This window comes from Juglans microcarpa x Juglans regia, chromosome 1D (genome assembly GCF_004785595.1).
Source record: "Juglans microcarpa x Juglans regia isolate MS1-56 chromosome 1D, Jm3101_v1.0, whole genome shotgun sequence".
Classification (NCBI taxonomy): Eukaryota; Viridiplantae; Streptophyta; class Magnoliopsida; order Fagales; family Juglandaceae; genus Juglans; species Juglans microcarpa x Juglans regia.
In genome coordinates this window covers 16,361,824-16,506,002 of record NC_054594.1, presented here as the reverse complement: position 1 = coordinate 16,506,002, position 144,179 = coordinate 16,361,824, and the positions used below count along the sequence as shown (strand labels likewise).

General features: G+C 36.5%; 4 protein-coding genes, 1 long non-coding RNA gene, 1 other non-coding gene and 1 pseudogene across 7 annotated transcripts; 2 read left to right on the top strand and 5 right to left on the bottom strand.

Annotated features, from left to right (window-relative positions):
- The first annotated feature begins 3,557 nt into the window (after positions 1 to 3,557).
- Positions 3,558 to 6,311, top strand: LOC121239537 (protein SULFUR DEFICIENCY-INDUCED 1-like). 2 transcript variants are annotated; one of them, XM_041136801.1, is made up of 4 exons: positions 3,558 to 3,836; positions 4,262 to 4,474; positions 5,155 to 5,313; positions 5,690 to 6,311. In XM_041136801.1, the coding sequence occupies exons 1-4, from the start codon at positions 3,732 to 3,734 to the stop codon at positions 6,098 to 6,100; spliced, it is 888 nt and encodes a 295-aa protein (XP_040992735.1). In that variant the 5' UTR covers positions 3,558 to 3,731; the 3' UTR covers positions 6,101 to 6,311. The 2 variants fall into 2 exon arrangements, with proteins under 2 accessions (XP_040992735.1, XP_040992743.1); XM_041136809.1 differs by having other exon boundaries at positions 3,570 to 3,836; positions 5,158 to 5,313.
- Positions 6,312 to 20,528: 14,217 nt separating this feature from the next.
- Positions 20,529 to 23,710, bottom strand: LOC121252533 (annotated as a pseudogene).
- Positions 23,711 to 32,837: 9,127 nt separating this feature from the next.
- On the bottom strand, positions 32,838 to 53,088 carry LOC121252543. The gene is made up of 3 exons (XR_005938236.1): positions 53,078 to 53,088; positions 38,815 to 38,825; positions 32,838 to 32,960 (listed from the first exon to the last, which is right to left on the bottom strand). It is a non-coding gene; the product is annotated as an uncharacterized LOC121252543 (long non-coding RNA).
- LOC121252524 (chromosome transmission fidelity protein 18 homolog) lies at positions 50,527 to 95,340 on the top strand. Its single transcript, XM_041152224.1, is given in 24 exon segments — positions 50,527 to 51,169; positions 58,714 to 58,775; positions 59,972 to 60,109; positions 60,234 to 60,509; positions 61,848 to 61,863; positions 61,866 to 61,933; positions 63,053 to 63,154; positions 63,240 to 63,305; positions 64,138 to 64,248; positions 64,323 to 64,384; positions 87,291 to 87,335; positions 88,084 to 88,157; positions 88,353 to 88,420; positions 89,091 to 89,159; positions 89,254 to 89,354; positions 89,441 to 89,522; positions 89,635 to 89,713; positions 89,802 to 89,889; positions 89,960 to 90,113; positions 90,940 to 91,131; positions 91,248 to 91,307; positions 92,574 to 92,890; positions 93,678 to 93,783; positions 95,149 to 95,340. Coding segments are annotated over 24 exon segments (2,916 nt in total). The 5' UTR covers positions 50,527 to 50,643; the 3' UTR covers positions 95,203 to 95,340.
- A 1,704-nt stretch (positions 95,341 to 97,044) lies between these two features.
- On the bottom strand, positions 97,045 to 102,203 carry LOC121268413 (cellulose synthase-like protein D1). Its single transcript, XM_041172679.1, has 6 exons — positions 101,523 to 102,203; positions 100,409 to 100,838; positions 99,745 to 100,125; positions 99,023 to 99,398; positions 98,510 to 98,924; positions 97,045 to 98,094 (listed from the first exon to the last, which is right to left on the bottom strand). Exons 1-6 carry the CDS (start codon positions 102,101 to 102,103, stop codon positions 97,137 to 97,139), a joined length of 3,141 nt encoding a protein of 1,046 aa, XP_041028613.1. The 5' UTR covers positions 102,104 to 102,203; the 3' UTR covers positions 97,045 to 97,136.
- Positions 102,204 to 106,622: 4,419 nt separating this feature from the next.
- Positions 106,623 to 106,761, bottom strand: LOC121243475. Its single transcript, XR_005936149.1, has one exon. It is a non-coding gene; the product is annotated as a small nucleolar RNA Z247 (small nucleolar RNA).
- Positions 106,762 to 123,280: 16,519 nt separating this feature from the next.
- Positions 123,281 to 127,496, bottom strand: LOC121235505 (F-box protein PP2-B11-like). The gene is made up of 3 exons (XM_041131852.1): positions 127,108 to 127,496; positions 123,965 to 124,104; positions 123,281 to 123,876 (listed from the first exon to the last, which is right to left on the bottom strand). The coding sequence occupies exons 1-3, from the start codon at positions 127,396 to 127,398 to the stop codon at positions 123,450 to 123,452; spliced, it is 858 nt and encodes a 285-aa protein (XP_040987786.1). The 5' UTR covers positions 127,399 to 127,496; the 3' UTR covers positions 123,281 to 123,449.
- Positions 127,497 to 144,179: the final 16,683 nt, after the last annotated feature.

The window sequence follows — 144,179 nt, the reverse complement described above, 5'->3', positions numbered from 1 at the left end:
GTTCAAGAGATTTTTCTTTGTGTCAAAATGTGGTTGGGAATTTCCTGTTGGTGAGGCCAACCGCCAAGAATTCCATGTTCGAATTGTGTGGGAAGTTGTTCCAGATGACGAGGAGTTTTCCAAAATGTGTCCAGCTAGAAAAAAGCTCGTTTGAGTCTATTCTTAGGTTGAATACCACTAAGAGAAGGTTTGGACCGGTGCTCTGCTGACTGGAGCCAACATTGACCGATTTTCGATTATGTCGGATCGGTCGTACTTCTATAGCCACCACTTCTTGAGGGAGTCCCTCGCCCCTTGGGGCCAAAAGAGTCATTCTAGTCCATAGTCGAAAGGGAAGGGGAAAAAATTAGATGTTGAAGGAGAGACGGCCACTGAGTCGTCGGGAACTAGCAGCAGCACTGAGTCTGAGCAGGAGTCTCCCCTTTCATTTGGAGGCCCCTGGCAAGTCTTCACAGGCTTTGCCCGCTACCCTACCAAGTGAGCAGGTTTCGATCGAGAATCTTAGCCGAGATGAGGAAGAGCTTGAGATGGCCTTATTCTCAGCTTTCTTCGAGCCTACTTCGAGGGGATCTCGTGAACCTAATGTGTCATTTAAAGACACCACCGGGATGTTTGCCCCTCCCAAACTACGAGGTCGTGGCACATACCACTGTCGACTCGGTCGTCAACGCACCTCCCGGAGGCTAGAGCCCAGCCCCGCCTATCGCCATGAGGATCATAAGCAGGAACACCCTTGGGCTTGGGAACCCATGGGCTGTTCTATCCCTTCAAACTCTAGTTTGGAGAGAAGATCCTAACATCCTCTTCCTCCAGGAAATAAAATTAGGTAAGGGTAAATTGGAATTTCTCAAATTTATGTTGCATTTCTCTGGTTTTATTGCTGTTGATTGTGATGGTCGGAGTGAAGGTTTGGATATTTTTTGAAAATCTGATGTAATTTTAGAGCTTTGTAGTTATTCAAAAAATCACATTGATGCATGGATTGATGATTCATTATCTCAAGTAAAATGGCAACTCACCAGTGTATATGGTCATCCTGAGATATCTAGAAGGACTCAGGTATGGAATTTGGTGAAATCTTTGCGATGTACTGATTGTGTAGCTTGGCTATGTTTTGGTGACTTTAATTAAATTCTTGTACAAGATGAGAAACTAGGAGGGTTTGTTAGGCCTCATAATTATGGGTGTAAATTCAAACCGGAAAATTGAAAAACCGGTCCGGTCTGTTTTGAACCTGTCCGGTTCGGTTTGAAACCTGTTCTTAGAATGTGAAAACCAGCCGGTTCTGGTCCGGTTTCGGTTTTAGGATTTTTCAGACCGGACTGGACCGGTTGATAAAAAATATATATATAAAATAATATTTGTATTATTGTATATACAAGTTTTCAACTAGATGATCAAAGGGGACTGGGGAACAAGGGGGACATGACAGGCAGGTGGCGGAGGGGCTTCAGAGCATCAACATGAGTAGCGCAAGTGGGAAGAGAAGACATCCTGATACATGCAATGACGGGCACACGCAACAAATAGATGTATAAAAAGCCTTCAACTAGATGATCAAAGGGGACTCGGGACTTCGACTCCTTCTTCTTCTTCTTCAACCTCGGAAAGAAGTGCACCAGTGAGATTTTCTCTATCAACAAGTAGATCTCCAGCTTCCTTTGTATAGGAGATGTGAGGGATCAAGAGAGATTGTAAACAAATACATTATAATGGACTTCTCCTCCCCAACTGCCCGTGAACGTAGACATTATGTCGAACCACATAAACTCATGTGTTCATCTCTTTTATTTCTCTGCACTTATGTTTTCCATTTACCGCCATAGATGTATGCATCTCCATCATACAGCTACACCAGAACACTGCCGGAGGCTCCAAATAATACCGAACGAGGCCCAAATTGCCTCAGTGGGCTATGAATGACTCTTTCTCACTTTTCGGCCTGTTGTGCGATTTTTACAGTATCAACATGGTGCATGGAGTGTGTTCTGTTGAAACAATTGAAGCTCTAGCTATATTGAGATGTCTGTAATTTATATCTCATATGGGTTTTCCTTGATTGATAGTTAGACTGATTTACAAACCCTAGTTAATATGTTGAATGCTAACATGGAGGATTTGTCAAAACAAAGGACTATTCTTGCATATGTAATAGTTTGTCTAATGGTTTTCAATCTGTTGAGTTTTGCACCCCTCGTGATGCAGATTCTGTGGCACACACCATGCTAGAAGTTGCAAACATGTGGAGGAAATTGTGGTGGTATTCTATCCCTGAGATTGTTGAGTATCACTCTTGAGATATCTATGTAAATCTAGTTGAATCTTGTTATGTTGGATAATAAATGAAGTTTCAGTTATTAAAAAAAAAAAATTGCAAATTCTATAAGTTGAGCTGAGGAAATAAGAATCTACGGTCCATTTAACAAAGAGTTGTATATGACCATGTCAAAACAGGAACGACTCCTCTTAAGAAATCCTGATTTCATCTTAACTTTTCAACTTTTAATTTTTAAAATAACTAATTTTATTTTAAAATATCCATTTTATTCTTTTATAATTGAGAAGTGGGTGACAAAGAAATTATATAAAAAATAAACTCACAAACTGACATGACTTGATATGATATGTTAGATTATATAGTAGATATAACGTATTATATAAAATCGTGTTAGTTTGTGAATTTGATTTTGTTGGATTTTTTGTGGTTAAAACTTTTATCTTTATAATTATGCATGCCAAATGATTATAATTATGTATTTTAAAATTTGAATATTACAAATTAAATCATGTCATATGAATGGTGTGTGATGTAAAGACTTTCAAAAAAAATTATTCTTATTACTATAAATTTTTTTAATTTTAAGAACAATATCCATGGAGCAAATATTTTAACAAATAACTTCAAAGGAAATGATTGGGGGCAAAATGGTAAGTATAAATCCGAAAAGAAAATGTAAAAATTTTCAAAAATGCTCGTCCCTTAAGAGTATTGGCATTGGCTTCATCAAAAGCCTAACCAAATGTAAAATTTGATGAATTTCATCAAAATAGGGCTGCATTGGATTAGTCAAATAGATAAATGTGAAACTTTGAGCTATAGTAAATCTATAGGTTTCTTTAAATTTGAAGGTTTACTATTCATTCATCAAATTTATTTTTTATTCACTTTTAATCTCCAAATGTCTTTTTTATTCACATTTAATCTCCAACCGTCTTGTAATAATAATGTAAGAATTAAATTAAATTATTAATCAACATATGATTAGTATAATTATAAAATATGAAAAAAATAAAAATATTTTTATTAAAAAAATAATATTATATTATTATTTTGATAAATTTAATAGCTAATTTAATGTGGAGTTATGATTAGAAAAGTTTTAGATTTATAAAAATTATATACTTTTTATTAAATTTTAGAGATAACTTTGATGAAGTTAATGTCAAGAGAAAGTAAAAAAAGAACAAAGACCAGAGGGAGGGCACAGATGATTAGATGCTTAACAGCCAGATCCCACGTGGCAAGTAACCATGTCCTACCCTGCGGAGCAAAATCTAGAAGCCAACGAACTCGGACGCGAAATCGCCCACATTCATTCTTCTCCAAACCTACACAGCTCCCCCATTGCATCTCTCTCTCTCTGTTTATAGCCTTAATTGATGTCGTTCTTCCATTTCTTTCATCAACACCTGCTCTGGTTTGATCGTGTGTGTGTAGATATTTGAAGACGATGAGCACGAGAAAAGGTGAGAAGGAAGACAGTCTTCCTTCATACCATGTTATTCACAAGCTCCCTCCCGGTGATAGCCCTTACGTTCGTGCCAAGCACGTCCAGGTACTGTTTCACCTTTTATTTTCCATTTATTATTTCCCCTTCTGTTTTCTTTCTTCTTCTTCTTCTTCTCTTTTGCTGCTGATTTGCGATGTGCGGCTTTCCGTAATGATCGGACATCTATATGAAGTTTCACGAGGGAATTCATCGGGGTTCTGTTATATAAAATTGCTTAACCCTTCAATATGTGGTCTGAAAATTGCGAATATAATTTTCTTTTTTACGTTTGATTTATAACTAGGAATTCATTTACTATGTCATTTTGGATTAAAATGGCCAAAATTTTCCAACATGAACGTATATGTGTTTCTTGTCATTTTTTGTTTGGCATTAGGAGCCTGAGTTCCGTTATTTTTTTTGGACTTGAGCTAAGGTGCAATTGGCAATCGATCTAACTGAGTTACTCAAACTGTGCTGGGTTTGTGCAGTTGGTTCAGAAGGATCCAGAATCGGCTATAGTTTTATTTTGGAAGGCGATAAATGCGGGTGACAGAGTAGATAGCGCCCTCAAAGACATGGCAGTGGTTATGAAACAGCAAGATAGAGCAGAAGAAGCCATTGAAGCAATCGGATCTTTCAGGGATCGTTGCTCCAAGCAAGCTCAGGAATCCTTGGACAACGTCCTCATCGACTTATACAAGGTACTCACGTTACAGTAGCATCATGAATTTACATGCTTTTTTTTTTTTTTCAAATTATTTTGTAAATAGAATAATAATCAGAAGATTAAATTCACCATTTTATTATCTCCGAAGCATATGGTATCAGACTGTTTTATCCAAGATAGTTCTTAATATTGCTCCCATATCATGATGTGGTCCAACCCAATTCGAGGGGGTCCAAGTGTCTGTAACCAAATCTGCGTTTTTAATTGAATATGTTTTTTTCTTCTTTGTATTTAGTAGAGACATAGTGAAGTTAGAACTGAGAATTTTGTTCAAAATTGTTACTGGATATTTTAAGGATGGGGTGAAAAAAAAAACTATCATAAAAAAAAAAAAAAAAGGATAGGGTAAGAAGAAGGGGATTTACTGGCCCAAGAAAGGAAAAGAAGGGAACTCCAATCTTACAAGATTCCAAATTTTCTTTTTCCTTGTCCTCTGCTTCAGATCCAAACAGCACATGAAATCCTTGGACCTCTTACGCTTTGCACGAAAAAGAAATTCAAATTTCTTTTTTTTTTTTTGAATAGAAATTTCTATTCAAAAGAAAAAAAAGTAAAAGAAAAGAAAAAGAAATTTAAGAGATGGAATTCTCTGACAGCTTACTTCTCCTTTCTTGCACTGAAGGTACTTATAACTACTAACCATAAGCATTTTAGCAGAAATGTGGGAGAATCGAGGAGCAGATTGAGTTACTAAAGCAGAAGCTTCGGATGATTCACAAAGGAGAGGCCTTTAACGGCAAGGCTACCAAAACAGGTCGCTCTCGTGGAAAGAAGTTCCAAGTCACCATCAAGCAAGAGACGTCCAGGATACTGGTACTAGATTACTTCAATTACCTATTTGCTGTCTCGTTACTCTTTCTGGTTTTTTAGCACTCGAGTATGTGCTAGACTTTGATTTTACTGGCGGTTTAAGAATAGCAAAAATATAGTCTTAAAGTCTATCTCATTCTTATCTCTTATTCTGTTTTCCATTTCAATTTCAATTTTCTATCTGTAAGAGTTTGTCAGCATGCTGAAATTTTCGATTTTTTGTTACAAAACAGAACTGAATTTAGCTTTGTATTATCCAAATACAAACTCTTTGAGGGAGAATTATATCAAGTATGAACCCACCTCGCATTTCCCATCCCCAATTTCATGATTTAGTTGTCAGAACAAACATTTGACACTGGAAGCCTGTGTGACACAGGGAAACTTGGGTTGGGCGTACATGAAACAAGGAAACCATATGGCTGCAGAAGTGGTTTATCAGAAAGCTCAGTTAATGGACCCGGATGCGAACAAGGCCTGCAACCTGTGCCTCTGTCTGATCAAGCAAACTCGATACACCGATGCAAGAAGGGTTCTTGAAGATGTACTGCAGGGTAAACTCTCAGGGTCCTCGGATTCGAAGTCAAGAACACGTGCAGAGGAGCTACTGCAGGAGCTAGAGCAATACCAATCTCATCTATCTTCTTCGAGCCTGTCATCAATATTTAGTATAGAAGATGATTTCAAGGAGGAGGTTGAACAGTTGATGAACCAACGGGCACCAATCAGATCAAGGAGACTGCCCATCTTTGAAGAGATCTCTCCATTTAGGAATCAGTTAGCTTGTTGATTCTTTTTTTCTTTTTAGTTTTTCACCTCTACGTTTATTTTGTGTGCGAGCGTCAGGATAGTGGATAGATTCACTTGGATCAGGAGACGTGAGCCTTTGAAAGTAGCTGTATATTTTTCTTCACCTATCAAGAAATAAAAATAAACTGTATGTTTTTCTACTAGACCTTCTTTGTGAAGAGACACCATGCTGTCAAGTGGACCTCACTTCAGTGGCTTGTGTCAAATAGCAGTTAACGATTAGCAGGCCTCCTTTGACAGTGACATGAGACGACAAGATGATTTTTAAACAGTAATGAAATGGGTTTGAATTAAAATATTTTATAAAATTTTAAAAAATAATGGAAAAAAATTTAAATAAAAATATTATAAAATTAAATTATTATTAGAATATAAATTTTTAATATTATTTTTAATTTAGAATTTAAAAAATTTGAATTATGTATTTTATGTTTTGTTTAGAAGTTTAGAAAAATTATAATAATTAGATAATGATTAGATGAAAAAATTAAAAATTTGAAATTAAAAAATATTTGTGGTGTTTAGATGTTGTGATGAGATGAAAACATCTTGCAATCCAAATGGAGCCTTAGATTTTCGTCATTGGATCACTGAAGTTCAGTGATTTGTGAATCTAAGAGCATTCAGAATGACTTCTTTATCTTATTTTTTAAAATACATTACTAAAATTTATTTTTTTTATTTTACATACTGACTTTTATAATATATTATACATCAATTTATTTTTTTTTATATCATTTAAATATTATACTTTTAATATATTTTTTTCATTTCAAATATTTTCTCTAACTATCAATAATATTCTCACATCTTTTAATATTGGTAATATCTCTCCATATACAATATCTTATAATTATGTCTTATTTCATATTCATGCAAATTTATAAGTTAAAATAAAATATAAATTGATTTTAAAAAAAAAAGATATTATATTATGTGGGAATATTCTCAAGATGGTCAAATATTCTTTGTTGGAGTTATTGCAAACAAGGTGAGATGGAAATGAAAATATGGAAGTATCACGGGGAAAAGTACGAGAGAAATTAATTAAAAAAATTTTTAAGTTGTGAACATTTCACTCCACATTTAACAGAAATATTGTAGCAAATTGAAAAATTAAGTTCATATACAATATCTATTAGATATCACTTTTAATCAAAATTCATTGTGAATGCTCTTAGAAAAATAAAATTTTTATCGTTAAATTCTTGTTAAACACTTAAAGCATAACTTCAAAGAGAGATCAGACTTTATGTTTTCCTTACGGTCAAGTTTCGATGAAAATCACCCTCAAATAGATATTAATCTATTTATGAGAAATGATTTTTACAGTCTTGAAATATGAAAATCTCGCATAATTTTTTTAATAAAAATAATAAAATATAGAAAAATTTGTAACCCATATGAAAAAATTATTTTTTAATAATAAACTTTATTTTTTTCAAACAAATGGCAAAAAGTTTGCAGACTCTAAGATTAAATCTAGCATTATTTATACAAAAAGATTTTCTCTCTGGGCTTCTCCCGAGTAGAGGTCCAAAATCCTGTCGTTGTACAGGTCATTTTACATATAGTTCATCTCTAGAGTTACGTAGAAGATTAACGAAAGTGCAGTATGGAGGAAAAGCTAGAGGAGTTATACAAGAGGCTCTCTCTCACGAAACAAGAGAGCAAGGAAATTCATGTGAAGACCAATAAATTGGAAGATGCAGCAATTTGTGGAGGCAAGTGATTGATTGTGAAAGTGCTAACAGAACGACATTATAATATGGATGCATTCAAAGTGACTATGAAAAGGTTTGGAGGCCGGCCAGAAACATCCAATTCAGAGAACTGAATTCTTTCCTAACACTCATAGAGTTTGAAGATCTTTGAGATAAGGATCGTGTTATTCGTGAAGGGCCTTGGTCATATGACAAACACTTGGTGCTGGTACAGGAGGTTGACGGGAATCAACAAGTTCACCAAATTCGGCCTACGGAAGCTCTATTCTGCATTTGTCTACATGACTTACCACTCATAGCCAGGAAAGAGTACATAGGCAACCTGATTGGAAGCAAAATTGGAAGGGTAGAGGAAGTAGATCTTGAGAAGGGAGAAATGGCTTGGGTGAGTTCATGAGAGTTCGGGTCAATATTTATATTACAAAGCCTCTATTATGAGGTAAGAAGATAAATATATGTTCAGTAGACCCAATCTGAGTTCGAATCTCATATGAACGCCTCCCAAACTTTTGCTATTGTTGTGGAAGATTGGGGCATAGTCATAAAGAGTGTGGATTATGGCAGAAAGCGCAAAACGACCATGAAAAAGAAGGTTTTCCTTATGGGCAATGGATGTGAGCTAGTGGTCAAGGAGGTAGGGGTTGGGAACGACGAGATCAAAAAAGAGAGATCGGATGCTCTGCTCCGGTAGATGCTTCCGTGAACGAAGGAAGGAAAAAGCAACAATTTTGGTGGATAACAGAGGAAATCCAGGTACCCAATTTCAAACAACAAATTTTTCGGATGATATAGTGAAGGAAACTTCCAAGAATGAAGGAATTAGTCCTAATTATGAGGCAGAAACATTAGAGACTATTATGCAGTTAAAGGAAAAGGAGCCATATATTCAGGAGGTGGGAAGATGATTTTCAAAAGGGGTGGGCAGCTGATTTTATGCAGGAAATGGAAGAAGAATATGAGATTGGAGAGCCTATTATTGAGGGGAAACAGGTGGGCTTGCCAGAAAGACAATGGGCTATGGGCTCGAGATGTGGAATGAAAAGGGCCAACTTCATAGACAGATGAGTTCATAGCGGAGAGCCCATGTGAATCTGGCCTTCATAAACCTGACGTCTTAGTAAGCCAAAAATGGAAACGCATTATCCCACATAGGCAAAACAACACCAACACAGTTACTGAACTCCCAACAAAAAAATCTTACTAGCAAAATGTAAAGATCAACAGGAGGTGGATGAAGGTTATGGAAGATCAACAAAGAGGAGGTATTGCGAAAGGAGGTCTGATGAGGAAAAGGTGGAGACATAATAGATTATATAGGCGATGGCTGGTGCCCAGTCCCGCCGGAAGCCATGAAAACCCTCAGCTGGAGTGCACTTGGGCTTGGGAACCCGCGAGACTTAGTCAAGAAGGAAGTGTCTGACATCTTATTCTTACAAGAAACCAGATTGAAAGCTTGAGCATTCAAAACTTGTAAGTACAAAAATTGGTTTTAATAATTGTTTAGTAGTGGATTGTGATGGTAGAGGTGGGGGGATGGCTCTATTTTGGGGGAAGGATACTCTACTTATCATATTGATGCTTGTATTAAGGAAGATGGTTTTAGCAAGGGAGAGTGGTACCTTACGAGTGTTTATGGACATCTTGATACAAATCATAGATTTAGAACATGGGAGTTAATTAGATCTTTAGGTAGAAGGGGGGAGATGCATGGCTGGTATTTGGTGATTTTAATGAAATACTTCATCAAGATGAAAAATGGGGGGAAGGGCACGTCTAGAGAGACAAATGGTTGATTTTAGGGAAGTGGTTAATGACTGTGCTTTGAGGGATTTAGGTTACAAAGGGCCAACATTCACATAGTGTAATAGAAGAGAGGGAAGATACGACATTAGTGAAAGACTTGACACATTTATGGCCAATTCACAATGGTGGAGTAGGTCTCCACAAGCTAGTGTTACTCATGGAATGGCGGCTTATTCAAATCATCTACCTATCTGGCTGGACTCATATGAGGGTTATACAGTGAGACAAGGGAATAAGCTTTTTAGATTTGAAGCTCTATGGATAGGAGAAAAATGGTGTGATGATATTATTGAAGCGACATGGAGCAATGGAATTGGTAGAAATAATATGGAAGAAGTGATGACCTTGATTTCAGAGTGTGGTCAGAAGTTGGATATTTGGAATTTTGCAAGCTTTGGCAATGTACAACTCCAACTACACAAAGCCAAGTAAAAACTCAAACTAGTACAAGACAGAGATCCGATTTGTGTTAGAAGAGAAGAGCATTATTATGCAGAGGAATGAGGTTCAAAAATGGCTAGAGAGAGATGAGATTATATGGAGGCAGAGATCAAAGGTGTTGTGGTTGAAGGAAGGGGACCAAAATTTAAAATTCTTTCACATGAAAGCCTCACATAAAAGGAGGAAGAATAAAATTGTGAAAATTCAAGATGACTCTAGAGAATGGCAAGAAGGGGAGCTGAGAGATAAGTTGATTCCAGATTATTTCCAAAATCTGTTTTCAACTTCTAAGCAAAGTGGTCCTACAGATTTATTGGAAAATCTAGCAAGGAAAGTGACTCATTCAATGAATGCAGTTTTAGCTAAGGAATATACAAAGTCAGAAGTGCTTGTAGCTTTGAAGCAAATGAACCCATCAAAGGCTCTTGGACCTGATGGTATGGCCCCAGTGCTTTTCCAAAGGTTCTAACATATTGTTGGCAAACTAGTTTTAGCAGCAGTGTTGAGGGCTTTCAAGACAAGTGAGTTTCCAACCTCCTTGAATCATACTTTTATTACACTGATTTCTAAGAAAAAATTTCACGTTAAAGTAGCAGATTATCAACCAATAAGTTTGTGCAATATGGTTTATAAGCTGATTTCAAAAGTCATTGCTAATAGATTAAAGAATGTTTTACCTTCTATTATTTCAGACTCCCAAAGTGCATTTGTCCATGGACGTCTTATAACTGACAATGTACTAGTAGCCTATGAACTTGTCCATTATTTGAAACAGAAGAAGATTGGGAAAAAAGGATATATGTCCTTAAAACTGGACATGAGCAAAGGATATCATCGTGTGGACTGGGGTTTTGTACAAACAGTGATGGGGACCATGGGGTTTGAACAGAAACTGATTGATATGATCATGTTTTGTGTTAGGTCTGTTTCTTTTTCGATCTTGGTTAATGGAGAACCAAAGGGACCTATTACACCTAGTAGAGGTTTGAGACAAGTGGACCCTCTGTTCCTTTACTTGTTTATGCTATGCACTGAAGTATTAATTTCTCTTCTGAAATCAGCCGGGATGAATCAAGATGTCTCAAGCATCAAAATATGTAGAGGGGCCCCTCACATAAATCACTTGCTCTTTGTAGATGACAGTGTAATATTTTGTAAAGCTGATGGAAAATAGAAGGGTTCAATAATTGTTGGAGAAATATGAGAATGCTTCAAGGCAGAAAATTAACAAGAATAAAACCTCTATGATTTTTAGTAGTAATGTGAAGTCTAAGATGCAAAATTAAATAATGCAATTGTGGGAAGTTAGTAGTGCACAACAGTATGAGAAATATTTAGATTTACCTCCTGTTATAGGTAGATCTAAATCCAAGGCTTTTTCAGAAATAAAGCTCAAACTTTGGCAAAAGTTGCAGTGTTGGAAAGAACAAATGCTCTCTCAAGGTGGGAAGAAAGTTATGATAAAGGCAGTAGCTCTCTCAATTCCAACATGCTCTATGAGTTGCTTCTTAGAGCATTGGCAATGGCCTAGCCGAATGTCAATGCAAGTCTAAATTTTAGCATCATGTGAGAAAAAACCTCCACATTGGACTAGCTAAAAGTCCAAAGCTCAACACTTGAGCTACAGTAAATCTGGGCTCCTCTCCAAACCTGGTGAGCTATTGTTCACCCTTAAAATGTATATTTTATTATTTCATCTACCTTCCCCCTCTCTTTCCCTCGTTCTTTTCTCTTTCTTCATTCCATTTTTCTCGTTTTTCCTTTCTTCATCCCAAAACGTACGAAACACAAGATACATGCGTCTTCTTCAACCGCAAGCACCCTTCTCTCCATCGATCGTCTACGTTGTTGTCATCTTCTAGCCCAACTGGTAATCTCTCTTCCTCGCTCCTCTCTCCTTCTTCTCTATGTAGGCTTTCCTTTCCCTCTTCCTCTTCTCTTTCTATTTTCTCCCATTTCCTCTTCATCAAGTGATTTCATCACCATGTGTTAGGCTTTGTAAGGACTAGCCTACCACAAGGTTGCCTTGCTGGTGAATCGTCGTCCAGAAGGTTGTGCATTTCCTCCACAAATCTATCACAAGGAAATCGCTATTTAGGTATTTTTGATAAAGTGATTTCCGATTTCGGTATTTTGGTTTATGATTTGGGTATTTCTCTATGGTCATGCATAGTGTGTTATCAGGAAGCATTCCCATTTTTTCTCCGTGATTTACTTAGATTTTTTTAGTTTTTTGGGTTTAGATTTTCTTAATTTTTTGCGTTTAGATTTCTTAGTTTCTTGACAAACTGATTTGCGATTTGGGTATTTTGTTTTGCTACATATCATGTCTTTACATTATTCAATTCTCCCCTTGACAATAGTATGTTACATACTTTTTTCGACGCAATGCATGTACTCTGATTTATTAGGAGAAACTGGGCAAAAAATATAATATTTTCTTTCGATTACACACATTGGACACTGGGCTAATGTAGTCATCTTCTACCTTATTTTAAGCCCTATGGTACTTTAGGATCTGGAAGTTAAAAGGGAACTATGTGAGGCTATATCCCATTTGAAAATCTAAATGAAACTTCAAGCCTCCTCTCTAGTGCATGAGGTATAGTGATTTTTTTTTTTTGCCTTGTTCTTTGTATTGCAAAGTCCACACCAGAGGCTGTTCCATGCCTAAGCTTCTACTTGCAATGGGATGTTCAATAGTGGAATTTTGATTTTTTAAAGAGAATTTGACAAAGCTGACATAAAATAAGCTTCATAACCTACAAGTTACAACAATGGTCGAGTACTTATAAAAAAAATAACTTACAAGTTACAACAATGGTCGAGTACTTCTATGCAAGTTTGTTGGCATATTTCCTTTTTTCTTGGTTTAATGATATTAGTAAAGTGTAAGATTTTGAAATAACTTGAATTTATAATATGAAGGTCAATGTGTAAACCATTGTGAATCATGACATAGACACTTCTTTGAATTTTTAGTTTTTAATTATTTCTTTCTTCATTCATATTCTTATTTGCCAATACTCGCCTTCTTTGTTGGCATATATAAATGCTCGTTAATGTGAAATTTGAGAATTACAGCAAAAAGACCACCAAAAACACAACTTACAGTTCCAATTCACTAACATAGAGCCTGTAATGATACGTTTGGGAGGATGGTTAGATTGATCTTACAGGCTCTGCGTTAGTTACATTGCCCTCCCTAAAATGAGAGGTTTGGGAGGCAACATATATCTAATTTCAAAGCAAGATCAACATAACCATCCTTGATATACACCATCAAAACATCACTAGCATTCACAGATTTTCGACCCTGTACAAAACAAATAAATAGAGAAACCATTTATATCTACATTCTTGGCTTCTTGCTTCCTTTGGCAGTCAAATTAGATTTCTTGAGTTGAATACTTGATTGAGATTTTAAGAAATAATACTACATGTTAATATGATGCTTGTCTTTTTTTTTTCTCTCTTTTCTTTTTTTTTTCTTTTTACAAGTAATATGTTTACTACATGTATGGTAGTTGCTATTTGGTATATTATGGCATGGTTCAGTGGGATCTGCTATTATGTTTCACTGTTTTGGCAATGTTTTGGTTTGCAAGGCAACTGGTATGCATTTGTATTTGCTTTGCATTTGTCCTCTCACTTTACTTTTAAAAACAAATTACTTTTAAAAACCAAGGCAACTGAAGCTAGAATCTTGTGAATGTGCTGGAATCTTGTGAATTTGGACTTGAATATTGGGTAATTTTTTTGACTTCTTGAAAATTTAATTTTTTTCAAGGATGGACACACATTTTGATGATGACCATTTCTTTACCACTCTCTTACAAAGTGGAGGAGGAGGTTGTAATAGCACCCCAACGCAACATTCTAATGTTGTGGTCTAAGCAACCTCCAATGACCGTGAAAAGATGTATCCTTAAAAAAAAGTTCAAAGGTGTGCATCTTTCACTGTAGAGGAAGATAACCTCCTCGTCTCAGCTTGGCTCAACATTAGTTTCAATGCAATAAGGGGTACTGATCAAAAGTCCACTCAAATGTGGGAAAGAATTACTACATTCTATTATGAATATAAAAAACCGAATATTGCCAACCGTTTTAAAGGCTCTTTTATGAATCGGTGGTCCACGATTCAAAAATGGACAAATAAGTTTGGTACATATATAACACAAGTAGAGTCATTGCACCCGAGATGCAACGGAGCAAGACAAGATATGTACCATTTTCCTTTAATCATACAATTATGTTGGACTTATTTATGAACTAACAAATATTCATTCACCTCTGTAGATTAAAAAAACAAAGATGTTATACAAAGAGATAGTATGGTCTAATTTCACAATGGAGCACTAACACCAACTAAAATGACAACAACACATGCACATTTGGTAAGAAGAGAAAACTACAAGAAAAAGTGTTTGGTGAAGTTGCTGTTGATATAGCCGAGGAGGATCTGGAGGTTCTTGCTAAGAAAGAGAGAGAGAGGAAGCGGAAGTCAATGGAAGGCAAATAGGTAAAGATCAAGATTGCGTTAACTAAAATGACCAAGGATAGAGCGATGACCATGGAAGAGCGAAGAAATGTTGTGTTGAAGGCAGACCAAAAAAGCAGATTAGTATTAAAACTAAAGAAGAAGAAGTTCGAGGCAAAGATGATGATGTTAGATCTACGTGGCATGAATGCCATATAGCAAGAATATTTTCGTAATATTCAACTAGCAATTTTTGAGGAATCGAAGTCTCATTTTGGTACATCTATATCTCCTTCGACACCTTATGAAAGTGTCTAACTTCTAATGTTGGTAGTACTAATTTTTTTAGAATTTAGTGGCTGCCCAGCCACATCTGGGCTGGATAAATTTGTGGCTGAGTAACAACTAAATGTGTGGACTGTGGATATTATCTTTGCACTAGAAACTGAACTGTGTTGGTAATTTGTGGACTGTTTTGGTCATTTGTGAATTGGATATTAACTTTTGTACTAGAAACTATGTTGGAAATTCTCTTTTGGTATTTATATGGACTCTTTTGGACTATTTTGGTAATTTGTAGATTGTTTTGGTAACTTTTCTAAATCTTTTGGTATATAAAGAGGTATTTATATGGACTGTTGGTGTCGTGTATTATTGGACTTGAATTTAGAATCTTGAATTTGGAGGTGCTACCGTGTCTTGTGAATTTGGACATAAATGTGCTGAAATCTTGTGAATTCCTTTATATGAACTCAATTCTTGAACATTAAACATGAAGTGAATTTGGAGTGAAGGAGATGCAGTTTTTTTTTTTTTTTAAATAAAAATAAACATGAAGTGCTCTTTTTGCATAGGTTCTTGAACATTGAATATATAAGTTGATGCTAATTTTTTGGTTAATAGCATTAAACATGGAGTGAAGTAGATGTAGTGAAAAATGTGAGTAAACAACATATATTATGTTTATGACAATGTACTGAAGGGTTATTGGCATCAGAGAAGGAAAAACGTAAAATTTGTGCCAATGTAGCATCGTAGCCTGAGTAAAGTTGATGTGCTACTTAAGCGACTTGTCGTGTCTTTCTAATTAAGTGACTTTAATTTCATACAATAATAGAAGTACTACACTTTACCACATTTAAATAATAGAAGTACTACAAATTACCACAATAAATTAAATCATAGAAATACTACATAGTCGGAACAACTCTTTCCACATGCTCACTATGAAATTATGTGCGGCCATGAGTACTCCATAAATGCTCGATAAAGTCAGCCTGGAGTTGGCTATGAGTTGTGCAATGAACTCCACGAATTCAGGTATATTATCGCGTGAAATTGGCTCATTTAGAGTATCTTCCGTTTGTTCGTAAATGAACTGCTCAGCCCCAAGATATAGATGCCACTCATCTTCAACGATCATATTATGTAGAATAATGCATGCGTACATAATATCTTTTAGAATTTCAGGTTCAAAATACCTAACAAGTCTGCACACAATTGCAAATCTACCTTGGAGTACTTCAAATGCACGCTCCACATCTTTTCTTGTAGACTCCTGGTAAGCAGTAAAGTGTTTTTTTTTATTTCCTTGTGGAGTAGGAATTGTTTTTACTAATATTGCCCACGAAGGATATATATCATCTGCAAGATAATATCCTATTGTATATTCGTGATCATTGGCCAACACGACAAAAACAGAAGATCGATCAAGTATGTTGATGTCATTATGCAACCCAGGCAAACCAAAAATAATATGTCATATCCAAGGATCGTAAGATGCAACAGCCTCCAAAATAATAGTTGGTTGATTTACATGACCAGAGTACATACATTTCCATGCACTAGGACAATTCTTTCATTTTCAGTGCATACAATCAATGCTATCCAACATTCTTGAGAATCCACATCTCATCTAGTATTCTCATTATATCACTGTTGTTTGGAGATCTCAAGTACTGACCCCCAAAAATTGAGACAATTGCCTTAACAAATTTCTTCATGCTTTGTCGTGGGGTACTTTCTCCGATTCTGATGTACTCGTCCATCAGATCTGCAGTGACCCCATATGCTAGCATCCTAATCACTGTAGTCATTTTCTGAAGGGAATACAATCCAAGCCTTCCACTCACATCTCTCTTTTGGACAAAATCATTACCGTGGAAGACTACATTAGAATATATACATAAAAAAAGATCACAACTCATTCGAAACATTCTCCTAAAAAGATTGGGCAGATTATTGGTGATTCAGCAAAGTAATCATTCTAAAGGCGTTGATGACTTTCAAATGAATCACGTATGATGAATTTACGACATTTAGGATTACGACGAGGTGAAGAATATGCTCCCTCGGATATTATTGCAATTGCTTGCATCATATCCAACTCATGATCAGAATAATCATCATATTCAATATTTGAAGAGGGATCCATAACAAATTGAGGGAAGAAAAATAGAAAAATTGGAAGAAGAAATGTTGGTTTTTGATAAATGTAGTTAGAGGATATGTCTATTTATAGGGTTTGATCCTAAACTATTACTTACAACTAAAAAAGTTGGCAAAAGAAAAAAGATTGGCAAAAATTAGTTTGTTGGTTTCAAGAATTGTAGATGGTGATTGGTTGGTACAAGAAGTTGCCATCATATGTTTGTTGTTGGCTTCACAAGATTCTAATTTAATCCTTAACTATTTGCAATAACTAAAAAAGTTGGCAAAAGAATAAGGGTTGTCAAAAATTACTTTGTTGGTTTTAAGAATTGTTGCATAAATTTTTTTTTATCAAATATTATTAAAATATATGAAGTGTATTTGAAAAAATATATATATAAAAAGAAAATTGTCAAATATTATTAAAATATATAATATTATATTATTATTTGACTTTAAAAGGCTAGTCCAATGTGGACTCACCTAATCAAAAGTTGATGTTATATATAGCCAAAAGTTAAGATTCTAACCAAACTTTGGACTTGGTATTGCCAATGCTCTTACTACCTTGTGCCTTGTGTTTAAAACTGGAATCAATAATTGTAAAATTTTGGTAGGGTCAAAAAAAGAATGAAAGAAGATTCACTGGATCAGTTGGTAGAAAATGTGTGAACCAAAGTTTAAAGGTGGATTAGGCTTTAAAGATTTGAGAGTTTTCAACTTAGCCTTATTAGCCAAGCAAGATAGAGGATTTTGCAAGAGGAGGGTTCCATGTTGCCCAGAATTTTTAAGGCTGGATACTTTCCTAATAGTCAGTTTTTGGAAGCTAAATTGGGTAATAATCCTTCATATGCCTAGAGAGGTATTTGGGAAGCAAAAAAGTAGCTAAGTCATGGTTGTAGATGGTGGATTGGTGATGGAAAGGCTGCCAAACTTTGGAGGGATCATTGGATCCCGGGCCATCAATCTTTACAAATGGAAGGCATTGACATAAGGATTGAAAACAAAAAAAGACACAGTGGCTAGCATTATTGATAGAAACATAAGTTGGTGGCATGTGAAGAAGATAAGAACTCTCTTGAATCCAGGTGTAGCAGCAAATATTCTAAAAATCATGATATGCCCTGGAAAGCATACTGATAAATGGGTATGGACACAGGAGAAGAATGAGAAATTCAATGTTAAAAGCTCTTACAGATTCATTAAAGAGGAGTTCAACAGTGACTCAGGTGAATGCTCAAATTCTAGTAGACAACATGCTCTTTGGAAGTCTATGTTGAAGATGAAAGTTCCTAATAAAGTAAATGTATTTGCATGGAGAGCTTGCAAAGAAGGGCTTCCTACTCAACAGAATCTGCAGAAGATGAATGTGACTATTGAAGGGATGTGTTGTTTCTGCAATCAAAGGTTAGAATATCTTTCACATGCACTATTCACACTACAAGAAAAAAGATTTTTTCCAGCACTATTAAAAGTTTTTTGCAGCGAGTCTTTTGCCGCAATAGGAGTAAAAATCGCTGCAATAAGACATTTAGAAAAGTTGATGTTAGAACTATATGGCGACTCACAATTCACTGCAATTAAAGACCTATTGCAGCGATTTTATTTCCAACAGCCAGAAAATCGCCGTAATAGATCTTTTTTCTTGTAGTGCCAACTACCTTAAAATCAGATATTATTGGGATAGATATGTGCCTATTATGGAAAAGATAGACAGGGATATGAAAGTAATAGATGTAGTAATGAAAGTGAAAGAATAATGCAGCTCTAGTGACTTGTCTAACTCTTCTCAATTGTGTGGGGTTTTTTGTATGGAATGAACAAGATGGTGCATGACAAGGATTGCATTGAGCCTAGACAAGTGATTGAACATGCGATGTCGATGCAAAGGATGTTTACAGATCTAAAAGCTTTGCCTAAAACCAAGACAATTGATTTCTACTATTGGAAACCTCCACCTCGAGGTTCCTTAAATCTAAATGTAGATGGGGCCATGTTTTGTGATCTTCATAGAGTTAGAGTTGGTACAATTCTCAAAGATGATCAGGGAGACATTGTTATGGCTTCTAGTAAAGTGGAAGATGAAGCTGCTGATCCAAAAGCTATGGAATTATTAGCTATTTTCATAGGCTCACTATTTTCATAGGCTCACGGCTTTGTGCTAATATGGGTATCTAGAAGCTAATAGTCGAAAGTGATTGTTTGTTGATTGTGAAGGCACTTCAAGAGCAGCAGGTTCTGATGCTATGTTGGGTATTCTGATGAGTGAAATAAAAGAAATCCAACTTTTGTTTGGAGAGTGTCAAGTTCAACATGCTTGAAGAAAATGTGGCAGTACACAGACTTGCTCGAAATGCATGGAACGTTGAAAGCATAGATATGGGGTGGGATTGTTTTTTAGACTTTATTTTTCAAACTATTTGACTTGATAAATGTCTGTAATATCTTTTATCAATGATAATTTGTTTTCCTATAAAAAAAATCTAGCATTGCTTATACTATTTCAATTGCCCCGATGAAAAATAGTATTACTAGTTTATTAAAAAAAAAAAAAAAAAAACTATTATTACTTGAAGTGGAGATTAACTGGCTACCGATCTCTGCCTCCACAACAGTGTGTTTATCTGCATCAGCTGTAAATTATATCCTTTCCATTTTCGTTATTTAACTTTTGGTTGCCTTGTATTGTACTGTATATGGTCTGGTCTTAAATTAAAGACGCCTTGAAAGTCTACAAAGAAATAGATTAACCCATAAAAAGAGTATTATGGTATTTATTCTTCATTTATTGTTATCCAAAATATTTATACTAATAATAATAAATGATATAAAATTCACTTCATATATTTATCTCTCTTATTTAAGATTTCCTTCCTGTTCTTGTATATCTTAATTAATACTCACTAAACTATTTGCCTCAAAGGAAAAAAGAAAAGGCTTCATGATTCTTAAAAATTAATTAGTCAACTTTAATTTATATTCACAAATAAATTAGTTCTAGGTTTCATATTTAAACAACACCTTGTTAATGAAACGCTAAAATTGGGAATAGATAAAGAACATCATCAATCAACTCGAGATCTAAGAAAAGAAAAGGGATGGTATTCATTGTTTTTTAACCATTTTGTCAATTTTTTATTTTATTTTTATATTTTCAGCTTTTGTTTAGTTTTTTTTTTTGTTTTCTTTTTATTCTATTTGAGGACAATGTTGCAGGTGATGAGCTGATCTGGCATAGTTGAGAACACGTGCCACAATTCTATTGGCACGGCATTAAGGTTGTCAACAGCATACAGATAGGACTGTCTTGAATCAAAATGGAAAAACCGCAACACCTGAAAGCAATCTAGAACCAATGGAAATTTTTTAAAAAGGACCAAAAATGCACTTAAACCCTTATATAAAATAATGCATGAATCTTTAATCGAACCAACCTGAACTCGCTACACCCAGTTTACATACATTCATACATATATATAAACTTAAAAGGACCTCAAGCAAGAAAGGAAAAGAAATTGTACGAAGAAAAATGGTGGGAAATATTCATAGCATTTCAAAAAGACATACTAACATGCAGGTAAGTATTTCTCCATTACATCTTGAGACTTCAATAAACCAAAAACTCATAACATCCAACATACAGAAAATTTATCTACTTGCAGTTGCAGAAGTAGAAGAATATCACTATACAGCCAATCCAAAAGACAAATGCTCCTCAATCCTAAGAGGCTAGCAGAAGGGGATAGGTATAACCTAATACATCAAAAACCCAAGAGCAAGGATCTGCAAGGTGGAAAGGAATCTACCAAGACAATCGGAATTGGTATGCTGGTGAGGAAGAGTCCAGGAAGTTCCAAGACAATTTAACAATTGAAGCCACGGCAAACAGACAAGACAATGATTAGAATCAAGGCAATGATAATGCCCAACACAATCAATTTTATCTTCATATTCTGGAGCCACATCTTCCTTCTCATCTGAGTTCCCTGTTGCCTAAAATCTTGGGCCTGGAATGCAGAATCCATATCAATTCATCAAACTATCTACTCAACTGTATTAATCTTAACTGCTTAGGAAGAAACAAAGAATAATCCCAATTGTTAGGATCCAGTCATGCAACATAGAGAAGAAAATATGCAACACTGGAAATAAACAAAGAATGATAACTAAAGTGAATACAGATCCAACAAGAGCCTATCTGACCTAGGACAACAAGAGCCTAAAGTGAATACTCGCCTACGAGTATGTAGCTTGTAATAACATTACTAAAATATTGCATGGATCAATCTGTTGATTTCAGAGGACAAAGAGTTGCACCCAAACCCAAGATTTGAAGTGTTTTCTGCAGTCAATTCATCTTTCAAAAAGATTTCCTAGGATTTACCTGCGAGCGAAGGTTCTCAGTTTTATCCACCAGCAGCTCGATCTTCTCACCGCGGTCAAGAACCTGCACAACAGATAAATCTTCTTAGTCAGCACACGTAGTTTTTTTTTTAATAGAAACTTAAAATGGAAAAGAAAATAAACACCCTACCAATTCTTAACATCGGTGCCTGATATTCTACACAAATAAGCAATAACATTCTTTAACAAAAAACTTGCAATTCAGTCAACTTTAACTTCCAATTAGATCATAAAATTCCAAGAGCAACCATACCTTCTCAATATTTTCCATCATAACACCCTTGACTTCAGAAACCTGAGCCTTCACTTTCGCAAGCTTGCTTATCTCTTCGGGTGATCAGCACAGTACTGCATGTGCTCCTTCAGTTTGGGCCTACAATATTGTACAAAGTGTCAACATACTTTTGGAACAAACAAACCTAGATCTTTAAGACATGAAAGAAAGTATAATAGATACCCAAACTCTTTATTCAGGCTGTTGGCAACAGCAGTCGCAGCTTTCCCTCCACCATATCTCTTGTTGAAATCTTCCTTAACTCGCTCCAATAAAGCAATGGGGATCTGTCTGCCAGCAGATTCAACAGCAACTATACAATAGGCTGCAACATCCAAAATAAAGTGACAGGGTAAGAAACCAAATTTTCATACATGATGTCTGGGGATTACCATAGCAAACCGATAGAGCAGTTAAAGAATTCAAACACAGCTGGGAGTCGAACAATCTAACCTCCATCCCAAAATGGGGATTAACTAAAATACACTTCAGAATGTCATCAATGCATCATGTCATACATGTAACATGAATGCCTGCATTTGAAAAATACGTTTGAGGTATACAGACAGGATAATTGACCTCTTTCAGGTTACAGAAGGGATAGTTGATTTGATATGGTCAGTGAAATGTGATCATATTCAAATTCTAATTGTCATGATGGCAAAAGACGTTACACTTTCATCCCATATATATATATATATATATATATATATATCTGGAAACCAGAGCAGCTACCCATGTTTCTTCCTTTTCTTAATGAGTTTAAGAAGCAAGATAAAAGAGGTAAGAAATTAATACATTGCTAGAGATCAAGTTTTGAGGGAATGAAGAACCAGGGTTTAAGAGATTCAAACTAAACACATTCTTATGGTGTGCCGACATTCAATCGTGCAATCTATTTAAACCTGACAATATCAACTGCATTCCATATCAATCGGCTAGCAGAATTCATATTTAACAATGTATACTGCAGCAACCTAAAGTCCATGTCACATTTCCGTAGATAATACAAATTATCAGAGAAACATTCACACTGAAGGTACATTTTAGTTGTTGAGAAATGCAGGAAAGTAAAACAAAATTGCTTTCTTTTAACTCAACCCCCCGGGCTCAAATTGCAATCATCTTACCCTCCCTTTGGAATCCTAACCAGCAGAACGAGAAAATAATACAAATCTGAAATTTCACTTTTCCTCCACTTTCTCAAAGGCCAAGTAACGAATAACTTTATACCTAGGCGCGATTGTTTCTCTACATCCAAAGCATCCATCCAAAGATCCAAACAAACACGTCTCCGAATCATACTTCATTCAAAACAACATCGATATATAACAAATCGAGAATAATTCCGCCTAATCTACACCCTCATAATAAGAATACGTACATATAAACACACTCACACACATGTACGTATACACATGCATCTGCATAAATACATACACAAGTAATTGAAGTAAACATGTCTATATATTTCCGATTCCGGAAAAATCGAAAGGTCAAATACACAGATCCTGAGGGAATAAGTCGGAAAAATCAACGAATCTAAGAAACGAAGATCTAGAACAGAATTGAGTGCCGATGGGAAAAATGACGAGATAAAGAGATTAAACATATATGTGACATACTAAAGCCGTTGTCGACGAGGTAATTGAAGGTGTGGCCGTCGCAATTGTAGGTGAACTTGTTGTTGGAAGCAGGGAGCTTCTGGAGGCATTGGGAGGCGATGCTGGTGAAATTTCCGGTAAACTCGGTGTACTCGGCAAGGATCACCGTGCCCCGAGCCACGAAGCTGTAGATCAGAGATTGCTGCCCCATCTGACAGAACCAAAAACCCTATATCAACCCTAGACGACCCACCAACCACCAAATCGCCACAAGGATTCACGCACGAGAGAGAGAGAGAGAGAGGCGATCAGATCGACGCTGGACTTTGCACTGTAAGAAATGTAACTACGTATATATTCAGGTGGGAGAGGTAAACTTGTCACCTTTTGAAATAGTGAAATGGGATAGGAGGAAATGCTGTTGGAAAAATCTAATGGACGAGGACAGTTAATATAAATATATATATATATATATATATATATATATATATATATATATATATCCAAAACAACATAAAGAAGAAAAAATTAAAGCTGATTGAAGAAAAAGAGAATGAAAGGAATAAAAGAATCAGAATAAGTTGTACAATAATTAAATTATACAAATACAAAATAAATAGGCGGTTAAACTAACTATATGCATGTTTGAGTATGCAAAATTAGTTGTAATAAATATATAAGCTTTATTAAAATTAACAATCTTAAAGTAATTACAGGTGCAAAGTAGTGCAGATTTGCACTTACAGAAATCAGGATATATAAGGAAACTCAAGATTAGGGAGAGAGGATCAGAAGTGTTTCTCTCGAATGTGAGTTCTGCCTTAGCTCAAGGGTAAGGTTCTCCTTTTATAATATAAGGAGTTCCTGTTTACAATTATTAAAGTAAAACAGTAAATCAATCCGTGAGTGAACAGTAGGAACTGTTTAAGCAAGGGGCACATATGGTATCATCATTATGTCTTCCAGCTGTCTTTGGGGCGGTTGCTTTAGGCATAAGATGACAAAATAGCATTCAGTCGTCTCTGTGTCTTCCAGCTGTCTTCTGAGGGCGGTTGCTTTAGGCACAAAGTGACAAATATCTTAAAGAGGGCTCTAGTTAGTCTTCTTTAAACTCAAGTAGTAGTCAATCATCTTCCAACTTTGAAATGTCTTCAGAGTCATGACCAAATAGATTACTGTACAAAGCTTCTGAGGATGCTTCTGAATTCTCGTCTTCAGAATTATTACTCGCGAACTTGGACAATTGTTGCTCAAGCAATTTTATTAAATCTTTTTTATCAAGTCTGTTGAGGATATTATCTTTAGCAGACTTAGAAGATTTCTTTGAGGATAAGCTGGTGGCTTTTCCTCTTGCTAAAGCAGTTGGTGAATTAGGGGCCTAAATCATTAATGGATATTCAGGAACAGGTGAACCAGATTTAATTGCAGGAAATTCCTTTTTGCCTTATAAATCAGGGGCGACTTGAGGAAAATCTTTAATCATCTGGTTGATCACTTTATCAGTATATCCGAACCTATCCCACCATTTTGTAAAGTAAGCTCGGTCAATTATATTAGCATTTTTCTCATAGGTCCATTTGAAAATCCACGGTAGTTTGTAGTTCTTGCAAAAATGGAGCTCATAAGGAAACATTTGTGAATGCCAGTTCAGTTTTGTACCAACAACTTGTTGATAGAATGTAAAAGCTCTGGCGAACTGCTCAGGAAGATTGTCTAGAATTAAACCAAATTGGTCCCACCATTGGATAAACCAATAAGGGAAAGTTCATTTGAATCTTGTATCAAAATTGATGAACCATGAATGGCTAATATCAGGTACTTGAAAAAACATGAAGCGTTTCTAGGCAGTTATATAAACAAAGTAATTATAATTCAGTGCAGAATCTGAGAGTCTTTTGGGAGTCCATGGGTTTATTCCTCATTCGGTTTCTGTAATTACTCGGAGGATTTAAGTATTGTAATAGATTAGTTTAGTGGAATTATTCTTATCATAAATGAGTTTTATGACAAGAGAGTTTGTGAGAATCAAAATACTGGAATAATACTGGAGATTTTTGGAGGAATCTTCAGGTATCCAGTGGAAATTGGGGGAAAAATAAGAAGAGGCTATTTTGAACGGATCTGTTATATTAGAACGGTTAAGTTCTATATAAAACAGATGGGTAATAAATGGCTTATTAATATATTCAGATTTTCCTTTTGGGAGGAAAAATTGAGGAGTAATTAAAGCAGGTATTTTTGATGCCACTGCTTTTGCATATGGATCAAAAGATGTAGAAACCGTAGACGCAAAAGTCGCCGGTTGCACAATTTTACCAAGAGGTGTGAACCTATTGGCAATATCCAGTGCTGTTGATGAGGCACTGGGCACAATGGTGGATCTAGACTCATTCTTGATGAGTTTTATACTGGGTATTAGAGGTGGGAGTTCGCTCTCTGTTTTTCTTTTCCTTTCTTCTTGCTCACGCTCATGGTTGGATGTCTGCAAGAACTCTCTGGTAAGAAAATCAGGGATAGAATTATTAGTGTCTTTGATATATTCAATATCAAAATCAAAAACACTTAAAATACCTTGCCATTGTGTAAAAATATGTTTTGATGCAATATTTTCAACATCTTGTTCTAAAACAAATTTAGCACTCATGCAATCAATTCGAAGTAAAAACTTTTTGTTTAACAAATCATATTGAAATTTAAAAATACATAATACTATAGATAAAATCTATTTTTTAATAGTACTATATTTTTCTTGTGCAGGATTCCAGGTTCCAGAATAGAAACGAATAATTTGTTCAGGAGAACCTGGTGAAACAGATTGTTTCAGAATGCCACCATAACTGATGTTTGAGGCATCTGTTTCAACAATTTTGAATGAATCAGTAGTAGGGATACCAAGGCACAGAAGAGTTTTGACATGTGCTTTGATTTTCCTTACCAGATTAGTATGGATTTTTGTCCAAGGAAGAGGATTGGAAATGAGTCGTTTGAACAAAGGACGACAATGTTTTCTCATATCCTTGTAAAAATCAGCAACGTAATTGAGAGATCCTAAGAATCTCTGCAATTGTTTTTTATTAGTGATGACATCAGGAAATTTATCAGTGAAATCAATAGCTCTTTGGATGGGCCTGATTTTACCTTTAGAGATGTCATAATCAAGGAATCTGATATTGGTTTGAAACAATTTGATCTTTTTCGTAGAGGCGACAAGATCATTGATTCTAATGATGTCTAGAAACGAATTTAAATGTTTCCAGTGTTCATCAATAGATCTAGAAAAAATAAGGACATCATCAATATAGACTATAGTAAAAGCAGTGAACGAGTTGAAAACATCATTCATGATATTTTGGAACTCACTAAGGGCATTTTTGAGACCGAATGGCATCATATTCCATTCAAAATGACCAAAGAGGGTAACAACGGCTGTCTTATACCGGTCTGACTCAACTATTTGGATTTGTCAAAACCCAGATTTAAGGTCAAATTTGGAGAAGACCACAACATCACTCAACCTATGAATTAAGTCATTTTTGTTGGGAATAAGGTACCTAATCCACTGCAAGACTTTGTTCAAGGGTTTGTAATTAATGACTAGACGAGGGGTACCTCTTTCTAGTTCAGCATTTTTCCGGACATAAAATGCTGGACAAGACCAAAGAGACTTGCTATCTCTAATTATGCCCTTATCTTTAAGGTCTGCAATTTCCTTTTTGCAAGCAATTTCCTTTTTGCAAAATTCTAAAGTCTGACTATTCATCTGAATGGGTCTGACTTTAGTGGAAATAATGCTTTCATCAAAATTTTTTATATATGGAAGAGAAATGATGTGTTTCTTCCTATGCCAAAAAGTATTTGGTAAATCAGAACAAACATCAAATACAAGACGCTTGTTAAAATCATTAATTTTTGAAATTAAAATTGGCGAAGATAATTGTTCAGAAATCTTTTTGTATCTGATTTCTTGTTAAAGGAAATTCATATGTTTTTCTTTTGCAAAGAGCAAAGATTTCAAACCTTTATTTTGATCAATCTCTTGACGAGATGCAAATTTGAATTTGACCTTTTGACCAAAAGGGTCGGTAGTAATACCATCTTTTTCAATCAAAAAATGATATAAAGCAGAAATAAATGGTATGCCTAAAATCACTTTGTTAGACATGTTTCTGACCAAAACAGAAGGGATTTTAAAGCAAACATTGTTTTGACAAACATGAGCGTTGTTAAGCTCATATGTGATTTTCATCTGAAATCCATTTGCATAAAATAATTTCTCAGAGGATTTTTCAAAATATTTGCTAGGAATGAGTCATTCCTGAATACAATTCAGGTCTGATCTGGAAGCAATCATAGCAACAACAGAAAATTGAAAATCAGGGGCGACCACAATGGTAACACTAGAAAACCATTTTGGAGGAATGGTATGATGGATCAAAGAAATCTGATTATTAGCAGCTAACTCATGTTGGCTTGAACCAGAATCGTTTGTTTGCTCATTGTCAGAAGGAATATCCTGATCAAGTTGTTTATCAATTTTAAACATTAAAAATTCTTATTTTGAAATTTCATTTTCAGACTTAAAGTTGTTAACCTCAGATCTGAGTTCAACGATTTCTTTTTTAACAAGATTTATTTCGTGTTGTAAATCATTTGTAGAAATTTCCTTGGGTTTTTTCTTTTGAAATCTCTCCAAGGTTTCTTGAAAACTAATCCTTTGTTTAGGAGACTCTGGTTCTTGGCGAGCCATAGTCTTTCTTAACTTAAGAAGATATTCTTCCTTAAACTCAGGATTTGTTATTTGAGAAATCAAGGTTAGCAATAGGTTTTCTTGTTCTTCAGACTTAGACAAGACATGAATTGTCTTACCCTTTGTCTGGCAACAAGTATCATTACAATTACAACCTAACTTAGGACCAGTAGAATCTGGAGATTCAGTTTCTGAGTGATATTCTGAATCACTAGAACTGAATTCAAGGATATCAGATGATGAAGACGAAGCTATTTCTAGGAGCTGAAATAGTTCTTCTTTATCATTGTTATCAATATTCAACTCATTAAGCTTCTTTTTTAGTTTTTTATCTTTTTTGGCTTTCTGGGGGTATTTATCAGCAAAATGTCCTAAATTGCCACATATAAAACATTTTCCTTGAGAAAAATCTTTAGATTTCTTTTTCTTAGAAAATGACTTAGAAAATGGTTTTTTATAAGTTTTCTTATAAAATTCATCATGGGGTTTTGTCCTGATACCACCATGAGGTTTAGAAAATTTGTGCTTCCTTTTAGAGTGAGCTGTAGCAGAAAGTCCAAATTATTCACAAAATATTCTCATTTCGTATTTGGCTTTCTTACTATTTATCATCTGCTCGCGAAGCATTTTTTGATCATTACACATACTAATACCAAGTTTCTTGATTACTGCACAAATATCACCATAGGTGTATGCATCGTAATTAGGAGACCCAGCAATAGTAAGCTCATCCTTCACCTTATAAGCGAACAAGCGAGGTAATCCATCAATAAATTTTTCCTTCTAGTAAGGCTTCTGGCTATCATCCCGAAGCATTACTTTGGAAATAAAAACATCTTGGTACCATCTATAATCAGACATCTGATGACATCTAAGATTATTTAACTTGTCGCTGATGCGGCTAGTTATATCATATGGTGTGCCAATAAAATGCTTTAAAATTTTATACATCAAAGTATTAACTCCATCAGACTGGGCAGTCCCAATGGATTCATCAAAAATAGGTAACCCTTCATCATTACACTTGACAGGGTTCTGAATGGTTTCCTTGGCATCTCTGGTTAGGTGTTTATCCCATCAGTTTCTTAAAACACCGAAAAATCATTGTGTTAAAATCTTAACAATATCATATTGCCTAATATTGTTATTTACATAAGCATTTGTGACAAGAGACATTTTACTCATGGTATTCATGATTTCTTGTTCAGAGAAACCATCAATATTCCACTCGTAGACCTTGTCAGCAGAGTAAGAAGATTGGCTTTGAAAAACTTTTTCTTCAAACTATAAATCAGGAGGAGTAGGCCTGGAATACAAATTCTTCGTCAGACTCATTGGTCTTGGTCCTTTTGAAGAAAATCTTGCTATTTCAAGTTTTAAAACAATATCTTGAAAATTCTATTCAAGTAAATTAAGATCATTTTCTTCAGATCATTAAGCATTTGATCAATCTTATCAAGAGTCTTTGCCTATGGATTTTTAAAATAAATTTTGGCACGACTTTCTGGTAAAATAATCAAAGGTTTTTCAACTGTTTTCTTTGGTTGATTTGTAGTTAAAACCAAAGGAATTGGATCAGGTTTTTCAACCTTTTCTTCAATCCAATCTAACTGTTGTCCGATCGTATGAAGAGCAAGATTTACAAAGTTATTTTGAGAAATAACATTTTTTGTTTCTTTGAGAATCTTATCCTTCTCAAGATCTCTAGAAACAGTTTCTGAGATTTTGAAAGGTGAAACAGATATCTCAACCCCTTTATGGGTGATGAGAACAGTCTCCAAAGGTGAATGGCTAGATTGAACTACCATTTTACCTTTTTCCTTGACAAAATCAGTTTTAACAACATTTAAAATATTGTTAGAAATATAAATATTTTCAACAAAATCTAAGAAAAGAATATGTCTTTGCTGCTTATTCATTTCTTCTTTCCATTTCTGTTTAACACGTTGTTTTTCTTTTTCAGAATACTTTGTGTGATAAGCTTTTCGCCTAGCACTGTTTTTGGAAAGTTTGTATTCTTCAAAAAGATAAATAAGATCAAACGCAAATGGTTTGTTCAGTACAGTTAAACTATGATGAATTTGTGGTGCAACAGGAGCTACCATATTTGAAGCTGTAGGTGATAAAGATGAGTTATTTTCTTCTTTATCAGCTTCAATATGAATAAGCTGATCTTTAGAGGATCCAGCATCCTGTGTAGAATAAAAAGCAGAAGTAACCTGAGAGGACGTAGAAAGTATTTTCAATTTTAAAACAGAATTAACAGGTTGGGCTGTTTTAACAGAATCTTCCAGAAATTGTTTGAGATTTTGTTCTCTTCTTACTGGAATTTCTGACCCTGCAAAAGAAGAACTAGATCCAGCAAAAGAATTTCTTCTTGGACCTGGAGATCTAGTCTGATCAAAACTAATTTTAATACTTTCATCTAGATACTGTTGAATGTTACTTGGATAACTTTCAACAGGATTTCGAGAGATGGAAGAAATTTCTTCTTCCAAAATCCATTCTTTGGGAAGAATTATATCTTTTCAAAAAATCATTTTTGGAGTTGAACTCTGGATCAGAAGAGTTTTTTCCTGGATAGGTTTTGAAATAGCTTTTAGATTTAAATTCATTTTTAAAAGACGATAATAAATCCTGTAAATCAAAGTAAGGGATTTGCTACCCTTAAGCATACCATATCCAGAAGTTAAAATGTTTAAAGTCAAACATTTTAAGATATGTTTATCATCAAGAGATAGTGTTAAATCAGGATAACAATTAAAATGGATTGGTCCATCCGTTAGAGAAGATTGGATCATTTCGAGAATACTTGTTTCAAAATTATTGAATCTGGCATCCCTTAAACAAAATAACACGGATGTATTGATACCTCTCCTTGTTAAAGGATTGGCAGCAATTTGGACAGATCCAATATGAATATATTTAAATCCTTGCTCCAACAATTTGGTTATCTATTTTTTTTTTTTTGAAAAAGATAACATTTTTCTTGAATTTTGGAAATAGCATAAGTTTGTTCAACAGTACGCACGCAAAATTGTGTGTGCATAGATCTCTCAAACAAATTGGTTCGATAGATCGTGCTTACATCAAGTTTTGGAATCTTCCATGATCCCAGCACAGACGACTCTGCTGCTTCAAAAGTACAGTCTTCCTCATTAACTATGTTAGGCGGCATAACCGACCTGGAACTAATTGTTGAATTTGATCTATTTATCCAACTCATTTTGTCCTACGATAACATTGACCATCGCATCTCAGGGGTCTGCGAACTTACCACTCTCGGCCCTCGGGTTTGAACCTATAGCTACCTTAAACTCGCCTCCCTGGCTTCAAAACGGGACTTATACCTCCGAGTTCCTGACCTACTTGTCGAAAGATGATCTTGAACCAACCAAAGTAGAAACTCCAGGTGAGGTTTGTCAGAAAACAAAATAAGTAAGTCTAGGTGCAACGCACATGTGTCAAAATTTCAAGAAAAGTGGCTCACGGCTAAGCTGCCTATATCTTGACACTGGCGCATGATATGCTCAGAATAGCCCCACAGGCATGTCATAGCCCCTGTCATCAATGCCATGGCATGCTGATGGAAGCCTTACTCTCACTTTAGTGTTTGTGGCATGTTGGGTGATTGAATCTAGGGTTATCTCAAGGCAACATCAAGATTCGATTGGTATGATAGTGAAAATTAAGATTAATTCGAGCTAGCACTCAATTTTTGAAAATTTGGATGACAAAGCATAAGCTTCATTTTTATTGAAAATAGCATAATGCCTCAATTACAACGCAAACTCGAAATAAGTAGTAATAGGGTTGGGCTTGTCTTCCCCCACTTATTCCCTCTAACAACTTCTTTTAAAATTTGAAATCACAATCTCAAAACAAGTCAAACTTCTAAAATTAAAGAAACAATCCTAACAACTCATAAAATAAAGGAAACAAACTCAAACAAATTAACAAATAGATAATCTCCCTAATTTGAAGGAGATATTCTGTCAATCATCTAGCAACTGCCCAATCTCCTAAAATCAAGGGATTTGTCTCGTCCCCTAAATTCAAGGGATTTGCCAATGAACCCCTAAAATCAAAGAATTTGGCTAACAACTTGTTCTTCCTCTAGTTGACCTTGTTTTGGGCGCCCAATGACCCATCACCCGAGCCATGCATGCACCCCAATGCCACCCTTCTAGCCTCGGCACGCCTAGCCATCCTAGTGGCATTACGAATGACCCTTCTTGTCCATCAATCCTCCCCTCTTCAAGATCGACCTTGTCCTCAAAGTCCAAATCTAAGAATTGATTCTTAAGAACCCGAACACTCTCTCATGTAGCATTTTCGGTTGGGAGCCCCCTCCATTGAACTAAGGCTTTGGTTGCCACTTGGCCACCCTTCCTTACATATTCCCTCAAGTCATTAGAGGAATTGGGAATCTCGAACATCCCAAACCATAGCTATCATTTTCTAAATTTCGTTTCCTTTATCTCATATCTTGTAATCTTCACTATCTATCCGTGTTCTTTATCTACTTCTCAAGTGGATTCATAACAATTGGTATCTAGAACCACCTATTCTTCATGGGTGTGGTACAATTAAATAAACAAAAATTGTTGTTGTTGGAAAAGATTTTGGAGAAATTAGACCATATGAGTGAAATACTTGATGGCATGCAAAAATATTCCAAAATGTAAGAATCTTTGGTGCAATGGCAAGATAAGGGGGACGAAGATAAGGTAGTAGAGGTGGAAGAAATACAAAAATCGATAAGGCGATAAGAAAATGAAATGAACGATGAAAACAAAATCGTGAAGGAATAAGAGATTCATCTGCAAGACCAGGTTAAGGTGAAACAAAATGAAGAAGAACCAGTCAAGCATGATTCCAACGAACTACCTCTTTCATCAGTTCTCAGAAATTCTGTCAGAAAGTACTCCATCTTATCATATCAACTTTCAGATCCTATTCTCCATATTTCATTTTTCTCCACCATTAACACTTTGTCGTATATGGACGTCACCAAGATATAGCTCTTAATCACCAAGATGCATTCCATCAACAATGTCGACGAGCCAGAGGTGGGTTGATCATAAATGCAAGGATATTTATGTACGCCTCACATGGCATTCTCCATGGAAAATATATACGGGTGACAACTCGAAAGGTAAGGCTACCAATTCATCATCAGCAAAGCTGGACCATGTACCCATATGGCTTGGAATCAAATCATTGTTTGGATTCTTAGACCCTCCAGCTTTTGAAGAAAGGATACTAGAACACTATCCCATTTTTCTGGACCTTGTACTCAATCATACCAGTGGTAAGCACATTTTTCCTATCTTTACCTTCACTTCCTATTGAGATTTGAGCACAAATTGTACCATTGAAGGCATTTTTGAGATATTTGAAGCCCTTCATGTTTTTATGGTAATCTTTGGTGGAGAGCCATGGAAAAATCTCATGGTTTCACAAGTTTTAGTAGATACGGAAGTTACTCCTCAGTTGCTCTGTAAATTGTTACATAGGGCTGTTTTTGAGTGGGATGGGATTAGTGGGATTGTTGTGCAAAGAAATTCTTTGAGAAATACATTTGGGCCCTCATTGAGCACAATATGTCTATTTGAGTTGCTTATGGGTATAAATAATGTCACCTTATTGGCCCTTTGATAGAGGAAGAGGACAAAAGAAATTGTGGAGAATCATTGGGTGAACAAAGCCTTGGATAAGTTATTTCACTTTGTTTATTTTGATTTTGATCTTAAAAGGGATGGTGGAATATATATTAAATTTGTTGGTTGGTGGAGACTTGTTTAAAGTTTTGTTGGGGCCGATGTGAGTATGGTGGGAGCCTTTATTCAACTTAAATGTGCACTTATCATTAGTGGAGAGTTTTCTGTTGAATTCGTGAAGATGAAGAAAGAGGTTTATGGTTCTTTGTACAGTGAACCTGTGAAAGTCATTCTAAAGAAGGATCACGATGCCTTTGGTTCTCCAATTGTGTCTGAAATTGATAGAACAATGAAGAAACATATAGATAATTTGCTACATGTATTGGAAGGTGTTGGTGCACAAATAACACAACTGGGAAGCGGGACCTGCAACCTAGAGAGTTTCATTGATAATTTGAATGTGTCTATTGGAAACAATCATGGAAGCACGGATGGAAGGCTGAGGTAGTTGGAGAATATTCTTAGAAAGGTGCAATCGGGGTACAGGTGCTCAAGGATAAGCAATTAGTACTTGGTGGCGAGCTGGGGCTTGCAAAGCTACAAATATCTGAGGCAGCGCAACAACCAAAAACCCAATACACTGTGCAAGTAGATTCTGTGCAGCAGGCTGCATCTATTCCTCAACAATACCAGCAACATCTTCCTTCTACTAATAATCAATAGACTGAGTTATTTTAGTGCTTCTGTTACAGTCATCTATACCCCGTTGAGTTTTTTATGGCTAGTGTGTAACACCCTCTTCCTGTAGACTAAGTGTGTCACGTGTTTTTTTATAAAAGTTTACCCGGCAAGAGATATCATATTTAATAACATGAAATTAACATTTATTTTATAAAAGATTTGTCTAATAAAAAGTCTTCCAAAAACTTAAATGAATAAATTGAATAAATTTATGTCATAAAAGCAATTTTATTCTAGAAAGTCTGAAACTAAATCAACTGCTCCTTCTAATCCTGGCCTACTTGCTCATGTTCATCATCCTCACCTGGGTGATTAAAAGACGTAAAACAAACTAAAATGAGTCGAAAACTCAGCAAGAAATCCATCACAATGTAAACATAATAAAAATAATATTTTCATAAAAGTTTTCATATTGAGAGCTTAAAATCATGAATGTTCATACTGATATTTATGTTATGCATGACTGATTTATTTGAATTAATTGACTGATCTGACTTAACTGATTGATCTAATTGGCCAACACACTTAACTCTGTATGTGAGGTTGTGCGCTGGCCCCACAATCGGCGGCCGCGAGGGGAGCCACTGATAGTATTTTGGCATACTATGGTGGACCATGCTTGAGTCTGTGACTTGCACATTCACCCTGAAACTACATTGGTACCATGCATCTGAATGACTATCTGATTAACTGATCTGATATGATCTTATACCCGAATTTAAGATAGTTTACTTGTTTTATACACATGAGATGCATGACATAATACATACATAATTATAATTTTTCAATTTGAACATAATATGGAATGACATGATCGTATGCTATACTGGATGTCATGTTTGCATATGACATGAGTGGTGCATAAATAATGACTGTCAATGAACTGGCTTGAATAATCTTATATATAAGATGAACTGTGATGATCCTGATTTGTGATCAAATTACTTACCTCGCAACGCTATTTCTTGAATCTCACTTCGTAACTTGTCACCTATATGAAGTATTAAACGTCACTAAATTTGTCTAGGAAAACATGTCCTAATATTCCACTTAATTTAAATTCATATTGTAGACCTATAATGAATAAATATTCTGTTTAATATAAAATCAATAAATGTTTATATCTTAAATTATTTAAATACTAATAACATATGTTAATTTAGTAGGAAATCGTATTGTATTTAAATATATCAAATAAAAGTGGAAACTCATTTCATAAAAATAGATTTACTCCATTTAAGGCATCCAAAGTAAATTTAAACTCTTTATTATAAAATTTAATGAACTTTCACTATAAAATTTAATAATTAATAACATAGATGATTTTATGTAAATCATAAGATTTTTGGATTAAAATAATTATTCAAATAACACCAGCCCACTTAAATATTAACCCAGTCCTAAAAGAAATCAACTCAACCTCACTTAAAAAAAATCTCTGAAGTAGATAGACCAACACTTTGTAAAAAAGAAAAAGTCCAAAATACCATGGCAGGGATAAGTTTTAAGCCCAACGTTGGTAGCCATGTGTTAAAGGATATGCATGTAATTAAAATTAAAGATTACCCATATGAAATACTAAGGTTGCAGAGTAACAACTCGCAATGAGAGAAAAAGAAGTTTTAAATGGCAATCTTGTAATTATAGGAACATAGGTTTGTACTTTTTTGCAGATCTAAAAGCATCTTGTAATTATAGCAACTTACTTTTTTGAAAACTGAAGACAAATAAAGCAACTTTAAGCATTCTAGAACCAGTGCGACAATGCTTAACGAGCAGAAGAGACACCGTCTGAATGAAGGCACAATGCAATGAAGTTGAGTATCGATCATGGGTGGCACGACTGAAGAGCACTCAGAGAGAGAGAGAGAGAGAGAGAGAGACCATTGGATGCTATCAAATGAGAAACAATGAGTAGAGGGATGGAGTTTTGAAACAAAGAACTTGGGGGGAGGAAGAGACGCAGCTAGTGGAGCACTGAGGGAGGCCTCTCAAAGGTAAAAATGATGAATGTTGGTTCTGAGTAAGATGGAGAGCAAACCAAACTTGCGTGAGTAGTTGTGTGGTACTTAATGCTTTTCTGTGGTTGAAAAATATAGACGGGGAATGAATAAATAGAGAAACAGTTTTGAACGTGTCCCATGCACTTTAGGAAGTTTGCTAGAGGAAGACTCGGTCTGCACCGAAAATAGAGGGATAATGAAGGGGGTGATGTTAAGTGTAGAGAGGTTTAATTGAAATTGGTTTTGATGTAGATAAAACTGACTAGGAAAATATGGTAAATCACTAGAGACTCAGTCCACATCCGATAAAACTTAATACAGACTTTGGGTTTTAAAAAAATATAATAATAATCAATAAATAAAACCTTAATATTGATAAAAACAATAATCATAATAACAATAAAAAAATAATAACTAAATGATTTATTTATAAACCCCAAATATAAGTTTAGTATGTTACATAGTGGGATGTGTTTTGGGCATTGGGTTGTTTGTCCTCAAGTGGATTCCATGGATGAATTTTGGGTTTTGCTACTGTTCATAAGGCTGGTCTTGGGGTTGCTAGACAGTTTTTTTTTTTTTTGGGCAGCTAAAACACCTTGTATGATCTAGGGAAAAAAAAATCTATAGGGAATCATGAGCTGAAGTGGTCTTTGGAATGGAGGCCTCTAGTTGTTGCTGTCTTTGTTCAATTTGAAAACTATGTTGGATGGCTATCAAGTGCCTACCCATGTCGCAAAGACGTTGAAGGATCTCCTTCTATCTTGAAGAGGAAAATTCAGCTGTGGGCCTAGTTCATTGTAATGAATTGGCACAACAGAAATAACCTGGTGGAGAATAGATTGGGAGATTTTGAGTATGAAGTTCAAGTTCCATATCTGTTGTACCAGAATACATCCCAAGAAGTTAACGGTATTTGGTTTTACAATCCACGAGAGTGTGACGATGTTGCAAATCTATTTAGTATGATACTCAAGACATTTTCAAAAATCCCTTCAAGGTCAAAAGTAGCTTCAAGCAAAATCAAGTTTGAGGAACTTGAAGCAGTTAGAACCAAGTTGTTGAGGGAAGGTCCTCTTGAGCCATCATAATCTACTCCTGATAGAGTTAGCTGCAAATTTTATGACCTTGTGGGCAAGGTCCTTCTTAAAGGGAGGAGATTGTTATGGCCTCTCTGTGGAGGTATGGATGAGAGGGCAGATGATGGATAAAATGAACAACAGTAGATCATGGAGTGCACCATTTCACTTGGGCAGCTAGCTGGAAACACACTGTTCCTTCTAGTTAATAGATGTTCTAGAATATTGTATTCACTAGTTGTGATTACATTTCCTTTTTGTTACTTTTCAGATATAAGGAGGAGTGTAATACGTTGGGGGATGATCTAGTATCGGGAAATCTCTTAGACTTGTTGTTACTTTCATTTGGAGGAATTGGGAGTCTCGAACATCCCAACCTGTAGCTATCATTTTCTAAATTCCATTTCCTTTATTTCATCTCTTGTAATCTTCACTATCAATATGTGTTCTTCATCTACTTCTCAAGTGGGTTCATAACATCCTCAAAAGCTTATTGACAAACTTCCTCCATTTCAACTCCCTCCTTTGAGCCCCATACGTCTTCCTCATCCATTGCCACCATTGGTTGGCCTCCCCTTCGAGGAAGTAGGTGGCATATGACACTTTTGCATGACCCTCCATGTGGTTGTGTTTAAAGTATTGCTCGGATCTACTAACCCATGTGCTCTGGTCATCACCATTGAACTTTGAAAAGTCTATCTTTGGCTTGAGAACTTCCCCCTTATATGCTCCTCTCCTCTCATCACGGTTCTCTCATTCTCCTTCACTTTCCTTGGTTGATTCCTCATAAGACCTTGAGGAATCTTGAGAAGATGAATCCGAGTTTTCCACCCTCTCTCGGCGTTGGCTTCTTTTAGATCCAACAGAACCCTACGGACTATAGGCTCTTCTCCTATGGCGCCTCCTTTCTCCATTCCTCCTTTGATCCGCCAGTTGGTGGAGCACCTCCTCTAACCTTTCAAGCCGTTCATTGGTGGCGGTGTGTTGTGCCTCCAAAGTAGCTTCAATGTTCTCAATCCGCTTCCTATGAGCTGGTTGTCGATTGGTCATGGCTTCCTCTTCTTCGGTTGGGCGCTCTCAACGAAAGCACCAATGATGGAAGCTTCACTCTCACTCAAGTGTTTGTGGCGTGTTGGGTGATTGAATTTAGGGTTACCTCAAGGCAACACCAAGATCCGATTGGTATGATGGTGAAAATTAAAACTAACTTGGGCTAGCACTCAATTCTCGAAAATTAGGATGACAAAGCATAAGCTTCACTTTTATTGAAAATAGCATAATGCCTCAATTACAATGCAAACCTAGGGTTCGGCTAGCCTACCCCCACTTATTCCCTCTAACAATTTCTTTTGAAATTTAAAATCACAATCCCAAAACAAGTTAAACTTCTAAAATTAAGGAAACAATCCCAACAACTCCTAAAATAAAGGAAACAAACTCAAACAAATTAACAGATAGATAATCTCCCTAATTTGAATGAGATATTCGGTCAATCATCTAGCAACCGCCCAATCTCCTAAAACCAAGAGGTTTGCCTCCTCCCCTAAATTCAAGGAATTTGCCAATCAACCCCTAAAATCAAGAAATTTGGCTAACAACTTGATCCTCCTCTAGTTGACCTTGTTTTGGGCCCTCAAGGACCCATCACCCGAGCCATGCATGCACCCCAATGCCACCCTCCTAGCCTCGGCATGCCTAGCCCTCCTAATGGCATTATGAATGGCCCTTCTTAGATCTCCATCACAAGTCCAAGATGCCTAGCGAGGTTAGTGACAGCCCAGGTCTGCACGCAGCAGTCCAACTTGGGCAGCCAGTGAGATGAATGGCAGCCCAAGCCAGCGCATAACCCAGCAGTAGCAGCATGCCTAGTAGCAACCATGCCACTAGGCAGCCCCAACGCACAGGCCCTTGCCTAGGCCATGCCAACCATGCACTGTGGGCAACATTAGCAGGTCGCCCAACGCCCAGGCCCATGCTAGGGCCATGCCAGCCATGCCCATGTCCCATGCCATGGGCCAGCCTAAGCCACCAAGGGCCAACATATGTCATAGGCCATCATGGGGTCCATCCAAGACTTACTTTACAATGGGGCCTTTTAGGATTTTTCACTTATATGATTGCTTGAAATAAGACTTGTAGACATTTCATTTACAACTTTTTGGCAAATTCCTTTGTAGAAGGTTTGTTTGTTCTTGAGATCATTTTTGCTTTGCACTTGTGCTACTTGAGTGCAATTCGTGGATCCTAAGGAGATGATCATCACTTGCAAATTGTGAATAGGTGTTGAATTCATTTATCAATCTTATGAGTATTTTCCATTTAAGAAACTCTAGACTTAGTCGACCTAGGTAAACGTCACTTAAGCGGTTGCTGACGTGATAAAATAAAAACAAATCGTTTCATTTTACAAGCTTCCTCAAAATTTTTTATTGTTTTTATTCCCTCCCTCTCTGCATTTCCTCTCTTCCTCAGTCCCCCCTCTCTGCGTTTCTTCTCTACCTCAAGAACTTCCTGTCTCGACCCTTTGTTCCTGTTGTTGTTTTTTCCTGTGTATGTGTCGGTCATTTCCATGATTCAAAAGTTGCTGCTTTCTATGTACAAGCCATCGAGTCATTTGTTGAATCTTTGAGCAAGGAGTAGAACAAGAAGAAGAAGAAGAAAAAGAAGATTTAAAGGTGTGTAGTTTGGTGGGTGAGGAATTTGGCAAAGTGGTTGGAGGAGTTTTCGCTACAGAGATTTTTTTTGTGTAGTTAGTTGCGGAATTCTTTTTTATTCTAAAGATTTTTTTTTTTAATTTTGTTTTCCTTTCGATCGAAGATAGTGTAAGAGAACGGTAATTGTGGGTGTGTGTATGCGAGTGCTGGGGCAGATCTTGCTCATTTGAAGCTACAAAACAAAGACTGTGGACGATTATTTGCTTCGAGACTCGGTGAATTGGAAGTAGAGTGTTAGAAAAAAAAATCACTCTGTTTATTTGTCTCTGAGTGCAAAACGTTAATTTCCAGTCAGATGAGAGAGCAACAGTGCAGGGGTTGATTTTGTCATTAACATTTGCATACATAATAGGTAACCGCTTAATCTGTCCTGGAAAGGAACTTCTGCAATAAAAATGGGGGATTCAGAGGAAGGTTGGGCGCACTCACCATTGCTGAAAAATTTGGGCACCGATGACTACTTGTCAGTTTGGAAAAGCTATGGGGCATATGGAATTGTGGGTGCTATTGTTATTGGTATACTCGTACCTATGTTTTTGTCCACAATGTTCATGGGAAAGAAAAGGGTAAAATAAATAGGGTTCTCGGTACAAGTTGGTGGTGAGGGAGGTTATGCAGTTTAAAATACCCGAGTAATTGAATTGGTTGAAGTTCATTGGAAAGGAGCCATAACCATGGTAGCTCTATTTGAGCAATCTTGTAAAAAGAATGCACATAATCGCTTTCTTGGATCAAGAAAGCTAATTGGCAAAGAAGTTGTTACAACTAGTGATGATAGAAAGTTGGCAAAGGTACATTTAGGGGATTATGAGTGGCAAACTTATGGAGAGATATTTGATCGTACTCGCAACTTTGTATCCAGGCTTGTCAGATTGGGTCATAATTTGGACAGCCATGTTGCAACTTTTTCTTAAACCCGAGCTAAACGGTTCAATTACCCTTCAGGTAGCCTTGTCCTCATACTCAATTTTGTTGATATCATTTTTTTTTTTGTTTCTTTTTATTTTTATCTTGTTCTTTCCCTTTGATTTAGATTTATAAATGCAGGTGATGCTAAAAGAGTTTCCCTTATTTCATTCCAGGGTTGCTTTCGGCAAAGTATCACTGTTGTTACTGTTTATGCCTCTCTAGGCGAGGATGCCCTAATCCACTAGCTTAATGAGGTGAGGAAGATGAGAAGCACAAATCGCCGAAGAAAATTAGAGGAAGAAGATGAGAAGCGAAGAAGTGAAACGGGAATGGAATCTGAAATGCACTGCACTCTTTTTTTTTTAAATTAACAGCAGATGCCACGTCAGCAGTCTACATCAGTTGACTGCACGACGACTGTACATAGCAAAATTGTTTCCATTCACTATCTAAATTATCCATTGTTTGTTCATATATTTTCTAGTTTGTTCTTATATTTCCTTGCACTGTCTTACCAAACAAACACATATTAAGCCTTCATCATTCCAATTCCATATTTCCCATAATTTCGACATTCCTAAAAGATAGCCTCCCTTTATCCAAATTAACCCTAGATGAAACTCCTAGAGTCTCACAAGGATTTCTTAAATTTTAGGAATCCTAACCTTACATTCCTTATCCAAATCCCTCAATTTTCATAACAATCCTAGAATCACTCAAACACCTAAGAGACCTACCTTTTCTTGTCTTAGCCAAATCTCCATCATCCCTAAATTGTAGGAAACAATTTAGGATCTCATCTTACACCATCCTACACGTCCAACCCTAGCCTCACTACATTCCAAAACCCTAATTCATCCTAAGTGGCACCAACATCAAAGGAAGAGCATCAAATTATACACCATTGCACTACATGAACAAGTTCATAACTTAGATCACCCTTTTACGATATCATCAATACAAACATCAATTCCATCACTAAACACCATAACTCTATTAACCTAGGGACCATTCATTGCCATAATTCATTCAAGACCAAGCAAGTAGACAAGAGGCATTCGGTCATCACAAGGCAAAACGAGCTAACGGATCACAGTGTTTAGGACTTGACTGAGGTCCCAAACATTAATTAATGCTTTCATTGAGATGCTAATCTTGCTTGGTGATCTAGAGGAGTTCTCACTTCTCTTCGAGTTAAACAACACGATAACTTGATCTTGTGATTGGATTGGGGAATCCCTCTTGGATTCCATTTTATTTTGTGATTGTGTTGTGAAACACGAAGTTTAGGGATTAAGAAAGAGTCGGAGTAGTTAGGTTGTATGGATCGACCACCCAAAATGGTGGAAGATCCGAGGTTGGACATTAAGCTTGTTGCAAGAAGGGTTGACCACCCAAGAAGGTGGGAGACCCAAGGTTGAACTTTTAAAGCCGTGAGCAAGTGTCCAAGTGATCCAAGTTGTTGTCCAAGTTGTTTTGAGCATAATTTTCAGTTTGCAAGCCTAGTTTGCAAATTGTTTTGAGCCAAGAATTTGAAGCAAAATGCACGGGGGCACTTTAGAATCCGAGGAGCAACAAGGTTCCAACGGGGAATGTATTGAGACATTAGAAGGTCATACGACAAAGCTTATCAACGTTCTTGATGAGGTCACCACCACTATAGCCAAATTAAGGATGGCCTTGAATGTCACATGCCGTGACAGTGAAGAGAATAGAAGAGTCATGAAAGCCATGCGAAGAGAGACGAATGCAAGCATTGAGAGGCTTGAAAGAATAATTGTTGAAGGGAATGGTCATGGGTCACTTTCTAATCTGAATGGACAAAGGCATGATGCTTTTGTTGATGGGGTCGAGACTAGTGTAACGGGTCCATGTAAGAGCCACCAAGAACTGAATTTCGAAGAGGTGGTAAGGTTGAAAATGATCGTGTTGTTGTAGAAAAGTGGATCTGTAATGAAGACAACCGTACCAAGAGCCCTAGTATGAAAAGAGATCCTCAAGATGTATGAGGCCGAATATGATCATGAGGATGAGAGGCCTTATGGCCAAGGTGACTACTTTGAAAGAAAACAACATCATCATGAGAGGGGTGGAAACTACCGTGGGAGAAGGTATGAGGATGACTACCATGAGGAGAGGAGAGGAAACGTGGCTTATGACTAGGGACCTAAGAGGCCTAAGGTGGATTTTTCCAAGTATAGTAGGGGAGATCCATATGAGTGGTTAGACAAAGTTGACCACTACTTTCTTGGTTATGAGATTCCTAAACAAGAGAGGGTGTCGATGACATGCTTCTACTTGGAAGGGAAAGCTAGTAAATGGTGGATGTGGATCTGAGACCAATATGAGAAAAAGAGAGGACGATTGTGGTGGACGGCCTTTGAAAATGAGTTCCTCATGCAATTTGGCCCATCACCTATTATTAATCACTATGGCCAACTTGCTAAGTTGTGGTAAGAAGGAAATGTGCATAATTACATTGAGGATTTTCGACAACTCCAAACTATGGTGAGGGGTGGTCCGAGGAGGCCTTTGTGGGCACTTTTATTGATGGCTTGAAGTCTTGGCTAGCCAAGAAAATCAAGTTGAAGCAACCCACACGGCTCCAAGAAGTAATGAGGATGACGAAAATCCTAAAAGAAATCACTCATATTGAGAGATATCAATCTAAGGATATGTGAAGCAAGTTTACTAAACCCTTGTAAACCAAAGTTCTTTGCGAAGGCAATGAGGACATAGGGGTGCTTCTAAGTCTAGGCCACTTGAAGTGAGGAAGCTCTCCAGAGAATAAGTCCAAGAAAGAAAAAAAAAAGGCCTATGTTTTTAAGTGTGGGGAGAAGGAGTAGGGAACACAAGTGTAGATCCAGACAAGCATATGTGTTGATTAATAGTGAAAATAGTGAAAATGATGATGGTTGTCATGTTGAATCATCTAGCCAAGAGTCTGATCAAAAGGAGGCCAAATCTAGTGAAAAACTAGAAGAGGCCGAGTTGTCCCTTAATGCCGTGTCGGGGATCCAAAAGCCCACTTCCATGAGGGTGATGGCATGGATTGAGAAATTTGAGGTCACATTGTTGGTGGATAGTGGCTCTACACATAACTTTATCTACTCCAGCATTGTCACCGAAGTTGGGTTGAAACCTATTGCTATAGAGTCATTTGAGGTCAAGGTTGCGAATGGGGATAAATCGAGGTATGAGGGGCTACTAAAAGAAGTAAAGATGAATGTCCAAGGGGTGAGAATAGTGGCCGATCTTCATGGTCTATCATTAGTTGGACTTGATGTGGTATTGGGCAATGCATGGCTCAAAGGCCTTGGAAGGGTGGTGAACGATTATCACAATATGACCATGTAACTCAAGCTCGAGTCTAAGAAGAGAGTGTGGATAGCTTTGGCATAAAAAGAAGTCATCTTGCGAGGCCATAATGTTTGAGAAGTTGTGCAAAGGTAAGGCACATTGCTTTGCCATTGTTGTGGCCAAGGAAGACTTAATGTGTGAGATGAGAAAGAAGGAAGATGAGGGAAACCAAGATGAATTGTTATTGCTGCCCAAGGAGGTTAGAGAGGTCTTGGAGGACCATAAAAGGGTTCTATAGGTGTCCACTACCTTACCACCTTCTAGACCCTTTGACCATCACATTGTTCTAGTGGATGAGAAGAAACTAGTAAATGTGATTCCTTACCGGTATGCTCACTTTCAAGAGGCCAGTGGATGAAATGTTGAGGAGTGAGTTGATAAGGCCAAGCACTAGCCCGTTTTCTTCTTCGGTGTTGCTAGTGAGGAAAAATGATGGATCTTGGCGGTTTTGCATAGATTATAGGGATTTGAATGAAGCCATGATAAGGATAGGGTATCCTATAGCCATGGTGGATGAGATGTTAGATGAGTTGCATGGGGCAAGAGTCTTCTACAAGCTTGATCTAAGGTCTGGTTATCATCAAATCCGAATGAGGGAAGAAAATGTTCACAAGACCACATTTAGGACTCATTCCGGGCACTTTGAGTACCTAGTGATTCTGTTTGGGTTGTGAAATGCCCCCTCCACTTTTCAAGCGCCATGAACACAATTTTCAAGCCACTTTTGAAGATGTTTGTATTGGTTTTATTTGATAACATCTTGGTTTGTCCAAGTCCATTGAAGAACACAAGGAGCATTTGAAGGTTGTGATGAAGATTTTGGAGGAGCACTATCTTTTCATAAAGGCTTCCAAATGTGCCTTTATGGAAAAGAAACTTGAGTATCTTAGTCACTTCATCTTGAGAGAGGGAGTAAAGGTGGATCAATGGAAAATTGAGACATGGTGGATTGGCCATTGCCCAATGATGTTTTGGCCTTGAGAGGTTTTTTGGATTTGACCGGTTACTATAGATAGTTTTTGAAAAATTATGGGCTTTTTGCCAAGCCACTCACTTCTTTGTTAAATAATGACAATTTTGAGTGGACACAAGAGGCGAGGGAAACCTTTGAAAATTTCAAAAGGGCCATGACCGTTACTCCCTTGCTAGCATTGCCCAACTTTGAGAAGCCGTTTGAAGTTTATACGGATGCAGATGGAGAGGGGATATGTATTATTTTAATGCAAGAGAAGAAACCCTTAGCCTTTATTTCCAAGGCACTTGGGCCAATGGAGAAAGCATGGAGCACCTACTCAAGAGAAATGTTGGCGGTGGTGTATGAGGTGAAGATGTGGCAACCTTATCTTTTAGGCTGCAAATTTACTATTGTGACCGACTAACAAGCTTTGAGACATCTCCTACAACAAAAGATAGTTACAATTTCTTGTCAAGCTACTTATGTTTGAGTATGACATTGTTTACCAACGGGTAAAGAGAACAAAGTAGCCAATGCCTTGAGTAGAAGAGAGGGGAGTTCACTTTTATGGTTTGTGCATGAGGAGGATGAGTCCTCTATGGTGGTCTTGAGTGGGGCCGGATGGAGAATATGAGACAAGATCCAGGAAGCCACAAAAATTGATGCGAGAGCCCTTAAAATTGTGGAACTCTTGGAAGCACAAAGAGAAAGAGTAATTGGCTTCAAGATGAGGGATGATTTTATTTATTACAAGGACTATGTGTATGTGCCTAATGTCCCAAATTTGATGAAGGAAATTCTTGACCACTTCCACAATAGTAAGGAAGGAGGTCACTTGGGGTGGTTGAGAACCTACATAAGAATGAAACACTTCTTTTTTTTGGGAAGGGCTTAAGAAAGCGGTGAAGAAACTAGTAGCAGAATGTGATGTATGTCAAAAGGCCAAGTATGACACAAGACCTCCATCCGGGCTCTTACAACCATTTTCAATTCCAAACTTGATATGGGATGACTTGAAAATGGACTTTGTGGAGGGTTTACCTATTAGTAGTGGCTATGACGTGATTTTGGTGGTGGTGAACCGACTTAGCAAGTATGCTCATTTCATTACTCTTAAACATCCTCACATAGCCAAGAGTGTGGCCAAGGCATTCATTGATAGTGTTGTGAAGTTTCATGGGTTTTCTAAGAGTATTATGATCAATCGGGATAGGGTATTTATGAGCACTTTTTGGAAGGAACTCTTTAACTTACTAGAGAGCAAATTGAAGGCAAGTTCCTCTTACCATCCTTAAATCGATGGGCAAACCGAGGTGGTGAATAAGACACTTGAGCAATATCTAAGGTGTTTTTGTTGGGGTGATTATCTCACTTGGGTTGAGTATTAGTACAATACATCGTTTCACTCTTCCATCCAAAGGAGTTCTATTGAGGTTGTGTATAGAAGACCACCACCAATTTTGGTGAATTATGAGAGAGGGACGTCCAAGAATGATGAAGTAGAGAGGGAGTTGATCACTAGAGATGAGATCTTAGTGAAAATGAAGATGGAGCTCAAGAGAAAATGAAAAAATACTATGACCAAGGGAGGTGTGTAATTGCCTTCAAAGTGGGGGATTATGCGTACTTGAAGCTACAACCGTATGGGCAAAAGACCTTGAGAAAGAAGTTTTAGTTTGAAATTGTCCAAAAGGTATTATGGGCCTTTCAAGGTGTTAGAGAAATTGGGAGAAGTGGCTTATAGGTTGGAACTTGCTCCAACATCAAAACTCTACCCGATTTTTCATGTATCAGTGTTAAAGAAGAGGATTGGGGACCTTAGGCTCATTGTAGAAGAGTTGCCTAGCTTTGATGAAGAAGGAAGAATACTTTTGCAACCAAGAGAAGTACTTGAGTATAGGGTGGTAAAAAGGAAGAGGAGTAGGAGAAATGTGTGGAAAATGTTGGTACAATGGCAAGGAGTGCCAAGAGAAGAGGCTTCTTAGGAGGATTATGATGAGATAGGGTCAAGATTTCCATATTTGATCATTGAGGGCAATGATGTACTTGAAGGGAGGGGAAATGTCAAAACTCCAAGAAAAGTGGCCCATGGCCAAGCTGCCCATGCCTTGACACTGACGCATGACATGCCCAGGATAGCCCCACAGGTATGCCATGGCCTCTACCATGACATGCCCAGGACAACCCCACAGGCATGCCATGGCACGCCTAAGACGCACAGAAGAGGATGTCTGTAGAGCTACCGTTGTCGATAAGGATCTTCCTAGTAGTAAAGTTGGCGACCATTATAGTCATGACTAGGGCATCATCATGTGGGTAGAGAACCCCCTTCTCGTTGTTTTCTCCAAAGGAGATGACGGGGGCCAGTTTTATTCTCCTATACTTGGTGGGCGGTATTATGCCAAATACACTTCTCGGTATCTTGCTTGCTTGGCGTGTGCTTTCCGACTACATGAGGTTGCACCCCCACTGGCAAATCCTCCTACGATGGTCCTAATTTCCCCCATCCTGTGGTGTGTGAAGGCGATTGTGCGGGGGTCCCCGGGCACCTTCCTTTTGCCTCGGGCTCCCTTCCCTCCTTAGCTTGTTGGCCCTTTTAGCACTTCTTTCCTGCGATCTCCTCCTCCAATCCCTCTCTGGTCTCCAGGCGGGAGGATACCACGACCTTGGTCGCCCAGCCTACTTTATTTCCTCTTTCAAGGAAATGCTATCCTTTGTGTTATGAGTGTTAGACTGATGGTAGGTGTAATAATGGTGACTAGTGCTCCTGTAGTCGTCTTCTTAGGCAGCTTGCTAGTCATCTTTCTAGATGGTGAGTGCTATCCGATCAAATTGAAACCCCAAGCCTCTTGTAGAGAGGCTTCCTCCCTCCTGTTGTCACGTGGTCTTTTCTCTGGCTTCTCGTGAGCTTTGCTCTTGGTTGGTGCCTTCCCTTTCCTGTCTTTCTATTCTAGTACTTTTTTTCTTGTTTTGGTCAGGGCTCGGAGTGTATATTCAGCTTTGATGAAGTTGTCAGCTTGATCCTTGAACTCCCGTAGCGTAGCGAGAGTTCTCCTTGCCAATTCTATCATGAGCTGGGACCATGGCCATACTCTCCTAAAAGCGCTGGCAAAGTTATCTTCTTGTCTTAGTCGTCTATAGTCATGTGCTCTTTGTTGAGCCTAGATATGTATGCTTTCAAATCTTCATCTTCCCCCTACTTGATGGTAAGGAGGTACGCTGCGGGGTGTCTTCTTCTTCTGCTCACCATAAATTGTGTAAGGAACAAACGAGCCAACTCTCCAAACCTGTTTATGGACTCGGGTGCCAAGGACCCAAACCATACTTTTGCTGGTCCCTTTAGGGTCAGTGGGAAAACTCTACAAGCCACTTCTCCTGAGAGACCATGCAAGGTCATATGGGCTCTGAAGGTTTCTAAGTGTTTGAGAGGGGCTTTGGCCCTATTGTACATGTCCATGAGGGGAATTAGGAACTTCGTTGGTAGGGGCACAATCATCACCTCCTCATTGTAGGGTAGGCCCATCTTTTCATATATCCCTTTGAGGTTACGCAGCTCATTTTGCATCTTTTCTTTCTTCCTCCGCATCAGCTCCCCCTCATGCATTTCTGGATCCTACGTGTTCGTTGTCACTTGGTCCTGCATCATTTTCTGGTTCGTTGGTGGCTACTTTGAGTGCCTCATTTTCTCTTCGGAGGGTCTTGACTTCTATAGTTAGCTTCCCTACCAGTTGTTCTATCACGGTGAGCCTTGCTTCCATGTTGAAATTGTTTTTTCTTATCCCCGAGTTGTCTGATAATGGGTTGTCGCAGGCATACGAAGGAAACGTGAAGTCCATAGAGATTCCATAGATGGCGCCACTGTTAACATCATATTTCGTACACCTTTGGGCCGGGTTCTAGCAACTCGAGTCTTGGGCTTTTGATCTGCACACTTAAGAAAACATAAAGAGTGTGGGGCCTTGGTAGAGGCCAGGAGTCAGAGAGAGTTCTTCGTACGTCGGTTTTTATACTAGGTTTTTGGATGGGGACAACTCATACCTGGCTCAGGGAGTTCATGTCACTTCAACTGTTTACTTAGTTATAATCCTTTCATGCGTCATGACTCTTAGAGTTGGGTCATTAATGCGGTGTAGAGTCCGGGAAGGGGCGCCATTAATGCGGCATGGATTCCTGACCCACTTTACCTTGCAGATGTTTCTTGTTAAGCTCCTCCATGCCTACTGTCAGGAGATCGAGGATTCCCTATATCTCCTGCCCACCTATCTGCGCAGGTTCCCGAAAGTTGGGTGTCATCGAGGGGTTGTGAGGGTGGCGAGTCCCATTTGCCCCTACCGTTTGCTTTTCCCACGCGTGAATTGTTTCATGTGTGGGTTTTGCTCAAGGGCCGAGTACTCTGTAAAAGCCCATTGACTCTTTTTAGAGGAAGGTCGTTGGGCTTGACCGGACTCTCTAACTCACTCCCTCAGAGATCCTCATGGGCTTGCTATAGGGGCCAATAGGAGGAAAAATCCCTTACATTCCACATAAAATACAATAAGCAATTCAATTTTTTCAAATATTAAAATAAAAATAATATTAAAAAATAATATTCTAATAATATCTTATTCAACTTTTATCTCATCTCATCATATATTATCTTAATAAGAGATGAAATTGTCTGACTTTTGTGTTTGTTGAAACCAATTTTTGGAGACCAATAAAAAATAAAAGAATAAATAATGTTAAAAGAAAACCACCAAAAATATAAATAAGAGACCAAAATGTTAAAAGATAATAAAAGAAAAGAAAAGAACATAAAGGTGAGAGTAGTGAAGGAGAAACAAGTCACATAATCAAGACATGTATATTTCAAAGATAAAATATAATTTTTGAATTATATTTTAAAGTTAATAATGATATTTTTTACAATTATTTTTAAAAATTCAATTTACAATCAATTAATTTAATAGAGACTTCCAATTTAAAAATATGAAAATTTTTAATTGAGTTAATCTAACATAATTGTTCGAGTTGAATTTTGTTCTTCATTTTAAAAAGTTTTTACAATATTGTTAGCGAATATATAGGAGGGCAATTTGGGCACACTCTGCCGCTCCATCCGCTTTTACTTTCCCGCCCAATACAATCCCTCATCTCCCTCTGTTGCTGTTCGCTTCTCTCACTAGTTTCAGTCAGAGCGCCTCTATCCACCGATGGATATGGACATGGACATTCCCCTTCCAGAAGAGCTTGAATTGCTCGAATCCAACTCCCACTTTTACGACGACTACCTAGACCTCGAAACTCCGGAACCCTATCCAGAAGAAGACGAATACCAGCCTCAACCCCAACCACCACTACCAACACCGTGTTTAGATCCCGCCCTATTCTTCGAGATCCACTCCAACGGCCAAAAGCGCCCGCGTTCGGACGGTGCCGAGGCCTTGATCCCTGAAAATGTAGGCCTGTCGGACGAGAAGCGGTCCAGAATTGACGACGTGGAGCCGGATTCTGACGAGGCGTGGCTCCGGTACTCACCGCCACATAGGGGGGCCAATCCTGACGTCGAGGAACAAGGGCGTGTCGCGGAGGAGAAGATCGTGTCGAGGTACGCATCCCATATCGACGGTGATTGTATTCCGGTGACTGCACCGAGCGGCGATAGGGTTTATGCGAAGATATGCAGGGTGGTGGGCGAGGAGCGGTCTAAGAAATTGGATATGAAAGAGCAGTCGGGTGGTATACTACTTTTACTTTGATATTCATTTTCTAATTAATCCTTTTGATTCTCTAGAAGATGTTGGGAAAAAGTGGAAGGTAGAATTTTAAATGTTAGCAATCTTTCCAATGTATTACCAACTCAGTGTCTTTGCATCTGTTCCAACAAAAGAGAGAGCTGGAAACTTGAGAAATAGGAAGCAGGATTTGTATATGCTAGTTGGTTATTACTCGTACCGGGGAAACGAGTAGGCAGGGGTGGAATTGGCCTATAAATAGACTGGGAATATCCACTGGAGATTTGTTGTCTTCACTTTTAATTGTTAACTTGATGGTGACATAGATGTCACTTACGAAACCCTTCAAAATAAGTTAGTGGAAGACTTGAAAGGAAAAATGTAAAACAAATTGGGGAAATGACATTGTAAAAGTACCAAATGGCTTGTTTTCTTGAAAGTGCATCTACTTTTGTTGGCACCATAGAAAAAGAATGAAAAAAGTTGTAAAAAGAGATCAAGAAATCTTGTTGTTTACTAGGTGTGTACATTGGTCCGGTCCGGTCGGGAGGGGGGGGGGTCCGGTCCGGGGGGGGGGGGGGGGTGATGGATCGAAATTTTCTGTCCATCATTTTCTCTGGTCCGGTCTGGTTCGGCCCAATTATCTATTTATTTATTATTTTTTCAAACAAATTAATAAAAAATTTATTTAAATTACTAAATTAAAATTAAATTAATTATTAATGTGGATAATGTAACTAACTCATGAAAAAAATATATAATTACTATATAAAAATAATATATTAAACTATTAAAAATATTTTAAACATATATATAGGTGTTTGGTCCGGTCTGGTTCGATCCACAATTTATACACCCTGGGACTAGTCTGAATTTTTTTGGTCCATAATTTATGGGACTGAGATTGACCAGTCTGGAGTTCGGTCCGGTCGGTTTTTCCGGTCCGGACTGAACTCCTTGCACCCCTATTGTCTACTACGAGATGTTGAGATTTGATTAATGACAAAAAATTGGTGGAAGTATGGGAAGTTTGTTGAGAAAACAAAAGAAACCTTGAAATCTGAATAAATAATTAATAATAATAATAATAAAACAAAGAATGCATAAGGCACATGAAACTCGACAACAAAACAAAAATATTTCAAATCTATGAGATTGGTGTGCAGAAAGTTGTCTTGTGGCTGAAAAAAAACAGTTGTCTTTTGGGGGGGCGCGGGGGGGGGGGGGGGGGGGGGGGGGGGAGTTATCTTATTTTGAGGGCACCTTCAGAAAACTAAGTACTTGGTAAGGTTTTTAAAAAAAAAACTTTGGGAGGGCTCCACCTATCTTTGTTGTTCTACCCCTGCATGTGGGAGAGTTCAACTAACTTTAAAACAAAAATACATATAAAATCAGGATTCAACTACCATATTGAATTTGAATGGCATGGAAAAGAAAATATAATGCGGATGTAAGTGGCGAGAAAATTTTGACTTAGATTTTATATCATAGCATGCTGAAAACTTAGTTACCTTTGTAGATGTGATTGAACAAAGTAGTAATTTGAAACTATTTAGGATGATAGATATTAATTTTGATTCTTTTGGGGCTTCTAGATTGAGGCATGTGACATGGGACTTCTATGATTCAAGTTTTCAACTTGTATACGTTATACTGTTTTTCAGATTTGCCTTTTGTAGCTCTAGTGGGTGAAGTAGGTTGTAAGAAAAACCCTAAGGCAGGACGGAGAGAGAAAAGGCACCCAAACCCCGTCGTCATCCTACACCCAAACCCTAAGGCACCCTACCATCGCCACAGACAAGATCGACGGGCTTCGACGACTCCGTTAAGGGCAGTTCGACGTCGGTCCTCCCTCTGGCGACTTGGAGTGTCTCAGGGTTCTCTCTTTGTCTTTCTCTGGGGCTAAATTGACGAGATTCTCGGCGATGTTAAGGAGATCTCTCGGAGGTGATTGACCGTCGAACCTATGCCTCCGCCACCGCCATAGACAAGACCAACGAGCTCCAGCGACTCCTTTGAGGGCACTCCGGCGTCGGTCCTCCCTTCGGCTACCTGGATTTTCCACTCCTTTGGTTCGTCGGCGCAGATATGGTGTAGTTCCATAACGTCTTTTCTCGTATAACATCTCAAATCTACATTTTATTCCTGTATAACATCTTTTCTCCTTGAGATGACGAAGCGAGGTCCTGGGAAATGATCTTGTGAATTGTGATTTGGGATTAGAGGATGACAATGCGAGATGCGGATTTGTCTCATGGATGGTGAGAAGTGGTTGACGGTGGAATAAAAAACTTTTATTTTTACGAAAGAGAAGGAAATAGTTTTTGTATCTCTGAACATAGTAAATGGATGGCTAAGTTCATGTGTCTATGTGGGACGGCAATGGGTGGCTAAGTGGATAGATGATTGTTTAGAACTCATCTGTCATGAGGGATTCTTCAAGGAGCTAAGGATGGGTAATAGAGTTCTCATCATTCCACATCATATTAACTCAAGAGGCAGTTTTCTGCAACTCTTAGATTTTTGGGATGGATGGAGGAAATGTTTGTTGGTGATTCTAGAAGGCGCAGATGTTATTGGATGGAAATGTTTTCTGCTTTCCATTTGAAGCGTCACTGGGTCCAAAGCCACTGTTTTGAAGCATACAAATTGAGGGGAGTTTGTTGATGTAAAGATAGTGGGAAGGCCTTCCTCGGTCAAAGGTGCCTCGTATGCCTCGGTGTTGAGGGCATCGGTGGGTAGTCCGATAGAGAATAGTAGGGGTGTAATTGGTCCGGTTCGGTCCGATTTTGGACAAATTTTAAAACCGAACCGGTATACACCGGTTTTGAGATTTGAAGAATCGATACCGCACTGATTACACTCCTAAACCGGTACTTTCAGTTTTACTGGTTCCGGTTCAATTCGGTCCGATTTTTCTGGTATATTATATATATAGTATATATAATATGCTATATATATTATAGTATACAATAATGTAGTGATAATATATTGAGTATATTATAATATATATTATAATTGTATTATAGACAATAGTGATATATTATAATATATAATATAGTGATATATTATAGTATATTGTAATATATAGTGATATTGTTTTTTTTTTTTTTTTTTTTTGATAAGTAAAATATAGTGATATTGTATTAGTATAACTACTAATAGTATAGACTATAGTGATCATATACAATTATTTATATAAGATTTTAAAATTTAATGTTATTTTAATTAGTAATTTAGAATATAATACAAGATTATTTTATATATAATTATATATATTAGATATAAAAATTATTTTATGTAATATAAAAAATTAATATATATTATTTATATGAACTGGTCCGATCTGGTAGTAGAAAAAGGAAAATCGGAATTGGATTGATTTTGACCGGTTTTGAAAAAAATAGAATCGGTAGCAGACCAAATTGATTCAGAACCGGACCTAACTCACAGGTTTGGTCCGGTTTACCGGTTCTTCGTTTTTTTTTTTCACCCCTAGAGAATAGCTTCGCAACGGAAGGAAAATGGAAGGCACTTGTAGGAGACAAAGGCTGTTAGGTGACATTGGGAGAAGTGGAAGGGGGTCTTGTGGGTTGTCAGAGCTCAATTGACGGGAGTTATAGAGTATGCGAGAGATCTTATGATTAAAGTGGATAAGGGGCTGGAGCTGGTCATGGGTTTGGATGGTGGGTCGAAAATGGATGAAGGAGGCTGGGGTAGATCCTACAGGTTTGCAGACCTCAAGTGCGCTGGCAAAGGGCACTTCGACGCCGTCACAAATAGGTTTGTCGGACGACTGCATCACTGTTCACACCTGTATCACTCAAGACATCGACAACTTGCCTTTTGACTGCCCTTAGTCACCAGTTGCAAATGGGGTTGGTACCTTTTTCCTAGGTTCACTTTCAGTTGAAGATGGGGGGGATCCTTTCAGGGTTTTGAGTACTTTGGAAGAAGTAGACGAGCCTCTTTCGAAGATAAAAATGGGGTAACAGAAGGTAGTGCTTCTCCCACCCTGTTCTATGCCTCCTGAGGGAGCAGTAGGGTCTGACAAAGTGGCACATAAAAGATCGACCCACAAGCAATGTCCTCGTCGATGGAACGACGACACCTATGGTAGAGGTGAAGGAACCTTTAGGCCTCGTTTGTTTTCAAAAAACATCTCATTTAATCATTACAATTTTTTCAACTTCCAATACAACATAAAATAAACAATTCAATTTTTTCAAATCCCAAAACAAAAATGATATTAAAAAATATATTCGAACAATACTTTATTCAACTTCTTAACTTTAATCTCAATTCATCTCATCTCATATGCGAAAACAAACGAGCTCTTAATGATGACAACAATAATGGACAACAACATTATAGCTGTTGAGGAGGTTCGGGATTTGAATGCAGGATATGGCAGGAGGAAATTATGGGTCTGTCATTGGTGCCTTGTGGGGAGGAATGTCTAGGGTTGGGAGTGCAGTTGGGAACTGTATTTGGGGATAATGTTGTTCCCTTGGTTTCTCTTCTTCCGATAAACAATATAGCGGGTTCACCATCGGATTGAGTTCTGCATAAAGTTAAGGAGATTCAGCATATTGTGGGGCTTTCATATGGAGGATGTGAAGACCAATTTAAAGCACTACTTACTGCGATTGAGGCGGGCCACTCGCTTGAAACCAAATCAAGTTTTAAGAAAAGCAGAGAGTTAAAACGTCTTTCTTGGGCAATCAACTACGACTCTAAGGGAGGTAGCTCAAGTCAAGGGAAGACTAAATGGAGGGCATTATGAAGACGTCCTCGTAGAGGGAGTTTTGATGGAGTATTAGTCTTATGGAAAACAAGGAGTTGGGGTTGTGGATGTGTGTTCTATTCCAATTCGGGTTTGGTGTATTTTGGATAGATTTCTAATTTTCATGGGCTTTTTGGTCATTAGGAGCTCTGTAGTATGAGCTAGGTGTTTTCTTGTATACATCTAGTGTACTTGGTTACTCCTATTAATATATATAATATTTTAACTTATTAAAAAAAAAGCTCTAGCGGTTTGGCCAACAAGCTTCTAACTATTTTTCTTTATTGATAAGCAAATGAGAATTTTATTAATGAAAACGACAATCGTAGCAATCCCATACACAAGTTGTATACAAAAGAGACCTACAACAATTCATGTAAATGAAAATTTTAGCTTTTAACCATCTGAATTGCCTCAAATTCTATTCTTCAAATAACTTCTGTATAGGGAATTTTTCTTTAGTACTTTATGTTTGTGGGCTAAGGCTATTGTAATGAATGGTGAAGAATTTCTGGATTTACTTTAGTCTTTTCTGTCATTTATAGTTAGTGTATGTAGGTATGCCTATTCTTGGTAATAAATCTCTTATGAATTACCCAAAAAAAAAAAAAAAAAAAAACTCTTGTATAGGGTGGATCAATGATTCCAGATTGGCAGGAGAAAAGTCATGAATCATAATTAAGACTTCAAAATAGGCACTGTTGTTAAAGGTAGGTAGTTTTGACCCGAATGGAGGATTTGGCTAAAGGTGGTTCTTCCATACAAGGAATTATGTGGCTAAAAGAAAGTTCTTGGTGGGATTTGTTGTGAGGGATGAAGAGAGTGTTTGCAATCCATATCATCTACCATTTTGATCTGTGTTGCATGAAATTGGCCAGCCCACATTAAAATCTAGTTGTCTTGCATGGGGATTCCTGTTCTATTGTTGTAAGTGGTTCTTCTCCTAGTTCCCAATTACAGCAAACTGGTATCAGAGTATGGTGCTTATTACAACAAAATGGCATTAATTTTTTGATACGAAAAAAAAAAACTTATGTAACTATAGTCAATTTTTAATGTGACTATACGCATTGTTGATGGCTCCTCCAGTAGGTGATAGTTATTCCATGTTACTTCGACCTATATTTATGTAAAAACTCTCATAGTACTGAGATAACATGATTGTGCAGGTTTGTTAACGACTTCCATAGTAGGAGGGGTCTCTTAGGTTAGTTCTTGTAAGGGTTCTAATGGTAAGCATTGCACGTGCAAATTATGTAATCTAAGTTTTTAGGTTAACCGTCTCAACATATTGTGTTGAGTCCTCACAAAGAAACTTATGATAATGTTAACTTCAATTCTTAATAATCTAAATCTAAAGTGTAGTGAAACTTTGGACCACCTTTTACTTCATTGAGAAGTGGCAAGGACTTTATGGGATGAGATTTTTAACAAAATTGGAATTGTATGGGTGATGCCTAGAAGGGTGGTGGATCTCTTTGCTTGTTGGATAACTCCTCAAGGCATCCCCCACATCAAGGCTGTGTGGAACATGATTCCCCTATGTCTCACGTTGTGTATTTGTCTTGAAAGGAACGGCTGGAGTTTTAAAGATCGGAATGATCTTTGGGAGACCTTAGATGTTTCTTTTTCCATTCCTTATACCTTTGGGCCTCGGCTATTGTTTTCAATGGGGCCAATTTTCATGATTTCTTTGTATCCATCTCTAGCTCTTAATTGTATCTTGGTGTTCTGTCTTGTGTACTTGGGCTATGCTTAGTTCTTTCCTTAATAAAACTTTATTTTACCTATAAAAAAATCTAAATCTAAATCTAAAAAATGAGTCCATTGTGTGATAGATTACTATACGATTCTTTGTAGTTTCTGTAGAAGAGCGAGTGACTGCTCATTAATACAATGTGTTTGTTAGTCAGTCGCTCCTATAGTTGAGTGAAGACATTCTCATGTTAGCTCCACCTATTGTTGGGCGAAGGTTTTGGATGGTGAGCATTGCTGATGCAGGTTAAACTTTTGAGTTAACGTAGCGTTTCATTATGTTATATTGAGCCTTCACGTAGAGACCACAAGGTGTTAATTCTCGCCACCCCAAAATTCCAAAACTAACTCTAGCTATGGTCTTCATTCATTTCATCGGACTAAGACATGCTTAGTGGGAAATGTGGCGACATTGAGTTTTTATGTATGGTACGTGGGAATATTAGTTTTAGGGAGCATTTGAGGCCTCGTCCATAAAACCTGCCAAGTGACCGATGGCTTATTGAACAGTAAAGTAAACTATATGGCCACTTGTGGTGTGGGTATTGCACTTTCAATTTCTATCATATAAAGGTGGTGTATTGAGTGATGTATATCATGTGCATTATGCTGTCATATATCTACGATATTTCCCTTTTCACATGCTCTAGTAATGGAAACCTGTATTTCAGGATAAATATGTAGATTTTAAGCATATCCTTACTTATGTGGGCATGTCTAGATTGATACTGCACTTGCTCATGGGGAAGTAAAAGCTTAGAGTTTATCCGCCAGAACCCTATCCATTTTTCTTACTTATCTTTGGCTCACACCTATAAAAAAAAAAGAAAAAAAAAACATATCTTTGGTACACATGATATCATCATGAAACTTGTCACCTTTTATCTGATCAAAAAGAAATTTGTCACCTTTTATAGTATCAGGGTGAATTTGCAGTACCATTAAGTTTTCTTGGATCGATTATGGTTTCATGGCTGTTAATGGTTTGAGGTCTAACCAATTTGCAGGTCTTATTTTGGAACCTGTCGATTTTTTATTGCAAAGAGTTGAGCAAGAGGCTTTTACTAAGGTAAGCATCATAGTCTATAATTTATTTTCAGTTGAGGTGCCAATGCAAGGCCCATGGTTTTGAAAGATTAGAGTCATCTAGGTCTGTGGTGAAATTAAATTCTCAACTATTGATCTAAATCTTCTGTAATTCCTTCCTAATTTAGCATTTAGTGTTTTTACTTATTGAAAAAAAAGCTCGTAGACAAGTAGTTACAAACTCTATAGCATTCCAATGAACTGAGATTTGTAACGAAACTTAGGCCTCGTTCACTTTCATAAAACTTTTCGTTTCATCTCATCTCATCTCATCTAATCTAATCATTACAACTTTTTCAAATTCTGACACAAAATAAAATAGACAATTCAACTTTTTCAAATCCCAAAATAAAAATAATATTAAAAAAATATATTTTAACAATATTTTATTCAATTTTTATCTCAACTAATCTCATCCCATCTCATCTCATCTGCGAAAACAAACGAAGCCTTAATGGTATGCCAGTTCTCTCTCCTTCCCTAGTTTTTTTTTTCCTTAGAAAATGTAAACATGGATGTGTATGAAAGAAGGAATTTGGCTCAGGCGTACTTCAGATTTGTAAAAACTCTAGTTTTGGAACCATATGTAACAAGGCTACCAAGTTTAACAGATTTCCAGATTTACTACAATCTGTGTCATCACTTCACAAAATCATGTTAGAAATGATTCAGCATTGTTCATAGGGGTGACACTTCATCTTATCATCTAACATGAGAGATGTGCCAAGAGCCTGATGGCTTGATGGCATATGACCCGGTTCTCTAAATGAAAACCTTGGGTTTGAAACCCCCACCCCCATTGTATAAAAAAAAAACATGAGAGATGCGTGCAACCTTATTTATGAGGGCCTGGCAGAGCAAGTTCACTACATCCTAGCAGCTTGATTAGCACCGTACTTGTCAATGGGGGTCTATAAAAACCACATGTTTTTGGAGATATAGATCCTTAAGGGCAAAGTTTTGATCGTGTAGTAACAACTTTCAGGGTGGGAAAAGTTATTCTGAAATTCTATCTGATCTGTCCACGTTGCCCTATAAGCTAAAGTGAAGATTAAACTGATAATTCCTTGTGGCATGAGATGTTAAATGAGCTGTTACTATTTTGTATTATGAGATTTTCTATTCATAATACCTTATGCATTAGGAAGTTTCTTGTAACTTCTTGTTGTACCACTGAAGGCTTTGCTAGCAAGTTCTGAAGGCCAGACTGATATAACTCTTCCTGAAAGACCTGTGGTGCATGAACAACTTTGGGTAGATAAATATTCTCCAAGTTCATTTCCTGAGCTTCTCAGTGATGAACAGACAAATCGAGAGGTAAATATATCACATTTAATTTTTCTAAAAGTAAAATCTTCTGGAAAAAGATTTATTTTATAAGTATGATGTTTCCTTTGACTATTATCCCCATTGCTAACTCTTGATAGTTTTCCTACTTCAGGTCCTCTTGTGGCTTAAACAGTGGGATTCTTATGTTTTTGGGTCTGAAATTAGGAGTACATCAGATGAGGTTTTGTCTGCTTTGAGAAGACATTCTTCTATGGCTCAACATCAAAAGCATCTTAATTCAAATTTTCTGAGGAAGAACAGAGGACCCAAATGGCATAATGAAAGATTTAGAAATTCAAACCATTTGGAGAATGAGAATAGCAATTTGCAAGGTCTTCAAGACTCATGGAATAAGAAGTCAAGGCTAACTGGCCCGCCAGAACAGAAGGTAGAAATGAAAAGGGTTTAATTATTTTTTTTACTGGCAGATATATTTCGTTTTCTTTCTCCTTCTCTCTTAAAGAATTCCAGAAAATCCTAAAAATATGCATTTCTTTTAAAGATTTCAATTGGAAAACGGTTAATCTATTGTTGTTCTTAACTTTTTCTGGCCGTTTCTCAAAAAAAAAAAAAAAAAAAAAAAAAAAAAAAAAAAAAAAAAAAACCCAAAAAACCTGTAGAAATTCAAGGGAAAGTTCCCTTAATCCAATGGCCCTAGAAATTGTTTGCACTCAAGATGATTTAAACCTTAGACTTAGAGGTGCATTTGCAGAAAACTCCTTGCCAAGGGCCTGCTCACCCTCGAAATTAGTTGGGACTTTCTTCTCGGACACCCAGTGCCAATTAAATTTTGTTTTTTTTGGCCTTTTCTCACGAAGTATTTTGGGATTGCCTGGTAGACCTGTTCGCATTTCTGTGATTCTGGTGTATGCTCTTTATGAGCAACTACCCAAGGCCAAAATAGATTTACCCATATGTATTTATGAAAAGAAATAAAAAGGGTTTTTACTAACAAATATATGATAGTGGAGAAGCTTAAATGTCTTGTCAATCTGCACTCAAATATATTTGGACAATGTGCTACAATTACTTCCTCTCGACCAATCAATTTTTTCCAGTGAAGATGAAGTATTGAAGTATTCCACATGTAGCCATCTAATAAGAAGTCTTTGGGCCTTGAATGAGTTTGCTCAGTACAAGCCACTGTTTGTTGGTGCATGTGGTTGAAATGTTGAGTTCTGATATGTGTCTGATATATATTTTTTCCCCTTCAATTGAAGAGCTACTAATACTCTTTTGATTCGACGACTTAAATTTACATCTTTTTTCCCATCATACTAATTTTAATGTTAGAAGCTTTGGGATATACATGTGTGATGAAATACCTTGCTAGTATGTAGCAAACTCATTCTAAAGGAAACATTTTTGCTTTTGGATTCTTTGAAATTACTCTGTAGGGTGATATATTTGCCTTTTGGAGTCTTTGAAATTATGTTGTAGAGTATCTCTCTACCCATTAACTTATCATGGATGCTGTTGGGGGTGCTATTAAATCAATTCCTGTTTGGTTTGGTTTTCTTTTGTATCTATCCATGCGGATTGTTAAAAGGTGCTAGTTGATTGGTAACTTTCTTGTCAGTTCTTGTGCTTGCATTTATTGTCATGATTTCTTTCACCCTCATTCATTTGTTCATATGCAGTAGCATAAGAACTTTTTAAATATTCCAAAAGCTGTCAACTTTACGTATTGAAAGCCAAGTAGCATCTGAATATATGACCATTGCAGATTCTTTTACTTTGTGGTCCCCCGGACTTGGAAAGACTACACTTGCACATATAGCTGCTAAGCATTGTGGGTATCATGCGGTGGAGGTTTTGTTCTTACCTTTTACTCTTGCATATGTACATATTTAAGAGTACTTAGGCCAAATCATTCGTTGTCTGAATATGTTGAGACAAGTACCTTCATCTGCTTGCCATAAGTAACATCATCTGCCTTGCTGTGGTGAATTTAACATCTTTTACTTTGTTACATTAATGGTTATTTTGTAATTGTTGTTAAATAAAATATTTAGATTTTATAATTGATAGTTCCTTCTATGCATATAAGATTTCATTGTTTTAAGTGTCTCATATTATGCTCTCAGCATTATTGTGTAAGACGGAATCAAATTGTTAGGTCTACAACTTTGTTGGGAAAATACACTTTCTGCTCTCCAAGTAACTGATGTCTTACACTTCGCATTTCAAGCTACTAAAACTAGCACATTGTGCTCTCCAACTATAAAAAACTGACAACTAGGAGAGTCATTCAATTATGACCTTAAGATGGATGGAAAATAGGTGACAGTAGGTGGTGTGGCACAATTTTGACGGCCGGCTTTTAACAGAGTTATATTGCATCTTTTTGGTAGTTCAGTGGTTTAGGGTGTAAGTTTTTGTATCCTGGGGGTAAAGGGTAAAACACCTGTTTGTTGGATGGTGGGAAGTGTCTTTTCCCCAAACTTTATTTGCCTTATATTTTTTTCATTCAAATTATTATCTTTATATTTTTAATTTCTTTTAGGTTTCAGGGTACAGTTTGTTAGTTTTGATATTCTGGGATGCACAGTGTAAAGCACCTCTTAGTTGGAGGGTGGAAAGTGTATTTTACGTATACTTTATTTGTCTTCTATTTTTCATTCAAACCATTTTTTTAATATTTGTAATTAGAGAAATACTTTAGCCACAAAAGGATTACACAAAAGTAAATCTCAAACTAACATGGCTTGAAGTGGTTCATCATATTGTAAAGTTATTTTTATTGTAAAGTAGATTTAACGGATCACATGAAGCCACGTCAGTTTGTGAGTTTACTTTCGTGGAATCTCTGTATTTGTAGCACTTCTCTTGTAATTAATTAAGGATCTTGTATTTTAGAGGTTCATTTTGCAACCTTTGTAGCTTTCTCCAAGTTTTCTAATGTTATGGTAGAAGTTTTGTGCTATGTAGGTTAATGCTAGTGATGATCGGTCATCATCTACAATGGAAGCTAAAATTCTTGATGTGGTCCAGATGAACTCTGTTATGGCCGACTCAAGGCCGAAGTGTTTGGTTAGTCTTTATTTGGCAATATATCTACATTTTGGTTCTGTTAGTATATGAGTTCTGATGAGATAGTTGTCTGTGTTTTCTGTAGGTGATTGATGAAATAGATGGAGCTCTCAATGATGGCAAGGGTGCTGTGGAAGTTCTTTTAAAGATGGTAATTCATATGGGTTTCTATTGTTAGAGATAATTTCTTTTAAAAAGTGTGTACTAGGAGTCTAGGACCATGCATTCACTTGTTTAGTCATATGTAATTAATCTTAGGCCTCGTTTGTATTCATAACTCATCTCAACTCATCTTAATTCATTTCACTACTATTCAGCAACTTTAACTCACAAATCTCACTATTATTCACAATCCATCTCACTACTATTCATAACCCATCTCAACTCATCTTAACTCATCTTCGAATCCAAACGACACCTTATTCAATTTCTCGTTTTTGAGAAACGTGTTTTTTTTTTTTCTTTATTGCATACTATGGGGATTACTGTTTCTCCATGCTTCATTTACCATTACCAACACAGCTAGGAACATAAATGGTTTTTGTGTTGCTTGACCACCGCTACATTGTATTATACCAAGTCTGCCATGAGTAAATTGTACAAAATTGTTATTCCAAAAAAATATTCTCACGATGTAAATGTTTAAGCTTGGAAATCCCGATAATACCTTATTAGCTTATACTCTTAACTTAGGCTGTCAAGTTTCGGCTGGTGAATCTGTGAATTTAAGAAGTCCCATCCATCAATTTTGATTCAAGTCCCTTTCTAGAATTGCTTTTCTTCTTTTATAGTCATTTCTAGTGTTATGATCTTTGAGATTAGTAAAATCTGGGGTTGAACTGGATCTTTCTCTTGTCTTGTAATTAGTCGTTTCAGTTCTAACGGGCATGGAACCAAAACCCTTACATATTAGGTTACTGGTTCATCTACATGTCTTACTCTATAATTCTGATCTATAATCTAATTAAGTTTTGTTCATGTAGGTGTCTGCTGAAAAGAAGTCTGATATGGGGAAGGAAAATGTTGCTAAAGAAGAACAATTAGGAAAGAAATCCTCAAAGAAGGGACGTAAAACGGCATCACTATCAAGACCTGTGAGTTTGCGGTGGTTATACATCATTTATTAAATTTTTGTTGCAAATATCATTATGATGGGCTGTCTTTGTAGGTAATTTGCATATGTAATGACCTATATGCGCCTGCCTTAAGAACATTGCGTCAGGTAGCAAAGTAAGTTTCTCTTGCTGTCAATGATTTGTGCACAATAAATTTGGTTAAATAAGAAAGCTGTAATACTAAAGTATAATGCTTCCTTTTACTTCCATTTGATTATTATCAAAACAATGGTGCATTTTAAGAGCAAAACTGACTTTCTTTCACTTTTTTTTTTTTTTTTTGGGGGGGGGGGGGGGGTGGGGGGTTAATGAACTGTAAATCTGACATGGGTGCAGATTAATACTTTGTTGTGCATGGACAAATGTTACATAGTTACATCTCAGGATTTTTATAATTGTACAGATAACATCTCATGGATTTTCTCAATTATTAAGCTTATTTAAGTCATCAAATTTAGCAAATAAAAATTAATAAAGATTTTATTTAACAGGAAGTCTAGACTTCAATCCTACCAAGTGTGGAGTATTGTCTCTACCATGTACGATGTATTTAACTGTTATTCAAACCTTCAGCTGTGAATTTGTGGATATAATGCTTATCATATAAACAATAAAAAAGAAAAAGGGTCGGGGTGAGGATAATCACTTTAGTTCTTTCGTGTCCCTTTCTCCTTTGCCTTTTTAATCCTCTTTTTTTTCCTCTATGAACCCTAAAACCAATATTTTTTTTTTTTTTTTGATAAGTAAGAAATTTTATTGATATTGAAATAGTCATAGCCCTAGTACACGAGAAGTATACATGTGATTACACCTAGTTAGGAGCTAGAAACGGATACAATGAAATCATGAAAGTTGAGACCATTAGAATCTATAACAATGGCCCACATAAATAAAGTCTTCTAGAAAAAACTCTTAAACTCTTCCAAGGAGTGCTCTCGATCCTCAAAATTTCGGTCATTCCTTTCCCTCCAAATGCACAAAAGTAGACAAATGAGACACATCTTCCACACAGCTGCAATCTGGAATATTCCCTTGATCCCTCTCCAACTAGCTAGTAGATCGACCTGGTAGGACCCCATGCTTTGTGGCCCATGGCCAAGCCAATAACCATGTCAGCCATGCCCATGGCCCATGCCATGGGCCAGCCTAGCCCACCCATGGGCCCATGCATGCCATGGGTCAACTTGGCCCATGCCAACAATGTTATTTTTTATTATTTATTTTTATTTAATTATTTATTTTTCAAGGGACCTATTGGGGGTTTCCAAGTTGTAATCCTTATAAATAGGACTCTTAAGTTTTGCATTTACATCTTTTGACAAATTTCCTAGTGGGTAGACTATCTTGTTCTTAAGATCACCATTCGGTGCCAAGACACTTGGGCTCTTTGGGGTGCAATACGTGAATCCCTTGAGAGAGGATCATATCTTGCAATTCGTGAATATGTGTGGTTCAATCTATCTTGTTGTTGCAACTTGGTGCGATTCGTGAATCCAAGTTGTTCTCTTTGTTATTTTCAAGTTCATCAATAAAGAGGTTTATTTCATCTATGTGCAATTCGTGAATCATAGTTGAAGTGGTTATCTTTTGTTTACTTTGTTCTTGATTATTTATCATTTGTTCATCGTGTTCTTCATTTGTTTTTGGTGTTCATCCATTCCATTGCTCATTTGGTCCATTCCATATTACATACTCAACCACCATCTTGTTTGTCATCCTTTCTATAAATTGACACATTTTACATAAAGCTTTCCCATCATCCAACTTGTCCTAGCCGAAATACCTAGCCACCATCTCCCATCAAACTCTAGCCATATTCCTCACTTACCATACTCGACCAACCCTAGTGTTGCCCTACTTTCCATAATAATTCACATTCCTATAATTGGTCTTCATCACTCAAATAACCATTGACCTAGCCGTCCACCTCAAGACTCCATAAGGTGATTATTTCCTTGTAGGAGTCTTGCCTCTATCAGCCATTGACCTAGCCATCCATCAAGAGTCCCTCTTGAGTCAACTTCCTTAATTTTAGGAAAGTTGATTCATCCCAATCACACCCCTAAAATCTCTCCATCCTCTTACCATATTCAAATTCAAATTCAAATCCCTTAATTTAAGGAATTGCAAATCCTCTTCAATTCCTTAAATCACTCTTCCTACAATCTCTCTAAGTCAACTATTGACTTGTCATCTTAATTCAAATTCAAACTTCCCTCTTCCCTCAAAGACTCTCACCATCATACAATCTTTCCATATCTATTTTCAAATTGCCCAACCCTAGCCAACTCCCTCCAACTCGCCAACCCTAATTCCACCACACCAATTCGGCAACCCTAGTTGTTCCTTAGCCGCCAAATCCTAGCCTCACTCTTCCATCTCATTCCCAAACCCTAGCATCATCCTAAACTCCAACCCTAAGTTAGCTCATCCAAATCTCGAAATCTACCCTAACCACCTCACAAAACCCTAGCTACACTTCACCATTCCTACCCTAATCACCATCCAAGTGTCCCAAACATCAAGGGCAACCCCCAAGCCATCCCCATTGCATCAAACAACCCTAATCAACTATTAGAACACTCCCACTCCATCAACTTGGCGCCACTCTCCAAGAACAAACCCTAACCTCATCTCTTCCATTCAACCCTAGCCTCCATCATCTTGGCACCTCACTCAAAAACAAGTCTAGCCACCCACATTGATTTGCCTTAGCTTAAACACTTAGCATACCCAAGTGCATCATCTTCATCATTCCATTACTCAAACACCATTCCTTTGGTGAAAGCCAAGCAAGATAGCAAGATCACTTGGTCATCATCTTCACCAAGGCAAGTTAGTGGACTTTAGTGTTAGGGACAAGACCGGGGTCCCTAACACAACCACCCTCCTTGGCGTAACTCATGTTAATCCTATTTTGCTGAAAAAGTAATTCCATGAAGCCCTTGCAAACTCACAATATAGAAGTAAATGATCTACTGTTTTGCTACTATTTATGCACATACAACACCAATCAATAAGGATAAACCCACATTTTCTTAGGTTGCCAATGGTCAGGATCTTCCCTAAGGATGCAGTCTAAACAAAAAATGCTACCTTAAGAGGTGCTTTACTCCAAATGCTCTTCCAAAGAAAGTGATTACTAGCTTGAGTAGTGAGAACCTCATAGAAAGAGCGTACAAAAAATTTTCCTTTACTAGAAGGAGACCAAACAAACTTATCCACTACTGTATCATCAGTTCCAATGGTGTATAACAAGTTAAAGAATTCAGCAAGGACACCAACCTCCTAATCATGTGCCTTCTAAAACCAATATTAGAATCACAATTGGGTAATTATACCTTGGAGAATCTCACGAAAGCCCATGTTTTAGGAATGGTAGTTGGAGTTATTTTTGTTTATAGGTAATCAAGAATTTTATTCATAAGAATAGGTGGCATAGCCCAAGTATACAGGAAGTATATATGAGAAATTACCTAACTAGGGTTTACAACGGAAAGTAGAAAATCATGGGCATTTAGACCATTTAAATCAAGGATCCCCTGCCCATAAGAACAAGGTTTTAAAGAAGAGAACTTTAAGCTCATCCATTGGTCTCTCGCGATCCTCGAAGCTTCTATCATTTTGCTCTTGCCAAATGCACCAACACATACATATATAGGTCATCTTCCATATTGCTAATGATTACCTTGGAGTCATCTCCAGTTTGTTAGAAAATCCACCAACCTATGGGGCATGACCCCCAGAATAGTCCTATTCCCACAAAAAAACCATCTCGCAAAAAAACCATCCCACAAGGTCCTGGCCACCTCACAATGTAGAAGCAGGTGATCCATTGATTTCCAATTCTTCTTACATATGCAGCACCAGTCCAACACCATTACTCTACGTTTCCTCAAATTGTTTGTAGTAAGAATCTTGTCTAGCGAGGATGTCCAAAAAAACAAAAGTTGCTTTTAGAGGGCTTTTGTCTTCCATATATTCCTCCATGGAAAAGGTGTCATATCTTGGCTAGTTAGAACTTGGTAGAATGATCTAACTATGAATCTACCTTTCTTAGAGTTGGTTCAACTGATCTTATCTATGGTGCCCTCAGTCACCCTGGTGGAATATGGTAAGGCAAAGAGCTCGGTGATAACCTCCAACTCCCAATCTTGTGCTACCCTAATGAAGTCTAAATTTCATTGAGGGGAGCCACAAGAGAATAACAAGGGATCAGCTACTGAAGCATCCTTTGCCCAGACAAGGTAAAAAATATTCCAGGGAATGTTTCTTTGAGGCTTTGTTCACCACACAATTTGTCATGCCAAAATTTGACTTGAGACCCATCACTTACTTCAATACGTGCATGACTTAGGAAAGTCTCCCACCCTTTTCTATTGTGCTTCCACAAGCCCACTTCATATGGTCTACGTACCATATTTGAGCACCATTCTCTCCAAGACTCCCCAAACATCGAATTTATAACTGACTTCCATAGGGCCCCCTTTCTTGTTGGTACTGCCACAACCATTTCCTGAATCTATAATTGACTTCCATATATTCCAGTAGCTGGGGTCATGCCAATGTCTTCTAGTGATTTGTTAACAGTTTCTTTACTTCTTTTGATATGAGATGTTTGAAGCTTCATGGAACATTTTGATTTGGTTTGAATGGTATTGGGCTTATTTTTTTTTTTTTTGAATGAGGTTGGGTGTTGAATAGTTGAGTTTGTGTTGTAGTCTTCTGGAAACTGGTCATGCTTTTCATGACAATCCATAGAATGGGCTTCTTTGTTGAATGTTGTGTTGATTTACATTGGCATATGGTGCAATATGAATTAATTTCTTGTCATCCCGGTTTAAATTTGATCAATTTTTGTGTCTTTCTTGATATGTGCACATAACACCATGATTGCTTGAAATGAAGGCTGCATTATTTTGAAATGTTTAATGGGGAGCCATTTTCTTATTAAACCACTTCATCTATTCCTTGTTTTAAATGCGTCTCGGAAAATTCTTGGTTTAGTGGCCAAAGGGTGAGCATAAGATGAGTTGTTAGACTCAAACATCCTGAAATTGATTTGGAACTAGAAGTTCCCTGAATTACCTAATATACATTTTTGGTGGATGAGGATGTGTATCCAGGGTTTACTACTTAGGGTTGGGTTCAAAGGGCCTTGCTTTGGAAGGTTTCGTGTTATAGAAAAAAAGTGAGTTTGTTGCCAGAGTAGTTGTTTTCTTGAGTATCCAAGCTATTTATGTCAAAATGCTAGGGAAACTTGAAAATACCAAGAAGGTTTTCTGGAAAAGCCACCTTTCATTCCATGTAATCCCAAACTATACAAGGAAGTAGATAATATGCTATATGGAGTCTAACTGATCCTTAATATTCAGCCTCTATACATGGTAATGTAATCTGTACAACTAATATTAACAGTCCTAAATTGTATAAATTCCTAAATTGTGTACGTTAACATCCTCTCTCAAATTGATTCTGGTAAGTTAACCAGCAACAATTTGCCAACAAGAAATTGATGCCGCAGTCGAGTCATTGCTTTGGTGAAGACATTGGACACTTGGAGATCCGAAGAATGTAAGGAAGAGATATCACTTTACTTTCCAAGATATTTCGGATAGAATGACAATCAACCTCAATGTGCTTGGTGCGTTCATGGAAAACGGGATTGGTGGCAATCTGAATGGCACTAGTGTTGTCAGTATGAAGAGGGGTAGAATTAGTCTGAGGAAACCTAAGCTCCTCCTGAAGACCACGTAACCATACAATTTCAGAACAAGCAGTAGACATGGCACGATACTCAGCCTTAGTAGATGATTTAAAAACACGATCTTGTTTGTTAAATCTTCAAGAAATTAGGGCATCACCTAAAAACATACACCGGCCTGTAGTAGTTCGACGCGTATCCGGACACTCAGCCATATCAGCATCACTATAGGCAACAAGTTGAAGATATGCGTCTGTAGGAAAGAATAATCCACCAGTAGGCGACACTCAAAGATAGCGGATAATGCGGTGAACTGCAGCAAGATGAAGATGCCGAGGAGAAGACATAAACTGGCTGACTTGATGAACGGCATATGAGATGTCTGGTCGAGTAGTGGTCAAGTAGATAAGACTCCCAACCAAGCGTCGATAGAGAGTAGGATCATCCAGAAGATCTCCTTCAACTTTCCTGTATTTAACATTTACCTCCATAGGTGTATCAACAGAAGAAGTGTCCTCCAAATCAGCCAAGGTGATAAGATCTTGAATATACTTATGCTAGTTTAAGAAAATACCATTGGCCTGATGATGAACCTCCAGTCCCAAGAAGTATGTGAGCTGGCCAAGATCTTGCATATGGAAAGTTGCATGTAACATCTTCTAAAGGTTAGTAATCAAACCACAATCAGTGCCAATAATGATAATATCATCCACATAAACAAAGAGAAGAACTATACCCGCATTAGACGTGGAAAAAAAGAGAGGAATTATATTGACTTTGTGTAAGGTTGAAGGTAAGAAGTGTATTATGAAACTTCTTAAACCAGGCCCGGGGAGCTTGCTTGAGCCTGTAGAGAGAACCCCTCAACTTATAAACATCATGAGGAGTAGTCATACCAGAGCTTCATGTAGATCTCTTCTTGGAGATCACCATCCATCTGATGTAGTTGCCATGACTGTGAAGCGGCAATTTCTAAGATGGTTCGAACTGTGGTCATTTTGGCAACATGAGCAAATGTCTCCTCATAGTCAATCCCATATTCCTGTTGTTATCCAGAGCTACAAGGTGAGCTTTGTATCGGTCCAAAGACCCATTAGAACGAAGCTTTACAGAGAAAATCCATTTACTCTCAATGGGTTTGATTGTAGGAGGACAAGAAATAATATCCCAAGTATGATTCTCCTCAAGTGTTTGAAGTTCTGCTTGCATTGCAGTTTGCCAACACTTATGTTCCATAGCCTGTTTATAGGAAGAAGGAATGGAAATAGAGGATAAAGTAGTTACGAGAGAGACATGGGATGAGTAATCATACTGATCAGGGGGTTGAGAAGAACGGGTAGATCGGTGAAGTGTGGTGGAAATAGGAGAAGGATCAAGCACCGAGCTAAGATTTGGAGGGGGCACAGATGAAGTGGAACTAGACTCATGACGACGACGTCGTTCATACATAAAATCAGGTTTAAATCTTTCCACAATCATTGGAGAATCAGAGAAGCTAGGCATAAGTGATAAAGATGAAGATGACAACTCAACATGAGATGGAAAGAAATATTGATTTTCAAAGAAAACCACATTCCTAGAAACCTATATAAGTCGAGCATGGAGATCATAACAAACATAACCCTTTTGAGGTATAGCATAACCAAGTAAATCACACTTAATAGATTGAGCAGTAAATTTATGTCGTTCATGAGCAGGAAGATGCACAAAACAAACACAACCAAATGTCTGAAGATCAGAATATGAAGGAGAATGACCAAACAACTTAAAGAAAGGAGAAACATGATGTAATGTAGGAGAAGGTAAGCGATTGATCAAATGAACCGAAGTAGAAAGCGCTTCACACCAAAAATGAGGAGGAACTAATGATTCAAGTAAAAGGGTTCTTACCACATCAAGAAGGTGATGATTTTTCCTCTTAGCAACGCCGTTTTGTTGCGGTGTCGAAGGACAAGAGCATTAAGAGATGATCCCTTTGCTTTGAAGAAAGTCCTGAAACTCATTAGACATGTATTCTCCCTCAGAATCAGAGCACAAGACCTTGATGCTAGTAGAGAATTGAGTCACAAGAAGTGCCAGAAAGCACTTAAATGCTGAAAACACTTCGGCCTTAGCCCGTAGGAAGTATACCCAGGTAAAGTGACTAAAGTCATCAATGAAAGTAACAAAATACTTATAATGCGCATGAGAAACAACATGTGCGATGTCCCAAACATCACTATGAATAATATCAAAACATTGTGAAGCACGAGAGGCATGATGAGGAAAAGGTAGAATTTTACTTTTGCCAAGTTTGCATGATGTACAATTAAAAGAAAGATCAAGAGAAGAACAAGCTTTATTTCCCAATAAATCGGAATTAAACACAGTATAAAGTACATCAGAGTTTGGGTGGCCTAGACGTCTATGCCACATCTTATTTCCAAAACTAACAACATGACATGCATACGAAAGTAAAGGAAAACTAGGGATAATGATAGAAGGAGAAACGTGGAGATGAAAGAGTTGTCTCATTTTAGGCCCCTTCGCGATCATCTTCCCTGACTTTGATCCTGCACAACACAACCAGAACGAGAGAAATGCACATTAGAATTGTTATCAATTAATTGACCAACAGAAATAAGATTTGTGGAGAGGTCAGGAGACACAAAAACTCAGTTAAGGAAGAAGAAAGATCACTAACAGCACTGATAGGTAGAGAATTGCCATTAAAAGTGTTAATTTTCAGATTTCCATTATAATTTCTGACATTGGAAAGAGAAACAACAGTATTGGTCATATCGTTAGAGGCTCCGGAGTCAAAATACCATGGCTTAGAAGAAACCTTATGATTACTTGAGAGCCCAAAAGTAGAAAAAATAGAAATGTTCGTCTGTTGTACCATTTCAGGAGTGAGTGTGTTCGGGTTTGCTAAGGCTGTAGTATCAAAGGAAAACTAGGGTTTTCTTTAAGATAAGGCAACTAGGCAGCCAATCTCCTATTTTACTGGGTTGTGGCTAGGGTTACCTGGCAAATAATCTCCTATTTTACTGGAATATAGCAGAACTGAATTTCAAATAGATTAAGATTTATTTACTAATCTTATCTTGTATTTAAATTAAACTTGTACATATTTAGATAGGATAAAGTCAGGTTAGTTTAGATAAGATAAAGATGTAGCTTGTTGAGATTCAAATTGAATTCTCAATCTTATCTTTGTAATTATTTCTGGAACTATTTTTTATATAATGAGAAGGAAGGACCTCAAAGAGGGACTCGACCAAAATCTGACATAGTATCAGAGCTACTCTGATTTCCTATTCTTTGCACTTCCTCGGCCAATCCTAAAATCTTTAGGGTTGCTGTTTTCTGTTTTTTCTAGAGGCTGCTTCTAGTTTCTTTATTTTCCTGGGGTCGTCTATTTCACGGCAGCAGCTCTCTTTTCTTGCTCTTGGTCTGTTTTCATGGCATCTGAAAAATCTGATTCATTGTGCATTCGGTTCAATGGAAAAAATTATTCTGCTTGGGCATTTAATTTTCAGCTTCTTGTCAAGGGTAAAGAACTCTAGGGTCATGTTGATGGGACTATTCCAGCCCCTAACAGTGCAAAGGAATTGTCTACATGGGAGAGTAAGGATGCCAAGATCATGTCTTGGATCCTAGGTTCTATTGAGCCTCACATCATCCCCAATCTACGACCCTACAAAACCTCCAAAGCTATGTGGGAGTATTTGAAGAGAATCTACACTCAGAATAATTCTGCTCGAAGATTTCAGTTGGAATTTGAGATGGCTAATTTTTCTCAAGGTGGCTTATCAGTGGAGGACTTCTATTCTGGTTTTTCAAATGTGTGGGCTGAATACACTGACATTGTGTATTCTTCTATCCCTGCCGATGGTCTCCCTCATGTGCAAAGTGTGCATGAAACTAGTAGGAGGGATCAGTTTCTTATGAAACTACGTTCTGATTTTGAATCTGTTCGTTCTCAGTTAATGAATAGAGATCCAGTTCCTTACTCGGAGTACAATGGAACAGCAGCTTGCATCTCCTGCTTAAGTGGCATTTACAGCACAAGGAAAATCCAAAGGCCGAGACGATAGCACTACACAATGCTATAGTTGCAAGGGATTTGGTCACATTGCCACCCACTGTCCAAAGAAATTTTGTAACTATTGCAAAAAATCTGGACATATTATCAAGGACTGCCCAATTCGACTTCCTTGGAAGCAAGAGAGTGCCTATTCCACCTTATTTGAAGTCTCGGGTGCATCCTCTTCTTCAGCTCCTGCTGCTGCCACTCATGCTTCAGCACTTGCCGGTTCTAGTTCTACTACTCTTACTCCCGATATGGTACAAGAAATGATAATTTCTGACTTTTTTGCTTTAGGCATATCAGGTAAATCAAAGTCATCCCCTAATTCTTGGCTAATAGATTCTGGTGCCTCAAATCATATGATTAATAATTCCACATTGTTGCACAATCTTCAGTCCTATGATGGTCCTCTCAAAATCCACACGGCAAATGGTAGTTCACTACCAATTTCTGCCATGGGTGATATGTCCCCTGTCATTCGAAATGTTTTGGTTTCTCCTACTCTCTCCACAAGTTTACTTTCTGTTGAACAGCTTGTTGAAAATAATTGTAAAGTCTCTTTTTCATCTTTTGGTTGTGTTGTACAGGATCGAGTGTTCGGGAGGATGATCGCGAGGGATCCTAAGGAGGGTCGGCTATTCCCAATAAATCCTAGTTCAACTTCTATTGCGTCTAGTTCCTTTATTTCTTGTAATGCTGTCAAAATAAGTACTAAGGATTGGCATTGACGTTTAGGACATCCCAATCCTAATGTACTCCAAACTTTGTTTGAATTTGGTGCTATTGACAATAAAAATTCTGTTTCAATGGAAACAATTTCTTTTGATTGTACCTCTTGCAAACTTGCCAAAAGCAAAGTGCTACCATTTCCACAATCTGGTTCTCATGCTTCTTGGGTGTTTGATATAATTCATAGCGATGTTTGGGGTATATCTCCTGTTATATCACATGCTTACTACAAGTATTTTGTTACTTTTATTGACGATTGCAGTAGATTCACTTGGATCTATTTTACTAAAAGTGAAGTGTTTTATGTTTTCAAGGCCTTTCTTGCACTCATTCAGACACAATTTGCTTTCTCAATCAAGGTCTTACGATTTGATTCTGGGGATGAATATATGTCTCATGAATTTCAGAATTTTCTTCAAGAATACCTATAAAAGGTATTCTTTCTCATCATTCTTGTGCATCTACACCACAACAAAATGGTGTAGCTGAGCGTAAGAATCGTCATCTACTTGATATGGTTCGGGCTCTTGTTATTGACTCATCCGTTCTATCTCGTTTTTGGTGTGAAGCATTAGCTACTGCTGTCCATTTAATTAATAGATTGCCCACACCAGTTTTACATAATGTTTCTACCTATTCCATATTGTTTGGTCACACTCCTAGTTATTCTGATTTGCATATCTTTGGTTGTGTGTGTTTTGTTCATCTTCCACCACATGAAAGACATAAATTGACTACTCAATCTATTAAGTGTGCTTTTTTGGGATATAGTTCCACTCAAAAATGATTTCTTTATTATGATCCTAATGCACGAAGAATTCGAATTTCCAGGAATGTGTTATTTTTTGAAAATCAGCAATTTTTTCTCTCTCATGTCGATCCTATCTCACCTAGTTTTTCAATTCTTCATGATGAGTCCGAGCCCTTCCCTATGCCCATTCCTGATACCTCTTCTGCTCTAGTGGCTCGGTTTAAACCTGGTTTTGTCTACACTCGACGTCATAGCACCCCTTTAGCCGAGTCTCCTATGGCTTCTCAAGATTCTCCTACTTCGGCACCTAATCCAACATCCACCATAGTTCTTGCTGATTCTGTTCCTCGGAAATCTACCCTTGTCTCTCACCCACCAGATCGGTATGGTTTTTCTTGCCCCACTTCTATGACTGCTACATTATCTTTCATTGCTATCCCTTCTTGTTACAAACAGGCTATGGAACATGACTGCTGGCAGCAAGCAATGCAGACAGAACTTGATGCACTTATCAGACTTGGGTTGTGGTACAATGTCCTCCATCTATCAAACCAATTGGTAGTAAATGGGTATATGGAACATGAGTGCTGGCAGCAAGCAATGCAGACAGAACTTGATGCACTTATCAGACTTGGGATGTGGTACAATGTCCTCCATCTATCAAACCAATTGGTAGTAAATGGGTATACTCTGTAAAGCTTCGTTTCGATGGTTCACTGGAATGATACAAAGTTAGATTGGTTGCTTTGGGGAATCGCCAAGAGTATGGCATAGATTATGATGAGACTTTTGTTCTGGTTGCCAAGATGACTATTGTTCGCTTGTTACTTGCTCTTGCTGCTTCTAAATCTTGGCAATTACGTCAAATGGATGTCAAGAATGCTTTCTTGCATGGCGATCTAAAGGAAGATATCTACGTAAAACTTCCATCTGGTATGCCTATTTCCTCCCCTACGGCTGTTTGTAAATTGAAAAGGTTTTTGTATGGTCTTAAACAAGCTCCTCGAGCTTGGTTTGAGAAGTTTCGCAATACTTTGCTAGAGTTTTCTTGTAAGCAAAGTAAGTACGATGCTTCCTTATTTTTGCACAAGGGCGATGCTGGAGTAGTATTTTTATTGGTATATGTAGATGATATTATCATCTTTGGTTCGGATGGACTTTTGATTCAAAAATTTCAGCAACATCTTCATAATGTGTTTCACATGAAGGATCTTGGGGATCTTACCTACTTTCTAGGGTTGGAAGTTAGGTCTCAGCCACATGGTTTATTTCTCAATCAACACAAGTATATTCAAGACCTAATTCAGTTAGGGAGATTGGAAAATACTACTCCAGTTGATACTCCTCAGGAAGTGAATGTTAAGTATAGGAAAGACGAAGGAGAACTTCTCTCGGATCCTACCTTATACCGTAAGTTGGTTGGCAGCTTGATTTATCTCACTATCATGCGACCTGATATTTCCTATGCTGTCTACATTGTTAGTAAGTTCATGGATTCTCCTAGACATCTTCATTTTGTAGCTGTTTGTCGGTTTATTCGCTATCTACTTGGGACTCCTAATCGTGGACTATTTTTTTCCTAAGGGTTTTTCTCTTCAATTAGTTGCCTACAGTGATGCAGATTGGGCTGGATGTCCGGACTCTCGACGTTCTACTACTAGATGGTGTGTCTTGGGGATTCTCTTATCTCTTGAAAGTGTAAGAAGCAAAATTGGGCATCTAAGTCATCTACAGAGGTTGAATATCGGGCAATGTCTGTTGCATGTTCAAAAATTATGTGGTTGTGTGGTATTCTTTCAGAACTTGGCTTTGCACAGGCACATCCCACGCCTCTTCATGGTGATAATACAAGTGCCATTCAAATTGTAGCCAACCCAGTTTTTCATGAACGTACGAAGCACATCGAGGTTGATTGTTACTACATCCGAGATGCCTATGAGTCTAAAGCTATCATTCTCCCTCATGTGTCCACTGAACACCAAGTAGTTGATATATTCACCAAAGCTTTGACTCGACAACGACATCAATACCTAGTTAGCAAATTGCTGCTAGTCGATTCACTAACATCAATTTGAGGGAGGGTATCAAAGGAAAACTAGGGTTTTCTTTAAGATATGGCAGCTAGGCAGACAATCTCCTATTTTACTGGGTTGTGCCTAGGGTTATATGGAAACTAATCTCCTATTTGACTGGGATATAGCATAACTGAATTTCAAATAGATTAGGATTTATCTACTAATCTTATCTTGTATTTAAATTAAACTTGTACATATTTAGATAGGATAAAGTCAGGTTAGTTTAGATAAGATAAAGATGTAGTTTGTTGAGATTCAAATTGAATTCTCAATCTTATCTTTGTAATTATTTCTGGAACTATTTTTTATATAATGAGAAGGAAACACCTCAAAGAGGGAAACTCGAAAATACCAAGAAGGCTTTCTGGAAAAACCACCTCTTATTCCACATAATCCCAAACTATACAAGGAAGTAGATAATATGCTATACACGGAGTCTAACTTATCCCTAATATTCAGCCTCTATACATGGTAATATAATCTGTACAACTAATATTAACAGAGTCCTATATTGTATAAATTCCTGAAATGTATACGTTAACGTTGTGTCGTTTCAAATAAATATAAATGTATTTAGAAGTTATTCTATTATTCTTTGATTTATATCATAGAGATGCATTAGTGAATCCTTCTAGGGATTGCTATGGGCCCCTAGTCTTCTAATTGTAAGTTGAGAATTTTATTTTATATTTTTTTGCTTATTTTTTGTGGCTTGATGTAAAGGTAGGAAGACGAAATGTGAATAGGTTTGAATATTCTAAGCCCTTCCAAAAGTTGAGAAGTCATGAAAGGTTTTATCGGCTTAGGTCATGGGATACACAAGATCATATCGAAAGTTCTTGCCAATCATGACTGTGGTTACGGGGAAGATCACTTTGAATACACAAAATGCATTTGTAAAGGAAAGAAAATTGCTCGATGCAGTGCTTATTGCTAATGAATGATTGAAAAGTAGAATTAGAGCTAGGGCTCCAGGTATTCTTTGTAAATTGGATATGGAGAAGGCTCACAATCATGCTAATTGAGATTTTTTGTTGTACTTACTCAGTAGTTATGGATTTGGGGAGATGTGGTGTAGTGGGTGAAGCATCATATTACCACTACTAGATTTTTGGTTTTTGGTGAATGACACCCCTGTCAGTTTTTTTATCCTTTCCTCTGTTTTAATAATGGATGTGTTGAGTATAATGTTGGATGTGACTGTGGATGGGTGCTTTCTTTATGGTTTTTTGGTGGGTGGATCTTCTATTGGCAACGTAAATGTAGACATCTCTTTGCTGATAACACATTGATTTTAGGTGAGCCGGATCATGAATAGATTTGTTTGTTGCTGGCCCTTCTACTTTGTTTTGAAACTGTTTTAGGTCTAAAGGTGAATTTGATGAAGTCTGAAATGTTACATATAGTTTCTGTGCATACTATAAGGGACTTGACCAATACATTGGGTTGTAAGGTGTTGTCTTTGCCCATTAAGTATCTTGGTCTACCCTTGGGGGCCCCTCATAAAATGTATAGCTGATGTGGGATGGTGTTATTGAAAAGATAGAGAGGAGATTGGCCGGATGGAAAAGGATATATTTGTTTAAAGGGGGAAGAATCACCGTAATTAAGAGCATTTTATTTAACCTTCCTACGTATTTCTATCTTTATTTCCTTTGCCTGAGGGGTGGCTAATAGGATTGAGAATATTTTTTGTGCTTTCTTGTGGGGTGGTATGGGGGATGACATGAAGCTCCATTCACTTAACGGGGATAAGGTTTGTTTTCCAATCTCAAGAGGAGGTTTAGGGGTTCGAAAGGTGAGAATTTTTAATAAGGCACTCCTTGAGAAACGGTTATGGTGGTATCACTGGTATCACTAGGAGGGGGGGCACCCTTTGGAGGAATGTAGTTGATGCTAAATATGGGAGCACTTGGGGAGGGTGGTGTTCAAATGAAGTAAGAGTCGCGTATGGTGTGGGAGTGGGGAAATCTATTCAAAATGGATGGGGGGAGTTTATTAGCAATTTCAGATTTGGTGCGGGGACATTGCCCTGAAGTACGCTTTGTCTTCTCTTTTTAGGATTGCATTTGATCAGGGAGCTTTTGCGGCAGATTTATATGGACAATTCCAATGGCTCTTTTCATTGGAATGTGAGGTTTATTAGATCCGTACATGATGAAGTGGGTGACATCTCAGATTTATTGAGTATGTTGTATGCCTTGAATGTGGAGTGTGGTGGGAGGATAGGTTGCTTTGTATTCATATAGGGAACAAGAAATTTTTGGTCAGATCATTGTTTAAGGCTATGTTGTGTCAAACCCCTAATGATTTTCCTTGGAAGTGCATTTGGAGGAGTAAAGTGCCTCCCAAGGTTGCCATTTTTGGTTGGCTGGCTTCCCTCGGCAAAATTTTGACAATTAATAATTTGAGAAAACGTGGCCTCCTTATTATGGATTGGTGATTCATGTGCAAAAGGAATGGAGAATTTGTGGATCACCTACTTCTACATTGCGAAGTGGCAAAGGTTCTATGGGATGCGAATTTTTAATAGAATTGGTATGGCTTGGGCAATGCCTAGGAGGGCGGTGGATCTTCTAGCTTGTTGAAGAGGTCTTCAGGGTAATTGCCAAATTGGTGCCATTTGGAAGATGGTTTCCATATGTCTTATGTGGTGTATTTGGCTTGAGAGGAACGGTCGTTTTGAAAATGGAGAACTCTCGTTGGGAGGGGTTAGAGATCTTTTCTTCCATACATTATTTCTTTGGGCTTCGGCTATTGAATTGGATGGGACTTGCTTTCATGATTTCTTAGTTGCTTTTTCTAGTGCTTAGCTTGTAATTAGGTGTTTTCTCTTGTATACTCTGTGTGCTTGCATTATGCCTATTTATGTGGTTTAATAAATTTAAGCGGTTTCTCGTCATATTTAGAAAAGAAAGTTTTTCCTAGCTAGCTTCTGTTCCTTACGGTTCTTGCATGAGTTCCATGATTATGATGGATATGGGTCTGTTTGCTAAGTAGGTATAGTTTCCTTTTTAAATGAGTGTAACCTTGATTTGTTGCATCTTTAACATGCCTTGAATTGGGATTTGGTTATCCACCATGTAGTTTTCTGTGGTGAAAAAAGAAGTATAAAAAGCCTAAGAGGATGGGAGAAGGCTACAGCTTAATTACTGCTTAAACGCTAGACTTTCCAAGGTGGGTTCTTCGGTTCTTGTAGGTCACTTGGCCCTGCACTATGGGTTTGTATTGTCTTCAGATTAAATATCATTACTTGCAAACTTTTGCTTTCTTTGGTCTGGTACACTTATCAAATTTTTATATAGAATGTGCAAGTTTTTGTCCTTTATAATATCATTTTTAGGTGGGATTAAGATCTAAAAGTATTAAGAAATGCAGATAAACAATTTGGCTTATAAAAAACACAGAAGAGAAAAGAAGAGAGTTCATGAGAAGTTTGGTTATCTTGATTGAGAAAGAAGAAATAATAAAAAAGGAAGAGAAAATTTTTTAAATGAAAAAATAAAAAAGAAAGAAGGAAAAAAAAAAAAAAAAAAAAAACAAAAAAGCCACCCACCTGAGGGTTGGTGGTGAATCCAAATTTCGAATCAGAATCAAATACTCAGGCAGTTGATTCATCTCTACCAGCACCACCTCCAGCACAAGTTCCACTGATTCCTCCACAGCTAACTGGTGTAAAATCCATTGTTTTGCCGAAAATTCTAGAGACCAGAACTATAAAAAGCATTTCTATAACCGTTGAAGCCTATAGATTCAAATTCCTTGTTTTTAGTGAATATGAACATATTACCCAGATTCAAGAACCAAGTGATGCCTGTAGAATGAACTCTACACCCACATCCACATATAAGCCTATAACATATGTACAATTATTCACCTTGTTTCCGATTAACATATACATGTAAGATGCAAATAAAGAACAACCCATTAACACAAAACGAACTACACAGGCAAAGTCTCATGGGTACTAGATGAGAAGCCTCTAATAGAACACTAGGCTCTTGAGGTACATGGTAACCCTTGAAGCCCATTGAGGAAAAAGATGTTGATGCATCCTGTGGGCACCATTGAAATCCCAAATCTCTTTGAGCAAATATGTGAGCAGCGTGATTTGGTGGACCAAATCAGTGCAGTCCTTCCTCCACCCCCCTTGGTCACCCTAGGCCTCCCTCTTGGCGAGGTGGGTTGAAGGAGAGGCTTGAGGGTGAAGGATGCCCCCTACTCCACTCCCTCTTTTATTTTTTTAGTCCTTTTTTTCCCTTTTTAGTGGCCTGACATGTAAAATTGCACATCAGGCACAAATCTCTTCATTAGGATTCTGTTTCTTGTATTATTTGTTGTTTTAAGCAAGCCTTGGGTCTTGGACTGTCTAGGCTGAACGGACATATTAGGGTATAAAGCTTTGGCGGTGCTGATTGGTTTGGTTTTTCTTATAGATTGGAGGTTTATTCCTGGTTGGCAGGAAATTTGGTTACATGGAAGAGTAAGAAGCATAAGGTAGTAGCAAGAATTGGTGCACAAGCCATGAATAGGGTGATGACTCACCCCTTTATTGAGTTAACACAGCTGTTTAAATTTTCTTCAGGAGATTTGTGATAATTAAGCCCCAATTTATGTTGTCTCCAATCGTATATTTCATGACAGAACCATTTTAAATAGAAAGAGACATCATTTGTGAAGTCTGAACATCAACTTGTAGATATGTTTACAAAGTCTTTGGGTTGTATTCAATTAGAACTTTTTTTTTTTAATTTTTTTTTATTTTTTATTGACACCGGGTGTCTGAGTCTACTCTGAGAACAAAGTCTCGACTAATTTCAGAGGTGCATAGGCTCTTGACTTATTTTTCATAGTTGGGCATATGTGATACATATATTCCCCTTTTAAGGGGGAGTGAGAATATAAGGTGGATGGCGTTATTATAAGAAAGGAGAGGCTAAAGAGTATAGTAGTCTATTGTAACAATTTTTTGATTCTCTGTAATTGAACCATGTGAGGTTCTCGGTAAACCTTATTCTCAACAACAACAACCAAAGTTCTCAATTGTAGGTTCCCATTGTCTCCTTAGTTTCCAATTAGAGCAAGGCAAGGTTGGATGTGCTCCATTATATTCCTAGTTTTTTCATAGGGGTTAAATGTTGTATGATAAGTTGGTTGTTAGTCAATTGGGGAGTGATTCTGGGAAGCAGCTTCAGGTGGATTTAGATGAGGATGATTTTATAGATCCAGGTCTACAGATGGAGATATATGAGGGTGAAGGTCATGATGAGGATGTGGGTAGCCCGACTCCTCTTCGTACTATGCCACCTCATTCATCTAATTTGTTTGCATCGGATTGGATTTTAAAGAAGGTTGAAGAAGTTTAGGCATGTGTATGGATTTCTTGTGTGGGTTTTGAAGAGCAGTTTAAGGCTCTTCTTGTGGCTATTGAAGCTGGTCGAGCTTCGTGTTTGAAGTTTAATTCTAAGAAGGAAAGGGAGTTAAGAAGGTTAGAATGTTCAATCAATTATGCTTCCAAGGAAGGTAGTGTTGGTAGGGACAGATCAAAAGGGAGGGTGTCTTTTGTTTCTCATGAAGCGTAAGATTCTTCTTGGAATGTGAGGGGGATTAATGATGTCAATAAGAGATTTTGTATAAGGGTGCTCATTCGGAATTGGAAGATTGATTTTGTCTGTCTACAAGAAACGAAGTTGGGTTTAGTTGATAGAAGTATTATTAGTAGTTTGTGGGGATGTTCATTTGTGGGTTGGGCTTATTTGCCTTCCTCAGGTGTGTCAGGTGGTGTCCTTGTATTGTGGGATACTAGAGTGGTGGAGTTGATGGAGTGTATTGGGCAATTCATTGTGGCTTGTTCATTTATAAATATTGAAGATGGGTAGAAGTGGGCTTTTGCGGGGAGTATATGGGCCAAATTTGGACAGGGATAGATGTTACTTGTGGGAGGAATTGATGGGTTTGTATTATTTGTGGGATTTGCCTTGGTGTATGTGCGGGGACTTCAATATAACTCGTTTCCCTAGTGAGTGCCAAGAGATGCTGGTCGGTCAGTGGCTATGGAAGAATGTTCAAAGTTTATCATTGATTTCGACCTTTTGGATCTTCTCCTTGTTGGGGGAGCATTCACTTATTCAAATAGTAGGAGCTGGTCGAGATTGGATGGATTTCTTGTTTCTTCTTAATGGGAGACTCATTTTCCTGAGCTATGTCAGAAGAGGATGCCCCGTGTTAGTTCAGATCATTTCCCTATTTTGCTAGATTGTGAAGGTATACATTGGGGGTAGAAGGAATTTTAAGTTTGAAAATATGTGGCTTGGTGCTGTAGGGTTTGAGGAGATGGTTAGGAGTTGGTGGAATTCGTATAAGTTTTCGGAAACTCCTAGTTTTATCTTTGCAAGCAAACTAAAGGCATTGAAGAATGATGTAAAGAAGTGGAACGTTGAAGTTTTTGGGAATGTGGATAATCAGAAAAAATCTCTATTGGAGGAGTTGAATGTTTTGGAGGATGGGGAGGAGTTTGAGGTTATGGAGGAGAAGGCAATGTTGAGGAAAAAAGAGGTGGTGAAAGAGCTTGAAAAGATTTTGTTGAGGGAAGAGATTTCTTGGAGGCAAAAGTTGAAGGCCCTTTGGTTGAAAGAGGGGGATAGATGTGCAAAATCTTTTCGTAGATTGGCTAATTCACATAGGCGTAGTAATGCTATTGAGATGCTTCATTGTGATGATAACGTGCTTACATCTCCATCTGTAATTCAGGAACATATTGTGCAGTTTTATGAAGCTTTATTAACCAAGACGGCTGATTGGCGACCTAAATTTGATGGATTGGTTTTTGATTCATTGGATTCTATTTCTGCAAGCTGGTTGGAGAGACCATTTGAGGAGAATGAGGTGGTGGTTTGTGGAATGGTAAAAGATAAAGTCCCTGGCCCAGATGTTTTTTCTATGGGTTTTTTTCAAGCTTGTTGGGATGTTGTGAAAGTCGATGTGATGCGGGTTTTTCAGGAATTTTTCACTTATTAGAAGTTTGAGGAGTCCCTTAATGCCACATCATTGCTTTTATTTCTAAAATAGCCAGGGCCTCTAAGTTGAAGGATTTTCGCCCTATTAGCTTGGTGGGTGGTGTTTATAAGATAATCTTAAAGGTACTTGCCAATCAGTTGAGTATGGTGATGGGAAAAATTATTTCTAAGTCCCAAAATGCTTTTGTTCATGGTAGGCAAATTCTTGATTCTGTGCTAATTGCTAATGAATGTCTAGGCAGCGCTTGAGGGAAGGGGTTCCAGGTGTCATTTGTAAGCTGGATATGGAGAAGGCATATAGTCATGTGAATTGAGATTTTCTTTTTTACATGCTTGGGAGATGTGGATTTGGGGGGAGGTGGTGTGGATGGATTAGACATTGCGTCTCTACTTCTAGGTTTTCAGTTTTAGTTAATGGGAGTCCTTGTGGCTTTTTTCATAGTTCTCGCTGTTTGCTATTATCATGGAAGCTTTGAGCTGAATGTTGGAGGTTGCTGGGGGGGGGGGGTTTGGATTTCTTTCTGGGTTTAAGGTGGGAAATGCTGATAATAGTTTTATTACTATTTCTCACCTTTTATTTGTAGATGACACTATTATTTTTTGTAATGCTGATCGTGGACGGATTCAAGCCTTAAGGGTTGTTTATTATGTTTTGAAGCTGTATCAGATCTGAAGGTGAATTTGGGTAAGTCAGAGATGGTTCCTATGGGGGAGATGCGGAGTATTAATTGCTTAGCAGAGTTGTTGGGATATAAAGTTGCTGCTTTACCATTGAAGTATCTTGGTCTTCCATTGGGGGCGTCTTTCAAGGCGAAGTCTATTTGGGATGGGGTAGTGGAGAAGATTGAGAAAAGGTTGCTGGGTAGGAAGTGGCTTTATGTATCAAAAGGGGGTAGAATAACTCTTATTAAAAGTACTATTTCTAATCTTCTAACTTACCATCTTTCTTTATTTCTATTGCCAGTAGAGGTGGGAAAACGGATTGCGAAATTATTTCGTACATTTTTTTGAGGTGGTATGGGTGAGGAGATGAAGATTCATCTTGTTAGTTGGAAAAAAGTTTGCTCTCCTATTTCAAATGGAGGTTTGGGGATTCGGAATTTGGAGGTATCAAGCAGAAGGGGTGTCATTGTGGAGGGAGGTTTTAGATCGGAAATATGGTTGAGTTTTGGGGGGGGGGGGGTTATAAGGAGTTAGGGGGACCTATGGAGTGAGTCTTTTGGAAATTTATTAGAAGGGGATGGGAGAACTTTGTAAAACATACAAATTTTGTTGTTGGTGAGGGTACAAGGGTCGATTTTGGCTTGATACTTGGTGTGGTGATCGGGCTCTTTGTAGTGTGTTCCATGCTATTTTTCGTATAGCATCTAATCGGCTTGCATCTGTTGCTGATCTGACAGTAAATTCTAATGGAATTTTGCAGTGGGATGTTGGTTTTACTAGAGCTGTTCAGGATTGGGAACTTGATGAGGTGTCAGATTTTTTCTGCTTCCTTTATTCCCTGCAGGTTGGGGTGATGAGAGGGATAAAATGATATGGAAGCATGTTACATTTTTCATTACTTGGAAATATTTTGACGATTGATAATCTGAGAAAGAGGGGTTTTGTTATTATGGAGTGGTGTTTTATGTTTAAGAAACATGGGAAATCGGTGGATCATTTACTTTTGTATTATGAGGTGGCAAAGGCATTATGGGATGGTGTTTTTAGAAGAGTTGGACTGGTTTGGTTGATGCTGAGGACAATAGTGGATTTGTTTGTGTGCTGGATGGGGCTTTGTAGTTCTAAACAAGTGGTTGTGGCATGGAAGATGGTTACTTTGTGTCTCATGTGGTGTATTTGGTGGGATAGGAACGAGCGATGCTTTAATGATAAGGAGCGCACCTTGGAGGAAATCTGAAAATTCTTTGTATTTACTTTATTACAATGGTTTTCTGCTATAAGACTTGATGGAGCTTCTGCTCATGATTTTCTGTTTTCTTCTTCTTTGTCTTTATAGAATGTATGTAGGTGTTTTCAACCCCTAGGGGTTGGCTTAAGTGGTAAAGACCTTGGGCTTGGGGGTATGCTCCCCACCCAGGTCTAAGGTTCAAATCTCCTTGGTTGCAAACAATCTCCTGGGGCCATCGGACAGTGGGATTTTTCCCTTAAATTACCCGAGATGCACTTGCGAGAAACTCCTTGCCGAGGGTCTATGCACCCCCGGGATTAGTCGGGATGTTGTTCCTGCACACCCGGTGCCAATTAAAAAAAGAATGTAACTAGGTGTTTCTTTTGTATACTTCTTGTGTACGCGAGCTTCGCCTATTACATTCGTTCAGTAAAATTTCATTTTACTTATATAAAAAAAAAATGTTGTTGAGATTTGATTCTGGTTGTGGTTGATTGAAAAATGGAGATAATGCTTTAAATTGGTACAAATTCATTCAAGGGCTCTCTGTCTCTCATTTTAATAATATCAGTAACAATATCAACTAGTTTTAAGTGATTCCCTTGTTAGGCTTTTAATACTTATGCTTATTTCTCTACATCTTTGTTGTGCTGTTTGTGGATTATGTATTGTTCAATTTATACACAATACCCAAATGGGGCTTTAATAACTTATTTATCATATATCCAGAATTCTCGTGCAATTATGTTTGCTTGCTTGACAATGCATACTTGCTTCTTACAGGGTTCATGTATTTGTTCGTCCAACAGCTAGCCGTGTGGTAAGCAGGTGACAATCTAGCTAAGTTATGATTTAATGTGATACGGTAATATAATTCTATCGATTATTGTTTACCGGGCTTGAATCCTAACTCATTGGGATTGGATACATGAATCATGCTTTACCATACAACCCTATCTAATGCCATTCTATTTCATTTTTGACAATCATGTCTTTCCCTTTTCTCATTACTTTTACCCATGTTATTTTTTTTACTTGAGTGGTGCTAGTGTGACTTTTGTACTATTTTTTTTACTTGAGTGGTGCTAGTGTGACTTTTGTACATATACCTTGATTTCCTATTCAATCTCTCTTGTTGTTACTTATTTATTTTAACTATGTGTTAGAGTCGAGTTGGCTTCTAACAATTCTAATGATTTCTTTTTCGATAAGTAAGATAAGTTCACTTCTAATGATTTTGTCCCTGGGTTATATATCATTCTATCTTTAGTTCACCGAACAATAGTTGCGCTCTCTAAAAAAGTAAGGGGAAAAACTGACTTTTTGTTTACTTTTTCTTGGTATATATTTTGTAGCAGTAACTAAATAGTCGAATATCGAATGTGAACTACATTACTTCACTTATTGACCCCTGATTTGTTAGATTTCTTTTCATTTAGATTGGGTAAAAAACTATTTTGCATGTTAGACCTTGTTAGTACCCGCATATCTGATAACTATTCTGATTCTGTTTTGCAAATGTCATATCTGTTCTCTTCTTTGATTCTGAACATTTTCTGAAATGTGGTTATTACAGGCTCAAATATATTTGTAACAAGGAGGGAATGAAAACGAGTTCCATTGCACTCACTGCACTTGCAGAATATACAGGTGAGTCATATCTCCTCATATTATTCTATTTGATCCCCCAAGATATTCATATTGCCAATGGTACAAAATCAATTTTCAAAGTCATATTGGTTGGTGTACTGTTTGTTATCTTGTTAGATCCCCTTATTGCGTTTCAAAGTTCTATCCCTATTCCCTCCAGCCTTCTTGTTTTCATTCTTTTTTGTTTTCTAACAGAGTGTGATATACGCTCGTGCTTGAATACTCTTCAGTTCCTCAACAAGAAGAACGAAACACTCAGCGTGGTAAGAATTTAATGTGATTTCGCTCCTCTGAACTAATTGTCAAATCGGAGGGTTTGCTAGACTCTACAATCTTAATTAAATCTTAAGATTTACCTTCTTCTTTGGGTTGGTTGTGCTTATTGGAGAAATAAGTTGCCTGTGCAGGAGGTAATTATCCTTCTAGGATTACCTGATTTGGATAATGGAAAAAGGAAGTCAATGTTTTCTGCTGCACTTTTATTGGGCTTAGTTTGTGAAGTGTTATGCTGGTGTTGGGTCTAATACCAAGCACTTCAGTTTAGGAAAACAAGTATTGATAATTATTAGATATGGCACTTTTCACTGAAGCCCAGTTCTTGTGGAAGAGAGAATATTTGGACTGAACAAGGATTCATCGATCAGACCGTGGTTGATTTTCATATCTATGCCTCCTGACATTTTTTGTTGAGCATCTCACTAGCTCCCCCCAGATTTTATCACCTTAAAAGTCTCAGTTTGGAGTTTTTTTTTTTTTTTTTTTTTCCGTTGTTTGTGTGTTTTTTTTTTTTTTATGTTGTTGTTGTTGGGGCAGGGCTTTTAAAACTCTACTTAATATTGAGACTTATATATTTGGTATTTTCAATAGCGTAAGAGCATTTTGGTTGAGCAATTAATGCTGGTTAAGTTATTAGCATGCTTTACTGGCTCTCAGTTGGAGATCAGTTCTCAAGTAGTTGGCCGGAAGGACATTTCAAGAAGTGCGTTTGATATCTGGAAGGAGGTAATCCAGAAATACATTCCATAACATGTTTCTAGCTACTTACAATTCATTGCAACCATTTTTTTCTTTTTACTGAGGATTCTATTATGTTTAGGTTTTTCAAAGGAGACAAATGAAGCGGGAGATAAAATCTAATAATAGTTCCAGCCGTAAGTGCAATGAGTTTGACCTTCTTCACTCCCTCATATCTAACCGGTATGTAGCTACTTCCTGTTGACATCATTTTGTCCCTCTTATGTTTAAAAACAAACCCTTTTGCTTAAGTGTCATTGACTATGCAGTGGTGACTATGATTTGATATTCGATGGGATCCATGAAAACGTTTTGCATCTCAATTATCATGATCCACTGATGCAAAAGACTGTAAGATTACGTCAGTTATAGATGGTTACTTGATATGTCTGTTGAATATTAGGCTTCTACTGAATCTGTTTTATAAGAAGGCATATGACTTTTGTACTCATTTTATGTGAAGGTTAAGTGCTTAAATAGCCTTGGTGTTTCTGATATGATGCACCAACATATCTTACACACGCAGCATATGGCTCTTCTTGGTAACGACATTCATGACCTATCATTGTTACCTTCCACTACTGAGTATAATTTCAATTAGATTATTATCGAATTTTGTCTTTTCTACAGTTTATCTGCCCCCTAGTGTAATCTCTGTGCATCATCTAGTAGCCCAAGTTCAAAAACCTAGCATCGAATGGCCCAAGTCATATCAAAGGTATCTATATCTCTGAACAGCTTTATGTAAAATTACCATTTCTTACTAATACATCTTTACAAATCTTTAGATACCGAACAATGTGGTTGGAAAAGATGGAGTCTGTAAGGTCTTGGCACTACAAAATTCCACCTTATATTTCAAGGCACATGTCAATTAAGTCTTTTGTAGAAGACTTGATTTCTCCATTATTGCATATTCTGTCACCACCAACTCTAAGACCGGTAATGTACTTGTATTTTGTTATTCTTCCTTTCTTTTGGTTATTCCATTTATTTTCCTTTCTTCTTAACCTTGACCGCACCTAATGTTTGCAATTATTTATCACTTCTAGAGACCTAATGTTTACTTTATGGTTATGTCTCTAGTTCGGACCGGACCCATTTTTTGGGTCCACCAAAAGTCCGGACCGGACCGATAAGGCTTTTGGACTGGTAGCTTTGGTTCGGTCTGGTCGTCCTTATCAGGGTGTTTCAATCCGGGTCATTTTTTTTTTCAAGTTTTTGACAGAAAATCATATAAAATAATAAAAAAATGAATTGAATGATATAATCTAAGTTGTCTGAGTATATACTTAACTAGTTAAGTATTTTAATCAAGTATAATAAATTAATAATGTTAATTATATGTGCACTATCAATAATTAATAGTTAATACCTTGTTTTAAAATTTTTAACCTTTAACTTTTATATAATCTAAGCATAAATAATTAGGTTAGAAGTGAATTAAATAATTACTTATAATTAGTTAGAAAAAAATTAATTAATTACTTGCTTTTAATTTATATAACTACTTAAAAAAATAAATAAAATATCATATAAAAAAATTATTTAAAAACTTGTATATATTAAATTCGGTCAGTCCGTGGTGAAAAAATCCTAGAAAATTTAATTTCTTGACTTTCTTGGACCGAGACCGGTCGGTTCCTTAATCGGTCTGGTCCGGATCAATCAAAACCAGGCGGTCTGGTCAGTTTTCTCAGTCCGAAGGAAAAATCTTACACCCCTACTTATTACAATGGTTTCTCATGTGCTCTGATATCACTTTCAGGTGGCATTGCAGTTACTGTCAGAAAGAGAAAAGAATGATCTGGCTCAGTTGGTTAGTACAATGGTATCCTACGCAATAACATATAAGAATGTCAAATCTGATCCTCTGCCCATTAAACCGAGACACGAAGCAGCTTTGGAAGCCTCATCACTTTCTTTTGATCCTCCGATTAATGACTTTGTTGGCTTCAAGGTTTGAGTTGGTTACAGTTTATTGTACTCAAGAAAAGGGGTTAGAATTCGTTTCATTTTTTATATTTATTAATCTTATAATCTGATCTGAACGTCTTTTTCTAACAATCGAAACAGGACTATAATTCTGGTCACTGTGTACTTGCTTTAGCCATGAAGCAGGTTTTGTTACACGAGGTGAGTCATGTATATTATTGAAGGTTATTTGAATTGTTCATTAATATTTTAAATCATCTGTTATGCGTACTGGTTCCATGCAACGGCTTAATTATGTTAAAAAAATCTCCCTTGACTTGAAGAACAAGGAACTATTTTGGTCCTTAAGATTTAAGAATGATTGTTGAACTTTGATGTGGGAACACCCTTGGCTTGGAGAACAAGGAACTATTATGGTCCTTAAGATTTAAGAATGATGATCATTGAATTTTGATATGCTGGGATTTGTTCCCAGCAATTAAAGGACCATAAACTTTGAGATAGCTTCCATCATCTTTAAGATAGCTTTTTTCATAAAAGGTGTAGCATTTGAACGCAATGGTATCTTTTGATCCATTCTGCAGGTGAGGTTTATGTACCAGAATTCCCCATCCCCTCCCTTTCCTCTCCGAATTTGTTCCAAATAAGCGTTCTAGCATTAGACCATGTAGCCTACTGAACATGTATCATCAAGGAAACTTATTTAGTGCACTTTATGAACACCCACTACTTTGCCAGGCACACTCTGTCAGTGCCCTTTTTGAATGAGACATACTGAAGGCAGGACTTTAAGGCTAGGAAACTGTTTGAGTTATAACCTGTAACGATACAATTCGAGTAAGAACTAGTTAATGATAGAATTTGAGCCCAATTGGAACATTATAAAGCGTAAGAACATCTCATTTCCAAGTAATGTGGGATCCCATACACCACCTATCCTTATAACTTATCAGAATGGGTCATTTATAACGCCCCAATGGAAGGCCTAAGCCATATGATCTATATTTCAAAAGGACTAGTCAATGATACAATTGGAGCCCCATTAGAATATTATAAAGAGCAAGAACTTATCACTGCCAAGTAATGTGGGATCCCATATACCACCTACCATTATCACTTATCAGAATGGGGTATCAAATAATCAATCTCAAGGAGTTTGAGCTTTCAAGCCTGTGTCTAGGTGCATCTTTGATTAGGCTCATCTTAAGGTGTTCCTTGGGATTTGAACTAGTTCAAAGACTCCAATAACGAGTGTGAGGCTATATTGGTTTGCACCATTTTTGGAGTCCTCGTGACAGTTTTAACAGCTGTTCTCTAATCTCTGGAATAATTAGTTAACTATTTGAAACACTAGTTCACCTCAATAAAGGTGTTGCCCTTTGATATGAACTTAACTAAAATTTGCTATACTTCTAGCCGCTTGCAAACTGAATCTGATGTCATGTAATGGAATTTTTATGTTTTCAGGTTGAAAAGCAAAAGATCTTGCAAGTAAGTATCAGAAGATCCATGCACACAACAGATGGATGCATCAAGGAAAGGTTGGATTTTGTAAACATGGAAACCAGCAGAGCTCCAACTACCAACACTAATGATGTGCCAGCACGTGTTGAGAAAAACATTGAAAATGAAAAGAATATGTTAAATATGGGGCTATGTAATCCAAGTACTTCCAAAATTTCGTCAAACTTGGCTTCCAGTGAAAATGATGCAGCTGGTTTGAAACTAAAATCCCATGGAGATCAGAAAAAGCCTTTTCGTGGTTCTTCTAGTTTCTTTGACAGGTAGGCCTATGCTTTTTATTACTAATTCTATGCTATATTTATATAAAAAGAATCTATGCTATAAGTTGACAGGTAGACCTGTGTTGCTTTGTTTTACCGGTACTATAAGCTAATAATTTCTGTTTTATTTTTTTATTATTTTACTTTTCTATTATAATCACTACTGCTAAAATTTACTGAGTAATTCAGTGAAAAATCTGATTCCAGCCATTTTCTGTCATTTTAGCCATTTAGAGCTGATTAACAGTAGTTGCCTTTACAACAATGATTAATTAGATGAACCTATGTTTTGCTATGAAAGCATTAGCTTCTTTTATTCTTAGTAATAGTTTGGACACTTCTTTTCGTGACAAGTGAATTATCCCTTTATTACGTTTATGTTTTCTTTGTTGTTTGTCATGGGATTGGCTCATTGTCACTTAGCACTTAGCTGATTTCGGCTGGAGAACAGAGTTTGATAAGGCTGCTTTTAATAATTTTGTTGAGAAAGCCTGTGTTGAGCCCATGCCCATCACTTAAAAATTTTATAGCACTAGCTTATCTGCTAATGTATTTTTTTAGGTTCGTTCCCTTGGCTGTTTTGATCTTTAGATCAAATGCATACATATTACTTGATGGTTAGAATGCAAGCTCTTTTGTTGTTTTCAACTGCTTTATGAAATAGATTTCATGAAAAGAATAGTTCTGTTGTATCTAGCATTTGAAAGAGATCAATGGTTGGATGTTGACAAATAATGGATGACAATTAGAATATGCACTAATTACCTCCAACATATCCTAAAACCAGGTTTAAGAAGTTGAGTAGTAAAGGATCTCAGACTACTGATATTGCTGTGAAGAAAGAAGTGACCTTGGAGAGAGATTTGCGTCCACTGCTATTTAAATTTAATGAGGTACATGATTTACTTGTACTTGAATTACTTTGTTTAAATAATGCACATAATATCAGTGAATACCCTGTTGGGGTTTTTTTGACATGTTGGACCAAAACTAGATGACCGCTGGTTAAAAGAGGCATGATGCTCTTCTGAATTAATCTAGTGTGCATAGACATTTAATTGCCTCCCTTCATTTCAATTGTTTGATTTCTCTTTTTTTATCACTTCTAGTTGCATGTTGTAGTTTTTTTTTCTTAGTTAGGAATTTTCACGAACCTCCGGTCCTCCTTCAAGGTCTGTCAAAAATGTATCAGAAGTCATATCTTGTCCTTTGCTCAAACAAATGGTCCTCTCCATGCATCTTTGAAATGTTAAATTTCTTTTGTTTGATAAAAATTTAAAATAAAGCCCAATTTGCATTATTTATAAATAGTAATGCTACATATAGTTGTGAAGTGTGTAAGTACCGCACAATCCTTTTGAAAAAGAGTGTGGTCCACTATTAAAAAATTAGTTTTTTTCATGTGAGTCTTGTATTTACTAACTTTTTTCAAAGAGATTGCGCGGTATTTGCGCACTCCACGATTGCAAATATCATTTCTCTTTATAAATATATTAAGAAAAGGGAAAAGATATATTCCACCCTTTAATTAACAGACATTTACAATTTGCAACCCAAATTATCCAAATTGATATATTGCACCCTCAAACTAACAAAAAGTGAAACCCTCCATTAAGATCGACCATAAAAAACTGATACTTGAATTCTCTATCAATAGCTGAAAAAATCTTCTCCAATTTTGGATAAAATAGGTAATTTGACACAAACGGTCGGATCTTAATGATGGGGAACTTTACTAGGCATAGTTTGTTGTGTAAAGTGTAAATTGCATGTTAGTTGAAGGGTGGAAAGATCAATGGTGCTTAGTTGTGATGTGGGTTCTGCCTTTGAAAATTTAATGGTGGCCAAGATGGGCATGATTGAGGGGATTAATAGGGTATAAGTGTAGAATGCGAGGCATGATATTCATCTATCTTACTGAATTTTATTAAGTAAAGGATATTCTTTAGTTACCATTTGCTGTTCCTCACAACCATGCCATCTTTAGCGCTTTTGCAGCCAAAACTATGAAAAGCAAGTACACGTCATGTCATCCTTTATGCTAGCAAGTACTTGTTTCTTTGAGTACCATTGATCTATTGATTTCACATGTTAGGAGCTCCTACATTTGACTTCCTTTGAGGGAAGTCTGGATTTCTAGAACCCGTTTTTGTTCACAATTAACATATAAATAATGATAGATTAGAAAAAAAAAACATACAAGTAATGATAATCTGAAGGGGATGCTCTCTATCACATCCTTTCCTATTTTCGTGCAGGGTTTCACAAATGCTGTTAAAAGGCCAGTTCGAATTCGCGACTTTCTTCTGTGATGAATCTCAGTTCTTGTAAGAGATATGAAATCATTCTTTTTCTTGCTTGTTAATAATATATGTATATATATAAATCAATTTCATTCCGTTGACTGGATATCAAAATTTTCCGTAATGTTCATAATGGAATTCAATATACAAGCTTTCTCCTCTATTAATGTGACTAGTTGCACACCCTCACGATGGGTGGGAATAAATTCTTGATTTTTTTTTTTTTTTTCATATTCTGATACTGGAGTTGTCTAGAAATGACCCTATTTGAATGCTAATTGTAATTAATAAACATAGAGAGAAGGAAAAGAAGGATTATAGAAGGGAAATGATTTGTACATTTTTAAAGTCTTGTACTCCCTTTAAAAAAATTGAACAAATATGAGATTCACATGAAAAAAATCAATTTGATGGTGTCTTTTTCCAAAGAGTGTTTGGCACTTGCATACCTTAATACTGTATCTAATATTATTAATTAATCTACATTATCTTTCAACTGTTTTTGAACTTAAAGTGACCAAATTTATAAGCATTTAAGATGGGAATGGATAATTAGGCTCAACAGGAGTATGGCTCCTGCATCAGAAATTATATGGGTTATAGGTTTGGTTTTACCATCTGCACTGGTTACATAGAAATTCGCACTGGTTACATAGAAATTCGCTTGGAGTCTATGTAAACCAGCACTCTGCTTGGGATGTTGCGGGGGTTGATTGTAAGGTCCCCAGCACCTAATTTTTGGACCTTGAAAAATGTATATATATAATAAATACTTCCCGAGAAACTAGCGTATCAAATTCGATCGTGTTATTGGTAAAAGCTGAAAAGTTGGGCTGCTCGAGTCCGCAAATCCAATGAGCATACTCGTTACATATGTCCAAGAAGTGCATTGTTAGAAGCAGATTTAATTTAGGATTTTTCATAACCGAGCTTTGGCGGGTGTTACTTCCTTGATGGACTGTCTTTGTATGGATGGAAAGTGAGAGAAAATAGAAGGAAAATTGGTCGAATTCGAGGATGACCTTTCCGTCAAAGAGAATAGAGATTAGAATTCTTTGCATTAAACTTCTGGTTGATTGTCCTCTGCAATCTGCATGCATCAACTAAGCATTTTTATGCATGTAAACGTGTCATGGGTCTAAATTGTCCATAGGCCTTACAACCATTTCTAAATGTGGGCCTTACAACTCCACTCACAAAACCCATACAAGACAAGGCCCATTCATATAAGGTTATTTTCGTTTTTGTCATGCGTGCTCGTCCTTTGGCGCACCCTTTGGTCCATCTGTGACTTTCAGTTCCCGTCTCTTACCTTTTGAGGTTGAACATTTTGCTTGTTGCATCTCTTGGTTGCTCTATGTTATGCCCAATGATTTTAACATATCCTGTCAATAGTCTTTATTAAACCATCATCTGTTCACCCGACAGCTAAATTAGCCAAAAATAGAATGTCATTCTATTGTTCCCATTCCTTATGCTTGGCAAGCACTTATTTTGGAGTAATGCTACTCATCATCATTTTTTCATCATTCTTTCATCATCTCATGATGTAGCATTAGAAGATTAGAGACTATTTATAATGTTTTATTTCATGTGAACTTATCATTTAATGTCACATCATAGGATGATGAAAAAAAAGATGATGAGTAGAATTTTTCCTTATTTTGTCACTTTTGTACAACTGAACCTTGCCAACCGTTGACATGTCAGCCACTCGCTCATCCCCAAAAGTTAAAAGAGCTTAGAGAATTAAAAAAACCAACTTGAATATTAGGATGTAAGATCTAGAAAAAAAATCATTTTTAAATCTAATGATGATACTAAAATACAAAGTCTGCCCATATTCTGAAAAAACAAACTGATGAAAAAAAAAAAAAAGAAACGGAGAGAATCTAAGGCATTTTCATGGGTAAATTTGTGGTCATTTTTATCCCGGGAGGTTGTTATATATTAACACTTCCACCAGAGGAATTGCGACTATCATCTGGGGGACTAATGGCAATCCAAAGCAAGGAGACTGTAATTGAAACCAGCCCCGACCACACGTATACAATCGTGGGCACTCTTCCTCTCCTCCCCATCAACCCCTTGGCAAAAGGGTACATGTGAGCCAACACCCAGAAGCTGAAGAATACTCCTCCCAGGAGCTTACTCCATTGTGGTATCACACTGTACAAGGTCTTGGAGAACCCAATAACAACAGCAACAATGTTGATCACTATGATTGTTAGTGGCATTATGAAGAGACTTGTCCACTTGACGATATAGAGATCTGCATATATGTCATCTTCATCTTCGCCAGCGGACTTGGAGGTTAACTTGAAAGAGATTTCGATACCAGCTATTACTTTTAGGAGGCCTTGGAGCACGGCAGCAAGGTGAGCACTCGTGCCACCGATTACCCAAAATTGTTCATTTCGCCACCATTCCTCGAGCCCAACACCGGACCACTTGACTTCCAGGAGGGAGATGAGAGTGAGACAAAGAGTAATGACAAGGAGATAGGAGAGGAAAGCAATATTTAGACTTTGAACGATGAAGTGTCCCGAGAAGAGAGACAGTGCAGGGAGGAAGCAGTACATAACTAAGAAGATGGAGGTGAAAGGGTAGATGCCAACGTTGAGGTATGCAATGCGCTGTAGGAACTTGAGGCGCTTGGTTCCAAAAAGTGGATTGTTTCGAGAGAAGAATATTTCCACCGAACCAGTGGCCCATCGGAGGACCTGGTGTAGCCGATCAGTAAGGTTGATAGGTGCCGTGCCTCGAAAGGCATCGCGCTTCGTGATGCAGTACACAGACCGCCACCCACGGTTGTGCATCCTGTAACCAGTCAACACATCCTCCGTCACTGATCCATAAATCCAACCTATTCTGTCTCCCCATTCGGTCTTGTCCTCGTACCTGCACTTCACACCAAAGCTCAGTAGTTATTAACCATTTAATCATTGATGAGTCTTCTACATGAACTATCTCAGACTTTTAATTTTAGTGAGATTGGTTCTTGACAATGTAAAAAATTAACCTTCTTAGTCCATTCTATCTTGTTTATATCTCATGATCCAAGTGCGTTTTTAGATATTCATGTGTTTGCATAAAATGAGAATGGAATTATATGTTTTAGGAACAAAACTTGCTTAGCTTTCCAACGTCACGTTGTTGGTTTGCAAAGGTGCCAGAATCTTAAATTAGCCTATTTGAAACTTGTTTTCACGTGCCTCTTTAAGATTTGGGAACATCAGACTGATAGCTACATGAAGCATGCTCACAAAAGCAAAAAAATTAATTCAAGAAGATTTTGAAATGAGAGAACAGTTACCAGCAGGAGATGACAGCAACTGCCTCAGCAACAGTGGGTGCATCAAGTGGTGGACGAGCCAGGAGCAACGCCCCTGGAGGACGACCATTCTTCACAGAAATGTGATCGGCAAGTGGTCGACCTTGGTATTCGGAAATGGCTATGGACTCCGTGAACATAGTTGAGTTTCCAAATTTCTTTGGCAGGTTCAAGTCAGGGTGTGATGTCAGGGGCTGCATCTCTGAGTCATCCAAGTCCTCCGATTGAGATTGTGGATGCATGACAACATTTGGAGCTTGGGATTTTACTTGCCCAAATACGCCTGAGTACTCGTTTGCCCTTGGTGGGTGGAACCCATATAGTGCATGTCTTCGGAACATACAACCAGTTCCCACATACACTGGGCCCTGTAGACCATCTAAAGCTCGCATATTTCCTATATATATATATTGGGTGATATTGGAAAATATAAATTAAAAAGTATGAAATTAGAATTTGGAAGCAATTTTTATTTTTTTATTTTTGTAAAATTACCATCAAAGAAGACAGTGTTATGGTTCGCATATCGGTCAGACGGATCAATTCCTTCAAATCTTTGTGGAAACTGTATGTAGCATATCCTGTCACCACCACGGTCCATCATAAAGCACATTCCTTCCTTTATAGCTTGAGAATTATAGATGTAATGGTCACAATCCAGATTGAGTATGAATGGCCCGTTGGACAATATTGCAGAAGCTCGAACCATGGCATTCATGGCTCCAGCCTTCTTGTTGTGGTCATACCCTGGCCTCTTCTCTCTGGAGACATACGCAAACATTGGCAGCCGAATGTCAACCCCGGTGAAGTCCAATCTTTTCTCGTCCGGATGACCCATCACTGGTTCATTTTCCGGGACCTTACTCATCACCTACATTGCCACAAATTATATATGTATGTATAGATCACACACACTCAGATCATAGTCAAGACTAGTCAATAGTCATTAGCACTTTAGTAATTTAAATTTCAAGATTTGAAGATTGAAAATGCTATGAATTTTTTTTAAAATGAAATGGGAGTGGCAATAGTGAGGGAATAATGCAATTAATAGTTCTACAGAAAATTGAAACAACTTAATAGTTGTGTTATTCCATAGCATACTCAACATTTGTTCATACCGAGAAAATTATAGATTAAGTGTTAATTTCCTTTTCTTTTGGAAGACGTACAAAAGAAAGTTCAAGAAGCAATTCGATGGTGATCATCATCATCACCTGCAAAATTCCGGCATGGTCTCCCTTAGCATGGTCGGCCATAGGGTTGAGCCATGTTCCGGGCCAGTGAGTCCCGTCGGCCATCCATGTGGCCTTGTTGACACTAATTGGGTCTGGTGGCAACACTCCACCATTCTTCTCTCGGGCAAGTTTCTTCTCCTTCATTTCCTCCTTGGAGTTATACATTTCGCTCCTTTTACGTATAGCTTCAGGGAGACCATTGATCCTGACCTTAAATTCATCGTACTCTCTCTTGATCCAACGGCGGTCCTTGACAAAATCTGGGCGTTTCTTATTCTTTGTGGGGTCAGTTTTACTACTGAAGTAACTTTCTGGATTCCTTGGCTCGATGTTGTGTTTGCGGCAAAAGGGCACCCAAACCTGTATGCAATAAAACAAAAGCTAGTAGCATATTCATTCATACTGTGTGCATGGTTTTACGAAAGAATGTGTTTATAGTGAGCAAAATAAAGATATGTAGATGCACCATAACGTCACTTTCTAGCAGGAAAATAGGGCGTAGGAGGAATTCTAAGAGTTTTATATATCACAAAGGAGATTTTGATCATGGCCTTGAAATTGAGATTGTTCTCTCTCATAGTTATTTATATCGTTTACTTTCATTCTACGAAAAACTATTTATGGATCAAGATAGTAACAAAACCTCGGCAAAGTTAACGGCCTCGGCCATTGCCTCAAAGGATAGAATGGCACCACCATCATCCGAAATGTAGCATGAGAGCTTCTCGGTAGGGTAATCAGCAGCAAGGATGGACAAAATTGTATTGGCTGTGAAAAGAGGAGGTTCCTTTTCAGGGTCAGCTGTGGAGACGAAAACATCAACCCCAGGGAGGTCAGACCGCCCATTAGGGTTGGACGGGGAGCGCTGTTCGAACTTGTCACGGAGGGCAGCAAGGTCAGTAGCTCTGTTGATGGGGTTCAGCTTGGGGAGAACATCCAGAAGCCATGAGAAGGCAAACCAAACCTCGCAAACAATGGACATGCCCCATAGCCACATTGCATCTTGGTTGGGGTTCTGTATACGCCATGCGAGGAAGAAGGATAGAACTATCATCCGGATCACCACAAGTAGCCTGTTCAGATAGAAAGATCAACTTCTAATGTATTGTTTTGCTCGGTGTCATGTTATATAATCTTAAAGATGATCAGAAGCCAAAAATATCCAAACGACACAAACTTTGAGCTCATGATTTCTTAAAGAATGCAAATGCAATTTGGGTTTAGATTTCCTCAGTTAAACTCCCAAGTACTATCCATCAATAATATTTCTGTTCTAGAACTAATCGCTAATAAGAGCTAAGCACAAAGTCAGGAGAAGTAACAGAAAGCTAGCTAATACTAGAGAATGAATTGTGGTCTGGTGGGTAAGAAAAGTCCACTTCGAGCAAAGCATCACATGAGAAATGTTAATCATGTTATGAGAGTTCTGCGCGCAGTTAGGTTTTCTTTGAATCAACCTCATGCCTAGTACTCTCGACCAACTAATTATTTATATAATTCAGTTTGAACTCAAGTTTGGTCCAAAGTCTAACAGCAACTGATCTCTATGTATTAAAATGCACATGAAGTAACAACTGATCAAAACCCAGCCACTTCCGATGTAAGTGTATAATGTATGATATAAATGCATAATATTAATACTATAAAGTATCATGTTTTGACTAAATGTCGTGTACATAATAATAATGTTCATCTCAAAAGATATTAAGAGAACAAAAAATTAAGGAATGTCAATATACATTTAGGGGGTGGTGCACCTGTAGGGGCTGATAATAGCAGCCGGAATCTTGAGCTTCCTAGTGAGTGGTTTCCATGGCTTGTCCATAAAATCCGACATGCTCATCCCTCCTTCCGATCCATAATTATCCTCTTGTTCTGACCAAAAAGCATTACCAATGCCGTACTTTCCCTTTGTCTCAAACAACCACCGGTTGTGATCAAAGTCCCCAGTTTGGCTTCTCAACAGCATTGATTTGTCGTTGGAAGATTTCATCACGGACATCCTCCTGTCCATCTTTGCTGCCTCGGCATTAGCGTCCCCGCTATTGCCTCCATAACCACTTTCCTCATGATCCCCAACGCGCCTCCGTTGGGGAGCATTTGGCTTGGAACTAGAGGCTGCACCTGGCTGGTTGTCTGGTGTAGGCGGCAGCATTACCGTGTAATTCATGTAGTCATTTTGGCTTAAAAACTCGCCCGACATGTCCAAGCTGTCATGATCGTCTTGGGACAAGTTCACAATTCGGCCACTTGACGTGCGTCGCGCAAATTTCACTGCCTGTTGAGGCGGCCGCCCAGATGACGCCGACGATTTCTTTGGTAAGTATGAAGGTTCCATCTTCTTCTCTAGAAATTCCTTAAAACTTCAGAAAAAAAATAAATTCTAACTCTTCATTTCTTTCAATTGTTTTGTTCAACTACGAAGATTAAACGTTTTCACCTGCACCCGAAGGTGAGAAGCATGCACAACAATGGAAAATCATGGAAAATAGTTGATGAATTGTATGTTCAATGGCTGGTTGAAAGGAGCCATGCATGTTAGGTAGAGAAGTTTAATGGTCTGTAAGTTGCGTCTATTTTTAGTTTTAATGCACTGGATGTCACTCCCTCATTTCAAGCATGGCCTCTCTCTCTCTCTCTCTCTCTCTCTTCACGTTAGGTTCTTGGTGCACGGTTTATTTGGTGCCAACTACCAAGTGATCATCAAATATTGCCATTTCAGTATTTCAGTCTAGATTTGTATATATAGTATACCGTGTGTGAATTCTTTGTTAATATATAAAATAATAAAATCTATCTCTTCCTATCAATTTAAACTTTTGGACAAGTGGTGATTTCACATAGTATCAGCTGATCAGAAGTCTTAAGTTTGAACTCTGATTCTACACTCTATCACATTTAATTAAATATTCTACTTGTTGGGCCTACTCATTAAGAGGAAGTCTGGCTCACAAGTGAGGGGGAGTGTTAAGATATAAAATAATAAAATCTACTTCTTCTCATCAGCTTAAACTTTTGGAACAAGTGGTAATTTCATATTCTTCTACCGTAATATATTTAGATACACATGTAATCTACCTTTTGCATGCATATATTCTAGGTTAGTGAAACAATAATTAATTGGATGAATACTCTACTCCACACTAATCGTATGGAGGTGTCCTGCTTTGTATTTATAAATGATATAGTTGATTACAAGATAACAAGATAATAACTGAATGATCCTCACTTAGTTTGAATTACATTTGTCCATATCTCTCTCAGAATTTGAATTTACAAATTGTATATCTCTAGGAGTGATCTTCTAGGATTGATGTTTATCTTTGTGTTTGACTTGGTCTGAAAAATTATCTCTTACACACTCCCTCAAGCAAAACGGGGTAGCAGCCACGTGAAGCTTATCTTTGAGGAAAGCAAACCGTGGTGAAGATAGAGGTTTTGTCAACACATCTACCACTTGATCCTTCTCGAAGATGAAATGAACATCCAACAACTTCTTTGACACATGTTTACGTACAAAATGATAGTCCAGTTTTATATGCTTGGTACGGTCATGAAAAACCAGATTAGTTGTCAAATAGGTGGCGCCGATTTTGTCACACCAGAGAATAGGAGCATGAGGCTGGGAGATGCCAAGTTCATGGCAAATAGATTGTAACCATATGAGTTCAGCTATAGTATTCGCAATGGCTCGATACTCGACTTTTGTACTAGACCGTGCGACCATGGTTTGTTTCTTGGAACTCCAAGTCACAATGTTATGACCAAAAAAGATGCAATCACTGCTGGTGGATCACCAATCATCAGGAGAACCTACCTAATCCGCATTGTAATAGGCTATAAACTATAAGGTATGGCTTGGTCGGATAAGAATGCCATGATCGACCGTGTATTTCAGATAATGCAGTATGTGTTTTACTACTGTCCAATGAACTGTTGTTGGTCGATGCATAAATTGGCAAACGCGGTTGACGGAAAATGAAATGTCAGCTCTTGTTAATGATAAATACTGAAGCGCTCCAACTATGCTTCTATAGAGTGTTTCATCTTCAAAAGCATCCCCATCAAACATGGTCAGAGCATGAGCAGTGGACGTAGGAGATGCAATTGGTTTAGCACGAGTCATGTTTGTACGGTGCAAGAGATTTATAATATATCTATGCTGAGATAGAAAGAGACCTTCAGGTACACGGTTAGCCTCAACACCAAGAAAATAATGAAGATCTCCAAGATCTTTAAGAGCAAATTCCATGCCAAGAGACCGAATAACAGAGGACACCGCAAGTTGAGAGGAGCCAGTGATTAATATATCGTCCACATGGACTAGAATGTAGATAATTAGTTGAGCACTCTGATAAACAAAAAGTGAAGCATCTGACTTTGCATTAGTAAAGCTGAGAGATAGAAGCTTATCACTGAGACGTGAATACCAGGCCCTAGGTGCCTACTTTAGTCCGTAAAGAGCCTTATGAAGCCGACAGACATGATTGGGATATTGAGGATGGATAAAGCCAGGAGGTTGTTGCGTATATACCTCTTCAGTAAGAAATCTATGGAGGAGGGTGTTGGTGATGTTGAGTTGTTTGATGCACCATTGTTGACTCACGACATACCAGGCAGATAGTAGTCGGCTTGAGCACGGGACTAAATGTGTCTTGAAAATCCAATCATTCTTGTTGATGATACCTTTTAGCCATAAGGCGGGCTTTATATCGATCAAGTGTGCCATCTAGCTTTCTTTTGATTTTATAGACCCAGTGACATCCCACAACATTCATGTTGTTGTGCGGTTTAACAAGTGACCAAGTGCTGTTTTTAAGCAAAGCAGTGAATTCGGTATTCATGGCTTGCAGTCACTCCACATGTTTAGAAGCATGAGTGAAAGAGGTTGGTTCAACTATAGATAAGTCACCAATAGCCATTAATGCTTTTGATAGAGGATAGCGCACACACAACCATCATGATATTGCATGGGTTTTTCAATGTTATTTTGGAGCCAAGTTCGCATCGAATGAGAACACAATGGAGGATTGGCTGCTGCGGCATGTTGGACTGACTTTGGTATTGAACTTGTTGGTGAGGGAGTAGGATGTGAAGGTTCACTTGAGACATGTGAGGGTGGGCTGGGAGGGTCGGGTGGAGGTGGAGAGGATGTTTCGACTGGTTGTGCCACATGGGAAGAGGAGTTAGACACTTGTAAAGTGGATGGTAAAGGGATTGGAGGATCTGGAACAAGTATAGGCTCGTGTATGATTTCTTTAAAAGGGAAGTTTGACTCATTAAATAAAATATGACGTATCGGGAGCGGAACACTGGGCCAGATTTGGGCTCAAGGCATTTGTAACCATGGTGATTAGAGCTGTATTCAAGGAAGATGCAACGTTGAGAACGAAACTTCATTTTGTGACGATTATAGGGTCGGAGATAGGGCTAACACTCACACCCAAAAACACGTAGAAACGAGAAATTTGATTGTTGTGGAAATAGTTTTTCTAACAGAGATATGTTGGACAAGATGGGAGTGAGCAAACGATTTATAAGATAGCAAGCCATTTGAAAGGCTGAGTCCCAATATTTGTATGGTACTGACGCAGGAGAGAGGAGAGCAAGACCAGTTTTGACAATGTGTTAATGACATCGTTTAACTGAGCCGTTTTGTTGGTGAGTGTGGGGACAAGTAATGTGATGGTGAATCCCAAGTGTATTAAAAAATTTATGAAGACTGCGAAATTCACCACTCCAGTCAGTTTGAACCATTTTAATTTTTGTGTTAAAGAGGCACTCATCAGGGAGATGGAAAGAGCGAAAAAGGGGTAAAACATCAGATTTATTGGAGATAGGAAATAACCATGAATATTTGTTAAAATGATTAACAAAAATAATATAATATTTCTTTCCTTCAGAAGATAAATAAGGAGATGGTCCCCATACATCATTGAAGACAAGATCTAAAGGGCCTTTGGGGATGGCCGTGGATATAGAAAAAGGCAATTGATGGCTTTTGCCTTGTTGACAAGCAAGACATACACCTTCAAATTTATTTGATGACAAAGCTAACGAGAATTTAAAAATAATGCTACGAACTAATTGCATGGAGGGGTGACCAAATCATGCATGCCAAGTGGTGAGTGGAGTGCTGGTGGTAAGGAGTGCTTGAGATTTGAGGTGGGTAGACACGTTGGAAGGGAAATGATATAAACCAGATTCAGCCTTGCCGCGTAGTAGCGTTCTCCTCGTGGCTTCGTCCTTGATGCAAAAATGATCCTCATGAAATTCAATGAAAACATCATTGTCAGTAGTGAATTTACTTACTGAAATTAAATTCTTTGCAACTAACGACACATGCAAAAGATTTTTTAGTAAGAAGGAATTATAAGTGGAATGCAATTTAAATGAGCCAATATGAGTGATATTTAAACCTATACCATCACCAATTTGAATTTGGTCTAGACCATGATAAGGTTCGACATTCAGGTTGAGATTTTGGAAGTCATTCGTGAGGTGATGAGTGGCTCCAGAGTTAGCATACCATGTTGCATCATTGTCGGAGGGAGTCATAGTCATGAAGGCAGTAGCTGTAGGTTGAGTGTTCTAAAAAGATTGATCAAAGCGATACCAATAAGAAAGTGCAGAGTGACCAGATTTACCGCATACTTAACATTGGACACGGACACGAGATGACTGAGAATTGTTAGTGAAGGTACCTTGACCTCGACTGCGGCCATGGTTGCGATTGTTGGAGGGATAACATCCGCAGTTGCCATTGTTGCGATTGTTGGATTGGCTGACACGAGATGCTGCAATATTGGCAGATGCTATTGCCAAGTCAACGGCGGAGATTTGCTGCTCAAGACGCACCTCATAATTTAATAGGTGGCCAAAGACATCATCAAGTGTCATAAGATCTACCCTTGTCGTAATGGACGTAATAAGGGGGTCATAGGCTGTGTCAAGACCATCCAGAAGATAGGAAATAATTTCACAGTCCTCCAATGGTTTGCCCATGGTGGCAAGAGTATCAAATATGTTCTTTGCCTTATGAAAATAATCTATGATTGATGAGTCACCTTTTTTAAGAGTAGAGAGCTGGAACCTGATGCAAGTGATCCGGGCTTGGGAGTGATCAGAGAACATGCGCTCCAAAGCTAACCAGACTTGCCGAGATGTGGAGAGGCCGACGATTTGAGTTAGGACACCTTTGGACAGAGAGGATATTAGCAAACTTAAAATGATTTGATCTTGTTGAAACCATCGTGTGAACAACGAGTTGGGTAATGAAACACCCCCGACGGGGGGCAAGAAAAATGATGGAGGAGTGACGCTACCATCAAAGAAGCCAAATAGCTGCTGACCACGAAGATACGACATGATCTACGCCTTCCATAATAAATAGTTGTCTTTGTTGAGTTTTATAGTAATGAAATTGGAGAGATTTGTAGGGGATGGTAGGTGGGAAGATTGATCGGGTGGGGGGTTTACAAAGGAGCTTGAAGAATCTGAGGCCATGGATCAGACGATGGTCTTTAATGGCTCTTGATACCATGAAACAATAATTAATTGGATGAATACTCTGCTCCACACTAATCGTATGGAGGTGTCCTGCTTTGTATTTATAAATAATATAGTTGATTAAAAGATAACAAGATAATAACCGAATGATCGTCACTTAGTTTGAATTGCATATATCCATATCTCTCTCAGTATTTGAATTTACAAATTGTCTATCTCTAGGAGTGATCTTCTTGGATTGATGTTTATCTTTGTGTTTGACTTGGTCTGGAACATTATCTCTTACAGTTAGAATCTAGATTGTATCGATGATCATCACGTCTCTAGCTACGTCATCTACAATATCCATACATACACATAAATGTTTGTTTGGTCCACAAATAGATTTTGTAAAAGTGAAACCACAAATTACTGTGACTTATTATCGTGCATGATCAAATTATAAAACTCTTTTTAGCGTAAAGTAGATATAATTGATCATATATATTTAGCCATATAAGTTTATGTAAACTTATTTTTGTGGGGTTTTTTTTTTTGTTTTCTTCTGTGAACTCTAACACTTCTAATCAATACATATGTTATATACACACACTCGTGCATGTCTTATAAATCTGTATGTATGTATGTATGTATGTATGTAACTGATCTTGTTTATAATTAGAAAATGATGAATGATCAAGTCGTTCGTACGTTCACCTTCATAATTAGATCATTGAATTGGATATAGGAGTCGGCCGGGTTACCGTGAGATCAGACCATAACCAAGTCTCCATTATTTGCTAATTCGCATCTTTCGTCAACATCCAGCTTGCTGATGATTTATTTTAATTATGGCTCACATGAACATGACGACTAGCTTGCATGCTTCGGTATTAATGTCTTTCTATACCATTCTGAACACGTAATAAGTCCATTGAAATGGGCTAGCTATATACGTACTACAAAAAGGCTTCCTTTAAAAAAAAATAATAATAATTGCGGCTCAAATATAAAGTACTGTACTTATTAGCAGTAATATTAATGGATAAAAAATTAAGACGTACGTAGGTGCAAATCTCTTTATAAATTGCAAAACCCACAAAAAAAAAAAAAAAAAAAGAACTGAATTTTTCACTTTTTCTCGTGAGTCCCATCTTAATTTTCGACTGCAAGTGTACACAAATAATTTTCCATATATATTTTTTTTATGCATAAATGAATCATGCGAATGGGCTTCATTTATCTAAAAGTTAATCCATAATATTTGATAATCCTTGCCTAGCTAGCTGCATCCATTATCTAATATCTAAAAGTTAATCTTGATTTCACTCACTACTTCAACAACGTATACGTCAACGGTACTGGATCAGCCTGTGTGCCGCCGTACGAGCTAGAGACTCTCGTGCATGCAGGTGATCTCTATCTAGAGTTCTCCATTTCCGATACCCATAATTATTAAGATTTCACTCCCAAATTTACGCGGGATACGCGTCATCATTACCATATTTAAAGATATAAGATCATTAGATTGGATTATGTAAATATAAATATAAAATTTATATAATATGATATGATTTTGTATTTGATTATTTTCTTTAAAATTTATTTTTATATTAGATTATCTATCTATTAATCAAAATAATAATAAAATATTATAAATTTAATTTTTTTTAATTTTTTTCTATTAATTAAAACCTGCAGAAATCTGCAATCAAAGTGTTGGAAGAGTAATTAAATAAATTGATTTTTTTTTCTATTAATTGGTTTTTAGTTACAAACCAAACTAGAGTGCAGAAATTTGCCCACAGCTAATTTTCACAAAAATCAGCAATCAAAGTGCAGTAAGAGTAAAAAAAGAACCGGCGTCTGACGTTTATGGAATACAAATAAGCTTTGGTCATTGTACAGTAGACAGTCATATATGACCCACAATACTAACATATAACTGTAGCTAAAAATCATATATTTTTCCATTTGCATAATTCAATGTAGGCAATCTTATGTAAAATAAGTCAAATTTTACATTTCACTGGTATTTGGATAATCCAATGCCGGTGCTCTAATTGGTTGGGTTTGGTTTGGTTTAGGACAAATTTTGAAATCAAACTAGTATAAATCAATTTTAAAAATTTAATTAGCTGAATTGATACAGATCGATTCATCACCGATATTGAAACTTAATTTTTTTTGATTTTGACCTGATTTTCTAGTTTACTGTTTACATGTGTGGCACTATATAAATTTAATATTATAATTTTTTTAATACTAAAATTAATTGTAAGAATTTAGTATTTATTATTAACAATTATTAATTTATTAATATTGTTCAATTATACTAGTATAGTATAAGTAGTGTTTAACTTAATAGTGAGATTAATAAACTTGAAGAATAAGATTAAAAGTATAGTCAGTGTTTAATTATACTAGTACAAGTAGTGTCTAACTTACATCAAATGTTATATTAATTTTATGTTATAAGATTAATAGACTTGAATAATATCATTAGAATTTTATGTTATATTAATTAGTAATTTCACATATAATATAATATAAAAAATCATATATATATATATATTTATATATATATACCAAAATAGCGGAAAGAAGGAAAAACCGAAGCTGACTGAAGAAGAAGAGAAGGAAGAGAATGGAAGAGATAGAGTAAATTGCACAATAATTAAATTATGCAAGTACAAAATAAACAGGCTGTTAAACCAGCCATATGCATGTATGAATATGCAAAATTAATTATAAAAACATATAAGTTTTATTAAAATTAACAAGCTTAAAGTAATTACAGGTGCAAGGTAGTGCAGATTTGCACTTACAGAAATCAGGGTAAATAAGGAGACTCAAGAACATGTAGAGAGGATCAGAAGTGTTTCTCTCGAGTTAGTTCTGGTTTGAGTTCTTCTCAGCTCAGAATAAGGTTCTCCTTTTATAGCATAAGAAGTTCCTGTTTACAATTATTAAAGTAAAACAGTAAATCAATCCGTGGGTGAACAGTGAGAACTATTTAGGCACGGGGCTCAGGGTATCATCATTGTGTCTTTCCAGTTGTCTTTATGGACGGCTGCTTTGGGCACAAGGTGACAAAATAGCATTCGGTCATCTCTGTGTCTTCCAGCTGTCTCTGTGGGCGGCTGCTTTAGGCACAAAGTGACAAATATCTCAAAGAGGACTATGGCCGGTCTTCTTTGAACTCAAGTAGTAGTCAATCATCTTCCAGCTTTGGAATGCCTTCTGAGTCATGACCAAATATATTACTGTATGAAGCCTTTGAGGATGCTTCTGAATTCTCATCGTTTTCAGAATTATCGCTCGTAGACTTAGACAATTGTTGCTCCAACAATTTTATTAAATCTTTTTTACCAAGTCTGTTGAGGATATTATCTTTAGCAGTCTTAGATGATTTCTTTGAGAATGAGCTGGTGGCTTTTCCTCTTGATGAAGCAGTTGGTGAATTAGGGGCCTGAATCACTAAGGGGTATTCGGGAACTGATAAACCAGATTTGATTGCTGGAAATTCCTTCGTATCTTGCAAATCAGGGGCGACTTGAGGGAAATCTTTAATCATCTGGTTGATCACTTTTTCGGTATATCCAAAGCTATTCCACCATTTTGTGAAATAAGCTCGGTCAATTATATCAGCATTTTTCTCATAAGTCCATTTAAAAATCCACGGTAGTTTGTAGTTCTTGCAAAAATGGAGCTCGTAAGGAAACATCTGTGAATGCCGGTTCAGTTTTGTGCCAGCAACTTGTTGATAGAATGTAAAAGCTCTGGCGAGCTGCTCAGGGAGATTTTGTGGAATTAGTCCGAATTGGTCCTACCATTAGAGAAACCAGTAAGGGAAAGTTCCTTTGAATCTTGTATCAAAATTGATGAACCATGAATGGCTCATATCAGGTACCTAAAAGAATATGAAAAGTCTCCAAGTAGTTATATAATCAAAATAATTTTAACTCAGTGCAGAGTCTGAGAGTCTTTTGGGAGTCCATGGGTTTGTTCCCCATTCGGCCTCTGTCATGACTCGGAGGATATAAGCATTGTGATAGATTAATTTGGTGGAATCATTCTTATCATAAATGGGTTTTATGACAAGAGAGTTGGTGAGAATTAAAATACTAGAATAATACTGGAGATTTTTGGAGGAATCTTTAGGTATCCAGTGGAAATTAGGGGGAAAATAGGAAGAGGCTATTTTGAACGGATCTGTTAAGTTAGAACGGTTAGGTTCTATGTGAAACAGATGGGTTATAAATGGCTTCTTCATGTATTTAGATTTTCCTTTTGGGAGGAAAAACTGAGGAGTAATTAGAGTAAGACCTTTTGCTGCCATTGCTTTCGCATATGGATCAAAAGGTGTAGAAACCGTAGACGCAAAGGTCGGCTGTTGCACAATTTTACCAAGAGGCGTGAACTTATTGGCGATATCCAGTGCTGTTGATGAGGCACTGGGCACAGTGGTGGATCCAGACTCATTCTTGATGAGTTTTATACTGGGTATTGGAGGTAGGGGGTTCGCTCTCTGTTTCTATTTTCTTTTCTTCTTGCTTACGCTCATGATTGGGTGTCTGCAAGAACTCTCTGGTAAAAAAATCAGGGATAGAATTATTAGTGCCTTTGATATATTCAATATCAAAATAAAAAACACTTAAAATACCTTACCATCGTGCAAAAATATGTTTTGATGCAATGTTTTCAACATCTTGTTCTGAAACAAATTTGGCACTCATGCAATCAATACGAAGTAAAAACTTCCTGTTTAACAAATCAGATTGAAATTTAGAAATACATAGTACTATAGATAAAATTTCTTGTTTAATAGTACTATTTTTTTGTGTGCAGGATTCCAGGTTTCGGAATGGAAACGAACAATTTGTTCAGAAGAACCTGGTGAAACAGATTGTTTCAGAATGCCACCATAATCAATGTTTGAGGCATCTATTTCTACGATTTTAAATAAATCAGAAGTGGGGATACCAAGACACGGAAGAGTTTTGACATGTGTTTTGATTTTCCTCACTATTTTAGTTTGGATTTCTGTCCAAGAAGGAGGATTAGAAAGAAGTCGTTTGAACAAAGGACGACATTGTTTCCTCATATCCTTGTAGAAATCAGCAACATAATTAAGAGATCTTAAGAACCTCTGTAATTGTTTTTTGTCAAGAATGACATCATGGAATTTGTCGACAAAATCAATGGCTTTTTGGATAGGCCTGATTTTCCCTTCAGAAATATCATAACCAAGGAATCTGATATTGGTTTGAAACAGTTTAATCTTCTTCGCAGAAACGACAAGGTCATTGATTCTAATGATGTCTAGAAACGAATTCAAATGTTTCCAGTGTTCATTAATAGATTTAGAAAAAACAAGGACATCATCTATATAGACGATGGTAAAAGCAGAGAACGAGTTAAAGACGTCGTTCATGATATGTTGGAACTCACTAGGGGCATTTTTGAGACCGAATGACATCACATTCCATTCGAAATGACCGAAGGGGGTTACAAAGGCTGTCTTGTACCGGTCTGACTCGGCTATCTGGATTTGCCAAAAACCAGATTTGAGGTCAAATTTGGAAAAGACTACAGCATCACTCAACCTATGAATTAAGTCATTTTTGTTGGGAATAGGGTACCTAATCCACTGCAAGACTTTGTTTAATGATTTGTAATTAATGACTAGACGATGGGTACCTCTTTCTAGTTCAGCATTTTTTCGGACATAAAAGGCTGGACAAGATCAAGGAGATTTGCTATTCCTAATTATGCCTTTTTTCATAAGATCTGCAATTTCCTTTTTGCAGAATTCTAAAGTCTGACTATTCATCTGAATTGGTCTGGCTTTAGTGGGGATAGTGCTTTCATCAAAATTTTTGATATAGGGAAGAGAAACGATGTGTTTCTTCTTATGCCAAAAAGCATTTGGTAAATCAGAACAAACATAAAAAATAAGACGATTGTTGAAATTATCAATTTTTGAAATTAAAATTGGCGAAGATAATTGTTCAGAAATATTTTTGTACCTGATTTCCTGTTGGAGAAAATTTAGATGTTTTTGTTTTGCAAAAAGCAAAGATTTCAAACCTTTATCTTGATCGATCTCTTGACAAGATGCAAATTTAAATTTGACATTTTGACCAAAATGGTCGGTAGTAATACCATATTTTTCAGTAAAAAAAAGAATATAAAACAGAAATAAATGGAATGCCTAAAATTACTTTGTCAGACATGTTTTTGACTAAAACAGAAGGGATTTTAAAGCAAACATTGTTTTGACAAACATGAGCGTTGTTAAGCTCATATGTGATTTTCATCTGAAATCCATTTGCAGAAAATAATCTTTCAGATGATTTTTCAAAATATTTACTAGGAATGAGTCCTTCCTGAATACAATTCAGGTCTGATCCGAAATCAATCATAGCAACAACAGAAAATTGAAAATCATGGGCGACTACAATGGTAACCCTTGAAAACCATTTTGGAGGAATGGTATGATGGATCAAACAAATCTGGTTATCAGCGGCTAACTCATGTTGGCTTGAACCAGAATCGTTTGTTTGCTCATTGTCAGAATGAATATCCTGATCAAGTTATTTATCGATTTTAAACTCTAAAAATTCTTGTTTTAAAATCTCATTTTCAGACTTAAGGTTGTTAACCTCAGATCTGAGTTCAACAATTTCTTTTTTAACAAGATTTATTTCGTGTTGTAAATCATTTGTAGAAATTTTCTTGAATTTTTTCTTTTGAAATCTTTCCAAGGTTTCTTGAAAACTAATCCTTTGCTTGGAAGACTCTGGTTCTAGTTCTAGTCCTTGTAGCCTTTGTAGTAGCATTGGTGTAACAACCTGATCCAATATTATTAAGGATAATTTATGGATAATATCATTGGGCCTAAATTAGGATATGGGCCAATTATTATATAAACCCAATTGAGCGTTTAAGTATTTTTTTTTTTTAGACTACGGGCCTAAGATTTTCCACGTCAGGTTTGTTCCATGTTTCATGCACATTCATGTCTCTTTTTAGCTAGGGTTTTTCTTTTAGGTTTTCAACTATATATATACATATATATACACTACACTCACCAAAACTGCAAGCCGCAAGTCCTCCACCGTGAGTTTTCCTCTCACGCATCAACCTATGCATGCACGGCTTCATCCGTTTCCTCCGTATGCATGTCTCTTTTCCTCTAGGTTTCCTCTTGATTCATCACCTATATATATATATATATTACGCTTATCACTTCGGGATGGAAAGAAAACTCCAAGCTGCAAACCTCAAGCTTTCCCCTCCATGTACGCTCAGCCCCTCTGCCCAAAGCACGCCGACACCACCGTCGACAACCTCTAGGACGACGAACCCACCCTTTGGACAACACATTAAGCCCCTCCCTGCGCCTTAGTCATGCACAAAACGCATCTCTGTTTTTGCACTTTCGAAATAGAGCAACCGAACCACTTGGTTCACCATAGAAGACATCGGAGCACCACCCACGGTGCTAGAAACTGCCGGCCATGGTAGCCCCGTCGGGCCCACTCCCTTCCGGTAAGCCCACGACCGCCGCCAGCCTCCTCTCCTTCTCGGTTATTTTTAGAAGTTTTCGGTTTACAGTTCTCTCCCTCTCTCTCTAAAATTCTCTCTCTCTCTCTCTCTCTCAGCATAGCACCCCATTCCGAGAAGCCTCTGGTTGCGCCGCCTCCAGTCCCAGCCACCTAGAGCCGCTGTTCAGCCTAATCTCGTCGCGTGCCCCTCTCTCGGTAAGTATCACGTATCTCTCTTTTTGGAGCCTTTGTTTCTCTTCCCACGGCCTGTTTCTGACTTGGTTTGTTTTCGTGGGTTCTTAATCTCTAGATCGTTTGTTTCATAACGGGCCTTAAGCCCATTCGGCCAGTGTTTTTCTTGAGACAAGTATGCTAGGCTTATTTTTCAAATGGATTTGTGTTTTAATAGTAATATGGATCAGGTTACACTGTTACAGAAACTATTTTAGTTATGTTTAAATAGACTTGTATTTTGAATTGAACTTGATCTAATTTTATTTCAACAACAGTTTTAGTAATTTTATTGGTCTTAATATTTTAAAGGTCAGTTTTTAATTAAATTAATTTATTAGTCAACGACTATTTTTTTTATATAAGGAAGTGTTTAAAGAATTTGAAATATATTTTAAAATATGTTATTGAGCCTAATATTTTGTTAATATTCATTTGTCTATTTAGTAGAATTTTAATAAATTATTATGTTAAGAATATTTAAACAATATTAATATTTATTAGGTTTCTTATAACATTTAATAAATTTTGTTAAGAAAGGAAACCTATTTTAAGAATTTAGGTTTTTATTATTTACTTTAATAGAATTGATCATATCTCAAAATATTATATTAAGTTATATTTTGAAAGTAAGAATATGCTATTAGTATTGTAAATAATTTAAGATATCAGTATTGATTAATTTTGTGATAAACAGAATATTTATTTGATTATGTTCTACGATGTGATTTTAATTAAGTAGGATATTAGTACTTTTTGTTCCCAGACAGATTTAGTGATAGATATTATTGCGTATATGTGTCAAGTTACGAAGTGTTATTAAAAAAGAAACGCAGCGAGGTAAGTAATTTAATCATAAATTAAGATCATCATAGTTCAGCTTATATATAAGTATTATTCAAGCCAGTTCATTGACAACCATTATTTATGAACTGCTCATGTCATATGTAAGCATGTCATCCAGCATAGCATACGATCATGTCATTTCGGATCATGTTCAAATTTAGAAATTATAATTATGTATGTATTATGTCATGCATCTCATGTATATAAGACACGTAAGCTATCTTAAGTTCAAAGTGCAAGATAAGATCAGATCAGTTAATAATCAGATGACCATTCAGATGCATGGTACCAATGCAGTTCAGTTTCAGGGTGGATGTGCAAGCCACGAACTCAATCGTGGTCCACCATAGTATGCCAGAATACTATCAGTGGCTCCCCTTGCTGCAGCGGGACGTGGGGCCCGTGCACAACCTCGCACACAGGGTTAAGTGTGTTGGCCAATCAGATCGGTCAATTAAATCTGATCAGTCAGTTAAATCAGCTCAGTCAGTTATTTCAGATAAATTAGTCATGCATAACATAAGTATCAGTATGAACAGTCATGAATTTTAAGCTCTCAGCATGAAAAATTTTATGAAACTTTATGTTTATTACGTTTACGTCGTGATGGATTTCTTACTGAGTTTTCGACTCATTTTAGTTTGTTTTCATGTTTTTAACCACCCAGGTGAGGATGATGATCAATAGCAGGCATGCCAGGATTAGAAGGAGTAGTTCTTTTAGTTTCAGACATTCTAGAATAAAATTTCTTTGATGACATAAATTTTTATTTAGATTATTCATTTAATATTTTTTGAAGACATTTTTATTAGACAGTTTTTCTACAAAATAAATTCTAATTTCAGTTATTAAATATGAGATCTATTGCTGGGTTTATTTTATGAAAAACACGTGACACTCCTAACCTTTGGGAAGGGGGTGTTACAATTGGTATCCGTAGTAGCTAGATCATGCTTAGTACTACCGCCTGCAGCCGCAACATTAATGCGAGTCTTTTGTAAGTGGCTATTGCTCTTGCTGAAAGTGATCTTATTAAGTGGCTCGATCTGTGGTTGCTTTCGCTCTATCAAAAGCAAACTCACCCCTAATTTAACTAGTAGGTTGGAGATCATTAATGCATACAGTAGACTACCTCCAGTAAAATACCGTGACTTAGATTGAATTGGGATGAGGAAGTATAGAGGTAGATTAATTGACTCTCCTCGTGCTATCTGTAACATTAATCAAGCCTGATCCATGCCAAAATCTATTTTGTGTTTTCTTGGATCAATATTGTGTGAGACAATCAACTGCAATATGCAAAAGAAGGCTCGACAATCAACCTGTTTGATCACCTTGCTGCCATCATATGGAGCCGAATTGTCTAGCAAAAACGTACGAATCTCATAGTTTGCTGGACCATCATCTGTTGGAGCCTAATCATCAATATCATCGCCATTGTTTGTCCCTACACCCGGTGGCAATGAATGGTATGCACCTAACTCACTGGGGATGCTAAGAAACTCAACAATATTGTCTAGTGAGAACGTAATACTGACTCCCTGAATATCAAAAGTAAAGGAGTCATCATCAGCCCACATATCAGATAAAGCCTGATAGAACTCTCCAATCATATCTGGATAGGTGACCCCCTTCTGCTCATAGATTGGAGCCCATCCTCAATAGTGGATTATGGATGAAAGGCTCATTCCCTTCCAAAAGAAAAAAAAAAAATTGCGAAAGTCGTCTAATATGATCTCTCGCTCAGCCAATATGGGTTGTCTCAATTTACTAGCCTCATCGCTAGGTTGTCCCTTCCTTCCACGCTTTCTTCTAACGTATGCCATGAATTCACTATTTAAAAAACAAAATAATAATAATTTATAAATAGATCCAATAATTGAAATATGTAATTATGTTATACTGAGCTGTGTTTGAATAGAAACAAATATTGTCTGAACATAAATGTAACCTATTCGAACGTAAAGTGATAACGTTCGAACACGTATTAGGCATTGTTTGAACGGTATAAGTCCATTTGAACAAATTGATATATAGTTCAAACAACATCATCCTTTGGGCAATTTCCTTGGGTAGAGATGTCGTTTGAATGTTGCCTAATGTATTCAAACGTTATCACTTTACGTTCAAATATGTTATATTTATGTTCGAACAAGCGTCTAATAATGTGTTAATTCTTCCATTCGAATGAGTGTTGTCATGTTCGAATTGAAAGAATTGTTGTTTGGAAAAAACCATTTGAACATCTTCGAAGCCATTGAGATGAAGAAACCTTAGACAATTTGAATAAGTGGTGTCATGTTCGGATTGAAAGAATTGCTGTTTGGTAAAAACCATTTGAACAACTTCAAAGTTGTTCGAATGAACAACCCTCAGCTATGAACATACATGACTTAGTTGACCCAAAACCTAAAAACCAATGATTATCAAGAACCAATGGTTTTGATCATAAAAACTTCAATGGAGTGAAGCCCACACCTCACTCTATCATATGATCAAATGTCTCATGTGCCTATTGGAAAACATGAAAAATGGGTCGGATCTCGTTTGAAATTCCGAACCCAAATACAACATACAACCAACATTTTTTAAGCCTATCTACTACGTAGAATGAAGGGATGATGATTGTTATCTGTTAAATGGCATCCTTAGGTCAGTCTGCAGTGGAGAGTGGTGACAAACGGCGAAACTTTGGTTTCAAACGGGGGAAAGGGTGAATGAATAGTTCCATGCTTTTGGGTTATATATATATGTCCCAAATTGATTATGTTCGAACTAGATTTTTGTATGTTCGAACAACTTAGGCCCTGTTTGGATATAAGAAGTGTTTCATCTCATCATTACAACTTTTTTAAATTTTCACAAAAAATATAATAAACAATTTAATTTTTTCAATTCATAAAATAATAATAATATTAAAAAATAATATTCTTACAATATTTTATTCAACTCTTAACTTTCATCTCAACTTATTTTATCTTAACTCACTATCCAAACCGCATCTTAAAGAGGGATTTTAAATGTTCGAACAAAAAATGTCCATTCGAACTGTCGATAGAATGAAGCTTCAATAAAAAATCAAGAGGATTTATATATTTTTGTCGAGGACTGATGTATGTAATACAAACATGCGTATAATAAGTTCGAACTAGTTTATTGTATGCCCGAATGGTTTAAAGTGTGATTTTAAAGGTTTGAACAAAACATTCTTCTATATTCAAATTTGTTCTTTAGTTAACATTTGTTTATGAAACAACTTAATTAACAACTTAGGTTATTAATATAAACTTACTTTTAATACATATATATATATATATATATATATATCAAAGATAAATATATTTTTGGCATAATATATTATAACATATATTTGTTTTGATAAATAAATTTTTACACTTTTGATCATATATATACTCATATAAAAACTCTAGAACTTTTATAGACTATAGTTAAATTCAATACTATACTAGTTTGTGTTAATTATTATAAAATAATGTACTTATACTATAATATAAATAGACTAATAGTTTATCATATATAAACATCATATTATCATAAACATACATAAATGTATAGGAAAATAAGTTAGACACTAGTATAATAAAATGCAATTAGACACTATAGTATAAGTCTAGTATAATAAGTTAATCTCACTAATTATACTATACTAAGTTAATCCCACTAATATTAGAACGTTATACAATATACTATACTAATTATGTTGATAGTTAATCCCACTAATTATACTATACTAAGTTAATCTCACCAATTATACTATACTAAGTTAATCTCTCTAAATATTATTCTATACTAGACTTATACAACTTGTCTAATTAGTACATGTTATTATATTACACTATACTAATGTTATACTCTTATAGTACCAGACTTACTTCTATACTAGTATAGTTATATTATAGTTAATCGCACTAATTATATTGTACTAAGTTAACCTCACTAACTTATATATTCACTAATTATACTATATTATATTTTAAGTATATTATTTTAATATAATTAGCTCATTCTGGTGTATTATTGAATTTAAGTATAGAAGTTTTATTATATAACTATATAACTATACTAGCATATTTATGAAACATCACTAATAAGAATACATATTTTTATAAAATATGTTTATATATGTTTACAATATATTCACTAAAACATCACCATTAATTACATGTTATGGAAATATTTATTACATGTTATTATATTAGTGTCTATTTTATTCCTAAATTAATTCTATTGGGCATATAAAATAAAATCACTAATAAACCATAATCAATTCATACAGTGTATTGAGCTATTCGAAGAGGCAACATAAAAGTACATAGGGGAACAATGACTCTAATGGAAGAAAGCCATGGAGAGGAGAATATTAACTTTTATGGAGTTGTCATTGATATCATTGGGTTAGGAGAACATATGGTTTGGTTGTTTAAGTATAATTGGTGGAATGTAAGCAATCCTAGACTGAGAGTGCGTAATGATGAATATTTTATTAGTGTCAATACATCTCGAACATGGTATGAGGATGATGTTTTCGTTCTCGTTTGCCAAACAAATCAAATTTTTTACTTAGATGATCGTGAGTATGAAACCCATGGCGAGTAGTACAAAAGTTTGCACAAAAAAATATATATGATTACATTTTAGAGGCAGAGGGACAATGTGAAGAATTTGATAGTCCAACAAGTGAAGAAGTATATCAAGAAAATGAATCATGTATAAATTTATTTGTTGATTGCAGTCAATTTGACGTGGTTCCACTGTGAAGAGAAGATATTGAACCAGAAGTAATTGATGGAGGCTCGTTAGAAGAACATGAGTCAATTAATATGTGTAGTGAGGATAGAGGTGAGTGGTCAAGCAAAACTGGTAGTAAATGATAGTTGCTTATATATAAGTATCATTATTGTAATAAGAATAATTTTAGGATTAATAATTTACTACAGTTTTAAATAGCTATGCCTCCCAAATGTAAATTAACTCATTTTTTTACTCCATACTTCATCCATTACTGACTCTCTAATTATTTCACTTGACAATGATGGTGGACCAATATCATCATACCCAGAACATGGTATGTTAGATATCCGTTTGAGTTTATGTGATGATTTAAGTAAGAGTATTTTTAAATTTAAATTAAAATATTTTTAAATTAAAAGAAGTTTTTGATATTACATTCTTGAATTATTGTACACCTGCTATAAGCTATCGTTGAGGTTGAGGTGTTACAAGATGTGTCTGTATAGAGAAATTGTAGAAAACGAAAAAAGTTAAAGTTGATATTCCTGATGATTACATTGGGGCCAATGAGATTCGGCAGCTTGGCTTGCTTCCTATGTTGGTACCCTTACTCGGACATATGCATGCATGACTACATCTTCCTGAGCCAAGGTTCATTATTCGTCAATGATGGGTTTGAATTTAATTTTGGCCAACAAGAGGATTGAGTAACGGTTGATGAGCTGATGAATAATACATTCTGAAAGTATAAAGGTAGATGCCATGCACACTATAAAAAATTTAATAGTGAAAACTTTATTATATGTTAGATGCATGAAACAAAGATAGTATTAAGGTTATTTCTTTTCTTGCAGCAACGAATTATTGTCAACAAAGAAAATAAATCAAACTTAAAGATATGCGGGTTCTAGACATTTTTGTCGACTATCAAAGAAATTGGTAATATTACATGAGTCCCCGTTAAATATTAATATATCAACATTTGTGATTGAAGTTGTAACATATATTTTCCTTTTGCATGAACAAGATAGTCCTTCTGACTATAATATGACCCTCTAAATCACATACAAATAGCAATGGTGTTTGGATGAGTCTTGAAACAGAATAAAATTATGTAAGTTTAATCCATTTTTATTGCCTAACAATATTTATGTTATTTATACTACCTAATTTTTTCTTTTTATTTTTGTTGGAGAAGATGGGTTGTACTTTGAAAAAATGTTGCGTTTGATGAATCATTCATTACCGATATTTAGATTTTTACTCAAGTTCTTGAACCCTGTTCTGGATATTTGAGAGGTTTTGGACATTGCATAAAATCTTCCTCAACCTCATCATCTTCTCAAATAGATTGAATAACACCTCTTCGGAGTACTTAAAGGAAGCAAGGTGTGAGATCGAACAACTGAAGTCAAAGTAACTAGAGTTGGAGGATCAGTTACATCAGGCAACAAATATGAAGGTATGATTAAGAGAACAACAACAACAAGACTTGTGGAGGGAGATGAAAATTCAATCCCAATGCATGTTCAAACAGATACAATTAATGATGTCCTAGAGCTTTATGCCACCACCGACTTAGAGAACTTATTCTCTTAATTTTTATGTCTTTTGGAATTATTGTATTAATGTTACAATATATTTTAATGCAACATTCAAACAATTGTGATGTTTTAATTATAACTCCTAAATGTAGTTTTGTTAATTTAAACTTTAAATTTACCGTACCATTGATTATTGTTTGAACAATAATCATTATGTATTAACATTCGAATACATTTGCCGCCACCATTCGTATAGCCAACATAAAAACCATTTGAATGAAAAGAAAATCATCAATCCAAATCGAATGGATTTCTACTAAGTTCGAACACATTTCATGTGTGTGCATTAGAATGCATACAATTCATTCGAACTATACCCATCAATCTTCAGATGTTAACTCAACCGTTCAAACTTATTTGGTTGGTCTAAACGTTTGAACATAAAGTTTCATTCGAATTATGTTCATGAACATTTGATCGGAGAATCTATGTTCGAACATAAACTTAAACCTTCAAACAACAATAAAGCATTCAACACGTATTTCATTCGAATGGGAGCAATCAAATTCATATTACTCGAATTAAATTACCAACCCGTTTGAATAGTTAATCATAAGTTCAATCAATATATATTCAGTTTGAACTTAATTTTTGGATGAATCTGTTTCGTCCCCAAAAAAGAATTTCGTTTGAACAGGTTTGAACGGATTTCGTTCTAAAATATATTTTACGACTAACTTTTAGGAATGACCTGGAGAATGAAGAAAATTTTTTGCCTATCCAATACCTTTTTGGGACGAAAACTGCATTTTCTAGGACCAAAAAAAAAAAAAAAAAAAATTGCAATCTCTTGAAGTACTGTGGGAACCTCCATGGAACTCATCATACAAAGAATTGAGAATTTTATGTTTTAGTACACAAATTGATCTTTGATATGCCCAAAGGTGATATATTTGTGACCATAAAAAAAGCACACAGAGATATTTGTGGAAAACACAAGGCGCATCTGAAAACAAAATAAGCATAGCATAGCCATAATTTTCATCAATAAGCTTCATTCTAGAGCCCAGAATCGAAGGTACTCGAATGAAAAATGCGACATCATCAAAACCAATTAAGCAATATGAAATGATTCATGCATACAGAACTACTTCCGGTTACCATGCAACTTCAATATAATATTCTGGATCAGTACTCTAGATAATAAAAAGGAAGAAATAGGAATGATCCTTAACACAATTAAGCAGCCATTCATTCTACTTATAATGAATTAATTTTTCCTTTCTTTCGGCCGAAGCTCAATGCCATGGACAACAAGGCCAGATTTCCATTCACCAACTTCAGTCTCCCACAAGTGCATCTCTAACACGTTATTATCTTTGCCATGATTGAAGAACTCTCCAATCTCAATCTCCATCCACATGTCCTCTCTCACACATGGAAGCCGTCCATTCTGCCCACGAGGTCTATGATCTCTCGATGTTATTGGTTGCAGGTAAGCATTGGTAGCCTCGCCTTCAATCTCGTTTACAATGCTTAGAGACACCTTCACTGGGTGGCAAAGCCCGAAGGGACGTGTCCCAATGGTGTAAATAAAGTATGCGCCATATGTTGTATTCGGGGATAAGGTTTTAGTCTCAAAACTACCTTTTATCTCAAGCCAACACACACGCAAAAGATGAGCAACCTCTGAGAATCTGCGCACATTTTATGTACTCAGAATATATATATCACCCCATACATATATAGATCACTGACGAGAGAGAGAGAGAGAGAGAGAGAGACCTAAACTTTGGTAAATCTGGTGACTGATCAGCTGAAGAAGTCCATTTCCAGTATTGTGGAGTGTCTCCCCATGCTATGGATAACTCCCTCGCTGCCAGCATATAACATTTTTTCCCACTCCATTTGTGTATTGCAAAAGTCTGTTGAATCACCATGCCAATCATAAAAACCACCAAAACAGAGTATGGATATATACAAAAATAGAGAAACTATATACATTTGCAACTCCATGAAGAAAATTAAATACATATATAGGATGTGTTTGATTGGTGTGTGAAATAGGATGCTGGAAAGAAATTGGTTGCTTTTTTAAAATAAGGAATAGCCATTCTATAGTAATAATATTCATTATTCAATATTGAGGAAATTAAAGGCATTTCTCTCAAATCAAGATGAGAGGAATCTTTGAGAGGAATTGGAGGTACTGGCTAGTTTGGTTACACAAAACCAAACTATTTCATCTCATATCGTCTTATATAATCATTACAACTTTCTCAAATTCTCATATAAATATAATAAATAATTCAATTTTCTTCAAATTTCAAAACAATAATAATATGAAAAAATTATATTATAATAATATTTTATTCAACTTTCAACAAAACATCTCATCTCATCTCATCTGAACTATGTAACTTTTTTATAGTGGGTACTGGCCAGCCACTATCTTTCTTTTCTTAAAAAAAAAAAGTAACCTTTTTTCTTTCTTTCAAGAAAATAAAAATTTATAACTCAAAAATAAGATTATAAATGGCAATATTCTAAAAAATTACGGATCAGCTTGAATATTTTGAGAATTTCACTTTAATTTGTCACAAAGATAATGGTAGGAAATGAGCATTTCATCCTATTCCTAAACATAAAGAAAATGATAGGAATGAGCATTTCCATCCTATTCCTAAAAGGAATGCAATTCCGGCTATTCCAGCTTTAATAATCTGCAGAATGCCTATTCGCGCGAACAAACATGTTTCATAGGTGTTGAAAATATTTGTTATAAATGCTTTTGAAAAAATATTTCCATCAAAGGATTAAATTGATGCATTAGACTTTTAGTACCCCCATCCAGGTGGAGTAACGGTTCTCTGAAAGAACCCCCCCCCCCCCCCCCCCCCCCCACCCCCAATATCAGAAATATCAAGCCAGCTCGTAATTAAGGATAGCTACTTTCATTACCAGCATCAATTTTCTGATCATATCTCCATATCGTAATCGTAAGACAACTCCACATGCTTGGTATTACATATATACACTTGTGGCCAATTGTTTTCTCACATCTCTAGTTATTTGTGACCAATTTTGAATCAGTTTTCTCACATCTCCACTTATTATATATATATATATATATATATGCAACCATCCAAGTATAGCAATCATCCAATTTTAACGAATACAACTATCAATACTTTCTAAAAAAAGAATGAAACATTGATTGTTGAAGTAACTGAACTGCAACAGACAAAGAGATTATACAAAAGTGAACATATAAATTGATGTGGATTTATGGGGATCCGTTAGATCTATTTTACAATAAAAATAATTTTACAATCTGAGGTATTATATCAAGCCATGTCAGTTTGTAAGTTTACCTTTGTGTAATCCATTTGTAACTAAAGTGTTTCTGATCTTGTAGTAATTGATGTTCTTTTTTGGGGGCAGTTGAGGCAGCACCCCCTCATAGTTTGCTGATCAAGAGGTGCGCAACTAATGCCTGGCCTTTCTAGGAGTTATTCTCTCTTTAATGGCTAGTGGCGTAGTAGTAATACGTGCTCTAACAGCACCCAAAGTAGGGCTGTAAATGAACTAGTTCGTACAATTGCTCGTCCGATACTCGCTTGACTAAACTCAAACTGAGCTCGACTAGTGAAAAAATAAGCTCGATCGTAAAAGCAGAAACCCGCTCGATTAGTAAATGATATATACTCGATTAAACTTGATTCAACTCGGTTAAGGTTCGTTCGTTCATGCACGACTCGGCTCGTTAACTCTACTCGATTAGTGCTCGTCCATATATCATTGAATATAAATAATTTATTTCTATATATTAGTATTCTTATACACAAACATATGTATTTCTATACATAATAAATTTAATAGCATAAGTATAGTTACCTTTATAATTAAATATGTATTATGTAACCCAATTACTTATGCCTAGCCATTTATACCTATATATTGAATATAGTGCATAAGTATATGTTAGTTAATTAAGTACTTAAGATTTTAGTTATAGTATAAATTTTATAATGTGTAATAGTATATTGGATTTGGTAGTTTCATTATATACTACAATGCATAACCATATAAGAAATGTATTCATAAAAATGTTATAATTTTATAGTTCAATATAAGGTTTATATATTAATTGTAAAATTTTCATGAGATTTAATATTTTTTTTTTGTACTTCGTTATTTTTAATTATTAAACTCATTCAAAATATATATATAAGAGTATAAACAAAACTCAAGTAATAACTTGACTCAGCTCGACTCGGTTCAGGCTGGTTAAAGAGTACAAACAAATATCGATAAATAACTCGACTCGGCTCGAACTCGTGGATAAACTCAAACTCGGCTCGGCTCGGCAAGCTCTCAGCTTGAACTCGAACTCAAGTTATTGGAGTCCAATTCGACTCGATAATCCAAAAGTTCGACTTGGCTCGGATCGATTACAGCCCTAACCCAAAGGAAGATCATAATGTGCATGGGAAAAGTACTCGTCTAGCTAGCTAACAACTAACGGCCGATCTAATTCATGATGTTGCTGGACCTACATACATATTAATATTTCTTCCTCAATGCTACAAATATCCAATGCTGCAATATCATGTCTACAAACATGGACATTTTAATTAATAATCATTTCATGCTAGCTCCAGATCTCCATGTCGTTTTCCAAAATATTAATCTTTTCTGCTTCGGAAAATACTAATGAGTCAATCTAATTAATCAGGATCTATATATATATATATATATATATATATATATATATCCTGCCCTGATCTGATTAAAATGGAACTTTTTTGATGCGAAATCAACATAGAAACGAATTATGATCCTTAATTTCCTAAGTGATTAAAAAAACTAGTAAATATTTATATATATTAAATGCTGCTAGCTAATAGGAAGCGTTTTTTGCTCACCATGTTACCGTTGCCAATGAAGGTAGGATTGTCGCAAAGATGGAAATAAAGATCCTTCCCGGGCAACATATTCAAGGACGACGACGACGCCGCTGAGGAAACTGATGATCGAGAAATGATCTCCTGATAATCGTATGGCAGAAGCCTCTCCCACACGAGATTGGAAGCCGCAGCTGTTCTGAAGGCTCGAGAAACCAGCGACAATCTACATGCATCGCGAGGACTTGTCTTGGAAATAATGTTGGCGATGCACTCTTCGGGCAGGATCCTTGTCATATCCGTTTGATCCATTTCTTCCTAGCTTCCTGCTAATTCTTCTCTTGCAATATTTCTGTGTGCGTAAACCTCATGATCATATATCTACTGAAAAATGCTAGGGGAAGATTTGAGCGGCCCTACGTACGTGATGACAACGACAACACTATGTAAAATTGTATAGAAATTCAGACTAGAAAAAGAGAATTTGGAAGATCAGAGTGCAGAAAACGAACTGAATATTTCTCATTATGGTTAGAAAGTCTTCGTGTGTTAATAGGCTATACAATGACTGTATTTATACACGTAAAGACTGATGAATATTTTAACAATAGCTGCCATATGCTTATAACTTAACTCACTATACATTATAGACTTTTCATCTCATTCTTGTAACTAACAACTAACTGTAGATGAATCCTTTGCTTTGGCTTCTCGAGATTTTAGTTCCAATCTTTCCACGTGGTCTTGTATATTCCAACAACTTTCGATAATTTCAATGCAAAATATTGAATGCATATATAAATATATGGGACCCAGTAATTGATAGTAAAGACTTTCCAAAGTTTCCGTATGTAAGCATGTTGCAAGGCACGCCAAATTTAGAAAGTCATATTTATAGAATCTGACCGTACATGTTAAGAACAGCTTGGACAATTACTACTCATATGTCCTTTTTTTTCTTTTTTTTTTTGTTTTTTCCGAGAGCAAATACAAAATTCCATGCATGCAGTATGTATTTTTTTTAAAAAATATAATCATACATAAAAATAATTTCATAAATTAATATAATTTGATATATTCATCAAATTATAAATTTATTTTTATTATAAAATAAATCTAACTGATCAAATAAAATTACGTCAATTTATGATATTAGTTTTGTATAATTTACTTATGAACGTAGTAATACTCATTTCTTTTTTTTCTTAATTGCTGCACATCCTCATAATTTTATACATAATGTTATATTTATTGAGTCACATCTCCATTTTATTAGTATTTTTTCATTTAAATTTAAAATCACAAATTTTAAGATTTACACGATTTTTAATAATTAACACGTATGACTATGTCAGTAAAATTATAGGTACTATAAATAACATTTAATTTATTTATGCAATATATATTTATATCACTCATAACTCCCTCACTACATACTACCAAAAGCACCTATTGACAATAAATTATTAACAGCTCTAATATGCATAGAGTAATTTATAACAAATGAAAAATGGGTCGTTCCTGCTCGAATTTATTAATGGAATTTAAACTTTGCCGCCCTAGTTGAAAGAGATATATATATATATATATATAGCACTATGTACAAATAGTAGTGTATATAATTGCAAGAGATCAGGAAAAAAAAAGTAGTTGAAAGAAGCATTTTTATACGAATAAAATCAGGGCTAAAGGCACGGGAGATCGTTGATTAATAATGCCTCTCAAGGGTGGATAAAAGTAATGTGTAATTTATTTTATTTTATTTACATTCAAAGTACCCTTTCATCAGAACAAACCGACTAGGCGATGTTTGGCGAGTTAAAAATATCCCTCCAAACTCAGATGATTTCCCATTAAAAGAATATAGTAAAATATATAATATTATTTTAAAAAAATATTAAAACATATATAAAACCAGAAAAATTATAGACAATAGCCATACACCACACACATGTTAAGAAAAAAAAAATTAAAAAATAAAAATCTATTTCAACAAATGTGTGATATAAAACTATGAGTAAAATAACTCAAAAAACAATATAGCAGCCATATTCCGCTGTGGCTGTAGTCTTGTGGCCAGCCTTCGATGTTACGTGGCTATCCTATAATGACAACCATACCGTGGGGTAGCTGGTCGATAACTTTTTTTTTTTTTTTTCGTTAAATATTTATCTTAAATCTAGTACTTATATATCATCTAAAAATCTTAAAAATTATGCTATATATATTTTTAAAACTTTGGGAAGACTTTATATATCTAAAAAGAAATTTTACAACTATTCACTACAAGAGATATGGTTTTAACTCCAATTTCATCTCAAAATAGTTTTGGAGACAAAAAATTTCATCTCTATTTTGTCTCTAAAAAACCGCCTCAAAAGGTTTTTGGAGACAAAATTCAATTTTCATCTAAAAAAATCACTTTTAGGATCGAAATTTGGTGGAACCAATCGAAACTGTTCGAACGAGAGTTTTTTTTTTAGATGAACCAATTTTGTCTCAATAAATTGTTCGAATGAAATATTTTTCAGTTCGAACCGACCCGTCCATTCGAACAAATAAAATTTTGATTCGAACAAATAACCATATTTGATCCAATTCGAACGAACGAAGTGTTCGAACCAATAAATTTTGTTCGAATGACTTTTGTTTGAATATAAATTATGTCCGTTCAAACAGACATTTTATTTTGTGAAATTTTGTCCGTTCAAACGTTGTATTTACATAATTTGCCTCTACTTTGGACTGGTTCAAGCACCATCACGATTTTTATGTGCTTTAGCATACAATTGGGTTAGATCATAATAAACAGGATTTTTTACTTTTTACAAAAGGAAAATCTATATTAGAACTTAAATCATAAAAGTGTATTATATTTTAATATTTAACAGAGACTAAAATAACTTATCATTTTCTTAGACAAACGATGAAAAGATCGAGAACCCGCATGATGGTGTATCGTTTAAATTTGATCTATTTGCTTTGTTCACAGTATTCCGTTGCTAAAAAAATATTAGTCTATATGTTTAATACATCTATCATATACTATTAAAAAAATATATCAGTGAAATTACCTGATAAGCAAGATCTTTAAACATATTACAAACATTCTCTCATTTGTTTGGTGGCATTGCTTGAAATGGATTTTGGCGCACCTCTATTGTAGTACTGAACTTCTTATAGTGTGCATGTCGTCAACCTTTGTACCTCCGAAATGCATTCGATATTAGTTCCTTAACCGTTAATCGATCATCTCGTCAGCCAAAATTAAGCTCAAATTCATCATTTCAAAAATTATAAACAATTAGTATAAATACAAAGTAACTTGAAAGTAGCATGTTATATACTTAGTTGATTGAGATATAGCTTATTACCGATCAACGCGTTTTGATGTGGTCTTTTACATCTTGAGAAACTTTAGACCAAGAGGATGTAACAATTGGTGCATACGTGCGAGTAAGCGTACCAACATAAGAAGTAAGCCACGTTGCTGAATTTCCAGAGCCACTGGTGTGATCATCAGGAATATCAACTTTAATTTTACCCACTGTCCTTAATTTCTCTATGCAAACACCCCTGGTAATGCCTTTACTTCGGCGTTGGCTTACAGTAGCTATATATACAAATTAAAGCATGTATTTTAAGTAAATTATTTTATTTTATAGATATATTACGTAATTTGAGTATAAAATGTGGTATTTAATTTGATAAAATATCTTGTTCTGGATATGGTGATGTTGGCTCACTATTCATGGCAAATGAACTACACGAGTAGTTTGTAATGGATGGGGATGGCAAATGTGTTGTTTTGCATTTGAGAGGCATATCCATTTAAAATTGTAACAAATTATTATTCAAACAAACATTATGGATATTTATAAGAATAATACTTATAAAAATTTATGTTTGAAATTCATTCACTATCCGTTTTGCTAGACCAGTCGCTCTCATCCTCACTGGACACTTCAGGTGATTCATCTTCTTCCGATATTTCACCCTCAATTACTTCGGGTTGAACATCTTCTTTACGCAATGAGACCATATCATATTGACTTAGATCAACAAAGAGATTGATGCCTACTTCGTTTTCATGATATGCTTATTCATTTGCTGGACTATCAACTTCTTCATGTGGTTTGTCTGCTTCTGGAATGTAATCATATACATTTCTTGGTGCAAAATTCTCCACTACTCGCCGTGGGTTTCCGTACTTCTGATCATCTAAATAAAAAACTTGATTCGCTTGGCAAGTGAGAACGAAGGGATCGTCCTCATACCATGTGCAAGATGTATTGACACTCACAAAATAATCATCGTTACACACTCCTAACCTAGAATTTGAGACATCTCACCAATTATATTTAAACAACCAGACCATATATCCCCCACGTACTTTAACCCTATTCATGGGCTGAGAAACTTACAGACCACATACTAGAAGAATGTAAGGAATCACTGAATCAAAATTTTAATTAACTAATACAAGAGTTTAAACTGAATATATTGTTGAGTATATGGAGTTTGGTTCACGCCTCTTGAGCGGAACATCTAGCCGCTCGAGCGCATACAAGTCAGAGAGTTTCGCTCAAAGACAGCTCGATAGATTACTCGAGCAAAGGCAAGTCAGAGAGAGTTTGCTCGGCACACAACTCGAGCGGTGCGAAGTCAGAGAGCTTCGCTTGAGGAGCCGCTTGACACATGGCTTGAGAGAGATTGCGGGAAGCAGGTTCGCTCGATGCGGGCTCGACACGCCACTGGAGCGAACATTACTAATTCTGCTTTGTTTAGAGTTTCTGCCGCATGACATACATATATATGTTTTGTTCTTGGCTTGTGACTGTATCAGAGTGAACAGTAGCCGTCCCGTACATTGTATTGTGATTCTTCAAGAAATAAAAATCCTTTGCAGCTCCAGTGGACGTAGCCAATCTGCCGAACCACGTAAATAATGTGTCGTATGTGATTGCTTGTTTTTCCTGTGTTTAATTTCACTTTATTGTTATCGTTTTTTACAACAATTGGTATCAAGAGCCAAGGTTCGGGTCTGAGGAAAAATCATAGCTGAAGAAGAAGTGAAGGTATCGGGGATTGAGAAGTTTGATGGCACAGATTATGGATACTGGAGAATGCAGATAGAGGATTACCTCTATGGGAAGAGACTTCATCTTCCATTGTTGGGGAAGAAGCCGGGGACAGTATGTTAGTTGCTGATTGGACTCTGTTGGATCGACAGGTTCTAGGGGTTATTCGGCTAACCCTGTCAAGGAAAAGACGACTGCAGATCTCATAGCACCTTTGCCAGGTATGTATGAAAAGCCACCAGCGAATAACAATGTACATCTAATGAAAAAGTTATTTAATTTGAAGATGGCAGATGGTACATCTGTTGCACAAGATCTGAATGATTTTAATACTATCACAAATCAATTGTCATCTGTTGAAATTAAATTTGATGATGAGATACGTGCACTGATACTATTGGCATCACTGCCAAATAGTTGCGAAGTCATGAGAATGGCTGTCAGTAATTTTGCTGGTAAGTCAAAGTTGAAATATGATGATATCCGTGATTTGATTTTGGCTGAGGAGGTGCGCAGGAGAGATTCTGGCAAGACCTTAGGTTCGAGTTCAGCATTGAATGTTGACTCTCGAGAGAGAGCACAAGACAGGAACTCAAACAAAGGCAGATCAAAATCAAAGAACAGGGACAAGAGCAAGTCAAGGCCTGGTCAGCAGGCAACTTGCTGGAATTGTGGCAAAAGTTGGCCACATTAAGAAGAATTTTAGAAACCCCAAGAAGACCGAGAATGATAGTGCTAATGTCGTAACTGAAGAAGTATATGATGCACTATTACTTGTAGTTCATAGTCCAGTTGATGACTGGATACTTGATTCAGGGGCTTCTTTCCATACATTTTTCCATCGGGAGATAATGCAGAACTATGTTGCATGTGATTTTGGGAAGGTATATTTGGCTGATGGAGAGGCTTTGAATGTAGTAGGGATGAGAGACATTGACATTGCACTCCCTAACAAGAACAAATGGACCTTACAGAAGGTCAGACAAATTTCTGAGTTGACGAAAAATCTCATTTTTGTTGGGTAGCTTGATGATTGTGGCCATTCAATGGTGTTTTTAGATGGGCATTGGTACTGGCTCGGGGTAAGAAAACTGGTACTCTATATGACTACTAGTTTGAATAACACTATTGCTACTACCGTTGTAGAGAGCACAACAGATTTGTGGCATTGTAGGCTTGGCCATATGAGTCAGAAGGGCATGAAAGAACTTCTGTCTAGAAGCAAGCTACTAGAACTGAAGTTAGTTAATCTCAATATGTGTGAGAGTTGCATTATGGAGAAACAGAAGAAGGTCAGTTTCTTAAAGAGTGGCAGAACACTGAAGAAAGGGAAACTGGATCTTGTGCACACTGATGTGTGGGGACCTTCCCCGGTGGCATCCCTTGGAGGTTTTTGTTACTACGCCACATTCATTGATGACCACAGTAGGAAGGTATGGGTCTATTTTCTGAAGCATAAATCTAATGTATTTAATGTGTTCAAAATTTGAAAGGCCATGGTTGAGACAGAGACAGACTTAAAGTTGAAATGTTTGAGGTCTGATAATGGTGGTGAGTATATTGATGGTGGGTTCAAGGAATATTGTGCAACTCAGGGTATCATAATGGAGAAGACTATTCCTGGGACACTACAGCAAAATGGAGTTGTTGAACGCATAAATAGAACCATAAATGAGCGTGCTAGAAGCTTGAGGCTGCACACTAGGCTACCACTTACTTTCAGGGCAGATGCAGTTAGCACTGCAGTATACTTGATAAATAGAGGGCCACCAGTTCCACTGGATTGTGGATTGCCTGAGGAAGCTTGGAGCAGGAAAGAGGTCAAATTTTCTCAACTTAAACTTTTGGCTATCTTTCTTATGTTCTTATTGATTCTGATGCTTGTAGTAAACTTGAAGTTAAGTCAAGGAAATGTTATTTCATTGGCTATGGAGATGAGGCATTTGGCTATCGTTTATGGGATGATCAGGGTCAGAAGATTATAAGAAGTAGGAATGTGATTTTCAATGAGAAGATTATATACAAGGACAAGTCTAGTACAGTTGCTGAAGCAGCTCCTCAGGAGTCTGAGTTTGTGAGTTTGGATGACTTGCCAGAGGCCATAGTGCAGTGTAGAGAAATGAGTGATGGGGAGAGTGGGTCCAATACACCGATTTCTATTATTCCGCAGTCAGATCCAGAGCCGTCCACTCCTACAGCTGTAATTCGCAAGTCAATTAGGATTATTCGTCCTGTCTAGCGTTTCTCACCTGCTTTGAAATATATTCTGTTGACAGATGGTGGAGAACCATAGAGTTACCAAGAAACCTTACAAGATGACAATTCTAGCAAGTGAGAGTTGGCCATGAAGGATGAGATGGATTCCTTGCTAGGGAATCATACATGGGAGTTGACAAAACTTCCATCAGGGAAGAAGGCATTACACAACAAGTGGGTGTACCGAGTGAAAACTGAGCATGATGGCAGTAAGAGGTACAAGGCCAGACTTGTTGTAAAAGGCTTTCAGCAGAAACATGACATTGATTATTCTGAGATCTTTTAGCCTGTGGTAAAGATCACAACCATCAGGTTAGTTTTGGCTATGGCTGCTACTGAAGATCTATTTCTTGAGCAGTTAGATGTGAAGACAACTTTTCTTCATAGAGATCTTGAAAAAGACATCTACATGCACCAACCTGAGGGGTTTGTGGTACAGGTAAATGAAGGTTTAGTTTGCAGACTGAAGAAGAGCTTGTATGGCCTGAAACAAGCTCCTAGACAGTGGTACAAGAAATTTGACAGTTTCATGTGTAGTGCAGGGTACATCAGATTTCAGGCAGATCACTGCTGCTATGTAAGGCAGTTTGACAATTCTTACATTATTTTGTTACTATATGTGGATGACATGCTTATTGCAGGGGCTAATATTGATGAGATCAATAATATGAAGAACTAGACGTCAGAGCACTTTGCAATGAAGGATTTGGGAGCTGCAAAGCAAATCCTTGGCATGAGAATTGTCAGAGACAGAGTCAGAGTCACATTAAGACTCTCACAGGCTGAGTATGTGAAAAAGGTACTCAACAGGTTCAATATGGATAAGGCCAAGTCAGTTGGCACACCCTTGGGTAGTCACTTCAGACTCAGCAAAGATCAGACACCAAAGTTAGAAGAGGAACATGACTATATGAGTAAGGTTCCTTATGCCTCAGCTATTGGTTCACTTATGTATGATATGGTTTGCACTAGACCAGATATTGCCCATGCAGTGGGAGTTGTGAGTTGATACATGAGTAATCTTGGAAAACAACATTGGAAAGCAGTGAAATGGATTTTGAGGTACTTAAAAGGCTTCTTAGAAACATGCTTGTGTTTCTCAAGAGAGGGCTTAGAGGTGCAGGGCTATGTTGATGTTGATTTAGCTGGAGATACTGATAGCATAAAAAGTACCACAGAGTTTGTTTACACTCTAGGTGGTACTGCAGTTTCATGGGGTTCCAATCTACAAAAGACAATTTCTTTGTCTACTACAGAAGCCGAGTATATTGCTGTCACGACCCCGTCCCAGGAAGGACGGGATCCTGACTTACATGCTTTTTCTTTCTTTTTCATCATTTTCTTTTTCTAATAACATGCGATCGGCATGGACATGACACTCGTGCATTCTAAAATTTTCATTTAATAAAAGGAAACACCTAATGGACATTCTATTTGAACATTCATCCATAAGGGACTCTCAGATTCCATCCCAAAATATACATAACATAACCTATCATTCGTAAGATAACTGTCCTTGTTAGGGAAGTTCCTAAGCGTCTGCCTCTCCCTCTACAGTAATACCTTGCTCCCCAGCCTTTTCATCATTACCTGGACGTTTAAAACATTTAACACAAAATGAGTCGAATACTCAGTAAGTAGTACACCATGCAGTGAACATACTAGGCATCTATTCTTTTCTTTTGAAACATGCATACATAAACATTTTCGCTATTCTTGACAATGCTTTCATGCATAATAGTTTAAGGAATAAGCCATACTTTCATGCATAAACATTTCATTGCTTCCATGCATAAACATTTATTAGCTTTCATGCATAAACATGCTTTTCATGCTTTTCATCTTTTCACTTTCATAGGCCATTGCACACTGTTATTGCCCCGCGTGCTAGGGTTAGCGGCCTTGTGGCCAATGGATTCGCTCGTGGCCACGGGTTGGAATCCCATTCCGTTAGGGTGCAACACTGGGTGCACTACTAGTGCTACTGCCCGGCATTGCAATCTGCCCATTCATTCATTGGGTACCCCTTTTCATTCATTCATGTGGCCGTTACGTATTTTCATATAATAAAACGTTCATTCATTCAGTCCTTTCTTTCATTCATTCAGTCCTTTCTTTCATTCATTCATTCATGTCAGTCCTTTCAGTCCATTTCATCATTTAACAGTTCATTCATGAAAAACGTAATTTAAAAGCATGAACTTAACATTATCTTTTTATTTAACAGTGCATTCATGAATGAACATCATTTTCAAAAAATGAGCTTAAACATCATTATCCATGGCATCCATAAAGCATCAGTTCATAGGGGCAATTTAACATCAGCTCGTAGGGATATCTTAAAATGCTTTTCTTCGCATTATTTAAAACATAAGTTCATATGAGCATTTTAAAACACTTTCTTCGCGTCATTAAAAGCATCAGTTCATAGGGACATTTTAAAACTCATTTAAAGTATCATTTGAAGCATAAGGCATGAAACATTCAAAACATTCTCATCATCTTTCTTACTTTGATGCACATGCATTTCATGAAAAAGATATATTTTCGTGCTATACTAATATAGGGATAATCAATAAGTTTATTGAGAGCATGTATGGAAACCTCATGACTTAGAACCTACGTGCATGCATTACCTTATACACATACACACAATTATAATCGATAGGGTGCTTAACAGGGGCTATCAAGAAAGGGCTTGTACATACTATATTCATTTACTCTTTTCTTTAGAAGAACATTTACAATAAGAGAGAGAGAGACATTATTTCATAAAGAGAGCTTTGTGTGTAAGGAGCATGGTCATAGCTACTTACCTGGGAGCTTTACTAGTGAGTTCCTTTGAACTTGAAAATAAACTCCTATTTAATGAAATGGAATAAAGACATCAATCTTCATTTCACTTTAAGCTTACTAACCGACACCCTTATGTGCTCACTAAACTTCCCAAGTTAGAATTAAAACGTTTCCCTTAACCCATTTTAGCTACATACATGGCACTAAGTCAACTCTTAGTATCCTCCTTCCAATATTTAAAGAACCAATGAAAGCATGAAGCTTACTTGTTGTCCCTCTTTAAAGACTACCATTTTCTATACAAGGGATAGGTAGGAATCATGAGTTAAAATGTATAGGATGGTAGGGATTTATTTAAGCATAGTAGGGAACAAGGAAGTACCACCCAAATCTGAAAATTTTATCAAAAGGGTACTTTGACAGCTTTGTAACATCATGTGGAAGTAAATCTAACAAAAGGTCAATGCCCACAAGAGGGTTGGTTTTTGTCACTTATTCTTCAATGGTTTTTCATACTAAAATTTATCTTTGGTTAAACAAAAAGGGGTGAAGTTGAGCAAAAGGGGTAAAAGGACTGGTTTAGGCTTCCATGATGGAACATAATTTCAGAATTTTACAAGGCATGGGCAGCTAGCAAGTTCTAGTATTTTCATGGCTCAAACATCCTTCACTTAACTAAAATCCTATCTGTACAATTAAACAATATAAGAGTGGTAAAAACTCAAGAAAGCCTTATATATGTATACATATTCTGAAAACAGTCCCAATAAAGAGATACAACTCTTGGTAATTTACGAATCCCTAAAGTAAGCTTACTAAATTAATTTAAAAAGTCTTGGTGGCTTACTTTGGCCATAAATCTTAGGGAAACATGTTTAAATTATAAACTTTAACTCCATTAATTTAACACATAAATACATGACTTTAACAAGGTTAAAACATGGCTTAAACTTTATAAAACACAAGGGTGGACTACAAGTTTGCTTTGTGCAACACACGGTAGGACACTAAAATAGAACAAAGCATATCTCACAAAACATCTTCATTCCTCTATTCGGCTACCACCCAACTAGAGCAGTTAATAGAGGGAACAAATGAGAATTAAACCTAGAAATGACTATAAAGAAATCGGTTCACACAATATTCCGAAAAACCCCAATTCACCAGAAGATTCGTGGAAGGTGTGTTACCTGGTTGGGTCTCTTTTGAAGCCACGAAGTACACGGCAACAAGAAGAGAAAGGAAAATCCGAAATCTCAAAGTTGGACACAAACAGGAAATTTCTTAAAAAAATAAACCCTAGATTAAACCCATAAATCTAAGATTTCAACATCAGAAGTTAGAGTCATAGAAATCCACTTACAAGGTTGATTTCCTTGAAGAATTTCGGTGGGAAGCTTAGGTTTATGAAATGAGAGAGATCGGCTTGAAGAAATGAGAGGGATCGCGCGGCTTGGGTGAAACCGAAGGGTTTCTTGTGTGAAGAAGGAGACTGGTTTTCTCTTTTCTTTCGTATTCCTTGTGACCGACGGATGAGAGAAGGAGGAAGAAGTCCAATAGCTTGTTGAGGAAGCCGGCGTGTAAGAGAAGCAAGGAGATTTAATTGGCTTGCTTGGGAAGCTACGGTTAAGGGAGAATAAAGTCAATGAGTTTAATCAAACTTATCCCATAAGCTAGGAGATAAATAAAAAAAAGAGTTTGGACCATTTCTTGAGTAAATAAAATTAAAGGGTTTAAAAGAAATATTGCGAAGTCATAAAAATCACACCTTTGAATTATTTCATAACCCACCTAAAAATAAAAGCACACCCATCTTTAAAATAGATTAGTAAAATATTAAAATGATAAAATTCTTTATCTTAAAATATTTAGCTTAAAAATATTTTTAATAGATGACGTAAGGACCTACGTAGTAGGACTCGGGTATTACAATTGCAGTTTCAGAAGCAGCAAAGGAGATGGTTTGGATACAGGGCTTCTTGGAGGAATTGGGTAAAAAGAATCAGAAGGGCACTCTCTACAGTGACAGTCAGAGTGCCATATTCTTTGCCAAGAATCCAACGTTTTATTCCAGGACTAAGCACATTTAGATAAGGTATCACTTTATATGATCATTGTTAGATGATGGACAGTTGCTACTTAAGAAAATTTGTGGAAGTAAGAATCCTGCTGGTATGTTGACAAAGGATGTTACACTTGAGAAACTGCAAGTTTGTCTTCTAGCATGAATACAGGAGTAGTGAGTTGCAGAGATGGAGGATATCATGTTTGAGGCATAGGGCGATACTGTGGGTGTACCAATCTCCAGGTGGGAGAATTGTTGAGTATATGGAGTCTGGTTCATACCGCTCGAGCGCATACAAGTAAGAGAGTTTCCCTCAAAGACAGCTCAACAGACTGCTCGAGCAAAGGCAAGTCAGAGAGAGTTCACTCGACACCGCTTGAGCAGAGGAAAGACAGAGAGTTTCGCTTGAGGAGCCGCTCGACACATGGCTCGAGCGATTGTGGGAAATAGGTTCGCTCGATGTGGACTCGACACACCGCTCGAGTGAACATCACTAATTCGGCTTTGTTTAGGGTTTCCGCCGCATAACATATATATATATATATATGTTTTGTTATTGGCTTGTGATTGTATCAGAGTGAACAATAGCCATCCCATACATTGTATTGTGATTCTTCAAGAAATAAAAATCCTCTACAGCTCCCGTGGACATAGGTAATTTGCCGAACCACATAAATACTATGTCGTGTGTGATTGCTTGTTTTTCTCGTGTTTAATTTCACTTTATTGTCATCGTTTTTCACAATATATATCTATCATATAGATGATAGAATCCCAAACTATCTACTTTGAACAATTCAAGAGTTGTACCCAAACATTTTTTAAGTGAATATTTGACCACAACTCTCGAACAAGTCTAAAGTTCAAGTACATATAAAAATAACCCTGAAATCCAAAACTATCCAACTCCTATAATTATACAATAAATTTGAAAGCAAATCACATTCCAAATCACAAATACATTACAAAATTACATTACGAATCACCAATATTATAAATATTTTATAAGTATTAATTATAGATTTAAGTATTAATAATTGCTATGTTATATTATATTTTAAGTTTCCATTTTAATTTAAGTGCAAAATATTTTGTAATAATTCTTAAGTATTTTATATTTTAAGTATAATTTTTATATATCTTATTAATCTTTTAAGTAAAATCTTGCACTTAAAATCTTATTAGTCTGTTCAAATAGGATTCTGTTCGAAAAAGATTCTATTCAGACAGGATCCCATTCAAACGAACATTATTGCATTCAAACGGGACAAGACTAGATTTCAGACACGAAACAGAGACAAAACATTTGCCACAAAATACAATTTTCACAAACACAATCTCATAAGATGCATATTGGTTGACGACCCATTTTAAATGGAATTGCACAAACACAAATATACAAAAAATCTTAACATAATTAATTAAAAACTAAAAATTATCAAAAATCTAAAAATGAGAAATATTACCTCAAATTTAAGCAATCCAAACAAAATATGAATCCACAATATCTACATAAGTATAAAACACATTATGAGAAAACCCTAAATCATGTGCAATAAATTAATATTAATGAAACTCGTAATACAAAAAAAAAAAAAAGCAAAAAAAAAAAGTAATACCTCTTATAAATCTCTCATCTCTCTCAAGTATCCCTTCTCTCTCTCACTAAGTCTATTTTTCTCTCTCTCTTCACAACACTCTCTCATACACACAAATTGCCTGCCGTGCTCTGCCTCCAAAGAAAACTTCATTGTAAAAATGAATTAGAGGTTGAAGTATTTGAATTTGTAAAGTACCATTCGAACTGGACATTTACGCATTCGTATACAAAAATTTCGAATAGGTGCAAAATCTGCCGCAATTTGGTTGATTTGTTTTCAAGACTAAAACTCAAAACTTTGAAAACTTTGAAAACCTCTCATCTCATCATTATAACTTTCCCAAATCCCCACACAAAATAAAATAAACAATTCAACTTTTTCAAATCCCAAAATAAAAATAATATTAAAAAATATATTCTAATAATATTTTATTCAACTTTTTAACTTTAATCTCAACTCATCTCATTTCTAAAAACAAACAAGATTCACGTTTGAATGTGTAATATTGTCATTCGAGCTAAGTAATTAGAATATTCCTTGGCATATTCTTCAAGTGTAAAGAAGATAAAATGGTATTTTCGTAACACAATTCCACCATTGCGTTCGAATGAGAAATTTTCACGTTCGAATAAACTAACATTCAGAGCATTTGGCGTGAAGTTTCTCTCTAAACACATTCCACGAGATAAATCCGTTCGTATGGGACGTTTTTGGGTTCGAACTAATAATAGTATTATTATACTTATAAGTAATTTCCTATAATTTTAATAATCTATTTTATAAAATATTTTAATATTATATATTATATAATATATATACACTACAACAACTATTTTATATTATAATTGATAATATATAATATACTTTTGGTCTAATAGTTAATATAATACTTATACTACATATGGTACTTGTTAATATATAGTACTTATAACATAGTTAGTATTATATTATTATATAACTTATGAGTATAATTATCATAACTTATTAATATATATATAGTAACTATATAATTCTTATACTATAGTAGCTATATAATTAATAAGTACTATATATATTAATTATATTAACATGTATATTTATCGTAACTTATAATACTTATAGCATTAGCTATATAGTAACTATATATAATACTTACACTATAGTAGCTATATAACTAATAAGTACTATATATAGTACTTATTAATATATATTAATTATATTAAGTACTTGTATACTACTTTTCATAACTTATAATAGCAATAGCTATGTAGTCTATATATAATACTTAAACTATAGTAGTTATATAACTAATAAGTACCATATATATAACTTATTAATATATATTAATTATATTAACTTGTACAGTTATCATAACTTATAATAGTAACTAATAACTATAGTTAGTGTTATAATATTATATAAACTATACGAGTATAGTTATCATAACTTATATATAGTAGCTATATAATTAAGCCATTGTAATTATACTAAGTACTCAGTATGTTCTAGGTAATAGAATAAATATATTTACAAATAATATACTAAATATATTAAATAAAAGTATGATAATACTATTATTAGTTTTATTTTTATACTTTTGTACTTTGTAATATTAGTATTATTAAATATTACTATTAGTAATATAATTAGAAATATATTAGTTTAATAACCGTTCAATGGATATTTATCCAGTTCGAACGAGATGCTACGGTCATTATATATCCAGTTCGAATACAATGAAACAAATTACTCCAGTTTGAATCAGCAGCCGTTGAGAACAACGATGTCATCCCTTATCTCCACTACGAAAACCGCCACTCAACTGTTGTAGCAACCCCACATTTGAACTTGTAAGAGATATGGGTCAAGTCTCCACATCTATTGTCTGGTTTTATGTTCGAATGGGTTGTGTTTGGGGGGGGGGGTATGAATTTTGAATCCAAAATCTCCCATTTTGGTGTATTCTGTAGAAATAACATCAAAATAATCGTTAGAAATGATTAAGGAGGAAAATCGATAGAAATGATTGGGTTTCCTCTTTAATCATTTCTACCAATTAAAACAAAGGATAACATCTAGATTGGGTTTTTTCGTCCGGGATTGAGTCAACTCAGCCATGGCTGTTTGGCGTGCTCTCGTTTGAATGAACTCTAGTTTGTTTGAACTCTCAGTTGCCAAACAGATTTATTTCATTTCGAACAAAATAAATTCGTTCAAACTAACAAAAATTACCGGTTCGAATGAATAGAACAGTCCATTCGAATAGATTTTACTAGTTTGAACATTTTGTTCAAAGTAATTATTTCAATTTAGTTCAATATAGTATAATTCTTTAATAATATAATTTAAATACTATAGTTAATTATATTCTTATTTTTATTGTGGTTAAACAGTATACTAATGACATCTAGCCGAAGAAAACGTTCGAGAGATCAGCCCGACTAAAGTAGTGGAGCAGCTCATGCTTAGGAGACGAGACACATACTTGTCGAGCGTAAGATCATGTTGTCTGACTTCTCCGATCTTTCATGGGAGGGACGGACCATACAGTCTATCTTCACCGAGTGAGGATGAACACTGATCTGTCAGCAGCGGGGGATTGCATAGCCAAATATGGTCGGTAAGTTTTATCGTGCTATAGGAGAGGATAGCACTGATGTTCTGTTCTACACCTTATTGGTTGGAGGAGTGAGTATTACTTTTCTCCCCGCATTATTGTTGAGTTTCTTGACATCCCGTGCGTGGGTGGCGCATATCCTGCAGCAGCTACACCTGGACTAGCTACTGCACCATCTGATTCCAACACACAGGCCACATCCTCCACACTAGCCCCGAATGTAGAGCCGAATGCTAGTTCAGATGGTAGTGAGGATGAGGATCTACCTAATGATGGTCTCACAGACAATCAGGTGCTTGAACTAGTGCGAGACCCTTTGGCTCCTCCATATGATGGGAGCAAGGTGATCTGACAGGTCAATTGTATAACATTTTTCAGAATACTTAATTTGATTGTTGGCTATAACATCGATTCAAAAAAATACAAGACTGATTTCAGGATCGATCGAGCAAGATTTTTGCTGTGGACAACACAGGGGGACCCCATTGATCTGGCATTGTATTTCTTCCTCCACATTCGATCGGAGTCACGCTATTCTAATGGAGGTAGTCTACCATTTACACTGCTAATATCTAACCTCCTACTCCGATCGGGGGTTATAGTGTCTGTGACTGAGTGGATATCGCCACAGATGGGGCCCCTTAACAAGATCATATTCAGCAAGAGCAAGGGGCACTTGCGGAAGATTGCACCAAAAC

What these genes read in the sequence shown, in the direction of transcription:
- LOC121239537 (XM_041136801.1), top strand. Translation starts at nt 3,732, where the DNA reads ATGAGCACGAGAAAAGGTGAGAAGGAAGACAGTCTTCCTTCATACCAT. An exon ending in TCCTCATCGACTTATACAAG is followed by an intron (nt 4,475 to 5,154) that starts GTACTCACGTTA and finishes TAAGCATTTTAG; the next exon opens with CAGAAATGTGGGAGAATCGA. An exon ending in AAGAGACGTCCAGGATACTG is followed by an intron (nt 5,314 to 5,689) that starts GTACTAGATTAC and finishes TGTGTGACACAG; the next exon opens with GGAAACTTGGGTTGGGCGTA.
- LOC121268413 (XM_041172679.1), bottom strand. Translation starts at nt 102,103, where the DNA reads ATGGAACCTTCATACTTACCAAAGAAATCGTCGGCGTCATCTGGGCGG. An exon ending in GCTATTATCAGCCCCTACAG is followed by an intron (nt 100,839 to 101,522) that starts GTGCACCACCCC and finishes CTATCTGAACAG; the next exon opens with GCTACTTGTGGTGATCCGGA. An exon ending in GTTGCTGTCATCTCCTGCTG is followed by an intron (nt 98,095 to 98,509) that starts GTAACTGTTCTC and finishes TGTGAAGTGCAG; the next exon opens with GTACGAGGACAAGACCGAAT.
- LOC121235505 (XM_041131852.1), bottom strand. Translation starts at nt 127,398, where the DNA reads ATGGATCAAACGGATATGACAAGGATCCTGCCCGAAGAGTGCATCGCC. An exon ending in TCATTGGCAACGGTAACATG is followed by an intron (nt 124,105 to 127,107) that starts GTGAGCAAAAAA and finishes GTGATTCAACAG; the next exon opens with ACTTTTGCAATACACAAATG. An exon ending in CCAGATTTACCAAAGTTTAG is followed by an intron (nt 123,877 to 123,964) that starts GTCTCTCTCTCT and finishes AAATGTGCGCAG; the next exon opens with ATTCTCAGAGGTTGCTCATC.